At 38.3% G+C, this 124,938-nt stretch overlaps 2 protein-coding genes across 2 annotated transcripts; one reads left to right on the top strand and one right to left on the bottom strand.

The window, feature by feature from the left end:
* Window positions 1-8,584: 8,584 nt before the first annotated feature.
* On the bottom strand, window positions 8,585-107,794 carry LNPEP (leucyl and cystinyl aminopeptidase). Its single transcript, XM_033179046.1, has 18 exons — window positions 107,670-107,794; window positions 59,318-60,158; window positions 54,159-54,297; window positions 52,713-52,844; window positions 45,030-45,150; window positions 44,193-44,347; window positions 41,657-41,770; window positions 40,051-40,182; window positions 35,346-35,477; window positions 32,337-32,497; window positions 32,045-32,133; window positions 24,290-24,473; window positions 23,014-23,170; window positions 15,699-15,883; window positions 13,746-13,907; window positions 11,670-11,810; window positions 10,936-11,017; window positions 8,585-10,352 (listed from the first exon to the last, which is right to left on the bottom strand). Exons 1-18 carry the CDS (start codon window positions 107,686-107,688, stop codon window positions 10,221-10,223), a joined length of 3,078 nt encoding a protein of 1,025 aa, XP_033034937.1. The 5' UTR covers window positions 107,689-107,794; the 3' UTR covers window positions 8,585-10,220.
* Window positions 26,901-27,412, top strand: LOC117064882 (40S ribosomal protein S13-like). Its single transcript, XM_033179047.1, has one exon. The coding sequence runs from the start codon at window positions 26,915-26,917 to the stop codon at window positions 27,368-27,370; it is 456 nt and encodes a 151-aa protein (XP_033034938.1). The 5' UTR covers window positions 26,901-26,914; the 3' UTR covers window positions 27,371-27,412.
* Window positions 107,795-124,938: the final 17,144 nt, after the last annotated feature.

The raw sequence follows: 124,938 nt of genomic DNA on the forward strand, positions 1-124,938 counted from the left end.
TGGAAAATGATTGAACCAGAAATCAATTCTAGTTCTGATTGATACCAGCCTAATTATTTCATAGCCTTTCAAGTATTTAAATTTCTTGAAATTATTACCTTTTGTTATGTGATAATAGTAATATTCCAATAATTTTGCTCAAGTTAAAAATTACAGAGATCTTTGGGTCCTACACGCAGGATTGAACATGGGCTGCCCTATGGGTTTAGTGGCTGTTTATGTCTTCATTTTATTTTTCTCAAAGATCTCTCATTCTAGTTCATATATCTGGAAGCCTAAGAAATTCTCAATTCTCCCTCAAGGATCCTCATGCAGATAGAATCAAGAAGCTCCTTTTGTAGACCTGACCAGGAATGTAACTGTGGCAGTGTGCCTCTAAAAAGGTGCACTCATACTCCTACTTATATGTGAATCAACACAAGGGATATTTCCCTGATAACATCCAGTGTCTCACCTTCGAAGTAAGTCAGTGTTCCTTGGTTTCACTGGCATATGACATGTATGACATTTCTCACACTGATTTAGGTACTGTATGACTACTGCATCAGCTGGCTACTTAGGTGACCTGAGTGTTTACAAGAACTGCTTTAGTCCAAACAGTAAATAATGGTCCTGATGGAGCTCCCATGACTGTTACTTAGTTCTCCGCCCTATGCATCCACTCAAAGTTTTAACCCTCACCTCAGGGGACATTTGGCAATGTCTGGAGGAGAGGTTTTAGTTGTCACAACTGGGGACAAAAATTGCTATTGGCAACTAGTTGCAATTGGCATGGGAGGGATGCTGCTAAATGTCCTATGATTCACAGAATAGCCCCCACAACAAAGAATTAGCCACCTCCAAATGTCAAATGTCAACTGAGGTATATGCAATAAAGATACTGGATACTGGTGAAATAAAAAAACTAGCCACAAAAGACAATGAGTACAGGAGCTGCCCCGGTACAGGTCATAACCTAAGAAGAAATACCACTTTATATATACGTTAATCCAAAGAGTCCACACAATATTTGTATTTAAATACTTTTATTTTCATTTCACAAAAAAGCAACAGTGTTTGCAGTTACACATGCCTTTCAGTCAGTGCTGGTCATATGCAAAACAAGTTATCAGAAATATAAAGAAAAATAAGCCTTTTCCCTTTACAAGTAAAACAACACAATTTGCATATACAATATTATATATACATATTTTCAAAATCTTTCACAAAAGACAGATTATGATACAAATTTAGAATTCCACCCACAAGCTCAGACTCAAGGAATTGAAGATCTCTATAGGTGTTTAAATATAAAAATGTAATACCTTTACAAGTTTCCAAGTGACTACTTTCCAAAGTATTTGAAAGAGGCTATTCTTCACAGCAACATGGAACACTTGGCTTTAATCAAGACAGCTGTAAGACTAAGTTTCGTCTCAATCTGAGTTTGTTGATTAATGCAAATGCTCCAATTATGCCATAATTCTCATTTTATATACACATACATACACAGCGTATTATTGTACTGATGGTTTATAAAGTCCAATCTCTGGAGCATTTCCTTCAGCTAAGCCATGACCTTTACTTCCTTTGAAGTATTTTAAGTTAAGAACTGTTCAGAAATATCACTAATGACTACCATGACTAACTCCGAAAAGGTGCCCTTTTTTCTTTTACTTCTGATCAAATTTAAATGTGTCATGAATCAACTTAGTTTTTTCTATGGCAGCAGGTATAAGTAATAGCAAAGTATAGGCTTTTTCAACACTAGAACCTGAGAGTTTGATATACAGTATATAACATTTTTTTGAAAATTTTCTAGGAGTTCTATCATTCAATATTTCCAAAACAGTAATATGGCAAATCTTCAGCATGGAGTAGTAGTGTCAGAAATGGGAAAACAAACAATGCTAAGAGACTTGAAGGAAGGGAAGAGAGCAGAGAGGGAGGTGGGGAGGATGTGTGCATATGCATTTTCTCTGATGCAGACAAATGTGGAGTTTTAACATTTACCATATGGTAGATGAAGAGACAGTGTGATGTAAGAATGCTTAAAGTGAACATACAGTTCTGGATACATGATATGCACACAAAATACAAGGCTAATGAGGCAGCAATGGCTTAAATTTCTGAATGCCAGTGAAGAAAAACACCTAACAGTGTAGGCACTAAAGACAAAAAGGAAAGCACACAATGGAGAACAGCGGAGAAAGATGCAGTCACACAAAATAACTCTGGGTAGGAAAGGGCTAACTTGTCTTGCCACATGTGGGGGATGAAAGATAGAAAATTCCTTTTAGATTTAGTCTTGGGGCTCATGTTCTATTCATCGGAGCCATGTCAATAACTCAAAAGGGTCACTCCAACAAACAATTTCTACCAGGTACACAAGCTATGCAATTGATGGAATCATAACAGACTTCTATAGATGAACCACAAGTCCAGGCCTCAAGAATAAGCTACTCTTAAGGGTTTGCAAATGAGTTCTAGACAGCACTCTTATTGGCTTATCAGCTTCGCCGGTTTACCAGTTACTAAAAGATGTACGAGCAATGAAGTTTAAACACATCTTTATTCAATACTGTCCTCTTGCCTTTCTAGAATTTACAAAAGCACAGGTCCCTTTTCACTATCTCATTCAATTTGAATCAACATAAGAAATGCTGGATCTAATTAGCTTTCACAACTCAACCATAGCCGAGTGTCTTCTCCTGTTTTATCTGCTGCACACTTGTTGCCATTAGCTACATCACTACACTGCTACACCTTCCAGCCAGACGGCAGGGATTTAGTAGGTCTTTATTTTTGTTAGGTACAGTCAGGTCCCTTGCAAGGGACTTAGTGTTAAAGGAAAATAATGGGGGAAAAAAGAAGCAAATGATATATGTGCATCTATATACTTGTATCCTTAATGGAATAGATCCTAGAGAATGAAATAAAATAACCACATATGTAGGAAAAGAAGAAGTGAGGTGTCATATTACGAAACTCAACTTTCATTAGGTCCCTACATAGCCATGCAAAAGGCTACAAAATGAAATAAAGATATAAAAACATATTTATACTTATTAAGAATATTCCCCTACCAAAAATAGAAATCTCTCCAAAACAGATAAGTAAGTAAACAACACACAACTATTCTACTTGCTATTGCCAACACAGGCAATAAGGAAAGGGGAGGATGGGAGATTTGTCATACACTGATCCTCGATTTTCATTAGGTACCTATATATCCATGCAAAGGACTAGGTACAAAACCAATAACATGAAAACATTTATATACATCTTTAAAAAGTATAGACACTGTCCTTTCCCCCTAACTACTACCCACCCAAAGAACCCCTCCCCACACACAAAATTAAACAATAAAAAACCCAAGATATGAAAGCATTGCCCCTGCAGGCAATGAGGGAAGGGAAACAGAGGAGAGTTATCATACGTCTGGACCTCCACGTTTCATTATATACATACATGTCCCAGCAGAGGACTGGCTACCACATTATATAACACAGAATGTAGCAAATATTTATATACATTGTGTGTGTATAGCATATAAATATGTGTGTCTTTGTGTATACACACACACACACACACACACCCAGACACCCCCCAAAAGAAACCAAACATCTATTCTACCATTGCCCCCTAGGCAATGAGGGATGGGGAGTATGGGATATTTTTCATAGAGTTAATCTCAACTTTATTACTATTAAGTACCTAAGTGGTCATACAAAGGACCAGATTCAAAATGAAGTTAACACCAAAAAGGGGCAAAACATTTATATACACTAAAAAATTATATATCTTGCCTTTTCCTCTCACAATCTCACTCCTCATTAAAACCCTCAAAAGCAAAAAACCAAAACCCAAGCCCTGTAGTGCTCATATACTATTTGCTTGTGTACACAGGCTCTGAGGAAGGGAAAGAATATTTACCACATTCCTGGGTCTGGGTCCCTCATTACATTTGATTCCTACAACTCTAAACAAAAAAACTGTGTTGAGAGTGAAAGAACAACAACAACAACAACTAGCAAACTTTTATATACATTAAAAAAAAGACACACCCAGAAATTCCCCCACCTCCCTCCACCAAAAAAATAAATCCCTTAAACTACTCTACTAGTCATTGCCAAAACAGGCAATAAGGGAAGGGGAGAAGGGGAGATTTTTTCATAGAATGAACCTCAATTTTCATTACGTACCTAAGTATCCATGGAAAGGCCTTGGCACACAATGAGGTAACAGGAAAAAGAAGCAAGAACATTTATATACATTTCTAAAAGTGCACACCCCACCCTCCTGGAGATAAGGAGATGGAGTAAAAAAGAAAAACCATCTATACTACTCTATAATTATTGCCCACAGAGGCAATAAGGAAAGGGGAAAAGAGGAGATTTTCATACATTCGGACCTCCACGTTTCATTAGGTACCTGTAAGTCCAAGCAATGGACTGGGTACAGCATGAAATAATACAACATAGTAATGAAAAGTATATATACATTTTTAAAAAGTATATAATCTGCCCTTAGATCCCTCCCACCCCTCAAAACTTCAAAAAATCCAAGCTACTTCAAAATTATTGCCCATCTACATAAAAAGGGTTAAGGGAGAAGAGACGGTTATACATCTATAACTCCACAGCTCATTAGGAACCTACACGTCCAAGTGAAGGACTGGGCACCCAATTAAACACTACAACAAAGAAGTAAAAATATGTCCATACATATACAAAAGTATATACCCCAATACCCACAGAAGAATCCCTGAAGCTAATCAACTACTCTCTTAGACACCTGCCCACACAGGCAATCTAAGGGAAGGGGACAAGAGGAGAGTTGTTACAGGCTGAACCTCAGTGTTCTTCATATATCCATGTAAAGGACAAGGTAAGAAAGGCTGTGACAGAAAAGTAGCAAAAACATTTATATACATGTTTAAAGTATATACTCTTACCCTGAAACCATTTTCTCTCTCCTAGCAAAAAATCTTCAATAAACCCAAACTACTCTAAGTATTGCCCACATAGGCAATAAGGGAAAGGGAAAAGAGGAGACTGTTATACATCTGGAACTCCATGGTTCATTAGGTACCATTCAGTCTGGGCACCCGATGAATTAATACAATGTAGTAGTAAAAACAAGTATATACATTAAGTGCATTTTCCTACCTTCCCCATCCCTCCCCTTCACCTCAAATACTCCACTTGACAACTACTCTGTTAGCTACTGCCCAGCAGTCAATAAGGGATGAGGAGAATGGGAGACTGTTACACATCGAGATCTCCACATTTCATTGGTACTTTCATGTCTATGATGACACAGTATGAACTAAATTAGTAATACAATGTAGTAGCAAGTATATTTATATACATTAAGTGCATACTCCACTCTCTCCCACACCCCAAAACAAAACAAACTACTCTATTAGCTACTGCCTAAATAGGCAATAAGGAAAAGGGAAAAGAGGAGATTTGTCATACTCTGAACCTCAGTTTTTATTATATATGCATCCATACAAGGAAACAAGTATAAAATGAAGTATAAAAAGGTGGCATAATATTTATACACACTTGAAAGAATACACAACCCCAGCCCCCAAGACTAGATCAAAACAACAGCAACTAGGACTGCTCTGTTAGTTACTGTCCATGAGAACAATAAGGATAAAGGCAAAGGGAACATCTGTCATGCTTTTGGACCACCACGTTTTAGCTACACGTCCACAAAATGGATGAATGAAATACAAAATGAAATAACACAAAACAGCAAAAACATCTGTACACACTTTTAAAAGAACATACTCTGCTCTCCTCTCAACATCACCACCTTCTTCCAAAGAAGGAAACCAAATAACTAGTCTGTAGCTATTGCCCATATAGGTAACATGGGAAGGGTAGATGAAATTTTCATAGGATGATATATCACTCTTCATCAGGAAAAAAATATACAAAATGAACTAATACAAAACTATCAAAAACATATATGTACATTTTAAAAGTATATACTCCCAAAAAACCCACTGAAAAAAAATCGATCAACTTTTCTATTAGCTATCACCCACGCAGGCAATAAGGTTCAAGGAGGAGATTTACCACACTTTTGCACCTCCACTTTTATGTGGTACTTACTTGGTAAAGCAGGGAATGGAGCACAAAATAAAAGAACGCAAAAACAAGCAAATATATATACCTTAGTTTTTAAAAATACAAATGGGGTAAAGGGGGAAGGAAGCTCTTTAAAAAGAGATTTAATTCTTTGGGAGGCCGAGACGGGCGGATCGCGAGGTCAGGAGATCGAGACCATCCTGGCTAACACGGTGAAACCCCGTCTCTACTAAAAATACAAAAACTAGCCGGGCGAGATGGCGGGCGCCTGTAGTCCCAGCTACTCGGGAGGCTGAGGCAGGAGAATGGCGTAAACCCGGGAGGCGGAGCTTGCAGTGAGCTAAGATCCGGCCACTGCACTCCAGTCCGGGCGACAGAGCGAGACTCCGCCTCAAAAAAAAAAAAAAAAAAAAAAAAAAAAAGAGATTTAATTCCCCTAAATACAAAAGTAACAATGGCAAAGATGAGAAGAAAAGCTACGTCATATCCATGACCTCAGTTTTTAGAGAGGCCTAAGTAACAAAATCCAGATCTAGTTTTGCAGCCCAGGAACTGCTCTCCTTGGAAGTGGCTCATCTGAGATGTATTTGCCTTCCCTGTAGCCATGTGAAACATGGGGATCATGTGAATGTTTAGCAATCTGATGGCAGATTATGGTTCCAGGTACTTTGGTTTGAACACACTCTTTTTAAAATCCACCTCAACAAGCTGTCAGTAATCCAACAAAATCAACACTTAACTCTTTTTTTTTTTTTTTTTTTTGAGACAGTCTCACTCTGTTATCCAGGCTGGAGTGCAGCGGCATAACCTTGGCTCACTGCACCCTTCACCTCCTGGGTTCAAGTAATTCTCATGCCTACCAAGTAGCTGGGATTACAGGTGTGCACCACCACGCCCAGCTAATTTTCATATTTTTAGTAAAGACGGGGTTTTGCCATGTTGGCCAGGCTGGTCTAGAACTCCAGGCTGGTCTGGAATGGTCCTCCCACCTTGGCATCCCAAAATGCTGGGATTACAGGCGTGAGCCACCGCACCCAGCCAACACTTAATTGATTTCTTATTTCCTGATAGAAAGGATTCTGTTTGGTACCCTATAATACTGATGCAGCTTGATTTGCTCTCTATACCCAGGAGTCTTCTGACAACTCTTCTGTTCCTATGGTGGCTAATGTCCCATAAAATGGAAACACATATGGCAAAGAAAATTAAAGTAGAACCTGTGATACTAGGAAAGTTCATGAATGCTGAAACAATGACAACAAAATTTCATTTAAAGAGACTTAAATAAAACATGGAGGAAGGCCCAAGCTTATAGTGAAGCTGATACTACTTGCAGTTTAATATATCTAACCATTTTATATTAACAGAACAAACTGGACTCATCCAATTCCTACATTCATAACTTTTTAGATCTCCAAAGCATACATATTTCTTCCACAATTCTAGATTTCCAATTCTCTTTTTTTAAATAATCTAGTATGATGTCCCTTTTATATTCAAGTAGACCTCTCTGCAATGAGAACACTTGTTCAACAAGTGCTTGTGTCATGAATCTGTGTGCTTAAATAAAAGAAGCATACTGTGACTTCTGTGCTTCAGACTGAGTTCTCAGAAATACAGTGGCTAAGACAATGTTTTGAGAAGATAAAACTTTGAAAGCTACCATTATACCTATTACACCGCAAGTTCTACCTCTCATTTAACCTCACCTTCCTGATGTAGCTTTTAGAAGTCCTAGATAGCTGGGTTAGTTCAATATTAAAATTATGGAATTCTGTGGGAAAAACTGAGGCAAGGCCTACTAAAACTACAAATAATTAAGGTAAGGGCAAGAACAACAAAAACCTACAACTACTATGGATCTGATATCAAGGGAATGAACAGCCTTTGAGTAATAAAGATAGCAATGGATCATGAGTTATCTCTTTTTTAGGCCAAGTTTTGATAAGGTTTTACTCATAACAATACCTCCCACACCACATATACACAGAGAGAGAGAGAGAGAGACAGAGAGACAGAGAGAGAGAGAGAGAGAGAGACAGAGACAGAGAGAGACAGAGAGAGGGAGAGAAATGATATAATTCAAGACAAGATTTGCCATATGCAGAGTTAACTAACATACATTACAGGAGCGATGTCAAGAAGCACAGGTAAAACTGAAGAATCTTAACTGATTTTGAGAAGTTACAAAATTTAAATTTTGTATCAAAGTGGAATTTAGTACAACATGGTAAAAAACCAGCAACAACAACAAAACTCTCAAAAGTTTAGTATTTTTCCCTCACTCCAAAAATATAAAAACACATTAACTTTCACTATCAACTAAATTATCATTCATTTAACCAAAGCACAAGAATAAAGACTTACAATCACCTCAGTTGAATAAGACATACTTAGATGATTCTGTGATTCTCAGGACATAATATTTTCTACTCTAAAACAGATAAGGTTTAGAAAAGACTAAATTGGGGAAAATACACTAGGATTAAAGACGACTATTTTTTTAGCTTACCAGCCTTTTAAATTTTATTATATAAAAATATTTTCATAAAATAAAATATAATTTTATTCACAATTCCACACATTCTAACTTTATACCTGCTGAATAAAAAAGGTGACCTTTCCCACTGTCTGACTCTGTGGAGTGTTTTAAGTGCTCACAAATGGGTAACTACCCTTTTTATGTACATAGAAACTGTTTTCAAACATATAAAGTTCTCAAGAGTTATTAGGAAGACAGCTTTTCTCCTAAGAATCAAAGAAACACAACAATCTAGGTATAAGTCTGCATAGCTCAAAAATTCAAGTACAGTATTTCTCTTTCAGAAGGAGTAAAATGCTATACAGCTTTGGACATCCTCCCTCATTTTTCTTTCTTTCCTTCTTTGACCACTCCTTTTATGCTAGTTTGGACACACAAAAAAGAAAAACTATAATTTTTAACTAAACAAAAGCACGATTTCTGATAGTGAAAAAAATTCAAAGCCCACCATACTAAACACGAATTCAAGTTACTCCTATCCCACATTCTCTTTGTTCCTTTAAGGTACTATGGTGAACTTCAAATAATTTTTTTTTTCAATTTCTCAAAGGCCCTGTTTTAAAATACGCTTATAATATGCTACACTATCATATAAAATGAAAATTCACACATGGGTATGATTCAGAGAGAAAGTTTCTATGATCTATGATGCCAAAAGGCAACTTAAATTGCATTCTTAGTAATAGTGATAAAAGTCACAATGAAAAACATTGGTGTTAGCAAAATGCTTGCCACGAATGTAGAAATACTAACCTAAAGTATATCTACGGCAGGGAGTGATAAAGGTGTACAGATTTGGGGACTATCACCATTTATGAATGAAATAATTTTAATTAAAGTTAACTCAGTTTGGAACAGTTTCCTATGGTAACGCTATAAAAGATGAAAAAGAAAGTCTTAAATATTCAAAACATTTAACCTTTTGGCCTTGTTTAGCTTTTCAATACAGCAAAAATTTAAAAAATCTGTAGCACCTGGCTATTCTGCAGGAAAAAAACCACAATAGTTACAGACATTATTTAACCTTTTTTTCAGAAAAATAAAGAATTAATCAAAACCCCAAATCAAAGTAGATTTGCACACCTGAGGTCGGTTCTTACAGTGCATGCTTTATTGTCTTTGTTATCATATTCTTCAGAGCTAACTTTGTACCACATTCCAATACCATCTATCAATAAGAAGCAACAGATGGCTGACAAATCAGCGGCCTGCAGTGATGGTGGCTCTTAAGGTAGAACTTTCCTTGTTTTACTGTGTCAGTAACTTTCTGTATACTGAGGAATAGAACAGAATTCCAAAACAGGGTTTTTTCCCCCATTTGTGTATCTTCAAAGTAGAAAAATTACTCATTGTTTTTGTAGATGGTTGGCATTTAGGTGAATATAATTTTATAATAAATAACTACATACTGCCCAAAGACATTTCAGAAAAGACAGATGAAAAATACAGTCAGGCCCTGAGCTAACTAGAACTCCTAAGAGTGCAAACAACTTGGCAGCGATCCTGGCTTTACCTTGGCTTTTGAAAAAGCAGCAGAGCCCAAGCTTACAAGCTCTCTGAATGGGCGACAAAATGAGGTGCGGTTGTGCATGCTACAGCCACCATGTGAGACTTTTGAGGTTCTTCTCCATCCACTGGATATTCAACTGAATGACTTCCAAAGCCTCCTGGACACAACGGAGCCGGAAGGTTGCCTCTGACTGATTTTCAAAGAATGCCTGAACCTGTAAGTTCCACACAGAAGAATTTCAAAAGAAGGACAATAAACCTTAGGTAACTCCAGCTTTTAAAATAAGCTTTAACTTAGTGATGGCTATGCTGCTATCTTGAAAGCAGTAGAAAGAAGTACTTTAATATTCAAGGTATCTACATGGAGTTCCCAATCAATATGGTGATATCTGAAATAATTTTAAAAAGGAAATCTTTTTACTCCCACACGGATACATTTTTTCTAACTTAAAATGGAACTGAGGAGATGTTTAAGTAACAATAAATAAGGTAGAGTCCAAAGGCTTGGTGCTATGAATTCACCCTAAGAATGCAATTCTTCTGAACAATTTTATGACCCCTTAAATTATTTATATTAGGGAGACAAGGGAAGAGAATGGAATCAGAATTTTTCCTCATTATCATATATGCCACCATCTAGAAGTAATCACAATGCTGAATCATTAGTACTGATTAAGGAAGACAGAGACAAGAGACAGGAATTAGCACGAAAATCCACCATCTCCCTTAAACTGAGCAGCCTGGCCGGGGTGTGCGGAGGGTTGCCCAGTCTCTGTATTAGCATTTTATAAAACCAACCTCAGATAAATGTGCCTTTGTTGAAAACAGGTAAGTTGATCCAGCAACAATACTTTGTATGGTATAGGACCCCAGATGGAACCTGAAGAAACACAAAACCAAAAGCAAAAAAATTTGGCAGCTGCTGGTAAAACATTGTTCCTGAGTGCAAAGGAGTCTTTAATGCCAAAGACAGAGTGGAATCCTCCTTCCGGAACCACAGCTGAGGAAACCGGGGTAGCCCTATGCATACTTATTGCCGGCGGGAAAGAAAGGTGGGCAGAAAAAGGGAAGAGTTCAGAACATGCAGACAAATTATTAATCCGCTTAATATCGTCGAAGATCACACTGTACACCCAGAAATGCCGTTATGGATTTAAAAGAAGCAAAAAGCCTACATCTGCATCTAGCTGAATGTGAGTTCTTAACTGATGCCTTGGCAATGCAGAGGTATTTTTCAATATGCATAGCTAAACGGTTGCTGTGAAATAGTCTGTAGCCATGCTGAGCTAAGTAACCTGGTGCCAAGCAAGGCTAGCCTTAATTAGAACTTAGATGGAATGCTGTTAAATGATTCATGCTATGGAATTATGTTAACAAATGTGAAAATTTCCGGATGTTTCAATTAAACTGTCATGGAAGTATTTTTCCTCTCACAGAAAATCCTAACTTCTGTGAGCCAACACAACACTGGGAGCTTTTTTCAAATGCACAACTTGAGAATACTAAAAGTTAACAGTTCTCGAGAAACTTACTTCTGTACAAGCTTATTCCAGTTCTCTTTGACAAAATCCCATGCCAGTAAGTGTCCAGGAAAATGTCGACCCACTGTTCTAATGATAAAAGACAGCTTCTGTGTTCGGATGTTATCTCCATTCAGGCTACTTTTCATTAACCTGAAGAGTAAAGCAGATTTAGCCTCCAAAATTATTATTCATGAAGAAGTGATGACTGAACTTAAATTAAAATTAGTATGGTTTCCTAATTAAAGCTCTGTAGCAACTCAAGAAGTAACTGTTGCATTAGTCTACGATTGATCTATAGATTGAAAATGTCATTTTTTTAACCAAGAAAGGACTCACCAATGAAATAGACATTTACCTATGCTGTCACATGACAATAAATAGTTTTTAAATAGTAAAAACATTTAGGAAATAAATTCTGGTAGAATTTATTACAATTTGGGAGGGGGGTATTTTTTCTGGTAAAAACCTTATTTGATTTGAATGGGCAGGTATGTTATACTACTATTCTTAAACTAGGCCATTTGAATTATTTGAAAATTAGGATACATTTCAGAATATACTCTTATTAATGTTCATAGTAAACATTTACTGACACTATGTACTAAATAATGTTCTAAGTCCTTGACACAACAATGCTATAAAGTAGGTATTTATTAATACTACCTAACTCAATTTTATAGTTGAAGAAACTGAGGTTATCTAATTGACCCACAGTTACACAGTAATAAATACCAAAGCCTGACATCTGAACGAAAGCAGTTCTCATCTACTATGCTATACTAGTTGTTTACAGTGAGAAACCACCCCCTACTCCAAGACTGTGGCAGTATTTTTAGGAGGGAAAAAAACAAAAGCACAACAAAACGTGATGGGTTAAATAAATTATGATAGAGCCATACTACAGAATATTATGAAGCCATAAAAACACTTCAGTTTTTTTTTTTCTTTTTTTATAAAGCAGGCTTCATGAAGTGACATGGAAAATCTCACAGACTGATCATTCACTAAAAAGACTGTCACAAAACACTGAGTATGGTATAAAACGAATGTGGTTTTAAAAATGCGGTTAAATATGTAGGTATATATGTATGTACATACATACATCTGTATGCATATCTATTCCCACAGATGAATACAAAGACCAGGACTGACACTGTGGTTAACAGAGAAAACGAGAATGGAAGTGAAGGGTCATAAGAAATGCTTTCATATTTTACTCTATATTCTCAGGTACTGTTTGAATACTTTATCATGGGCATTATTAGTGTATTACTAGTACAGTTTAAAAACAATGATTTTTCTCTATTTGTTAAGTCAGAGGCTGGCTAACACTTTAAAGAAAATGACTATTTACAGTGTATCTTTTGGTAAGTGCATCTGGACAGGTACTGAGGACATCTCTGGGACACTATTAAGATTTATCTGAGCAAAATCATACAACAGAAGTAATGAGACCCAGAAGCCTCCTTCTATCCTCAGTGCGACTTTTAACATCTGTGCTCTTTCGCTACACCAGATACCTCCATATTCCTCTTGGCTACGTAGAGCTCCTCGGCCCCACCACTGCCTGTTCTTTCTGTCAGGAGGCCCGACTTGCTGCCCTACCTTCATCCATATGACACTCCTACTTCTGGGCCTTCATCACTACATATTAAAAAGGAAAACTCTGACAAATAAATTCATATGAACATAGAACCTAGAAGGTTTAATATGTTATCTTTTTCTGAAATATCTGCATTTTTAAAATGACAGCTTGCACAAAGCAATGCCTTGGTCCCAAAATATGGAGTACCAATTGTGGGGTACAAGACAACACTCCAAGGGGAGGAAGACTTTTTGAGCAAGGAGGAGGAGGGGGGCTGTGACTCCTGACATCTTGCAATCCCTTTTGGGCAAAGGATTTTCTGCTTGTCCATAAAGATAAAGCCCAGCACCTGTGGTCTCCTCACCAGACTGTCCAACTTAGGCCTGGCCTGTAACAGAAGGGAGGAAAGCAGATCCCCTCAAAAATGAGCTCCTACCCAGGAGCACAGTGTTTGTATTCTTTTGGTTTCTGTATATCATATTCCTCGGGTGGTTTCATACCAGTAAAGCTTCCGCACATCCTCTGAGCTGGCAAGTGCTTCTAGTATTTTGTTCTTCTCTGCTTCAGAGCCTATAGAAATGTATTTGCCCAAAAGGAAAGACCAGCCTTTGTCAGTTTTCGCTCCAACTTTGAACACAGTTGTCATGACGTCAGTAGGTAGGCTGTAAGAGAGGTGGTCAAACATGAGAATAACAAGAAAATATTCTGAATACAAACGTGAAGAGTTGGCTGTGGTGGAGTTTCTGGTGTGAGGGTCGGTAATAATAAAAAGTTTGAGTACAAAATTTAGGGTTGAGAAAAAGTTTAATTCAGTGACTGCTATTTTCCTAGCAGTGCAACTATGGATACATCAGTTCAATTTAATATTCACTGAGAACTCACAAAGAACTAGGCAGGCAACAGGCTGGACACTAGGGAGCGGAAGAGGAATGAGAGCCTCTGTCTTCTGAGAACTCACAGGCTATTCCGAAGTACAGAGCAATAAACACATGCATTACAATTCAGTGTGATAAGTTTCATGGTAGAAATATAGCAGTAAATGGGGTACAGGGAGAAAACATAGTCTACTGCCTTTATTAAGATCTCAGAGCTTGGAAAGACCTCAAAAGGTTATCCAAATCCTCCACCCCAACTCTTCATCTGATGCTTGAATCTTCTCTCCATAATGTATGGTAAGGAGCTGGAGAGAACCAATTACCACCAACAGCTTTTCTATTAACTGCTAACTCTACCTGCAATGTTTTATTTCTAAATTAAGACACTTGTTTATCACCTCACACCCATTAGGATGGCTGCTATCAAAAACCCAGAAAATGGCAAGTGCTGGCAAGGATGTAGAGAAATTGGAATGCTTGTGCACTGTTGTTGGGAATATAAAATGGTGCAGCTGCTGTAGAAAACAATATGGCAGTTCCTCAAAAAATTAAAACTAGAATTGCCATATGATCCACCAATACTACTTCTGGGTATATATCCAAAAGAACTGAAAGCAGGGTCACTAGGAGATATTTGCATACCCATGTGCATGGCATTATTATTCACAATAGCTAAAAGGTACAAGCAACACAAAGGTCTATCCATGAATGAATGGATAAACAAAATGTGGTATATACATACAATGGAAAATTATTCAGCCTTTAAAAAGAAAGAAATTTTAGCCAGGTGTGGTGGCTCATGCCTGCAATCCCAGCACTTTGGGAAGCCTAGGCATGCAGATTTTCTGAGGTCAGGAGTTCCAGACCAGCCTGGCTAACATGGTGAAACCCCGTTTCTACTAAATATACAAAAATTAGCCAGGTGTGGTGGCAGATGCCTGTAATCCCAGCTACTCCAGAGGCTAGGGCAGGAGAATCACTGGAACCCAGGAGGTGGAGGTTGCAGTGAGCTGAGATCGCACCACTGCACTCCAGCCTGGGTGACAGAGCAAGACTCCGTCTCCAAAAAAAAGGAAAGAAAGAAAGAAATTTTAATGCATGCTACAACATGGAAGAACCTTGAAGATATTATGGTAAATGAAATAAGCCAGTCACAAAAAAAGCAAATTCTCTATGACTCTACTTATATGAGATACACAGTGTAGTCAAACTCACAAAAACAGGAAGTAGAATAGTGGTTACCAGGGACTGGTGGGGAGAGGAAGTGAGGAATTATTCAATGGGTACAGAGTTTTTTTGTAAGATGTAAAAGTTCTGAAAATAAGTACACAATAATGTGAATATACTTAACACTACTGAACTGTACAGTAAAAAATGGTTAAGATGAATTTTATGTTATGTGTATTTTACCATAATTTTTTTAAAAGTCTTGTTTGAGACTGCAGATACATAGAGTTCACCTACACCAACACTCAGTTTTATAACATTTATGACCCAGGATGAGAATACCCTGGTTTCGGTATAAGATATGAGATAAAGAAACAGAAGATAATTCATCTGAGTAGAGGTATACCTCACCTTTGAGTTCCATTGGATGCCATCCAGTCATCAAACAGTTTCATGGCAGTAGTGGAGCAGTTCCCCAGGTTGTGGGTGCAGGCAAACTCTAGCAGGGCTGACCGAAGCTCTCGCATAGATGGAGTGCCCTCATCAGTCCAACTTTGTTGTTGAATTTGGTTTTGAAGTAATTTAAATACCCTGGTCTAGAGAGACAAAATAGATTATAATGGCTTAATAATAATTAGGACAATCAGAAAAAAACAGGACAATTACTGCCAGGCACAGTGTCTCATGCCTGTAATCCCAGCACGTTGGGAGGCCGAGGCAGGCAGATCACCTGAGGTCAGGAGTTTGAGACCAGCCTGGACAACATGGTGAAACGACATCTCTAGAAAACACAAAAATTAGCCAGGCATGGTGGTGATGCCTGTAATCCCAGCTAATCAGGAGGCTGAAGCAGGAGAATCACCTGAGCCCAGGAGGTGGAGGCTGCAGTGAGCCGGGATAGCATCATTGCACTCCAGCCTGGGCAACAGAGCAAGATTCCGCCTCAAAAAAAAAAAAAAAAAAAAAAAATTAGGACAATCAGATCTCTTTTCCCCAAAATTTATCCAATGAGGAAAAAAAAGGCATAGATATTACTCATTAAATATCAACTGACATATGAAGCCCACATACAGCTGGGATGAAACCATTTGATGTAAAGGCTATGCATAAGACTGCTATAGCTAAGGGGAACTTTTAGTGATATTAACTCAGAAAAAAATTAATGACTTCTGTGCAGTAGGGAAACTCTTTGCTGCACTTCTATCTGTACTCAGCTAGAAGTTATTTTCCTGCCAAAAAGTGTCACTTATAACTACTGCTGGAAGGAAGTCAGAACTTCCTGACCTTGTGACTTTACAATCTATAAACCTATAAAGCAATGAGAGAAAAATAAACTTCTTTACTGATAATGTTTAAATGTTTCTGAATCCAATATTAAAGGTATATTTAACATTATCAACTAGTTTGATGCTATAACAAATTAACCAAATTAGCAAGGAAATGAGGCCTGCAGGGAAGAATAGTTGTTTATAGTTTATTTTTTCTCCCAAGTTTTTATTTAAACAACTTTCAAACCTACAAAAAAAGATAGTACAATAAACACCCATACACTGTTCATCTAGATTCACCAGTTTTTAACATTCTGACATTTGCTTCGTTTTCAAGTGTGTATCTGACACACACACACACACACACGTTTTTTCTTGTTTTAGCTGAACAATATGAAAGTAAGATACAGATATGATATTTCATTTATAAATACTTTGGCATGCAACTCACAGATACCAGAACATTCTCTTACAGAATCATAATACCTTATCACACTTAAGAAAACTAATAGTTATTCATTAATATCATCTACTATCTAGTCCACTGGTATGGGATGTCATTGCTAAACGTATACTTGTGGTATTAAGGTACTAACAAACATTTTTTCATCTCTCTCCAAAATGAAAACACCAAAGCTGTTAATAGCATGTTGACGTATTTCCATTCTGCAAGTTGTGCATGGTGGGTGGGGGGTGAGGACACATGAGATTTTAAAAAGCATCATATGAAATATGCTTTTATGAATACCACTAGAAGGAACAAACATTCTGATATAAAAAATGTTTTTAGGTCTTCTTTATTTATTTATTTATTTTTTGAGATGGAGTCTTGCTCTGTCAACCAGGCTGGAGTGCAGTGGCGTGATCTTGGCTCACTGCAAGCTCTGCCTCCTGGGTTTACGCCATTCTCCTGCCTCAGCCTCCTGAGTAGCTGGGACTACCGGTGCCCGTCACCATGCCTGGTTAATTTTTTTTTTTTTTTGTATTTTTAGTAGAGTCGGGGTTTCACCATGTTAGCCAGGATGGTCTCGATCTCCCGACCTCGTGATCCACCCGCCTCGGTCTCCCAAAGTGCTGGGATTACAGGCCTGAGCCACTGTGCCTGGCCATTTTTAGGTATTCTTTAGAAAACCTTCATGGCTATGTAAGGAGAACCAAAATGAAAAAAATTCAACAGATACCCCCTCTGCAGTAATCAGCACGGGAGGATTTCTTCCCGCTGGTACTTCTTTACCTCCACCACCATCATGGCATCTCATCTCAAGTAATCATGTACCACAGATGACCACATACAAAAACCCTTAACTTCAGAAGTTTAGCTCAAGTTCTTCACAGAGCATTGCTTTCTTTCTTTCTTTTAGGTATTGACAGTGAGTACCACTGACTACCACTGTCAATACCTAAAATGAATCCTATTTGGAAATTTTTAAACTATTGAGGCCATTATCCTAGCAATGACTTACTCTGAATAAGCATCTTGTGGAGCTGAATAGGAGAATGGAAAAAAAGAATCTTCAAGGAAAAGAACTCAAGGTTTGTGATAACATGTCAACTTGCTTGTGTTTATTTGAAAAGCAATGAAACACAGAACAGACACCTTGTGGAATGTGTGAGTGGTAAAGCTTTTGAGTCATCGGGAGGACATGAAGTAGAAAAATAGTTGCTATGCTGACTGACAATGCAAGGAATGGACAAGCAATGCAGGAGATCCCACTTGACACACTTGACTTCATTCTACATGGTATCTTCACTGGCTTTACCTTCTCAATAGCATTATGATAGAAAACCATCCCAAATGACTGGAGAACAAAACAAATTCAAATCCTACTCATAACTGTCAAATAGGAACAAATGAAGAATGTGAGAAAAAAAATCACATGCTTGAAATCCTATTTAAAAAAACAAAATCAGTGAAGAACAATGGCAATACTCACTGAGCGTTTACTAAAACACAAAGGCAGCAATGGAAAGAATGGCACTTAAAGTCCTGAAAGCAAAGGAAATCTGGCACTTGAAGATGGCTGTGGCTAATTCCTGAGCAGTCACACCACCGAATTACAGGGAGCAATTTTACTAGTTAGTCTCCATACGAAATCATTAAGACAAGTTCTCAAAATAGTTGCTTAAATGTATTTCAAATTATAACATGAGAGTAAAACATTTTAAGAAAGAATAATTATATTATTAGAAAAATCCTGTTATAAAATACCATTTTTATAAGTAATCCAGGTTTATTTTTAATATTAATTAATATTAATGAAGCATAGTATGTGCTTCAAATTACCTTTCCCTTTTAGAAACAAAATGAAAAGTTTTTCTATGGCTCCAAATTAATTTTTTTGAAATTTAAGCTCATTCAACTCTGTGATTTTACAAAGTGAAACGGCAAGTGGAGAGAGGAAATAAATTGATGGGTTATACAAGCTACAAACACTGGATTTGTAATAAAATGCAACAACAACAATAATATTAAATTATTTTTAAAATAAAACAGGCAGGGAAAGATGCTAGCACTTATGTTGTATATTACATTTTGATTTACTGCTTTAATTTTACACTGATATGCCCAGGGAGTTCTTTCCTGGGTCAATTGAGTTTCTTAAAAGTGAAATGTCAGTTTTTATTGCCAAAGGTTTATCCCACCAATGCCTCATATGTAAAAGAATGAAAGATTTGTAAGTGATAAAACAGGAATATGCCTAGGATCAGATGTTAACATCAGATGTGAACATTTAACACAACTGAAATGTGCCTCCAGACCCTACCCATCACAACACCACAGCATCACAAAATGCAGCATATGTCATGTGCAGCCTTTATAACAAAATGACCAATAACTGCACATAATACTTTGGTTCCAATGATACAGAAGTTAATTAGAAATCAGTCTTAGACACTAATACATTTGAACATCACATCCAAGGATTCATAAATGTCTGCCATCCCAATTCCTAACTGTAGAATGTCAGATTTCCTAGTTTGGGAGTACTGATGCTACCAGAATGCCCTAATATTAGAATAAGAATGTTAAAAAGACACGTCCTCCCTCTTGGTGAACTAAAGTTAACTGGGCTTTTAGCTAACCATATGAAGACATACAGTAGTAAAAGGGCGTCCGATCTTGGAAACACATACTAAGCCTTCTGCCCTTGCCCTCTATCCATCAGTCCCTGGATCCTTCCTTGAAGTATGTTCCTAATAAACACATATCTGCCCAGAAAGCTGGAAATCATCTGGGATGAAGATGCAGTTGAAAGAAAAGGTAAGTATCAAGTGCTTCCTGAGCACTAAGCTCTAAACAGAGTTAATAGAAAGGCAAGGAGAAGATTGACTTCTGCCATTATGAAGTTTAACTGGGCAGCTTCAGAGTCGGGAGATATTCTGCCTCCTCACGGTATATTCAGAACCAACACTGCCCTTTAATAGTGAAAAAAAGTGAGTGATATGCACTAATCTTATTTATTGCCACCTGTAGTAGGTTGAGTAGTATCCCCTCAAATTTTGTGTCTGCCTGGGACCTATGAATATGACCTTATTTAGGAATAGGGTCTTTGCAGGTACAATCAAGTTAAGATGAGGTCATCCTGGATTATGGTGGATCTTAATCTAAGAATGGGGAAATATGGACACAGAAATACAGGGAGAACACTGTGTTGACAGAGACAAAGGCCACGGTGAGGCACCAACATGCCAGGAATACCAAGGATTGCTGGCAATCACTTGAAGTTAGGAGAGGGGAACGGAACAGGTTCTTCATCAGAAGGAACAAACCTTACTCTGCCAATATCTTGATTTTGGCCTTCTAGCTTCCAGAACTATGAGAGAATAAATTTCTGTTATTTTAAGACATCAAGTTTGCAAGGACTTGTTTTGATAGCCCTAGGAAATTAATATACTACCCCAAAGGCTGTTATTATACTAATTACCTCAAACATAATTCTATGCAATATTTTAAAATATACTGGTCCTGGGGATAACTGGATATCCAGACTGAAAAGAATGAATCTTGGTGTCTACCTCACACCATCCACAAAAATCGATTTCAGATGGATCATAGATCTAAATGTAAAGGATAAAATAATAAAGTTTCAGAAGAGAACACAGAATATCTAGGGGTAGGAAAATATTTCATAAGCTAGATTACATTAAAATTTAAAACTCGTATTAATAAAAAATCATTAAGAGAGTAAAAAAGCAAGATGGAGTAGGAGAAGATATTTGCAAATATACATGACCAACAAAAGATTCATATCTAGGATATATACAGAACTCTTACAAATCAACAAGAAAAAGGCAGACAATTTAACAGAAAAATAAGCAAAAGATGAGCATTTCACAAAAGAACATGTAATGGTCAATACATGTATCAAAAAGAAAATCATCTTCACATCAGTAGAAAAATGTAAATTAAAGTCAAAATTGCAGTACCACTATGCACCTATCCACATGGCTAAAAAGGATTTAATATGAATGATAATTATCAGCAAAGATACAGAGCACCTAGAATTCTCATACACTGCTAAATGTAAATTGGTACAACTTTGAAGAAGTATTTGATAGTACAGTATTAACTATGCATGTATTATGATTCAATAATCCCATTTCCAGACATATACCCCATAGAAATGCATAAAGACATTCATCGAAGACATCATAACAGTGCTATTCATGATAGCTCCAAACTACAAATAACGCAAATGTCTATCAACAATAGGTGAATTGGTTAACTAATGGCCAATCTCTTTACTATACTAACACTGGAAAGTTGCTATTGGATTCTAAGTTTGTCCTAAAGAGATGAGTAAGCTATTTGCATACTTCTTGGAAAGGCACATAAATATTGTTTTAAAAAGTCATTATTAACATTTTAGATACAAAAAAGTCTCTTAAGTTGACAATTTCATTTTTAGGAGAACAATTAGATGTGGGTCAGTCACTTGAAACCTTAAATGTATGGTCTGCAAGCTTTTCAAAAGAATATGACAAGAAGCAAGCTTTAATTTTTCTAACAAAAGGTATCCTGGAAAGACGAAGTTGCTAGGACACAAACTAATTTTACAAATAGCAATATAACACAAAGAGAAGTCTTTGGAGTGAAATTAATCTGGGTTTGAATCTCAGCTTTATCATTTACCAGCTAAGTGACTTTAAAGAAGCTATTCCATCTCCTCGTTTATTTAATGAGGGTAGAAATATCTACCTTCGCATTGTGTGAGAATTAAATGAGGTAATCTACACTAAGCACTCAGCACGGTGGTGTGTAAAAGCACTCAAATACATGTGTTTCTGGTGTGTTTCAATCATTTATTCACTCAACATTTACTGAGGGTCACTACAGGCCAGGTCATGTTCCAGGCACTGGTTTTTATTAAGGCTGCTAGCTGAAAGCCTTATGAAACAGAAAATGATAAAAAACTTAACCATTAGAAGAGACCTCAGAGAATCATCTAACTTAAGCATCTTGCTCATGGGTAGGGATGGGGTAACTTCTTTGGGGTCAGATCAGAAACTTTTAGAGGAGGAGAGCTTTTCAAGCTCCACACGGCCACTCTGCCCTGCATTCCCTCCACTCACTGAGAATCATGCAGGTGATGAGAGAACTGTTTACAGGAGATGCACGGTAAGGCAATAATAGAGGCAGAAAGAAGGTTGTTTTAAGAAATGATTTAATCCAACCCCTTCCTTTTACCAGTGAGAATACCAAAACCCCCAAAGACTTATTCTAATTCTTGGTCTAATACTATCTCCCTTTCCCTGAAAGCTGCCTTTTGCCTGGATCCCTGGGAAATCTCACTAGTTTATAAAGCAAACTCTGTTGTCAAAATGTGCTAATTCAGAGAATTAGATAAAAACAAATAATTTTTCACTCTCTTTCAAGCTTTTAAAGTCTCACTCAACAGTTTAATATTGAAAGTATCCAAAATAACAACTGTTAAGATCAGGCAGTTGATATTAAGAAAGGTAAAATGCTCTCTAATACTAAGACTCCTTTAGTGCTTTGCAAAGAAACATATCCACCAGCATCATTATCCATTAGACAGTTATCAGCAAGAACTCTTAAACAGAATATTCTCAATACAAACATAACCGTCATTTTATAATGACCACTAGAAAATTAATGGAGAGATCTACTTTGTAAAAGGGCCTATTTCAAACATTCATCATGTAAAAATAAAACAGGACTTGAATAGAGAAATACTATTCTCATGTGACCTCATTTTGACAGTAGTGTCAAATGTCTGTATTTTGATATTCAAACAAGACCATATCATACTAAGCCTTTATCAGCTCTTCATCATAAGCAACATCTTGATTTTAAGTAAAGATTTCACAAGCAGGAAACTGAAGAAAATGGAATTTAACTGGTTGCTTTTTCAGCCTATTACTGACTGAAAATGGAACCATGAATAATAATATTAAAGATAAACAGCAAGAAGCTGGTAAAAAGGCAGACTTACCACCAGTCTTGAGGCCAGATCCATGTATCCCAGTTTTTCAAGGAGGTTATAGATGAGGCCTGTCTGAAACAGGGCTTCAGTGATGGGTGCAGTATGGTTCTCATTTCCAAGATAATTAATCAAATCAAAGGCCCTCTGGAGAGGTACCTTGCCTAGGCTAAAGGATAAAAGAACAGGAAAAGTAAATATGCAGAGACACACAGAAGAACTCTATGCATGCTAAGACAGAAACTTAGGGTTAGATGGCGAGTCTTGAAGACCAAAAATTTAAACTTACAGTGGCATTCTGTAAAGTTAAGCTAAATATGATTATCTCTGATTAAGTTAATGTGGCCCAAGATTAAGGAAGCATTTCAAGAGAAAGATAAACGATAGCTCATTTTTTAAATTCCTAAGTCTCCTGTAAATTGCTACTAACTCAGCAAAAATATAATATCTTGGGTTAGAAAAGATGAATAGTACTAATTTTATTTATTAATTAGTTATATTTGCCAGGAAAGAGAGTATAGCATAGACAGTATCTGAATTTTTTAAAAAATTTTGTTGGTTTAATGGGAATTTGTTTTTCAAACTTGTTATGACAAGGTCTATTGTGAATTTACGGTGAGTAAATTTTTAAAATTAACCATTTTATAGAAATCATAGCAGTAATGGCTAAGATGACATAAGAAGGGTACTTCATAAAAAACGAGACAAAATGGAAATGTCCAGGGAGGTCAGAAGGAATATTCTTGTGACCTGAAGCGTTCCTGTGTTTCTAAGCCTATCATCAATCTAAATTGGTAATATGCTATTCAGATAATATCTTTACATGAAGTCACTGTCATCCTTGGTTTTGGGATTCTATAATGCATGAGGTGGTTGGAGAGACAAGCAGTACAGATAAGGTGGCACCAGCCATCAGAAATGTCCCTCAAAACCAATGCATAAGTACTAATTTTCATGCTTAAACCAACTGCTGCTTGAAAATAATTCTCTTATGAAATAAAGCCTGAACTCCTGTATCAGTTTAGTCAACAAAATATGTATCCTGTTTTTGATATCTAGTCTTGAATTACTATGAAATCTTGTTTCATTTAACTGTTCAGTATGTTTGCAGCTAATGTTTTATAAAGTCCCTGGAGGCAATGAACACATCTTGTATTTTCCCAATCCTCCAAAATGAATTGTACCAACCAATACATGCTAGTTCTTTCAAACTGTTTTTCATATATGTTCTTTACATCAATGACACTTGTTTAAAAAAAGAAAAAAACTCAAACTAAGTATACTCTACCCTGCAAGTTCAAAGATGTTGTTGATAAGGTTGGCTCGGTCTTTGTCACTCAGAACATAAGGATTTATTTTCAACTGATTGATTAGAGCTTCCCAATCATCATCTGCATAGTGTACAATATAATAACCATTCATGTTTATATTCACTTTGGCCCACAGCACTTCTTCTGTAAGATTGATGACACCTAATGGAAACCAAAAAATGAGAGATTGAGAGAGAAGACAATTGGACAAGAAAAAAATAATTACATGAGTGCTTTGTTTCTAAGTTAGTTTATTTTTAATCATTCTAGTAAGAAAAAAATGCCTGTCTCCAAGTACAGTTATTTTCACGTTAGTGAAGGTCAAGATATTCATTTAACAATTATTTATTTACTGTGCATTATTGGCTGTAAGTTAAGCGCTAGAAATCAAATGGTGAACAAGGTAGATATATCTCTGCTTTTAGAGATTTCACAGTCTAAAGTAACCAGGCAAGTACAATATCATACAAGCGCTATTGACAGAAAAAGAAAAGACAGCATTCAACGAATGCACATAGAAAAAATGCCTCACTCTCCTAGGGAAAGTTAGGAGCCATTTCTTGGAAGAAATGACATCTAAGTTGTCATTCTTCTAAGAGACCTCAAAATATTTAGGTGTTGGCCAAGTGAAGAAGATATAGTAGGAAACCTAAGTGCTCAAGGCCCAGAGAGAAAGTACACATGGTATCCATGCACTGAACTGGCTCCCAAGTTCATTGTGGCTAGAGGAGAGAGGGAGGGAGAAAGTAAAGGTGCAGGATGAGACAGCAGTAGAAGACAGTGAGAGAACTGTGTAAAATGTGTCCCATTTTGGCCTCTGTCCTTTGTCATGTTAGCAAAGGAAGAACAAACAAAGTCATTTAGAAAAGTCACATTATTTAAAGCTAGCAAAATAAACGTTAGGGGAGGCTTAAGATTACATAAGAGACAAATAAGAAATAATTGGGTTAAAATAATAGGAAAGGTTAGGCACTTTTTGGGTCTCTACTATAAATGCTGAGAGAATTGTTAGAAATTTCTATGGAATTATGTCAACTAATGTACCAATAATGAAGTGCTAAGAGTTAACTGATCACAAAATATATGTATGAATTTTTAAAATCCTTAAGACTGCTAATGAAGAAATGTCTTTTAAAGTTGGCAACAAGGACGTAGACTTAATTATAATGGGGGTATGCTTCTAAGCATCTTGAGGTTTACTACTTTTAGAATATAAGCCACATAAGCTTACTGTTTTGTTTACTGCTAACGCCTCAGCCCCTATAACTGTGACCTAGCAGGTATTCAACAAATACCATTGAATTAGTGAGTGAATGAATAAATAATGACTATGTCACAATAAATAGTTTTAAATCAAGTCTAGATAAAGGTTTGTAGATGTTTACTATATAATTTTTACCCCCTTTTAAAATAACAAATACTTAAAAAAAATTTTAATTGTAAGAAAAAGAAGAGTAGAGATAAGAATAATCTAAACTCAGACAATGATAGCATTCCGGAATGTACTTCTTGCCAAGTTTTTTTCTTGTTTTTAATATTTTATATGGCAGATCTATACGCATTTATTTTATCCCTTTTCACCTATCAGACCCCCCTCACATTTTTCCATTGTCTTCATAAGCAGTGTTCAAATATCTTCATAATATTCCATTTCAAGTTTATCCAATCTATTTTGAACAATTTGGGCTGTTTTAAAATGGTCACTATCATTATAATTCTGTAGTGAAACTTTTTTATATAAAATGCTTTATAAATATGTTTTCAACCTAAAGATTATATATTAGTACCTGAAGCCTTAGCTTAGGTACTAAGTGTTATATATTAGTACCTGATGCCTTAGGGTTTATCAACTTCAAAAACCTGAATTATTCAAATGTGTCAGATGCCCTTAATATCTTTGTTACTCCAATTATACTGATACTGCAAAAGATGTTTAAGATAAAAAAGACATTCTGATCACGTCTTAACAGGACATATAAGCTAAGCAGTCTTTTGTGCTAAAAAAATTCCATACTTATTTCTGTTATATTGCTGATAATAGCAACAGATGGGAAAGATCAATTAAATAAGGTTTATTCCGTTTTTGAGGGCAGAATGCAGTTTTAAGGGATACTTGTGATGGCAGCAGTGGCTGCTCCTAGTTGGAACCATTTTTAGCAAACCTATGACTAAGGAAATTAACTTTATCATTAGCTAATCCAAAAATATCAATACTCTCCAGGTCAGCAACACTATATCCTATGGAGCTTTTATCAAGAAAGAACCCTGGGGCTGGGCATGGTAGCTCACACCTATAATCCCAGCACTCTGAGAGACCAAGGCAGGAGGATCACTTGAGCCCAGGAGTTTGAGACCAGCCTGGACAACATAGTGAGACATCATCTTTACAAAAAATAAAAATTAGCCAGGCATGGTGACACATGTCTGTAGTCCCAGCTACTCAGAGGCTGAGGGAGGAGTATCACTTGAGGTCAAGTATCACTAGGTCAAGGTTGCAGTGAGCTATGATCATGCCACTGTACCTTAGCCTGGGTGACAGAGCAGGACTCTGCCTCTAATAAAAACAAAGGTAAAGAAAAGAAACAGGTCTGACCGCCGCCATCATGGGTCGCATGCATGCTCCCGGGAAGGGCCTGTCCCAGTTGGCTTTGCCCTATCGACGCAGCGTCCCCACTTGGTTGAAGTTGACATCTGACGACGTGAAGGAGCAGATTTACAAACTGGCCGAGAAGGGCCTGACTCCTTCACAAATCCGTGTGATCCTGAGAGATTCACATGGTGTTGCACAAGTACGTTTTGTGACAGGCAATAAAATCTTAAGAATTCTTAAGTCTAAGGGACTTGCTCCTGATCTTCCTGAAGATCTCTACCATTTAATTAAGAAAGCAGTTGCTGTTCAAAAGCATCTTGAGAGGAACAGAAAGGATAAGGATGCTAAATTCCGTCTGATTCTGATAGAGAGCCGGATTCACCATTTGGCTCGATATTATAAGACCAAGCGAGTCCTCCCTCCCAATTGGAAATATGAATCATCTACAGCCTCTGCCCTGGTCGCATAAATTTGTCTGTGTACTCAAGCAATAAAATGATTGTTTAACTAAGAACAACAAAAAAAAAAAAAAGAAAAGAAAAGAAACAAAGAACCCCAGGAAGAAGGGCTACAGAGACCCAAATCTCCCTTGCCCATAAAAGGAGACAAGGAATGATAGCTATGACAATTGTTCCACTAGATGGATGCAGAAAACATTGAAATACATACAGAGTATCTTGGTTGATAAGCAACTTGCCATGTTGTAAACCTAGCCAAGTCCAGATGGTAAAGAGGAGGGACACAGCTGGGAATATACTTGAAATTATTACTGTCATCGAGATGACACAACATAAAGCAGTACAGCCAACAGCACAAAGACAGAGAGAGTTATCATTTAAAGAATCAACATTATTAGTCTCTTTCAGTTCTTCTGAATGATCTAGAATGGTGGACCTTAAAACCACAGGTATCAAAAAATAATAGCTTTGCACACAAGGGAAGTAACTACATCCGGCAGCTCAAATGTGGATGAGGCTACCCTCATATGTTTTTAATTTACTATAATCATTAACAGATTAACACTTCAATTTTCAGTCTATTGAGTAGCAAAAAAAGAGTGAGTGACTGCAATATTAAATGGCAGAAGCCCAGATGAAGTAATCTAAGTGATTTTTAAAAACCATTTGTCAATGAGCTATGAAAATCAACTACTGTTTTACAAAAAATTAAAGTTCTGAAACTAAAAAACATGTTTTTACTACAAAGTTACAAAATTTCCTGTACAGTTTGCTCCAGAGTAGCATCATACATGCTATTGAACTGTATCACTCCTGTTCAAAAGCATTCCCTTCTCTAACACCCCTTTCTTTCTCCTTTACTTTATCAGGGGGAAAAAACGCAAGAGCAGAGAATGGCACATGATAAATATTTTAATTACTATATGCCCTTCCTTCTTTCATCCTAATTACCTTTTCTTCCAATGACATATCTTTTACTTTCACAGTAGTATTTCTGATAGTGATATCCATTTGGAAACATGAATGTTTTGCATTAGATTTAATATGAAAATCTCCTATAGTTAAAGATCTTAGGTCTGAGTAAAATGTGGATAAGACAGAGAGAGGGAGGAAGAAAGGGAAGAAGGAAACTTTTAAAAATATAATTTCCTCAACATGTAGACTGGAAAAATGGCCCCATCAGCATTTCTTATGCACAATAAATATTAATTGTTCAAAATTAATGTATGTGAGAAAAGGAGACAAATATATTAACCAAACATAACTCCTATATACAACTGAACTAATGAACTAACCCAACAACCCTTGAATTAGAACACATGAAAATATATTTAAAAAAGAAAGATATTAAAGATTTAACCAACCATCAAGCATCAAAATAATACACTATACTAAAGTATTACAGCATAAAAGAAGCCTGAAGTCACCCTCTCTGCTACCTTTCTTTTGAGAATAGAAAAAATAAAAATGCAGTTAAATTAAGAGTAATTCTCATCAGAGCATTAGGAACCAAGAAGGCACAACTGTCCTCAGGGTCAAACGTAAGGACAAAAGTTTTCATGTGGACTCTCTAAACCTGAAATGGCAGGAATTAAAATAGCAGCAGCAGCAGCAAGGGAAATAACACAGTTGAGAAGAGGAAGTAACAGACACTACTTTCATCATGTATTGGCCCAGTTCCAGTTCTAGATTAAATCAATTATATTCTAGTGAATTCTGTATATTCCTCTTTACTAAGAAGAGGAAGGGAAAAAGAAAACATCATTTTATCAGGCTTTGCATGTCCTTTTCCTAGAAATTTTTATAGTGAGACTGGAATTACTTCATTATGGACTAAAATTTACTAATTCATTAAGTTTTTGTGTGCCTACTGAGTACTAAAAGTGATTTACAGTGATTCATATAGCCATGATCACTACCGTTAATGGGGGAAATACCTAATATGAGGATAGATACGAGTGAACAGTGCTTACGGTATATTATGAGTGGAGAAGTAGAGAATGTTATTAAAAAACCTAAGTAGGGCATCTAACCTGACTTCAGGGGAGGAAAGGTTTCCTGGAGCAAGCAATGGCTGAGCTAAGATCTGAAGAATAAACAGGAGTAGGCTGAGGGAGTGAGGAGGCAAGGGTGTTCTTCAAGGAGGGAAAACAGCATATGCAAAGACCTAAAGAGGCAGTATGGCATGTTTGAGTTGCTGATAGAATTTTTGTGCGGCAAAAGCACAGAATGCCAGGTAAGGGCCTAGAAGGCTAAAGAAGTAAAATATGAGCTAGTCTATGGGGTTAAACTCTCAAAAAGAGCTTAACAAGCTCAGAAGAAAACTGAGGTAAAGAGTAAAGAGGAGCCAGGTGCGGTGGCTCATGCCTGTAATCCCAACACTCTGGGAAGCCAAAGCAGGAGGATCACTTGAGACCAGGGGTTTGAGACCAGCCTGGGCAACATAGTAAGGCCCTGTCTCTACAAAACATACAAAAATCAAGCCAGGCATGGTGATATGTGCCTGTGGTCCTAGTTTCTTGGCAGGCTGAGGCAGGAGGATTGCATGAACCCACGGGTTTAAGGCTGCAGTGGGCTATGATATTGTCACTGCACTTCAGCCTGGGCAACAGAGCAAGACCCCAACTCAAACAAACAAACAAACAAAAACCAAACAAACAAAAAACCAGATAATAAAAGATTTCTTATTGCCCATTTCTAATAGCACTAAAAATTAATATACTGTCAGAGAGTTTGCAAAATTTCCTTATTAGTTTCTTGCGAATACTCCAGCCATGTTTTGGCTGTGCTGCAGGATATAGGGAGATGGGGTTATTTGTTCTCTCTTGTGTCAGAAACTATCCTTTTAGGGCTCATTCAAAGTTCTGTTTACTCAAAGACAGTAGCGATTCCTTGCAAAGTTCTGTTTACTCAAAGACAGTAGCAATTCCTTGCACTTCCAGCTATGCTGTCAAAGATGCGATGACGTTACCTACCACCACTAGGATTTTAAATAATTCGATTGTTGCTGCTTTAACGTTCCACTATGGTAAAACTGCAATGAAACTGGCACATGTATCTCAGGTGGCATTATCAACTGTAACTAGACAATAAAAGGGTGATTTAGTTATATGTACCAAATCACAAAAGGTAATGCAGTCTTCATTTTTGAAAACCATTCCTTAAAAAATTTCATATAATGGAAAAATCTTTAAGATTTGAAATATTTAATTAAGGCAATATTTTATAACAACAAATGGTGAATCAAGTAGGTTAAAAAAAGGTAAGATACAGAAATCATATATATATAATGATTTTCACTACAAATATTTATTAAAAATGACTGTAAACAAATAATCATAAGAATAGTTTTGGCCGGGTGCGGTGGCTCCAGCCTGTAATACCAGCACGTTGGGAGGCCGAGACGGGCGGATCACGAGGTCAGGAGATCGAGACTATCCTGGCTAACACAGTGAAACCTCGTCTCTGCTAAAAAAAAAAATGCAAAAAACTAGCCGGGCGAGGTGGCGGGCACCTGTAGTCCCAGCTACTCGGGAGGCTGAGGCAGGAGAATGGCGTAAACCCGGGAGACGGAGCTTGCAGTGAGCTGAGATCCGGCCACTGCGCTCCAGCCTGGGCGACAGAGCAAGACTCCGTCTCAAAAAAAAAAAAAAAAAAAGAATTGTTTTGATGGTAATATTATTTTTTCTCCATTTTCCAGGTTTTATGTAATATAGATACATTATAGCATTGTTCTAGGTGCTTCATATAAATGAGCTCTTTTAATTCTCACCACAACTACATAAAGTAAGTATAATTACTATATCTTTTGTACAGCTGAGGGAATGAGGCTCACATAACTCGCCTAAAATCATATAAGTGATCAATGGTAGTGCTAAGAATTGAACCAGGCAGTCTCCAAAGTCCCATTCCCTTACCCCTAAGCTACACTCATCCCTCAAAAATATAGGCTTTGACACCAGATCCAAATTCAAATGAGAAATTTTCCCTTTTCACCAATCCAAAGCATCACTAACGCATCCTACAGAACCCAAGAGCCTTGTGTTTCTTTAGGATGTAAATTAAGAGGAAGATATGTGGTGTGACATTCATAGTGGTATTTAACAAATGGCCCCAAACTATGTTTCAATTGCTTTTCATATTGTAGGTCAGCATATACCATGTTTATATTTTACTATTTCCCTCCACCTTGCTATCATAGTTTCTTCCCCCATTTTCTTGTTTCCCAAAACATATGCTATGTCTTCAGGGCATACTGAAGTAACTATTTACTCTAAATCCAATCATGAATCAACCTCAATTATGCACACAGATCATTTAGGGTGTATCTTGTCAAAATGCAGTTGCCCCAGCCCAACCCGAGACAGCAGACAGCAGGGTATACTTTAAGAAACCCCTCTTATTTTGTAACAAAATATTAATCTTGAATATAAAAACATGGCATTCGCTATTTTCTCTCAGGAATGCCAGTACATTCTCCGCAAATTTTTGTACCTTATTTCACACGGCTAAAGCCAGTTTTGTGCATGATATACAGAATCAATCTCACGTTAGTCACATCTTATATACACAACTTATAAAATCAGTTCAGAGAGTGTCCACACGGGCAAGTGTAATCTTATATATGCACTCTGATCCGATTTTTAAAATTATGCCATTTCCAATCAGAACTGTCATGGTCAAACCTGATTTCTTATCCAGTAATGATACCGACTGATATTTTGAATAATTTCTTCCTTCAGTGACATAGGATAGTGGAATATGCCACAGGTAGCTGTAAAGAGAAAATATTGGAAAATTACTATTCTTTCAGTTAGTTACATACGATTTGTTGGTTTTCTTTTTTAAAAAAGAATTGGTAGGAAGGTTAACTTTGTTAAGCTATTCCTAGGAAGGGATAATCTTGTTAGGTTTCATAAGAACTTATGATCACTGAGGGTGCAAAAGAGACGGCATGAAAAGAAAGAGAGCATGTACCTTGTATCTGAAGGCTGAATTTCAGGCTTCATATTTAAAAAGAATCTCTCTTGTTGTATAAAAAGTTGCTTTCCTTTCTTTTGAACAGTCACTAAAGGAAATCCTTTCTGCAGGGTCCAGGTTTTCATCATTCTCTTTACATCTAGTGTTTGGTTTGTGACCTATAAAATGTATATATATAAAACTCTTTTTCCTTAAAAATAAAAATTGGTTTAAAAAATTTTAATTTTAATTTATCTGTACGCTTCCCTCTTTTCCTACCATCTATCAAGACTACATTTAATGTTAACATAAAAAAGAAACATGAATGTTGAGTTTACACTTCTAATCTAGGTAAATGAGCAACTGCTAAAAGGAATGTAACCTGGAACAGAGCTAAGTGATAGCTAAGGGAGTGAGGGAGGCACTAGGTTGAGAAGTCGCACATGTATCAACCAACTAAGAGTTCATTAAAATCCCTAAATTCATCAATATTAAAATCCCTAAGAAGGTATAAGTATTCTTTCAAATCACAATACTATCATCTAGAAGATACAAATAATGATATACAGTCTAGAATCAGAATCATTGCTACTCAGTGCTGTGAATCACCTGATTCTGGGTTTCTCTTTATGCTCCTACCCTCCACCTCCATAATGACAATCTCTTAGGACCTAATACTGCGGGAGTGCCAGGGAGCAGCGGCAGCAGCAGAAGAATTACATATGAACAGGTCAGTTGCCTTAAGTCTTTCTAGAAAACAGAGGTAAACTACTTTGGTAGTCACAGACCTTCTTTCCCAGAAAATATATGAAGTTATCTATAAAATCTAGAACCTAGTGTCAGAGCTTTGCAGACCCTCTAAGGCCCAAAGCCCGTAAGACATCTAGTATCAATAACTAAGAAGCAATTTTTGAACAACAGCCTCTTTAAAGCAGGTGGTTAAACTTAGGATTCAAATGATTTTTCCAGATTATATATGAATTTGAATTGTAAGCAACAAAGTCATGATGTACCTAAATTGATAAAATTACTCTACTATGGCAGGCCTTACCTCAATCACCATATGCCTATTTATTTATAGCACAAAAGGATGGAGCAAATCTTCCCATTTTAATTAATCTTATATTTATTATGGCTCTAACGTATTTATTTCTGAACCAGAGAATTAGAAGAAAATAAGCTTGCCTAAAATCAAGATGCTTTTGGGTGTCGAAGCAGTACTGAAATGAAGAAGCCAATGCATAATTTGATGTGGATGCTGAAAAACCTGAGGATACTGTTAGGAACTAGTTTGGGAAAGAAAAACACCATGATGCGAAAGTTGCAGTCAATAAGAAAGGTAGAAATATGTTCTAAATGCCAACAGATAAGACGGTAAGTATAAAGTAAACAATGTGGCTTTCAAATGAAATGCTACTATATCAGAGGAAAAAAACAATGATTTGGGAACGACTGTTAGGTAATAAGTTCTCAAAGAGAATTCAGAGAGTAGGGAAGATATATCTTCTGGGCAAAAGATTAACAGCTAGAAAATATTAGGATTCAGATGAGGCAAAGAAGCAGAAAGAATGTATGAGAAAGATCCAGAGCAGGGGTTCCTAACCTAGAGTCAATAAAACTTTGAAACTCTGTGTGATGTTCTGCACATATGTGGTTTTTCCGAGTAATATGGCCAGAACTTTCATCAAATTTCCAAATAAGTCTGTGATCTGATCTTTCCTTTTTTTTTTTTTTTTTTTTGAGACAGTCTTGCTCTCTCACCCAGGCTGGAGTGCAGTCGTGCAGTCTTGGCTCACTGCAACCTCTGCTTCCCAGATTCAAATGATTCTCCTGCCTCAGCCTCCCAAGTAGCTGAGAATACAGGTGCGTGCCACCACGTTGGCTAATTTTTGTGTTTTTTTTTTTTTTTTTTTTTTTGAGGCGGAGTCTCGCTCTGTCGCCTGGGCTGGAGTGCAATGGCCGGATCTCAGCTCACTGCAAGCTCCGCCTCCCGGATTTATGCCATTCTCCTGCCTCAGCCTCCCGAGTAGCTGGGACTACAGGTGCCCGCCACCTCGCCCGGCTAGTTTTTGTATTTTTTAGTAGAGACGAGGTTTCACCGTGTTAGCCAGGATGGTCTCGATCTCCTGACCTCGTGAACTGCCCGTCTCGGCCTCCCAAAGTGCTGGGATTACAGACTTAAGCCACCGCGCCCGGCCAATTTTTGTGTTTTTAGTGAAGATGGGGTTTCACCATATTGGCCAGGCTGGTCTCGAAACTCCTGATCTCATGATCTGCCTGCCTTGGCCTCCCAAAGTACTGGGATTACAGGCGTGAGCCACCACGCCCAGTCAAGTCTGTGATCTTTTAAAGCATTATGACCCATCAATCTAAATCAGGGTAACAAACGCAAATGCTTATAAGGGTTTTGCAGTCAGCATACATGCATGAAGCAGCCCGGGTTCATGTGCTGCTTTGAAGTGTAACTGCTACATAATTACATTGCTTGTTAGAATATTTCCAGGAATGACAAAATTCCAACAGCAAAACCATCCAAGGGTAATATGCAGTCAGCTTGTGATGTATCATCTACTCTGGAGGAACAGTCACAAAGGCAAGAGATTCATAGAGCAGAGTACAGAATCATTCAAAGGAGGCAGAAAAACTAAAAAAGGGTAAGGATAGGAAAAGAGATTTTTGAAAAAAAAAGTCAAATAATAAAAATATAGTAATATTCATTAATATGGAGAAGACAACTTTCCTACAAAATAGGAATAGAAATTAAGGTACAGAAAACAAAAAACAAAAAACACCAAACTGGCTACCCAAGCCCACACACATTTTTTCCAACAACTAAGAACAGCATTCCCATTTCTTTACATAAAATTCAGTGCTCCATTCATAAATATTTATATAGCAAGCTCCATCCCCCTCTTTCTTAAATAACTATGCTTTGTACCACAGATTAACTTACACACATGCTAAAGAGTATAAATAGACGAACTCCTCTCTTTTTACTGAGCTAAATAAATTACCCAGGTCACTTACCTCATTAAAACTATCCCACAGATCATCACTCTGAATGGACGCATAGCTGTGATTATGCAGGTAAAGGACAATAGCATGTTGAAACACATCTTCACTAAGGTAAGTTTTCAGCATCAACAAGAGAGAAGCTCCCTATTCAAAAAAAAAGTGAGGAAAAAGAAAATAATAGAATACTATAGATCATCAAATTGTGAATCTAACATTCAAACTATAGTCATTCTAAAAATTTACTTCCATATGTAGAACTTAGTTATAATACACTGCTACTTAGTCTGATATAACTAGATGTGGACTGTGTTCAACTATCTTAACATTATTTTAAAGGATTTGAAAAAGAATTAATGAGTAGATTCCCATGTGCACTATTCTAACCAGGAGCCAGTCTGTGTGGTCTACTGGTATACTCACTGTTTCAATGTTAGTGTTGAAAAGCTAAGTATTTATAAATACATTTTAATAGAAAAACATGGCAAATTTTCTGTGGCATCCACATCTCCATCCCCAGTGCTTAAATTACCCATTGAATTCATGAGCACACACTGCTGGAGACACAATAAATTGGCAAGGCTCTCAAAAGACTCCCTGCTAGGTATGTCATTAATTTCTTCTTTTAGTATATTGTGTTGTGAAGTAATCAGAATCTCTTTTCTTCCTGCAGAGTCACTTCAAATGCTTGGAACTAACAAATGTATAGGGCAGCAAGCATACTATTAAGGTCACACTACATCCATTGATGTACATGTCATCCTTCCCAGTCCTGAAATAAGCACCACCTCCTCTGTGAAGCCCTTCCTGGTTTGAAATAGAAATCACATTTCTCCATCTTCAATACAGTTTATTTGACATCCTGTATCTGTTACACATTTATTTCCTCATCTACGCTGTAAGCTAACTGAGAGGAAAAAGTGAAAACTCAACTCCAATGACTAAAACAATGCCCACTACATGGTAGGCACTCTAGTAGTTTTTGAATGAATTTCACTTTTGATTAAAATGTAGTAATGTCAAGATTATTGTACAAATAACTAAATTATTACCTATTACTCATTTCTATATCACGCTTCATAGCTATTCTATAAATGTAAGTACTCGTTGTCCCCAACAGTCCTTTCTCTTCTGCATCACCAAACTTTCCCCTCCATACTGTAACATGCCCATTAACAAAACAAAAACGAAGTAACATTCCTAATTTTAAACAAATGAAAGGCTCTCTACCTTTCCCTAACTTCACCTTCCTCAAGTTATGGTGCTATTTTTTTGTAGTAAAACTCCTCAAAAGAGTTGTCCTCAATTTGCCATCTCCATTTGCTCTCTTTCCATGCTCTCTTGAGCCATCTTCTAATCATCACTCTACTGGAAGTATTTTTTTTTTTTTGAAATGAAGTCTCACTCTTGTCACCCAGGCTGGAGTGCAATGGCGCGATCTCCGCTCACTTCAAACTCCGCCTCCTCGGTTCAAGCGATTCTCCTGCTTCACCCTCCTGAGTAGCTGGGATTACAGGCACCACCACCAAGCCCACCGAATTTTTGTATTTTTAGTAGAGATGGGGTTTCACCATGTTGGCCAGGCTGTTCTTGAACTCCTGACCTCAGGTGATCCACTTACCTCGACCTCCCAAAGTGCTGGGATTACAGGCATGAGCTACCATGCCGAGCCGGAAGTATTTTTATCAAGGTCACTGGTAAATTTCCTGGTGCCATACAAATGTGAATTCTCAGGTTCATCTTACCCACTAATTGATAGCATTTGATATAACTGATCACCCGCTCCTCCTTGAGAGCTGCAGGACACTACTCTTGATTCTCTCCCTATTCACGGGCCATCCTTCTTAGTCTCTTCTACTGAATCCTCCTCATCTTCCAATGAGGGAAGTGTGTCCTGGCATCTGATCTTTGGACCCCTTTTCTCTATCTAAATTTCCTTCCTAGTTGATCTCCCAACTCCAGGTTTCCATATGATCCCCTAATGTATATCTCTAACCAGACTTCCTCCCCCTTGAATTTCAGACCCATATCCAACTGCCTGCATGGTATCTCCATTTGGATGTCTAATCCATATCTCATACTCACTCAGAAATTGAAGTTTCCTCCCCCTTCTTTCCCTAAACCTACTTCTAAAGCAGTCTTCTCCATTTCAGCAAATGACAACTCCATTTTTCCAGTTATTCAGGTAAAAATCTTAAAGTTACCCTGACCCCTCCTCTTGTATTTCATATCTAATCCATGAAAAAATTCTACTGGATCAATCTTTCAAACACATTCCAAGTCCAGTTGTATCTCCATCACCTTCACAACTTCCACCCTTGTCCAGGTCACTATTGTCTCGCCATCCATCTATTACAATAATTTCCTAACTAGTCCTCTTAACTCCACGTACTATTGAAGACTAGAGTGATCTTTTACAAAATAAGCCATATCATGGTACTTCCTGATCAAATCATTTTTCATTTCACTTAGAATAAAATCAAGGTCCTTACCATGGCTTAGCAGACCCTATAATAATCTGGCCTCTTACAATCACTCTAACTTCATCTGCTACTTTCTCCTCTGCTTACTCTCTACTCCAGATAACATTGGATCCTTGCTGGTGCTTGAACATGCAAGCAATCTTTTATCTCAATCTCATATCTCTCTCAATCTCATATCTCATGTGAGAGTCCCCAAGACCAGTTCCAGGTTTGATGATGCACTAGAAGGATTCACAGAACTCAGCATATAGTCATACTCGCTGCTATGATTACTGGGAAAAGATATGAAGTAAACTCAGCTAACAAAAAAGGTGCATGGGGCAAAGTCCAGAGGAAAACAGGCACAAACTTCCAAGTCCTCTCCCAGTGAAGTCACACAGGATGCACTTAATTCCTCCAGAAAGTTGTGACAACATGTGTGAAATACCATCTAACAGGGATGATCATTAGAAATTCAGCACCCAGGTTGTTTACTATGGGCTAATCACGGAGGTACCTTCTGCCTAGCACATACCAGAACTCTAGATACCCAGAAGGAAAGCAGATTTTCAACATAAACTACATTGTTTAGGCACAGTGAGCCACTCTTATCATGCAATAGTGGGAACTTTCCCAAAACCCAAGTTCCCACATGCCACCCAAGGGTCAACCTTGCAAGCAGATCTTTCAAAGGATACCAGTCTCAGGCCTCCTACATTAACTTTTTTCTGCACACAAGCACTATACATTGGTTATTTCCTCTGCCTGGAATATTCTTCCCCAAGAAAACCACATTTCTCATGCCTTAGATGGTGTTCAAATGTCACCATACAGGAGGTCTTCTCAGCCATATTATATTATAAACACCATTTACTTTGTCATTCTCATTTCCCTTGTCATTCTCATTTCCCTTATCATGCTTTATTTTCATTTTAGCACTTATTACTTAACACGATACCTACTTATTCATTCATTTGTATACTGTCAGTCTCTATCTTTGACCCCTGAAATGGAAACTTCACAAAAGAGACAAAGTCCACCTTCTTCCCTGATATAACTCCAGCACCTAGAACAATGGCTGGTACATGGTTAGTACTTGTAAGATTCGCTAAATGAATGAAATCTTGCAAGGCAACCTGCATCAGAATTAGGCTTGATGATTATAAAGGCCAAACAGAATATGTCTGCTAAACATATTTCCCTACTGGTGCTTACCTTCTTGTACACAATACTGGTAAGTTATCCAGTATCCCACTTCTCTTAATTACACAGAATATTTGCCAAATCCCCAATTCTGAAACAAGACTACCATATTGACAGGGGTTGACTATGATATGGAAACTACATGTTCAGAAGACACTGAATTCTGGGTTTAGAGGGTTGGGGTCAGAGGCAGACAGAGCTCTGTTATGACTCTGTTCTGTTATTATATACTGAACTTATAGCATTTTAAACAGGTTTTCAAATCCTAAAATAACTGCTCTAAGTTTGGTATAATAATAGAACCTCAAGTTTTACATTTTCTTTATTGACAGGTCCACTATGGGCTTCAAAAATCACACCAGTAGCTCTAATTGGAATAGATTTAATATAGGTAACTGAACTCCTGATTTTCTTGTTTGTTAATAGTACCTGTACAATAATTCTTGTCAGTCAGGTTTGTATCTCACACATTTTGTGTATTTTCTTCTCTATCTTATCTGACAGCCATAACATTCATTCCTCCCCACAACATAAATGTGAATGACACTGTTATCCCTATTCTTCCATTCTCTGACCTATGGTGATCCAAATGGGGTTTAACATTCTGCTTTTTCTTTACCTCGAAACCCAGGGTGTGTGTTTCAGATTCTGAAATCTATCTTCAATTCTTAAAAATCTCTTTTTGCTTACTTGTTTTGGCAATCCTGACTTGAGAGCATACCTCAATTCTGAGTAACACAGCCAAGAGCTTGCTTAGGACCTTCCCCGAACATATTCTACCTGTAGATCTGGAGAGTAAACTGACTTTAAAAGATGCAGTGCTATAAGATCTGGTTAATTATCTGGAATACTAGTCATACAACTTAAATGAGAGTTAGAGAAAGAAAAAAAACTCACAAAAAAGTTAAGGCCAAGATTTATATAGAAGCAAACATTTTATAGTTTACCATTAATACCTGAAAAAAATTTAATCTTTAAAATAATCTAAGTCACGCAGCTTGCTCACATATGAAATTTTAAACTCACTCCAGCTATCTTTTTGTTCACAGCAATACCTTAAAATAGGAAAGAGAATCAAACATTTCTTCAATTTGTTCTGAAGACTGAACAGATGATGATATGGGATGAGATGAATTTAAGGAATCTTTCTTCATGGTTTTAAATCGAGCATCTAAGAAATCTTCATACTGTCAAAAAATGAAAAGATTAGAATATCACAAGTAGTATCAAATGCAAAAGTATAGCAATTATTTATATGAATTAGACTAATTAGTATGTAAGATCATTAGGAAAAAAATGACCATTGTCACTAAACTTCAGGATATAAACTTTCAAAAATGTAGGAAGACTGTAACCTTCATGAATATTCCTTAAATTTAAAGATACAATTATAACCTGGCCACATTAAAATTAGCATTTCCTAAACAACAGCATATGGGAAAATTAAGAATCTATTACCAAAGTAAACAAATGCCAACTCTGGGTATCCAAGATGAATATTCTAAAAATGTTAGCATATTTTTTTTTTAAATGAAACCTGAAATTTAAAAAGAGAAAGAACAAAAACTGGTCCTTATGCTGATTTCTCATATATGGTCTAGAATTTCTACAAAGAAAATATACATTTCCCTTAACTGAGGTCCGTTTTAAATAAAATATAACTCTTAAACAGAAATAATTCTTTAAGAGCTCAGCAGACGAGTTCCCCTAGAACATGTATTAGACGTTTTTACACATTCTGTGCACCACCAAGTGGTCAAACTGTGTATCTCATTGCTTACGTAGTATACATGGATTTAGAATATCTTTCTTAGTATTCTAGCTACCACTTGATATTATCATCAATTAATTTCCCCTACCACTTGAAATTTTTCAGTAAGCCCTATATAAAATTTCAAATCAAAAGCTCTAAAAGCATTTGTGTTTTAAAAGCCATCTTGGATCATAACATCAGGACGTTTAATAGAAAGTCAAAAAATTTGGGGGTTGGAAGGTTATCTTTACACTTTCCCACCTATTGTTTGAATTATCTTGACAATATCTGTCGTATCATGGCCTAGTGTGTGTGAATATCCCTAAGTACTGAAAATACTTCCCAAGAGTCTAATACCATAGTGAAACCACTATTATACTTCTCTGTACTGAAATGGTATTCCTAATCTTTGGAAAAAGGCATAAAATGTGGTTTGTACCTTAAAAAGGGCAAATTTTATTTGTACCAAGCTATATATAACTATTACAAGAATGTACACAGTGATAACAGAGAAACAGTATTGCTACAAAATATTTTATTTTTTTATCTAATTTTTACACAGGATAAAAAAGTTTAATTTTGCAAAAAGCACTTTGCAACTTTAAATTCCTGTGAACAGAAGAACTACAGCTGTTTAAAAGAAAATGTTGCAAAACAATTTAAAATGTTCATCTTAATGACAAAAATGTAAAGTAATCTTATATAATTTCAGTTTTCAATGAAACACATCAATAAATAATAGCATCACTTTCACTGTCAAATCTCAAAAGGTATAGATATCAATAACCAAGGTCAAGTTTGGCATACCTTCCTAGAAACAATTTTCATTACTCCAGATGCACTGAAAATCTGATTTGACTATTTTTCCTCCTAGCATTTATAGTAGGCCAAAGAAACCCTGTACTTACACTAGAAAGCTCTTTGAATATTTTTTCCAAAGAGAAATACTCCATGAAAGTGGCAAAACCTTCATTTAGCCATAGATCATTCCACCACTTCATTGTTACCAGATTGCCAAACCACTGGGGGAGAGAAAACAATTAACCCACAGGATATTTACAGTCTCAGGAATTTTTAAAATAATTGGCTGAAGTGTGATATTAATCACTTATAACTTGATTACAATATCTTAAAAATATACTGGTATTGTACTTAAACTATATTCAAATTAATTTAAAATTTACAAAAATTATATAAATTTACATTAAAACTAAAATAAAAATTTTAATCTTTTGCCTTAACTGAATGGGAAACAAGTAAGCAAGGTTATTAGCATATTTATCAATTTAATAAACATGCAATATAGCATGAATATAGGGAAATAAAAACCTTTCTTGGCCACCTCATGAAGTGAGATTTCCTAGATAATGACATTTTTCTACCTTCTAATATCAAGTTAGTAAGATTATTTTCCATTGTATCTACAACCATCCATGACAACTAAAAAGTCTCTATATGAGAGATTTTCCTGTAGTCAGAAAGCCTATATTTTGTTTCTCCTCAGTTGCCCAAATTGAAGACAGTATTTGCATGATTCAAAACAGAATTCAAACAACATTCCTTAAGAAAGTTGACATATACAGGCTGGGCATGGTGGCTCACACCTATAATCCCAGTGCTTTGCGGGGGCAAGGCAGGAGGATTGCTTAAGGCCAGGAGTTCAAGCCAGCATGGGCAACATAGCGAGACTCTGTCTCTACAAAAAAATTAAGCCAGGCATGGTGATGCATGCCTGTGGTCCTAGCTACTTGGGAGGATGAGGTGGGAAGATCAGTTGAGCCCAAGAGTTCAAAATTGCAGTGAGCTATGATCATGCCACTGCATTCCAGCCTGGGTGACAGAGTGAGACCTTGTTTCTTAAAACAAAACAAAAAAAAGATGGCATATATATAAACAAATGAAGTCAGATCTTTAAATATTTTCTTCTATGAGGTAGTAAGAAGAAAAGAAGAAGGAAAAATAATAATAAGAGATTCTCCTTAAAAAGTGTATCTAAAAAAAATCCTTGAAATGAAAAGTAGTTATAAGGTATGTAATTTGGTCAGTGTGGTCTTTGGCTTATCTCAAATCAGCAGCAAAAGGACGAGATTACTGCATAGAACAAAACATCTTTCAGAATTACAATAATATATTTTTCTAAGATATTATCTTAAAACCTGTTTCAGAAGAAGATGATTTCTAAGTCCTAAAGAGGAAATAACAGAGAAATACTCCGAAATGGTGATGAGTGGCTTTAGAAATAACAGACCTAGAGGAGATCCCCAAAAAGACATCTTATCTATATGATCTATTTTTTTTTTTTTTTTTTTTTGAGATGGAGTCTCTCTCTGTTGCCAGGCGGGAGTGCACTGGTGCAACCTCGGCTCACTGCAACATCCACCTCCTGGGTTCAAGTGATTCTTTTGCCTCTGCCTTCCAGGTAAGTGGGATTACAGGTATGTACCACCATGCCCAGCTAATTTTTGTATTTTTAGTAGAGATGGGGTTTCACCATGTTAGCCAGGATGGTCTTGATCTCCTGACCTTGTGATCCGCCTGCTGCTGCCTCCCAAAGTGCTGGGATTACGGGCGTGAGCCACTGCATCTGGCCCATGACCTATTTTTAAAGCAAATAAGAATGTGCTCATATGCCAGCTTGTCATGAAGTCTTCACAAGGGCTAGATTCATATAAGGTGTTTGATGTAGGAAATAAGCTGACCAGAATACATCCTATTCACATACTGAAACTGTGATGACATCACCCAAACCATACCCAATGCTAGTTAAGCACCTCTTCCAGGGCACAATAGAGACAAGGTGTTAGGGAAGAATGGGGGTGTTACGTACCCATATAATTTTCTTTCTCTTCATGGGACAAACAGTCCCTTTGCCATTTTCTCAGAAACCCCCTCTCCAAAATTAACAGAGAACCCTGTTCTGGCAGGAGATGAAAAAAGAAAAAAATCCAGCCCTGACAGCTACAGTTTGAGTTGTCAGAAGGGTGCAACTTAGGGAAAGAGATTCTTCCCCAAAAAGTTATACTGGGCAATGGGCATTTGTCATAGGTGATGCAGCTGTGTATTACTGAGGGGGAGAAGAGATCTTCAAGAGATAGTGGCTCTTCATTGCCCAGTGCTGCCACTTATTAGCTGTATGACTTAGGGCAAGCCATTTATTTGAACTGAGTCTCAGTTTTCACATCTGTAAAATGTGATTAATACCCACCTTAGAAAAGTTGTGAAGTAAGACAGATGTGAAAATGCTTTAACTTGTAAAGTCCTATACAAACATCTGATAGAATTTTCATTTGGAAACGAAGTTTGTGTTTAAAAAGCATCTTTCTATTATAAAAGAAGGCAAGACTTAAAAAAAAAAAAGAACTATTAGCATCTAAATGCTAACAATAACTCCAGGACATGAAGTAGACCACAGGTGTGACATATAACAGCCTTGGTTGCTAATACCTGGTGAGCCAGTTCATGAGCAATGATTTTAGTCACCAGTTTTCTATCTGCCATTGAAGAAGTGTTATTGTCATACAGAAGCGTCTCCTCTCGGAAGGTGAGCAAACCCCAATTTTCCATTGCTCCTGCTTCAAAGTCAGGAATAGCCACCAAATCCGGACATAACAGGAAATAAGTGATCAACTTTCCCCCATCTTAGGCATTTTCTACTCAAAGTATTTTATTCAATGGTTTATCACTGTGAAAGCAATGAATTCTTTTTATACTTCTAATAAATGGAATCTTCCTTATTCTAACTCTGTAGGCTCCCTACCCACATGTCAGCTGAGGAAGACCTGTTCAAACCCTTTTAGAGTCACTGTTCCACTCTCCCATAGTGAAGAAAGAGATGCCTAATTCCTTTACAATCAATCAGCTTCCCAGAGCAAGAAGGACAAAGTTCACGGCCAATACTCTGCTCTCGAGGACTAGATCCATGTTGAACAGTACTGAAATGTTCTTGCTTTCCTGAGCTCCCATTACTCAGTTTTTATTATTTAAATTGGGTATTTCTTGGAAGTTAGAATTAGTCAAATTGCAGACTAAGCCCTAAGCAAATTCCCATTTATATAGCACCTTTTTAGCAGCCCTATAAACTTAAGTGTTTTAAGCTCCAACTTCAGATATATTCATGAAATCTAAATAATATTAACAAATACAAACAATTTTTAAAGCATTAATAATGGTTTTTGGTTTTCTCTGGAAACAACTTGGGCAGAACCTCTTTCTAAAAAACATTCACAAAATAAATCTAGGTTCTAATTATAACAAAAATCAGAGACACTATTTGATTCTTACCCAATTTCTTAAGTGGATACTGAATTTCAAAGTAGTTTTGATAAAACTCAAGAAGCTTCACAGTTGTTTCCAAGGCATAGTGAACTTGACCAATCTTTTCTGGTACAGCATATATAGAAACCTAAAGGGAAACATTATGTATGATGTAAGGACAGGTATAATTAAAATGGCATGATACTCAAGTAGCACTGTCAAGACTAGCATATCTGAAAATTCTATAGAATTGTATGAGATCTTTCTGGATAGAAACACTCGCTTATGGTTACTTTAGCCCCCACAGCAAGTCCCTTCTACACATACAACATTGTTGAAAAAATTTACTGATCCCCGCCCCCTTTTTTTAAGCTAGCAACATCCAAAGTAACTACTTTAGGTCATCTTATAGCAATTTATAAGTATTTGCCTATTTAATTTTATGATACTCTTCTCTTCCTCTCCCCTTACCTGTAGCTGCCCTTCCTTACTTACGAGGTAAAAAGATTGAGTTATCTGAAAGACAAAACTAAATTTTCATCCTTTCAGGACCTATCACTGTGCCTGGCATCTAGCAGGTACTCAACACTGAGGAGTCACATCTTATGACGGAGTTAGTTCTAAAGTTAACATGTAAGGCATAAATTGCACATTTGAAATTATCCTGGAAAAACCAATTAGAGACCAACATATTCTCTTCCAGTAAGTATGGCACAGCCAGTTTATCTTCCAGTGCTTGGGACAGCTTAACTGTTTTTTTCAGTTGTTGGCTTGTTTTTAAGGATCATGCTATAAAAATATATATATTATGCAGAGAAACACTTGTGTTACGAGTTGTACACAGAACTAAAACCAACTAAGGGAACAACAGTTTCATGTCTCCCACTGCCCATTGATTCCAGGGTACATACTAAGAGAGAAAGCAGATGGAATCATCTTTATTATTTAAATTGCAATTCTTGCTCACTCTCTCTTTTTTTTTTGGCTAAATGAATAAATTAAACATATATGATGTGACAAACTATGAACATCTTATTCAGTAAGTATCAAAAGGCAAGTGCTAAACAGCCATGTTCAAAGCAATGGGTTTTACAAAACAACACTTTCCAATTGATTTTAAAAAGCCCTCTATAGTCACCTGGAAAAGTGGGATGTAGATTAGACACAGCAGAAAAATAGAAACCTCAAAATGAAGATCTCAACAGGTGGAAAAATGTAAACTTTTTGAACAATTCATAATTTGGAAAAGGCACGTTGGTGAACTCTAACTCCAATTTTGGTTTCTCATTAAATGATTTAAAAACTGTCAACAATTTCTTGAAGCAAACAAAAACAAAGTGGGGAAAGGACACCCTATTCAACAATCAGCAGAGTGAACAGACAACCCACAAAGTGGGAGAAAATCTTCACAATCTATACATCTGACAAAGGCTAATATCTAGAATCTAAAAGGAACTCAAAACAGCAAGAAAAAAAAAAAAAACAAATAATTCCATCAAAAAGTAGGCTAAGGACATGAATAGACAATTCTCCAAAGAAGATATATAAACAGACAACAAACATATGGAAAAATGCTCAACATCACTAATGATCAGGGAAATGCAAATCAAAACCACAATGTGATACCACCTTACTCCTGGCAAGAATGGCCATAAGCAAAAAAATCAGGAAATAATAGATGTTAGTGTAGATGTGGTGAAAAAGGAACACCTTTACACTGCTGGTGGGAATGTAAACTAGTACAACCACTGTGGAAAACAGTGTGGAGATTCCTTCAAGAACTAAAAGTAGAGGAATCATTTGATTCATCAATCTCACTACTGGGATTGATCAATGAATGGATATAGAAATTGTGATATATATACATACCATAGAATACTACTTAGCCACAGAAAGGAATGAAATAATGGCAATCGCAGCAATCTGGTTGGAATTGGAGACCGTTATTCTAAGTAAAGTAACTCAGGAATGGAAAACCAGACATTGTATGTATGTTCTCACTCATAAGTGGGAGCTAAGCTATGAGGATGCAAAGGCATAAGAATGATACAATGGACTTTGGGAACATGGAGGAAAGGGTGGGAGGCAGGTGAGGGATAAAAGATTACACACTGGGTACAGTGTACACCACCGGGGTGATGGGTGCACCAAAATCTCAGAAATCACCACTAAAGAACTTATTCATGTAACCAAACACTACCTGTTTCCCAAAAACCTATTAAAATAAAGCAAAAAACCATCAACAATTTCTAAGAGGTCAAATAGGTTTCAACCATATTGTCTTTATGTGAGGCTTCAGTCTACAGAACATATGCATTCATCACAGAAATATGGAGGTGGCATAAAAGTTAAACAATATAGAATGTTTAAGTAAATGAACAAAAAATGAAATATATAGGCTCTGTATTTACAGTGCTGGGGTTCAGATCTCTGTTATCTGTATGACCTTGAGCAGGCTAGTTAAACCTTACTTTCTTTATCCATAAAATGGTGATAAAAGTGGCTCCTACTCTCACAGAACTGCTGTGAGGATTAACTAAGCTAATACATGTATAGAACTTAGTGCATGACACAATGTCTAAGTGTTCAATAAATGGTAGTTATTACTGTTATTACAAATAGACTCCCATCAGAATTGAGGCAAAATATGTGTGAACAGAGTATCTGTGGTTACAGTTACTGGAAGAATTATATCTATAGAACTGGAGTTAACCAATTAAAAATATGTTGCTTTCTAAAGTAATGAGGGAAGAAATTTATTCTCCCATATTATGTGGCCAACCGTACTTCATTAGCCCAGCCTTCTACCACCTGAAGCCCCCGATACAGGACTGTGACCACAACTTACTGAATTCAGTCACCGCCTACAAGCTGATCGTACTTACTGCATTTCCTGCATCTTTCCCCAACAGAAGTCAGTTTTAGTATACACACACACACACACACACACACACACGTGCGCGCACACACGTGCGCCTGACATACAATTTTTAAATCTTCAGCTATCATTATAAATAACTGTATCAAGATCACTGGATTTTAAGACAAGTCTTTATTAGCTGTACCTGTTCTTTGCAGACAAACATATCTTGTGTTACAGTTGCCTCAATCATCTAGAAGATGGTATCCCAATAGAAACATCACCCATACCTCCAGATTACTCTAAAACATTTTTCTATCACACACACCATTTGGCAACTCCCATCACCGTGCACCTTTCCTTAGAGGACAAGTCAGGAGAAAAAGTTCAGACGAAACTGAACTTTGACCAAAGGGCCCACTCATTCCCATCTCTGGAATACAATGATTAGGAAAAACATGTAGTTTTAAATACTTTCTCTTCCTTTCTACCTCTTTTTCTTTTCCATAAAAGAACATCTGTAGTGAGTTCTTACTAGAGGTAAATAATCTGGTCATTATAATTATTACCAAGCTTCTCTAAGAGCAACAGATGCAGTAAGAAATAGAGCAACCTAGCTCAGCAAAGAAAGTCTTGAACAGCATTCTGGACTTGGTAAGAGAACTCTAAACATTGTTAAATAAAAGTCAGTCAGCACTCAGGCCTTAAAACTTACAACTTGCCAGATCTCTTTCTTGCTAGATCTCTTTCAAAGATCTTATAGGAGATTTCTAAAAACACAACTAGAAAGATCCCTGATCAGCTCTCAAAGAAGAAGGTTAACATTGAGCAATAACAGATTTAAGTTTAACTTATTTGTTTCTTAATTTAATAAAAGCAAAAACTAATTAGAAAAAGCAAAAATAGAACAAAACCTCATACCCTCAAAAAGGACAATAATAGGGTCTGCAAGATTTATAAAGGCAGAAAATATTAGAAGCTTCAATACTAAATTTTCTGAAAACCAACAGTCTTCCTCAACAGACAACTGGACACACATAAAAGCAGAAATTCCACCCCTCTCCCCCACAAAAACAGTTAAGTCTATTCAGAATAACTGATTAGATGGCTTTAGGAGAATGATATAAATTGTGTACAATGTTCCAGGCTGGTGGAAGATAGCTGTGGTAGAAATGTTTTTAGAGGAAATTTGGAACAAAGTCATATAGTCATGTTTCTGACTAAACATGAATAAATTAAAATTATAACTTCACATGGATGATACTGGTGAAGTTTCTATTTGAATGCTCAACGTCAGATGTGGTGTCCACACCTGACTAACCATGACTAGATTCTGATTCTACATATTATGCCTGTCTACAGTAAAAACAAAAGCAGGCAGTGGCAAACAAAAGTAGGCATTGTATTTCACAACTGGCCTAGAATTGTCTAGGTAATTCTGGTATTTCTGAAGGCAGGGGGAAGTTTATGGAATGAAGAATGAACAGAAATGATGAAATACATGTTCCTCTTTTTTTAGGTCTTTGACAACAATGCAGTATTTAACACTGAAGAGGACACATGTAATAATCTATAGTCAACTCTGAAACTTTTAGTTGATGAGTAATATTGACTTTAGTAAGAAAAGCTCTATTGACTTATTTCTGAATATTGCCTTATTTCTGAACCTACCCATCAAATATTACAAAATAGAAGCCATCCTAGAGATTTTAGCATAACAAAATCTATCAATATATCAAAAAGTCTAGTCCTTTGTTAGACTCCAAGTTTTAAATTTCTGGTCACCATACCCAACATAAACAACAGAAGTTACTTATATCATTTGGTGTAGGCAGCAGAATATTGTGGTGAACAAAACAATTTTGACTACAACTTACTGATTATGTAATCTTAAGTCAATTACTTAACTCCTTTGAGACACAGTTTCCTCATCAGCAATGTGGGTCTAATACGTATCTTCCCCTTAATTGGCTTATAAAATGAAATAATGTTTATAAATGAGTGCCTAGAACAGCTGCCAGCACAGAGTATAACTCCATGCATGTCACATTCCTCCCCATTTCCTGATAAAAAGGCAATAAATTAATAAAACTATTATTTATTTCTATAATGTTAATATTTTCAAAACATTTACTTCTGGGTATTAAAAATAATGTAGATTATATTTACTCACATGCAACGATTTTATATTTTCATATGGTAAAAACAAAGTATGCACTCTATCCATGCATATGTGCATATGTATATGTGTGTATATGTCTGTATATATGTGTGTATATATATACATACTGAGAAAGGATGAGAGCAGTCTACTTAAGTGCCCATAGCTAGTAAGCTGTCTAGGAGGGATGTCAACCCATTTAGACTCCAGAGTCTATGTTTAACCATATTGTTTCCTAATACAGGCAAATAAAAAGCAAAAAACAAAAAATAGTCACCTGAAACTTCTCTCTTTCTCTTTCCAGACACATACACACAAGCATGCACATGCACACACATATATGAGAATGCAGTATGTATGTGGGCAATGAGTAATTCAGCTTGCCTAGATGAAAGAATTCACAATGAGGCAATTAGAAATATAGCTGAATTTGCCAGAAGTGTGGTTTAAACCTGTAACCCCAGAACTTTGGGAGGTGGAGGCAGGAGGACTGCTTGAGCTCAGGAGTTCAAGCTGGCCTGGGCAACATAGCAAGATATCTCTACAAAAAATTAAAAAACAAAACAAAACACCTAGCCAGGTATGGTAGCAGGGTCCTGTCTGTAGTCCCAGCGACTTGGGATAGAATCACTTGAGCCCAGAACTTTAATGTTATGGTGAGCTATGACTGCACCACGTACTCCAGCCTGGATGGCAGAGTGAGACCCTGTCACTAAAAAAATTTAAAAAAAGATCCCAGCACTTTGGGAGGCAGAGGCAGGCGGATCACGAGCTCAGGAGTTCGAGATCAGGCAGGCCAAATAGTGAAACCTCGTCTCTATTAAAAATACAAAAAATCAGCCGAGCATGGTGGAGGGTGCCTGTAATCCCAGCTGCTCAGGAGGCTGAGGCAGGAGAATTGCTTGAACCTGGGAGGTGGAGGTTGCAGTGAACTGAAATTGTGTCATCTGTACTCCAGCCCAGGCAACAGTGTGAAGCTCTGTCTCAAAAAAAAAAAAAAAGAAAGAAAAAAGAAAGATCAGTGTGCAGACGGGGGGAACAAATTTTTTAAAGGAAAAAATACATTTTAAACAAGAAAAGAAATTGGCTGAATTTATAAGGAAGGCCTTAAGTATCAAATGATGAATTTGAATGTAATCCTACAGGTAGTGTGAAGCGAACACAACAGATGAGAGAAGGAGGGAAAAAGGAGGAGAGAGAGTGAAGAGGAAGGAAGAAAAGAAAGTGGGAAAATGCCAAGACTGCATACATTTTGGGCTACATAAAAAGTGCTGGGGGTTTTATACCAATGAGTATAAGAACTACAAAAATGAGATAATTAAAGTGCTATGAAAGATCAGAGAGGGAATGATTAATTCCAGCTGGGGTAAGAAAGAAATGCTTCATGGAGAAGGTAGTGTTCAGCTGAGTCTTGAAGCAGCAGCAAACCTGGCTCTTTTAGATTGGGCTTCTTAGGCTTCATCGAGGCTGCAAACTCTAAAACAAAGGCTAAATATGTGGCACAACACCATAAGTGGAATTAACTGAATTATTTCAGATTTAAACCAGTCATAATATCCTTTTGAAAGGATTCTGAAAAATCCTTGACATAAAGTCTTTCAATCCAAAGGTGAGTGAACCATTATTTAGCACTTAATATTATAGTCTACATTTACCATTAAACACTTAGTTTACTTTTTGAGTAGTGTCATTAAAGGCATACAGTATTATTGCTGATAAATCGCCAGAGAATCCTTACCTCCGCCCTTATCTCTGAGAGGTATGGCATAGACATGACATGATAGTCTTTTCTAATAGGAAACATACACCCTTTTGAAGTAGCAAAACGATAAGATCCAAGGATCCTGTGATTAATATAAAGCTCTTTAGTCTGGAAAGGAAACCCAAAACTAGCAGGATGTTCCCTGGTAGAGCACAAAAATATGAAAACAGAAACTAAGACATTCTATCATATTTCTGTCATAAAGAATAATTGTTTTTAGTTTAATAAATATGATAGAATGCCTTTTCTCCTTCTACGTTGTATTTGAAAAAATTAACTTTATTAGGTGTCTACTGTGAAATTAAAGTATAAAATTCAATCAAATAATCATTTACAAATAGGTACTAATGACAAAGAAAAAAAAAGAGTCTAATTAGAACAAATCATCAATTTTGGCAAAATACAGATAAACCATACCCTTAACTAAATAAACAAACTTATTCATTAGGATGAGGAATCTCATCCGGATTTGCTTTGAAAAAAGGGAGGATTCATCTAATTTTTACAACCTAGAGCTATGGAATATGTAGCCACTAGTCACACGAACACTGCTGAACACTTGAAATATGGTTAGTGAGACTGAGGAAGTGAATTTTAAATTGTATTTAATTTTAATTAATTTAAATCTAAATATTCCCCTAAGGCTAGTGGCCATCACTCAGTTCGAAAAGCTTTAGTATACATACAGTATCTTACTAAAATTCTCCTTAAAAGTAAAATTTTTTAAAACTTGAAAATTATTGACTTTAAGGTATTAGTAACAGTAAATAACAGCTAAGCAAAAAAGTAGCATTTCTGATATAAAATGTCAGAGTGTGATCTAAAAGCTTGTTTATTTCATACAGCAAACACCAGGAATCATTAAAGCAAGAGTTCCTCTGAACCTCTTGTGACACAGGCTTTCAGACAATTACCACATCGACATACCAGGGTTCCATTTATGTCCTGACTCAGGTTCTTCATCTCTCCCACAATGAAAGCAACCAGGTAAGTGTTCATCTTCACACTCTCAGAAAACTCATCCTGAACAAGTCCATCTTCTAGAACGACTGATGACTTCTACAAGCAGAGGGGAAAAGACAGTTCTGTAACTATAGGAATAAATGGCAGTAACAAACAAACAGAGAAACTGAAAATTTGAATAGGAAATAAGTGGTAAACATGCTAGCATATTATAACCTCTCAGTATGAATTTCTGCAAAGAGCATGGCTCTTAGTCTCAGTCTGCTGTACTATCCTTCATCCTGAGGACATATGGAGCACCGTGAAAATCCTGAAGGATTTTCAGTCCCAAAGATGACTAAATAAATGTTAAGTTAAAGGTAGTCACGGTGGTTCTGCTTCTCCCATTGAAACACCTCCAAAACCAAAATCCTTCCTTATGACCTGGGATTGCTCCATTCTACTGCTACAGAGACATCCACAGAAGAAGGAGCTCTAGCTGTGACATCCCTTCAAATGATCTGAAATGGCTTCATGGAGTACCATGTTGAGGATCCCCAAGAAAGCTTAGTGGGAACAAAATCAGTAGGAAGTCATTAGAGAAGTCAGCAGGAGACACAAAATGAGGGAATGCAGGCAACCTTACAGAATTTTCCAACCACAAATTAAAGTAGGCATCTGCCTCTTTAGAGAAAGATGAAGGTGAAGAGCATGGCTGAGTGTGGAGAGTGAGCTGGTACAGTGCTGTCTTGTTATAGATTATGCTCTCTGCTGCCTACAGGATTGGCTCCATAGCCTGCTGGGTATGGCTGCTGCTCCCCTCCATTAGTCACATGGGTCCAGGAGGCTCCTATCAAGCTGCACAGCCCCTCAGGTGTCCAAGACCCCCAAAAAAAAAAAAAAAAAAAAAGAACCCCCTAGGTTCCAGGTTTTGTTTGGCATAAAAACAATTACTAGTTTCACCCTCACTGCATCCCACACAGAGTTAACATCTAAGAAAGAGGCTCCTGTTCTTGTTGTCAATCTCCAAATTATAACAATATTGGTTTTTCATTTGCCAAGAAAATATCAAAACCAGTTATTATTCAACACTCTCAAATAACACTGTTTAGATTAGCAAATTCATCCTGTCTCAGCAAATATTACTCTAATCTTGTGAGTTCATTGTATTAATATTTGCACAACTTAATACACAATGCACACTCACATTTCCTACCCACACATTCCAAGTCCAGCAGGTCTTTCTCTTTCCTCAAGGTGACTTCCCAACTGATGCCAATATATTTTAATTTTTATTTAAGTATTTTAAGGAAGAATATTAATGTATATGATTTTAATCATTCTCAACTGTAGTTTGGCAAAGAGGAATTTAAGTGTTCTTAAAGAAAGAGACCCATTCAAAGATTTTACATTCAAGGAACAGAACGGTACCTTAGGCATATTTGATAAAGCAGTGTATTGCTCATCCCTTATGATCCTGATGATAAAAGTGGCTTTAAATGCTGGTTCGTCAAAACAAGGAAAAGCAGATCTTGCTGCCAGGGGTTCAAACTGAGTTGCTGCAAAGTACCTAAAACAAACACAAATTCAATCCAGTAGTTACTGAGCACCTACTGTACAAGGCACCCTGCCAAGTATACTAAGATAAATATGTTACAATCCTAGTCATTAAAGGATCTGCAATAAACTGGGAAAGGCAGACGTTTATACAATGAACAGAAACTTACATCAGGCTGTAAATCATGTCCTAACAATGAAAATAAAGCAGTGGGAACAAAGGGAAGGAAACAAATTCTGACTAGAGGTGGAAGATATTATAAGGAAACTTGTACAAAACCCGAAGAGGGCCTAAAAAGATGAGTATTTGAAAAGGTGAAGAAGGGAAGAAAGTATACTCTGGAAAGAGTGGGTAACACAAGTGTGGCAAGTCAGGTCTCACTAATGCAGGCCTCCATAACAACTGTTTCAGTACTGGCTGAGTGGGTTAAGTTAAATATTAAAAGCCAGTGCCCTTATACAAAGGCTGGAATTTAACAAAAGCCCACCAAGAGTTTTGCCTGGGTCTTAAAGCATGACAAAATAATGAAGGAATTCTTAACATGACCCATTTAGGATTAAATATGTCTTATTGGAGGGTCTGAAGAAAACTCCCCAGGCCTCCACAGACAATTACTGGAGGTCTGAAGGAACTCCCCAAACCTCCGTGGTTTAGCAGGAGACAAGATAAGGGTAATCAACCCAGCACCTGGACCCATTTAGATTAAGTAAATTTAGTGAGTCTCCAGAGGACGGTTGTCAAGACTCAGACCTTAGTTATGGATTAAAAGAAGTTAATCACTTATGTCTTTAGATAAATGCACACTTACATGTAAACATATAGTTTAGAAGGTATATAAACTCTGGAAAACTTTGTAATTTTGAGTTGGCCTGGCAATAATTTCCAGGCCTTCTCCCTGTATAATTGTTTATAGAAATAAAGGTCTCTTCCCAATTCATCTGCACCTCATTATTGGGCAGCAAAAAAATAGCAGCCTGATCCTCAGTTTGGTCATGTGCAGAAACTGGGGGTGGCTGCCCAGTGTGGCTGGAGATGAAGCCATAAAGGTAGGCTGCAACTGGGCACTGAGGTCTTAAAAAGGTTTCTGATGGAAGATTATTAAGAAGGGTGGTCATTAATTGCTGCGAATAATCTGTACAGACTCTGGCTTCACAACACTAAACCTCAAATTCACAGCTTGCATTTTCATGCAGACTGAAAACATTAGGTGTCCTGTAGTATTTTTGTTTCCTTTACTCTCCTCAGAGATTAAAAGAAATTTCCTCCTCTTTCTATAGCATACCAGCAACAGTTGAGAATATGACACATAGAAAAATCCTCAATTACAATCCAGGCCAGGTGGCTCATGCCTGTAATCCCAGCACTTTGGGAGGCCAAGGTGGGCGGATCACTTGAGGTCAGGAGTTTGAGACCAGCCTGGCCAACATGGTGAAACCTCATCTCTACTAAAAATATAAAAATTAGCCAGGCATGGTGACACATGCCTATAATCCCAGCTACTCAGGAGGCAGAGGCAGGAGAATCGCTTGAACCTGGGAGGCAGAGACGGCAGTAAGCCGAGATTGTACTACTGCACTCCAACCTGGGCGACAGAGCAAGATGCTGTCTCAAGGAAAAAGAAAAAAAGTCCTTGATTACAGGTTGGTGGAAAAGCATAAAAAGAAACAAGGAGAAATGTAGATTTTCGGTTAAGTAAAAGAATAACACAGATCTGAACTTGGGAGATCTTGAATCCCAATATGGCTATAATCCCGGCAAATATGGCCCTGGTGTGCATATTCCAGGTACCAATCAATATAGCACATATACAACCACCACTTTGGAGGTGGTAGCTTCTCTTATTTCAGGCTTAGTTTCCACTACTAGAAGATAAGGAGAAAAGAAAGAGTATGAGATTTGGAGTCAGAAGACCCAGACTCTATAATTTACTAACCACATGACTTTGGGCAGATCAGTATCCTACATCTCATACATTTCAATGTCCTTATTAGTTAAATTAGGACTGAGATAGAATCCACGGCTGAATACCAGGGTTTTTGTTAGAATCAAATAAAACCATTTATAATAAAAACTACTTGCATACCATATGGTCCTAAATACTAGGATTTTTGTTAGAATCAACCGAAACTATTTATAATAAAAACTACTTGTATATCACATGGTCCCTAATAGATATTTATTACAAATGCAGGATAGTCCTAACTTCTTCCACACTTAAAATTAGTGTACTTTTTGTTTTGTTTTGTTTTGTTTTTGCTTTTTTTCTGTTAAGGATGTGTCCCCAAATAACTGTTGCTATTGGATTGGGTAAACTGCAAGAAAAGTAGCAATCAACATATATGAAACAATTTACACATATTATGTTTCTAATATTTCATTTCTTCAACCCACCCCCAACATTCTTATCTAGTTAACAGAAGATTTTGGAAGAGAAGCATAAGGGACCAGGGAATAAAGTTTGATGTTATCCCTACTATTCATACAAGAGAGACCCACCACTATTGAATAAAAATTAGATCATAACACACTAAGGCAAATAAAACCGTAAACTGTTGAGAGATCCAATCATAACTATCTCACATAAAAATCCCTTTGAGAGGGCTGTTGCTTGATAATACTTATAATCTATCTGTTCTATCTATGCTGAATAACTTGAAGCTTATTCTTTCACTGGAGAGTATATTACCTTTCTGAAATACTAAAGTTCAACACTTTATCAAGTAGTGTTCAAGATAATTACAAATTAACTGTGGATAAGAGAATTTTAAGCACTGGAGATAACAACGTACAAAGGAAAGCAAGTATGAACTAGAGAGGCAGTGCACCATGGTGGTGAAGAATGTGGCTTCTGTAGTTAAAAGGACCTTGGGTTTGAGTTCTCCCTCTGCTACCTGCTTGCCATGAGATGCTGGATAAGTTACTTTATGTGCCTCTGCTCCCTTAGCTGTAAAATGAATATAATGTTAACATCTATCTCTTAGTGAGTTTGACAGAATAAAAGACTCAACATGTGAGATGCCTGGAACAGTTTCCAGCCCTTCAGTTCTAGGTGAATACTGGCCATTATTATCATCAGAAAGTTCACCATGGCAGGTGAGAACTGTGAGAAAGAAAAAACAAGGGCTAGATCAAAAACAGTCTTGAATTAAATCCTGTTAGAAATGAGGAACTGCTGAAACACATCCCTATCCTGAATTTGTTTACTAGTTCTTAGTATCAGTTTGTTATCTAGGACTTTAAGCCTATCATAAACAACTTCTAGATTTAACTCCAAGGTTACTGATTGTCTCTATCTCTTAGATCACATGGGTAAAAAAGATAAAGTTCCTTACAACAAGCAGTGTCTATGCAAGGTGTCTGACATTTACATACAATGGTTTTCCAATCAAGAAGAAATATATCCCTTACTTACTTTATCTACCAGTATAAACATGTATTCTAATCATACCTCAGAGAAGAAAAATGCATAAAAGCTTCTCTAACAGAACTAAGCAAAATTAAAAGAGAGAAAGACCAAAAAAAAGCTTTGAATTACAGTTTTCAGACATCTTGAAAGGTATGAATAATCTAAACATTTACCTGGAGTCAGGATGTACTATCACGTAGGGGATTCATGTTACTGAAACTTTTATTTTGTTTTGAATAGCAGAGTTTCACTAACTCATTTATTTTAATAGGTTATAAAATACTGTTTTATAATACTCTTAATTTTAAAGAAACATATTCCATTTTTCTGACATTTTCCACAACTCAATCCAGCCCATGGCAAGAGTCAACAAGTGGCCATACCAAAAATCACCTTACTCTGCTACATTTATTCCTCCCATTAAATAGTTAACGGGTACAAAGATTGCAGGGTCAATGTCCTAAAAGTCTGTTTGCATACTAAGAACATTGTTTTTATGTATATCTTACATTTCCCGGGGATAACAGGCATTACAGAAGGAGAACTAAAGGCAAGAACTTTCAAGTTCCCATTGCAATTATACATTTGTGTTTAATGCCAGATCTTACGCAAGAATTGACATGCAGGGCCAGTATGCCACTTATTTTAAAAGTATTACATAGAGGGAAAATAAAATAAAAATTATTTATCTGAATAGAATTATGGATCTTGCTTTGTCTCTTTCTCCATTTAAGAAGGATCAAAAAGTTTCCTTTAGATATAGAATACTCATTTCTATTTCTCTTAACATGTCAACATACATTAGCCAAATGGTCAGCATCAGTAATTCACATACTGTTTTACAGAGTAATAATGAGAGGATGATCCAATTGCATAAAGCAGATGTAGTGAGGACTTTGTGCACAAGACAATTGATATCACTGCTACTTAAGAATAACCTCCATACTGTGTGAACTCCATCTTCCCAGAATTTCAAACTACATGCTATGAATGCTAAGATTAAAGTACTAAACATATACTCCAAATAGGGAACTGAATAATTTTATATTTTGTCTCATCTTTTTTTCTGAACCAAATTAAGTCTCTCCTAGACCTTAAAAAAAATTTCCACCAGAAATCCAAAATAGACTGACATTTAAAAAATAATAAATCAGTAAAGATTAAGGATATTAAAAATGATATATGGAAGCACACCACACTTCACACTTCATGTCCTCTTTCTGTATTTCACTAAGTACCTCCTAAAAGTTCTGCACATTAGGAAAATAGGTCTTAAAGTATAACTCATACTCTTTACTCTGCTTCCCAACAGACTTCATGAGGTGACAGAAAGCTAGATTCATCTTAAAAATGTGAAAAACTCAAGATAACAAGTTTTTTGGGATGTAATCTTTATCCATCCTTTTCTACCAGCACACCCCTATCTCCACCCCACCATGATATATGCTCAAGGCTTTGACTAAGAGAGATAATATATTCTTCTAAATCACCATTCTACTATTTTGTATATAACCTTCTAAATTAAAAAAAGAAAATCACAATTCGTGTCTCTGGTGTGGGCGAAGGGATCTATATTGCAGAAGTTATCAGAATGTAAAACCAGAATCATTTAAGAGGGCTACATACTTTTTCTCATTACTTTCATCTGTGTAGGAGAAGCCATAAAACCCATAGTAAGAACTAGATATATTTGCCGAGAACTCTATCTTCAACGTATAATTGTGCCCTGCTAGAAGGGCTTCAGGGGCAACAATGGCGATCTGTTCATGATATGGATATTCCAGGATCTCAACTTGTTTTTCTTGGCTTGAAACTGCTGACATAAAGGTCACTCTTGAAATATTATGACCTGTGCTATGAAGAATGATATTCCATGTGACCTGAAGAGCCTGAACCGAAATTGTCACAGAACCCCTGAATGTCATCGAGGTTAGGTTCGGGTGTAGGTTGAGTTCATAGCGTAGTGGCACAACGGCAGTGGGAAGCCTGATTTGTGCCCATGGAAACAATTTCCCATTTGTTGCAATTGGCTGAATTAGTCCAATTGATTGGTTTTTTTTATGGCAGCCTTCTTTGGTAAAGGTACATCTGGGTAGTAAGTAAATCACCATGATTACAGAAGCAGCAACCACAACGACAAAAGCACAGACCACCATGGTCCTTGCAGAGGGTACTGAACAAGCCCCGTCTGGGCTCTGCCTGTAACCAGTTGCACTGTTCCGAAGGCCTGAACTTCTATTCATGAAGGACATGCCCAGCAACTTTGCTGATGACTCATAATCCTCTTCATCCTCGTCCATCTCATGCTCACCAAGACCCCGCACCAGCAGTCGGGAACCCCGGGGCTCATATTCCACCTCATCAGGCTCCAGAGGATGTAAACAAGGCTCTTTGGCTAAATCCACCACATCTGGTTCTTCCTCAAACATGCTGTTTTCAATCATATTCCTGGGGAGCTGAAGCCGATCTAAAAAACCAAATCATAAAAACAAGGCAGAGTCAGAAAAAAAAGCTTATAATACTAATAACATGTCTTCTAGCTAGACCACATTTAAAGTAAGAATTTTTTTCAGTCACTAAGACTTATTTCCATCTTAGAGCTACTGAATTAAATAAGATGTTTATGCCATTATTGAGTCATTCATTAAAAACCAAAACATAAATAAAAGTATATCAGTTATGAAACAAGAAAGTTAAATAAACAGGCTATTATATTTTTAAAAAGATATCTGAGATAACATAGTAATTTCCTTAATATACTCCTGCCCCACAACCTGGGACCCTGCCCTGGCCTTGAGAGGGCCCTGTTTTGGCATTCCTCTGACTACATCTGTTCCCACCAGGCGAGGAGTCAGTAGGATTAAAGGGATGTGCCCACCTAGAGTCCATGCTTCCCCTTCTAGTGTCTGGGCACTGGGATCCCAGAATTTCTGTCCAACAGGCCTCAGACCTGCTTCCAAAGTACTTGTGGGTCTCGTCCCTAAGTCTCATTCTCCCTAGGGAGCACCACAAGCTGGTATGCCCATCTCTAAGACTGAGTGTGGCTAAACAACAGGATGGGTTATTGTTTTCCCCTGAAAGAGGAATGTTTCTGTCCCACAGCAAATGGGAAGCAACAAATTACATAGGAAATTTCCATAAGCAAGAAGTAATTTTTAAAAAGACCAAAAGACAATAAAAGTCAGATAAAATTATAATTCAATCTGTTTTTCATGCTGCCATGGCTTTGAGTAGTACAACATATTTCCATGGGAAACAACCATACTGCACACCATGAGTGTTAGTGGATCTCAGTGGGAGCTTTTACAATCTACAACAAACCACACCATCCGATTTGTAAAAATCACTGAGAAAAAAGACTCTAGAAGTAGAAGGGTAGATAATCCCCCATATATCAGTACTTCCTCAGATTAGATCATTGAATTTTCTTTATTTAAAATTCATACAATTTTAGTTTTTAAGGGATCTCAAAAATTATCAAATTGAAACTTCCACTAATCTTCCCTATAAGGCACTTTATACATCTCATTTCTAACCCTTACAACAATCCTATAAAATGGCAAGTATTCTATTTTAGACATGAGAAAATAGAAAAAGATAATTCACCTTCATAAAGTCATACACACAGCTATTTTAGTCATAAAACTAATGTTAAAGCCCAGGTCTAAAAATCTGATTCAAAAGTTTACGCTGTTTTCATTATTATATTGCATCCCTCTACCCAAACTAATTCAATAAAAGATGAGAGCCCTGAATTATTTATTTAATACCTGGCAATGAAGTTGCTAAGAGTATTATTTCACCATCAGGAGAGCAAAGCTTACAAAAAACTACTGAATATCTAGCTTAAGATAAATGCTATGTATTTTGTGCTATTCAACAAACACTGTAATGGTGGCAACTCTTCATCCATAAAACGAATTACTGATAAGTATTAGGGTAACATTTGCAGTTCTGCTGCTTAGTGTGGCCCGTGACCCTGTGGCATTTGCATCACATTGCAGCTTGTTAGAAACACGGCCTCTGAAGTCTCCTCCTAGAGTACGAATTTTAACAAATCCTCAGGTGCTTCACGTGCACTTAAGTTTGAGAGGCACTGGTATAAGCATCTTCCATGGTCAGATCCCAGCCAGCACTAACCATACCATTCCTGAGTATGCTCTGGCCACCCCAAACTGCTTACTGTTTTGAGCACAGGTCAGGCAGCTATTCCACACCATCCTCCACATGTCTTTTTTTATTTTCTGTTTCCTCTGCCTGCAGTGTCATCATCTCCCTTTCCCATGCCCATCCACCTGGTTACTACCTGGTATTCCATACCTCAGCTTAACTTGCTACAACATAAATTAAGAGAAGTTATCTTTTTTGTTTTTCCTTTGTTTTTATTACCTTTAAAAAATAAACTTTCTTTTCATTTCACCTCACCCATTTCTGCTTTGGGGAGCATATGGATCACAATGAGGTTGCCTTTTCCTGACTCCTCTCCAACCTGAACTTTGTACAAGTTATGCTACTTTAAAATTTTTATTTGAATAAAACTTTTAATCATTTTCTAGGTACAAGTTTAGCAATATGCCATCTACCCATCTACTATGAAAGAAGAAGGGTTCTAACATCCTGCTTTTGGGAATATAATCTCCTAAACTTCCTATAGTGCCCCAATTTCTTGTAAAAAAAAAAAAAGTATGTTTTTTTTTGATAGTTAATAGTGTTTGGGGTCATACACTTCATTAACAGAGTAAATATTGCTGTATTCAATTTTTTTAAATTGCTTTTAAAACGTTTAATGATTAGAAAGTTTCTGTAGTAGTTTTTCAGTGCCTGGCACAGTGCTGTAGACTAGCTTAAATTTTTTTTTTTTTTTAAATTTAAAAATGTCTAAAAAGGCCTTTTTTGACTTTTTTTTACCACACACGGGAAGATTATGCTCTCAGGCATTTGCCCCATGTGTTTTGTTCTGTGTCAGGCCTAATACAGACAACAATGGGTTCTGCACAGTATGGTTTTATTTACAATATTTCTAAACTAACTCCAGGTACAATCTCAGCTTAATATTTAGAGCATTCCCATCTCTCAATTCCATCCCCTTAGAACTTTGTTGCTGGGGTTTTTTTTATTCTTCAGCCATGCCATTTAAAGCCAAGAGATATTCCACAGTTTGACCATTTGGCATCTCCTGTCTGCATGTCATTAATTTCAAATCTTCTGACAAGGGCTTAGTCAGATGCCTGCCTAAATCCAAATAACTTACTTTTATTATTTCACTCCCAGTCAGAATAATACCTACGTAGAATTTTAATCTTTCAGAAATGGAGACCACATCAACCCATTTGCTGTATTTTACTGCGCAATGGAAGCACAGGTTTTTTTTGTTTCTGGTATGCATAATCATATCAAGTTAAATATATCAAATCAGGGAAAATCACTTTTATTACAGGTATCCCATGAAGATCCATGAAGGTACTTCAAGCCTATTTAAGAAAATGTTGATTTGATTCTTAAGTCAGTACACCTTGATTTTGGCATTAAATTGTAATGTAACACATGATTACCCCTTGATCAATGGGATTTATTCCCACTGAAAGACGGGATCCTAAAGAAATACAGAATTTTCTAAAACCTCTTAAATCCATATACATAAGCTATCTATAAGCGAAAGCAAAGAACTTTCTAGCTGAAATGTTTCAGTTTTAAATAACATAGGCCCATGTGGTTATAATCTAAGAGAACTGAAGACATTTCTTTTCATCAGATACTGTGAACTAGCACTCCTCAATGTTGTTTGTGGACCAGTGCCAATGTGCAAAGTGTGACCCATCTGGGACAGGATATACATAGACTATTAGTACCCAAAAACTTTTATGACAATTTGACAGAGTAATTTTTATGTGTGTTGAATTTAATAATGTTTAAAACTGAGCTATTTTGTATGTCTTTTTTCATTTCATTTTTCTAATTAATTTTTATATGCTACAAAATTTCTGCAACAGATTAAAAATTAAAAAAACAAAAACAATAAACCCTGGTTCTTCAGCTCAGACAATGTGAGACTTAGACTGTCACTGTGACACTGGGCTCTGCCTGTAACCAGTTGCACTGAGTGAGTTAGACTGTCACTATAATGGCAATAACAGTCAAGATAAAGTTCTTAACTATGTCAGTAGCAGTGGGAATAAGGAGGAGGGAATAATTACAAGTCACATTAAAAAAGTAGATGCACAAGAACTGATACTCCCTTGGGCTAGATGGACCTGCAGGGTAGGAGACAGAGAAAAGTCTGTGTCAATTCCCTTTACATTCCAACTTGTATAACTGAAAAGAAGGAATGTCATTCACTGAGATTGAGAATATAGGCTTTCACATTTTCTAATTTTTTTTGAGGCAAGGAAGGAGAACAGGATTATGAGATGGCATTCAGTGTAGGATATGATATATTTGATGGATCTGTCAGATAACCAGGTGGAGATGTTTGATTAATAGAGTTAAAGGCCTGATTTTAGGTAGAGGTTAAAATCCTGGCTTTTCCACTGACTGATCTCAAACAGGTTACCTGTCTTAGCCTCAATTTCCTTACCTATAAATGTGGGAAACAGTACTATTTTGTAGAACTGTTAAAAGGATTGTGTTATGTGGGTTTAGAGCTCAAAGGAGTGATCTGGGTGGAGGATTCAGGTTTTCGAATCACCTGTGTAGATATGGTCATTAAAACCATGCAGATAAATGACACTATCAAAAGGGAGATGAGTCAGGGAGGATCAGCATTTAAGAGCTGGGTGGCCAGAGGAAGAAGGACAGCAAAGGAGAAGAAATGGACCAAAGGCAGGAATATCAGAGAGTGGCATCCCAGAAACCAAAAGCAGGATTTCATAAAGACGAAAGTGGCCAGCATTAAATATTTTAGAAAGGTCAAGTAAAATGAGGCCTAGAGAGGCCCTTACATTTGGCAACCAGGGAACCAGTGACTTTAATAGTGAGAGCAGAAACCTGATTCCAGCGGCCCAAAGAAGAAATGCAAAGTTAACGAAAGAAACAAGGGCTGCAGGCTATTCTTTCAAGGTATGTAGTTGTTTATCAAGGAAAAAACATAGGGATAAACTAAAGGAAAATGTGGTATAGAGAAAACTTAAATCCTTGTTTTTCATGTGTCTGTGTTTAAGATGGGAACAAAGGAAAAATGTGGTATAGAGAAAACTTAAATCCTTGTTTTTCATGTGTCTGTGTTTAAGATGGGAACAACTTGGGCACGTATTTCTGCAGGAAAGGAAAAGAAAGACGAAATGTGGAGGTGGAGGAGTAGGGGAGGGAAAATGCTGGCATAGCATCCAGACGGATAGGGAGAGTGTACAAGAAACCCATTATGATGGGAGCTAGGTTCTCTTCCTCCAAGCCTGGAGGACAGGAGGTGAAGACAGAGAAGAAGCATGTGCATGAGCACAAAACAGCAGAGAGCCTTCTTGTTCTCTGTGATGAGTGCAAGCAAGGACATCTGCCCAGAGCTAAAGGCAAGTTGAGGGGAAGGCATAGGGGCTTGAGCAGAATGAGGGACAGGTGCCATGGGAGAGGGCCAAGGAGTGGTGACCCCAAGACAAGCATGACTGAGAAGGTCAGAAATCCCAGTGGAATCTGTCATACCATAAATCTCTAAAAAACATCTTTAGCAGTTCTTACCAGCCCAGGTCTAAAAGAAGAGAAGTGTTATGTGTATTTTACCACAATAAAAGTTAAATAAAATGTTTATAAAAGGTAGAGAAAGCAGATTGTTAGGCAGGGTTAAATATAAGGGAGGATGTGGTAAGAAGCCAACCGTATAGTGCATAGAGGCTACCGGCAAGACAGCAAGTCATCAACTGAGGGGTACAATTTAGAAAACAGGACAAAAAGTGAAGCCATGACAAACAACATTAACAGCAACTTGAACTAAAAGAAGCAAACTTCTCACAGACTTTAAAAGGATTAAAGCTTTAAGCTGCCATCACATTTTCAGAGAAAATTGAACAGTTGTCCCTAGGTATCTGTGAGGGATTCATTCCAGAGCTCCTTGTGAAACCAAAATCCAGAAATGCTCAGGTCCCTTCCATAGAATGCTGTAATATTTGCATCTAATCTTTGCATATCCTCCCACATACTTTAAATCATCTCTAGACTACTTATAATATCTAATCCATTGTAAATGCTATATAAACAGTTGTTATACTGTATTTTTTAGGGAATAGTAACAAGGAAAAAAAAGTCTAATGTTCTTCTGAGGCCCCTATGACACATTTATATAGAACTATAAGCTCCAAGTATCAGACAGCACTTACAATATTTTCTAGCTAAATTTCCAAAGTGATGACTAAGTATCACATAAACTATTTCCCTAATGAGAATCCTCTTCTATCAAAAAAAAATCCATTTTTTTTTAAAGTTCAGGCTTAAAAAGAAAGAAAAACACTAGAATTTAGAACAAAAATAACATGATTTTTTTTCTGGGTAGGTCCAGATGGACAAAACATTACCCAACCCCCACTAAACCCATACTCAAAGAAAATCTCTTCCTGTTAATGACAGTGCTCATGAGAAGTTACAAGTTTAGGTGTATCTTATCTCACCAGAATCTGAAGGGCAGTCATTAACAGCAAACAAGTTTTGAAGATGTATCTAAGTCGTCCCTTTCCCTGACACCTGTTTCTATAACACCTCAATGTATAAGCAGTTGCATAAAATACGAACATGGAAAGTCCTACATGCATTACTACTTTACCCCTAGTATATTGTGCTTTTTCACACCACCTTTAATTTTCCAGTTCAGAAGCCCAAGGTCATGACATAGGAGCAAGATCCAAGTAAGGTCTGTCTTCTGCTGTCCCTCACCCTGACTTTGTCTCCCTTGTGAAGAGAAAAGTAAATGGATGACTGAGGGTGGGAGGCAAGATCAGAGAGCAATGATTCAGTCCATAAGCATACTGGGAGAGACTTCAACTTTCCATATGACAGAGTAATTGGTACCAGATTATCATTCCTCTCATAAACAACTATTAAATTAGATAAAACGATACACCTGTTTGCACATACTCACTAACAGAGTGTGACCTCTGAGTGAAGGAACAGGTGAGCCCACAATAACTCTGGTTCTCTGTCTGGGGACAATTTCCCAACTGTAGTCTGCCAAGCTAGGGTCTAAGTAGAGCAGTGCTGGTGAAGGGGGGCATGTGCAGAGGGGAGTCACGGAGGTTTGTACGAGGTTTTCTGAGAGTCCTTAGCCAGTTCAGAACTTGGGGCATCGAAGAAAGTGGCCACAATAAGGTTAAGACAGAACAGAAATACTAGAGGTCAAGCAGTGCAGGGAAGTAGTGGCAGGTCAACCCAGTCAGGGCAAAGAGAACTCATAACACCCTAGGCATCAGCTTGAAGCACTAGAAAGGCCTCAGTGTAGAAGTAAAAGTGCAACCCTAGAAGAAGGCCTACTCTAGATCCATACTAACAAAGCCTAAAATCAAGCCCTAATAAAATCCACAGGGGAAAAAGTATTTAAGGATGAGTCTTACTAAGTTAGAGGAGCCTGAGAAACACCTTAGGCTTTCCACAGATCTGCCCTAAAAACTTCAAAAACAAGCTTACACAAGGTGATCAGCCAGTAACTAAGCTGTCTACAGAGACAGAGCTAGAAAAATCAACATTTTACAGTTTTTTTTTAAAAATTCAGCATCTCTACAATGTGTCATTGACACTATTCAATATGTAATAAAAAATTACTAGACATTTAATGAAACAAGAAAATGTGAACCCTAAGTAAACAAAATCATTAGAAGGCAATCTTAAGGTGGTCCAGATATTTGATTGCATTTAGCGAGTCTTTAGAGTAGCTATTATAAATAAAAAAGAATCCCTGAAGAAGATGTGTTTTATTATTTTTCAATTGTATCCCCATCGTTAAGCAGGAAGATGTATTTTAAAAAGGAAAAATTGAGAATATGTGAATAGATGAGACTCTCAGCAGGGAAATCAAGACTAAAAAAGAACTAAATGGGAGGGAAAAAAGAAAATTCTAGGAGAAAAAGGTTCAATAAATAAAACAAAAAAGTTACTAAACGGACTTAATGGCAGATTGGAGACAGCACAAGAAAGAGTCCATAAACTTGACAGATCATTAGAAATTACCAATTTGAAGAACAACAAGACAAAGGATTGAAAAAAAATAGACAAAGGGATCTGGGGGACAGTATCAGACAGTCTAACATGTTTCTAACAGGAGCCACAGAAGAAGAGTATGAGAATGCGGCAGAAGAAAATATCTGAAGAAATAATAGTTAACACAGCATCAGGGATCTGGGGGACAGTATCAGAGAGTCTAACATGTGTCTAACAGGAGCCACAGAAGAAGAGTATGAGAATGCGGCAGAAGAAAATATCTGAAGAAATAATAGTTAACATTTTATTAAGTTTGATGAAAAACACCACTTACCAGATCCGAAACGTTCAGCAAACCCCCAAAAAGATAAATACACACACACACATACACAGATAATAATGTCTTAAGCACATCATGGTCAAAACTGCTTAAAACTAAAGATAAAAAGAAAACCTTTAAGAGAGCCCGGAAACAATGCTACATACAGATGAACAACAGTACAAACACTAACTTCTCATGTCAACGGTGGAGGCCTGAAGATGACCGTGCATTTTTAAAGAGTTGGAAGACAAAGAAAATTCTCAACTCAACTTTGCACATGCAGTGAAAATCTGCTTCAAAATAAAGAATAAAAGACATTTTCAGATAAATGACAGCTTACAGAATTCATTTAGAATACATTTTCCTCAAGCAGATGCACACTACAAGAAATTTTAAAGGAGTTTCTTCAGGATGAAGGGAAATACTACCAGACGGAAACTCAGATCTTCAGGAAAGAGAGAATACCAGAAATAATACATGTTAAAATAAAAGTATACATTCTTTATTCTTCTTATAATTTCCGTAAAAGACTATCTTTAAAAAACAAAAAAAAGATACAACAAAAGCACAAAGAATACGAAGTTGAGTAAGAGTAATTAGGCAGAAAGGAAGAAGTGTCAGGTATAGAATGTGAAATAGTACAATACTGACTATACACAGACTTAAATAAGTTAATGATGCACATTATTAACCCTAGAAGAAACATTGAAAAAAAACAGCAAGAAACAACTATATACACTCTCTATAAGAGATGCATTTTAAATTTAGACACAAATAGATTAACAAAGTAGAAGAATATTTTCTAATGATAAAAGGAGAAATTCAGCAGGATGTCAATCTTAAATATGTATACCTAATAACAGTGTTTCAAACAGAAGTTTTTTATGAAGAACAGAACAAACAAAAACATCCACAACCATAACCTTTCTCTTCATAATTGATGGAACAAACAGACAACAAATAAGTAAGGTCACGGAAGGTCGGAACAATACTATTAACTAACTTGACCTGACATTCACGGAACATTAACAACTGCAGAAATACATATGAAACGTTCACCAAGATGCAATAAAGCAAAATAAAATAAAATAAATCACACTCAACTTCAAAAGACTGAAATATGCTTTTTAGAGACTTTGTTCTCTGAACACAATGCAAACAATTAAAAAATCAATTAGTAAATTAGGTAGACAATCCCTAGATATTTGGAAAATAAAAAAAAAGACTTTAAATCATTCATGAGTCAAAGAAGAAACCACAAGGAATTTATAAAATATTTGAAATAAATAATAATAAAAACATAATATATCAAAATTCAAGAAAATTTATTGCTTTAAATGCCTATAGTGGGAAAAGGTTTAAAATTAATGATATTTGGGGGGGCGCACCCAAGATGGCCGAATAGGAACAGCTCCAGCCTCCAGCTCCCAGCATGAGCGACACAGAAGACAGGTGATTTCTGCATTTTCAACTGAGATACCGGATTCATCTCACTGAGGTGTGTTGGACAGTTGGTGCTGGTCCGCGGCTGCAGCCTGACCAGCGAGAGCTGAAGCAGGGCAAGGCATCACCTCACCCAGGAAGCGCAAGGGGGAAGGGAATTCCTTTTCCTAGTCAAAGGAAATCGAGACACACAACACCTGGAAAATTGGGTAACTCCCACCCTAATACTGAGCTTTACCAAGGGTCTTAGCAAATGGCACACCAGGAGATTATATCCCACATGGCCCAGAGGGTCCCACGCCCACGGAGCCTCCTTCATTGCTAGCACAGCAGTCTGAGATCTAACCGCAAAGCAGCAGCAAGGTTGGGGGAGGGGCGCCCGCCATTGCTGAGGCTTAAGTAGGTAAACAAGGCCACTCAGAAGCTCGAATTCGGTGGAGCCCACCACAGCTCAAGGAGGCCTGCCTGCCTCTGTGGACTCCATCTCTGGGGACAGGGCATACCTAAACAAAAAGCAGCAGAAACCTCAGCAGAGGCAAATGTCCCTGTCTGACAGCTTTGAAGAGAGCAGTGGACCTCCCAGCACGGAGGCTGAGATCTGAGAATGGACACACTGCCTGCTCAAGTGGGTCCCCGACCCCTGAGTAGACCAACTGGGAGACATCCCCCACTAGGTGCAGACCAACACCTCACACCTCACAAGTCTGGGTACACCCCTGAGACGAAGCTTCCAGAGCAAGAATCAGACAGCAATACTCGCTGTTCAGCAATATTCTATCTTCTGCAGCCTCCGCTGCTGATACCCAGGCAAACAGGGTCTGGAGTGGACCTCAAGCAAACTCCAACAGACCTGCAGCTGAGGGTCCTGACTGTTAGAAGGAAAACTAACAAACAGAAAGGACACCCACAGCAAAACCCCATCAGTACGTCGCCATCATCAAAGACCAAAGGCAGATAAAACCACAAAGATGGGGAAAAACCAGTGCAGAAAAGCTGAAAATTCAAAAAATCAGAGCGCATCTCCCCTTCAAAGGAACGCAGCTCATCGCCAGCAATGGAACAAAGCTAGACAGAGAATGACTTTGACGAGTTGAGAGAAGAAGGCTTCAGTCGATCAAACTTCTCAGAGCTAAAGGAGGAACTACATAACCAGCGCAAAGAAACTAAAAACCTTGAAAAAAGATTTGATGAATGGCTAACTAGAATAACCAATGTAGAGAAGTCCTTAAAAGAACTGATTGAGATAAAAACCATAACACGAGAACTATGTGACAAATGCACAAGCTTCAGTAACCGACTCGATCAACTGGAAGAAAGAGTATCAGCGATTGAAGATCAAAGGAATGAAATGAAGCGAGAAGAGAAGTGTAGAGAAAAAAAGAGTACAAAGAAATGAACAAAGCCTCCAAGAAATATGGGATTATGTGAAAAGACCAAATCTACGTCTGATTGGTGTGCCTGAAAGTGATGGGGAAAATGGAATCAAGTTGGAAAACACTCTGCAGGATATCATCCTGGAGAACTTCCCCAACCTAGTAAGGCAGGCCAACATTCAAATTCAGGAAATACAGAGAACACCACAAAGATACTCCTCGAGAAGGCAACTCCAAGACACATAATTGTCAGATTCACCAAAGGTGAAATGAAGGAAAAAATGTTAAGGGCAGTCAGAGAGAAAGGTCGGGTTACACACAAAGGGAAGCCCGTTAGACTAACAGCAGATCTCTCAGCAGAAACTCTCCAAGCCAGAAGAGAGTGGGGGCCAATATTCAACATTCTTAAAGAAAAGGATTTTCAACCCAGAATTTCATATCCAGCCAAACTAAGTTTCATAAGTGGAGGAGAAATAAAATCCTTTGCAGATAAGCAAATGCTGAGAGATTTTGTCACCACCAGGCCTGCCCTACAAGAGACCCTGAAGGAAGCACTAAACATGGAAAGGAACAACAGGTACCAGCCATTGCAAAAATATGCCAAAATGTAAAGTCCATCGATGCTAGGAAGAAACTGCATCAACTAACGAGCAAAATAACCAGCTAATATCATAATGACAGGATCAAGTTCACACATAACAATATTAACCTTAAATGTAAATGGACTAAATGGTCCAATTAAAAGACACAGACTGGAAAACTGAATGAAGAGTCAAGACCCATCAGTTTGCTGTATTCAGGAGACCCACCTCACATGCAGAGACACACAAAGGCTCAAAACAAAGGGATGGAGGAAGATCTACCAAGCAAATGGAGAACAAAAAAAAAGCAGGGGTTGCAATCCTAGTCTGATAAAACAGCCTTTAAACCATCAAAGATCCAAAGAGACAAAGAAGGCCATTACATAATGGTAAAGGGATCAATTCATCAGGAAGAACTAACTATCCTAAATATATATGCACCCAGTACAGGAGCATCCAGATTCATAAAGCAAGTCCTTGGCAACAAAAGCCAAAATTGACAAATGGGATCTAATTAAACTAAAGAGCTTCTGCACAGCAAAAGAAACTACCATCAGAGTGAACAGGCAACCTACAGAATGGGAGAAAATTTTTGCAATCTACTCATCTGACAAAGGGCTAATATCCAGAACCTATAAAGAACTCAAACAAATTTACAAGAAAAAAACAAACAACCCCATCAAAAAGTGAGCAAAGGATATGAACAGACACTTCTCAAGACATTCATACAGCCAACAGACACATGATAAAATGCTCATCACCACTCGCCATCAGAGAAATGCAAATCAAAACCACAATGAGATACCATCTCACACCAGTTAGAATGGCAATCATTAAAAAATCAGGAAACAACAGGTGCTGGAGAGGACGTGGAGAAATAGGAACACTTTTACATTGTTGGTGGGACTGTAAACTAGTTCAGCCACTGTGGAAAACAGTGTGGCGATTCATCAAGGATCTAGAACTAGAAATACCATTTGACCCAGCCATCCCATTACTGGGGATATACCCAAAGGATTATAAGTCATGCTGCTATAAAGACACATGCACACATATGTTTATTGTGGCACTATTCACAATAGTAAAGACTTGGAATCAGCCCACATGTCTATCAGTGACAGACTGGATTAAGAATATGTGGCACATATACACCATGGAATACTATGCAGCCATAAAAAAGGATGAGTTTGTGTCCTTTGTAGGTACATGGATGCAGCTGGAAACCATCATTCTCAGCAAACTATCACAAGAACAGAAAACCAAATACCGCATGTTCTCACTCATAGGTAGGAATTGAACAATGAGATCACTTGGACACAGGAAGGGGAACATCACACACTGGGTCCTATTGCGGGGAGAGGGGAGCGGGAAGGGATAGCATTAGGAGATATACCTAATGTAAATGACGAGTTAATGGGTGCAGCACACCAACATGGCACATGTATATGTATGTAACAAATCTGCACGTTGTGCACATGTACCCTGGAACTTAAAGTATAATAATAATAATAAAAAGAAAAAAAATTAATGATATTTCCACCCAAGAACCTAGAAAATAATACCATATTAAACCTAAGTAGAAAAAATAATAAAAAAAGGACAAAAATCAACAAAACAGAAACCAGATAAACAACTGAAAAATAATGCAAAAAATGCTGCTAGAGGGCAGGAAAGTAGTGTGGGCAGCTCTAACTCATATTCTCCTAGAAACTGGCCCAAAAGTCCACACATATCATGTCCTGGTGCATCTCCAAAACCAATTTTTCACTTCTCAAAAGTCCAGTTAGGTAATTTAAAGGGACAAATCAGAACTTGGTCACAGGCTAAAGATAGAGATCTTTTAACAAGCCCAGCTGTCTTACATCTGTCTCTCTTTCAAGAATATCTGGCAAACACAAAATCATTTAGCCAGCAATAATACTAGTTATGCCCAAATTTAGAAAATACAGTATGTTCGCCCCCTCCTTTCAAGTAAAAAGCTAGGGAAATTTTCTTTGTAAATTCAAATATTTAAAATGAACTAAAGAACTTTTAAAGGAAACTTCTTATGAGCTCATCAAAAGTTAAAAAAAAAAAAGCATTCTTAAGCAAAAAACGACTTAACATCCATTTTTGTATTTGGATTTCTGTACTTCTTTCTTAAAAAGGGAAACTCCTTTTAAGTGTCCACTTAAAATTTTAACTGAGTTTTTCTGGATAGGAAAAAAAGCCCTCATTTTAAAGCATCTGATTTAAAATTCTTAACTTCATTTGAGGTCATCACAATTCTGAGGCACGTTTTGCATAAATATAACCATTCTGCGGTAGTTCAGGTCACAGCTATGTGAAACAAAGCTAGCATCTTTGTTCTAAATCGAAGAGACCGAGTAGCCCTATATATAAACAAACTAAATTGGTCCTCAGCTCTTAGCCATGCTTCCACAAATACCTAAAGCACATACAACCATAAACAGTGCCTGCCCTGCTTCTGACCAGTATGTGAGACCATACACATCTTACAAACATCTTGGTTTCTCTCAAGTACATACAGCAGCTATAGCCACTTCACTTTGTCCCCTTATTCCATCCTCTTCTCTGCAGCCCATAGGCTTTTTTTCTCCCTCTTTATTTATTATACCAGTCCAATGTAATGTTTTCAAATTCCTAGTTTCTTTTACCTTTAAAAAAACCAATCCAACTATTATTGGAACAAATGTCTTACTCTGACCAATTTTCCTATTCTCCCTAAAATAGTACGCCATACATAGTGAGATGTACAAACGTTCTCTTAAGACAAAAAGGTTATAAGAACTGCAATAAAGAAATGCTTAAATGGGCCCTGAAAAAAATAACCCAGAAGACTTCCACAAATATTATTGTATTCACTTTTCCCCCCATGGTAAGTCCCTGGACAATCAAAGAAAAGCAACTTGATTTATAGTAAATGACACTATCTAATCATCATTCTAAAAGTAATCCTGCCAACTTGGGGGATTATCCAGTACAGGCTTGCTTCTTGGTAGCCACTGTACATAGAGTTTTGTTTATAGTTAGACTGTGTAGTGTTAATTATGCTGGTTGCCCTGCCAGTATTCTACAGAGCCTACAAGAGGAGATCAAAACAATCATTCCAGAATTATGAGTCACTCCACTCTCTCCACACTACACACCACTGGCAGCCTCTCAACCCTGGAAAAAGGAAGTTATGCACACTATTTGCCTATACAGTCTTTCACATTTAGGATGAAATATTGAGTTCCAAAACCTGCTCTACATTTACTTGTCTAGAATAATGGATACATTTCAATCCTGGTAACTTTTTGCTGCTAAAGAATTAGAAGTTGAGGAAAGAAGGTTTAGAAAACTCTCAAGGCCCAGTTTATCCTGTAGAAAAAAAGAATTTCTGCGTAAGTAAACTGCAATTACAAATTTTGCTTCAAATTCGAATAATTCCTCCAAGGAGAACTTTGTAACCTCATTCATCTTTTTATTCTTGGTGCCTAGCAGGGAAGAAACATGCCATAAATGTTGAAATGAAAGTAGCGGCCGGGCGCGGTGGCTCAAGCCTGTAATCCCAGCACTTTGGGAGGCCGAGACGGGCGGATCACGAGGTCAGGAGATCGAGACCATCCTGGCTAACATGGTGAAAGCCCGTCTCTACTAAAAAATACAAAAAACTAGCCGGGCGACATGGCGGGCGCCTGTAGTCCCAGCTGCTTGGGAGGCTGAGGCAGGAGAATGGCGTAAACCCAGGAGGCGGAGCTTGCAGTGAGCTGAGACCCGGCCACTGCACTCCAGCCTGGGCGGCAGAGCGAGACTCCGTCTCAAAAAAAAAAAAAAAAAAAAAAAAGAAAGTAGCAATAATCTAATACATTAAAATGAAGTATTAACAAAAATTACCTCCATGTCCATGCATGAACTCTTCAAGGGCTGAACCCAGGTTTACTGGAGGCTTGGAATTAGATAAAATTCATACACTGTCTATAAGGTTAACAAGGTCCTTCTAGTACCTGCTGTGGGGCTGGATCTTAAATCAGGAGGACTTAGTAGTACTTCAGTGATTATGGGATCTGAGTCACTGCCTTTCAGTTCTACCAGACACTGATTCTTGAGAACACTTACTACATTTCCCCTTCTTTCCTCAAAGCTGGTAGATAATTCAAGTCAATTATGGTTTAGAAGACATAAAATATAGTGAAGAGGCCAGGCACAGTGGTTCACACCTGTAATCTCAGCACTTTGGGAGGCTGAGGCAGGAGGATCACTTGAGGACAAGAGTTTTAAGACCACCCTGGATAACACAATGAGACCCAGTTTCTACCAAATAATAATAATAATAATAGCCAGGCTACAAATTGTAGCTGTCATCCAGTATATTGAGTTTTATTGTGTAAATACAGTATAGTACATGAATATGGCCTTTAGACACACTTAATTCTTAGGGATGTTTTGGGAGCAGTTATAGTGTTTTTATATCAAGGCAGCCATTTGACAAATGTCTTAGAAGTCAGATGACTTAAAATGTAAAATCTGTGTGTCAAAATCTCTGTGAAACAGATAATATCTAAAGTTCCACTGATACCTGAGGGTTCTCCAGGGACATTGCTCCAGCTGACCCTAAAAGACATCAAGAGGCCAGTGTTTTGCTTACTTAAGTAATTTGGTATTTTTGGTATTAAAGGCAAAACGAGGTTTCTGGACTCTTCATATTTTAAGAATCTACCTATTAATGTGTTCTGTGAATGATAATGAAACATCATTTTTAAGGCATGAGGGGGGAAATTATGCTAATGAATCTTAAACAGAAAGACTAGTGTGCTTTGCTGAAAAGCAAAGACATGTTTATTGTCTTATGATTTTGAAGCTTCTACCCTAATTATTTAATAGCCACGCGCTCTTTATTAATAAAGCACTTCATAGTTTGCAAAGTGTTGTGACCCATGTATCTTATTTGACTCCTATGATAATATAAGTAGACAGGGCAGTTATTATCACCATTTTACCTTTGAGAAAACTGAGGTTCCAACATATACTAAGTGGTAAAGCCAGGACTCCATCACTGGTAGGGCCAGGTTTCTCTTCACTAGACACACACACACACACACACACACACACACAAATATATATAAGACAGAGTCTTACTCTGTCACCCAGGTTGGAGTGCAATGGCACAATTATAGCTCACCGCAACTTCAAACTCCCAGGCTCAAGCAATCCTCCTACCCCGTCCTCCTGACTAGGTGGGACTACAGGCATGTGCCACCATACCAAGCTAATTTTTAAAAAAAATTTTGTAGAGATAGGGTCTTACTATATTGCCCAGGCTGGTATTAAACTCCTGGTCTCATGCAATCCTCCCACTTCTGCCTCCCAAAGTGCTTGAATTACAGGTGTGAGCCACCACACTTCGCCTCCATCACTTTCAAATTCTCTACTGCGTTATATTTACGAAGTCTAATCACAGCTGCTATTTTCTGTGCAGTTCTATAGTCCTATAAGCAAAAATGAATATTAAAGTGCTAAAGAAAAGAAGCAGAAAAGATGAGCCACTTCTGGTTTAATTTTGTACATTGTTTTAAATATCTATCAAGGAGAACATTTTAGTTGAAAAGGAGAAATTCCACTAGAGAATGCCAATGACCAAGGACAACTGCAAACAGAAACAAAAACTACAGCACATAAAGAATCCTGCTGTGAAAAAGATCAAGGACAGGACCAAATAAATAACTATAATACAAATCTTAATCATAAAATCTTAAGCCTAAAAAAAATTTTAAAAATGAGGAAGAAGTCACTGCTTTCAGTAAAAGAAGAAAAATGACTATCACAACAAACAAGGTAGAAATTCTTTTAACTCGTGTCGACCTAACAAACCTCTAAATTAACCGATGTCTTCCATTCTCTCTGTAAGACATTTTCAGATGCTAAGTGCTCAATGAATGCCAACAACTAAAGGGCTACTCTCCAGAAGGTCCAAGCACATATGCCCTCACCAGTGGCACTCTACTCTAAGAATCAGTTGTTTGTTCTCAAGCTGATTTATGTTAAAATTTTAATTATGGTTTTATAATAATTATTGTGCCATTAAATGAAAAATATAAAAAGAAAATTTTAAATTAAAACTGAGTTATGCATCAGAAAGATCCTACAAAAGTGAGTCCTCAAAATAACCCTGCTGCCAAATTAGGTATGGGCAAGAAAAACCTAATACCTTGGGGTTGGGGGTTGGAGGTGGGAGGCAGAATTCTAGGATTTTTGCACCCAGTCTTCAAAATGCCTGCATTCTCAATCTACTTTCTTTATTTTTTTTAAGGACCTGGAAATTACAGATGAATGAAAGGCAAAATATATCCACATGTAAAAAGAAAGATGAAGAACTCTAATTAGTGGACCCAAATGCAAAATGAAAGCTTTGGTCACTAAGACAATGTTAGCTACAGTCAACTTACTACTGTACTATTGAACACTAGCTCTTACTCCTTCTAACTTTATTTTTGTGCCCATTAACAATAATTTAATGTATAGTGCAAAACAGATAGAAGAACTGGAATGTTTCCAACATAAAGAAAAGATAAATGTTTGAGGTGATGGATATTCCAACTGCCCTGATTTGATCATTACACACTGTATGCATGTATCAAAATGTCACATCAATTCTAAAAACATGTATAACTATAATGTATCAACAAAAAAAACTGCAACACCAGAAAAACAAGAAAATATTAGCAACTAAGTTTATACATTTTGATTTGTAAATGAAATGCCAAAGAAATGTATTTTTCTTAATGGTTTCTATTTCAAATTAGCTTTTAGAAATTTCCCTTTCACATGATCTCAAACATAATGAATCCAGCTCTGCAACATTATACTCACTAATAAGTTTAAACCAGAGAATTCTTAAAATCATGCCTCAATACATCAATACATATCAAAAGTCCAAAATACTTATTTGACCAAGTAACTTCACAGCAGGAATTTTTCCTTGGAGTAACTGCCAGAGATATACATATAAGAATGTTTATACCAGTGTAGTTTACATAGCAAAAAAAAAAAGAGAAAAACCTAAAACAATAAGGGATAGGTATATTCATACTGAATAAGATATGCAGACAAAAAATTATTTACACCTATTTTAAACACAGAAAAGTATTCAAAATATAAAAAGAGAAAAGCAGGTTACAGACATTTAAATAAATATCCAGTTGGATACAGTGAAAATAAAAAGGTTAACTGGTTACTTCTGAGAGGTGGAGTTGTGGATATGTTGGGTATTTATATTATCTATATTTTCTTTTTATATTAAAAAATAGAAATAAACCTCTCAAACGTGTACAGATCATGTTTTCATCTGCCAAGATCTTAATAAATTAACAAAAAACTATCAATGCTGTTAGGATGTTTTAGAAATGATCCACAACAGTGAAATCAGGAAACAAGGATACCAGGATAGAGTCTGCTATTAGACAGAAAGACAAATACCACATGATCTCACTCAAATGTAGAATCATTAAAAAAAAAAAAAAAAAAGTTGATCTCAATCATAGAAGAGCAGAGAGTAGAACGTAGTTACTGGAGACCGGGGAGGGGACAAGGGAGAAGATGGGGAGAGGCTGGTCAAAGGATAAAAAGTTACAATTAGATAAGTAGAAGAGATTCTGGTGTTCCATTGCACAGCAGGGTGACTGTGGTTAACAGTAAAATATTGCATATTACAAAATGGCTACAATAGAAACTTTTGAATGTTCTCACTGCAAGCAAATGAGAAATGCATGAGTGATCAATATACTACCTTACTAGATCATTATATAGCACAGATATGTATCAAAACATGGAATTATACTCCATAAATATGTATAATTATAATGTGTCAATTTTTAAAATTAATGAACAAAACATTCTTTTTTAAAAAGGAATTTGCTATTAATCTCCAATTATTAGGTGAAGTTTCTATCGCCACTGATTCCAGCCTTGTAACTTGCTTTAATCAATGGAATGCAGCAGAAATAACACTGTGGAATGTCCAATCCTAGGCTTTAAGAGGCCTTGTAGCTTTCACCATTTATCTTTTACTACCTGAAAGCTCCATGAGAAGAAAACTAAGCTAGGCTCCTTGGGAACGAGGAACCACATGGAAAGCCAAACCCAGTCAAAAGCCACTATCAATGGGCAGATAGGACTGAAACTATCTTATACCATCCAGCTCCAAGTCAAGCTGCCAGATGATGGCTGCTACAAGAGTGACCTCAGGCAAGATCAGCAGAGGACACACCCAAGAGAATCTAATCCAAACTGTTGAGCTAAAAAATCATGAGCAAAGAAAATGGTTGTTGCCTTAAGCCATTAAGTTTTATGATATGATATGCAGTAATAGAGGATCATTTCATTCATAAATTGATCACTACACTATTATCACAATTAATGTTTTGGTATACTATTCTTAGACTAATTGATCCCCTAAAACAAAATTGATATTATATGCTACATACTAGTTTTATGATTCTGTGGCATTTTTGAAATGGGAACACACGCAGTGTCTCATGATTACTTCAAATTTCAACTCAGAAACATAAGGAGAGAATGAAACACTTGGTATTCAGAACATTTTGTATTCTTTATATAAAAACTCCTCTGTGCAGCTGTGGGGTTTTTCTCTTAAGCCCAAAGGCCTTGTTGTATGTGACTTCATAGGAAGCTCTGCCTGGGGTCCTAGCACAGGACCAGGTTAGACACTGAAAAAGTAAAACCAAGTTCATCATCGTCACTACCACCACTGATAATGTTGATAAAAGCTAACATTCACTGAGGGCAAATCATATGCTAATACCCAGCTAAGCAATAAAGAGACAGCACAGCAGAGTAATTAAGAATATCTCTGGAGGTTGGTCCCAGTGCAGTGGTATTTACAACTAATGGATCACAACCAGTTACAGGCTTATTTCTTCCTTCTCCACTCTCATTGCTTCACTTGACTAGCCTGGAAAAAAACAAAAAAAAAGAAAGAAAAGAAAAAGAAAAAAGGGTATCTCTGGAACCAAACTGCTCTGCCACTTCCTGTGTAGCCTTAAGCAAGTTACTTCATCTTTCCAAACTCAGTTTGCTCATTTATAAGATAGGGATAATAATAGTATCCATCTCATTGAGTTATAAGAATTAAATGATATGTAAAAGCATTTAGAACACAGTCTAGCACACAATGTGTACTCAAAAAATTATCAGCTGTCTATATTAATTAGCATTTTACACACATTGATTAACATTTAATCCTCACATTTTACAGGCGAAGTGAGAAAAAAAGGGGTTTAAGAACTTGCTATTAAGTGGCACGGCCAAGTTCCAAACCCACCATTTTTTTGACTGCAGTACCTATACCCTATAATACCCTTTTAGACTTTGGGTAAAAGAGTCCAGGAATGTCAAATCAAGTCCCTAGTTCCAACTAAACACTTCATGTCTACATAGCCTCTGGAGAAGGCTGGGGGGGTCACAGAGACACCTCTACATTAAAACTAAAGAGCTGCATGGAGGTTTAGCATAGTGCCACAAATTCTAGAGATAAACACAACTCCAACAATTATAGAAATGTGTAGAAACACATTGACACTGTGGTTTCTACAACTCTCTCGGCCAGGTACTTAGCAGGTATTCAAAAAAGGTTGGCTGATGTCTCAACTAAATTCACTGTATTACTACTTCATCATGGGCAGTAAACCGGACTTTCCCCCCATTCCCTTTCTCTCATTAAAATTATGAAATTATCCAAATATAGTCAGTTTGTATCTATAGTTTCCAGATCTATAGACTATACTAACTGCAGATTTAAAAAAAAGAAAAAATCAAAAATAATAATATAATATAGTATAATTTACATAGCATTTACATTGTATTATGTTTTATTACTAATCTAAAGATAATTTAAAGTAAATGGGATGATACATGTAAACTGGTTATATGCAAATATACAGGGATTGAACATTGGTGGATTTTGGTAGGGGGGAGGGGATCCTGGAACCAATCCTCAGAGGATACTGAGGGATGAATGTACAGCACAGTACCCATGCTACTGACACTTTGTTTTGCTATTTTTAAAAACCAGAAGCTTTTTTTTAAAAACAGCTATTGCTATTTTAGAAAACTGTAAGCTTTGTAAAGAGAATCTCCAATCCTATTACATTCATAAATAAAACAATTAGCATCTGTCCAAAGATACTCAGCTAGTTAGTAAAAATGACAGGAACCAAGCAGATTTCTTTTTGTAATTTTTAAATTTTAACTTCTCTAGAGGAAGACAGAAGTGAAACAATAAGTGAATTTAACCCACAGAACTGCTCAGCTAAGTTTAGTTCTACCCAAATTCTGTCTGGTGATTTTGAAAATAACCACTTTCCCATGCTTACAGGAAATGGTTAAGCAACCTCAAAGAAGTCATTTGTTTTTGCATGGCAGACAGTTTTTTTTTTTTTGAAAGGTAAATCCTTTTCAAATAATAGGATAACCATTCATCAACTGAAGCAACTCTACAACACAGTACAAGTTATTACTTTATTCCAGATACTCTTTTTTTACAGGAACAAAAAGAACATAATATTTAAATGAACTTTCACATTTATAATAAAATGAATTCTCAGAACTTTAAGATCAAACCAGAAGAACAAAAATCATTGCAGAGAACAGATAAGCTGATGGTTCAAGACCAAACAACATGGTTCCATCTTGGTCTCAAAAAAAATAGAGACAAGACATGATTGTGGAAAAAAACATATTTTTAGAGAAATTTCTCATGTTATATTGATTTTTTTCAGAAAAAAACTATCTACTGTCTCTTTTTTTCACTGTAGCACGAGGTGATTCTAAGAACAGTAAAACACGGTATTTGAGATGAGAGACTGTATAATTTCTAATAGAAAAGTTTTCTGCCTAGGTGATAAAACTTTACTAATTTTTAAAATTTGGTTTTTGGTGCAAATAATTCTAACATATTTTACTATTTTTCTGTCTTCTTACAAACACTAGTCTGAAGAGTTTTATGGTCATCATAAAAGGAAAAGTCACTGACTACTTGTTGGGACACAGAACTGTATCTTGGCTGAAAAGGTAGAGAATGAAACCCCCCAACCCACACCCTACAATGTGACCAATTTGCCTAAAATGCATTTCAATTAACAACTAAAGATTTAAAGCAATTCACATTGTATGTGTTGCTTTAAGTTTTAGATTTCTACATTGAACCAAGTTTTGCTGCAGTTAGTTACTCCAGCTACGTTTCAGCGGACTTGTTAGCATAACTGAAGTTCAATTTTGATTATGATTCATATATTAGTCAGTAAACATTTCTTCTACTTAAAAATATTTATTTGATAAAGTCAATTGTAAAATCTGTGAATTAAGATAAATTTTGGTTGGGCACGGTGGCTCATGCCTGTAATCTCAGCACTTTGGGAGGCCAAGGCAGGTGGATCACGTGAGGTCAGGAGTTCAAGACCAGACTGCCCAACATGGTGAAACCCCCTCTCTACTAAAAAACAAAAATTAGCCAGGTGTGGTGGTACATGCCTGTAATCCCAGTTACTCTGGAGGCTGAGGCAAGAGAATCACTTGAACCCAGGAGGCAGAGGTTGTGGTGAGCCAAGATCACACCATTGCACTCCAGCCTGGGCGACAGAGTGAGAGACTCAGTCTCAGAAAAAAAAAAAGATAAAAGTAGTTGGCTGAATTTAAAATGTGTTGAAATGTACATGTGAATATTATTTAGTACTATTACTCACAGTAGAGCCATGCATAAGACTTATAATTTGAAATGCACAAGAAATTTTCATAATCAAAAATTTTAGATCTTCCCAAGTTCAGAAAATCCTCAGATACTCAAGTTTGGTCAGATATGGAGAATTAGCTACAGAGTATGGATGTGGCTAAATCAAATTTTAAAAATCTACAACTAAAATAATATGAAATCAATCATATCTACTAAAATGTCACCTAAGTGTTCAAAAGTTGTTTTAAAAATCACCATCTAATATAAATGGCTAAAAACTTCATAAAAAGTAAAAATAAGGAAGATTTCAGCAAATTATTAAATTAGATAAAATAATTACATGGATATTTAGGTAAACTGACCAAGGATCACATTTTGGTGTATCATGAGCCATGGCAAAATAAACCCATTCCTATGTCTTCCTCAATTCTACCCACAAAAGACCACAACAGAATACAGAGATAGCTATATTAACTATAAATTAACTAAAATTTCAGAATAAAATCAGCCTTACAGAAACTATTCTGAGACGTATTATTTGTTCCAACATTACTTCTACATATAGTAGTCACTTGTCTACTTCATCAGCTCAATATATTCATCATTACATCCTCTGTAAATAAGATTAACTGGTATGGTCAACAGACTAATCCTCCCCAACTCCCAAAATGTCCATGTCCTAATCCTTAGGGACATGGTTACAGACCTTGAGATGGAAAGATTATCCAGGATGGCCCAGTACAATCACAGGGGTCCTTAAAAGGCAGAAAAGGTTGGGAGGCCAAGGTGAGTGGATCACGAAGTCAAGAGATCAAGACTATCCTGGCCAACATGGTGAAACCTCGTCTCTACTAAAAATACAAAAATTAGTTGGGCATGGTGGCTGGTGCCTGTAATCCCAGCTACTCGGGAGGCTGAGGCAGGAGAATCGCTTGAACCTGGGAGGCAGAGGTTGCAGTGAGCAGAGATCGTGCCAGTGAACTCCAGCCTGGTGATATAGCGAGACTCTGTCTCAAAAAAAAAAAAGGCAAAAGAGGCTATCAGAGTGAAATAATGAAAAAGGACATGTCTTGCCTTTGGTAGCTTTGAAGATGAAGGGCCAGGAGCCAAAGAATGTGGATGACCTCCAAAAGCCAAAAAAGTGAAGGAAATGGATCCTGCCCAGAGCCCACAGAAAGGAACACACAGCCCTGCCAACTCCCTCATTTTAGCCCAGTGAGACCCATGTCAGGCTTCTGACCTACATAACTTTAAGATAAATTTGTACTGTATTGCTGAAGTTTGTGGTAATTTGTTATGGTGGCAATAAAAAACTAATACAACTAGTCCCCACAACATGCCTGACATTCAGGGCTGTACGGTTCCACTTCTGTACTAAGTGGAGTTAGGAGCTTGCCCAAGGTCAACTGCGGCATTTCGAGTTATGCTTGGTAGAGCTATTAGGTAATTCAATTAACTTGAAAAATAGATGAAGAAAGCAATTCTGAGAAGATCAGCTGAATTCACCAGAAAAACTCAAAAAGTCAAGCCACTAAAATTCTTGTTGAATTAGGTAGGAGACAACTCTAAAAGACTGGAGAAAAAACTGAAAGTCTAGACAAATTTTGCACTTGGACCGCTTCACAGGTGTCCACATTTTCATTTCACTTTATAATAGGTTATAAAGTCAAAAACTTGCTGAAGCAAAACACATGGGGGTGAGTTTCTGTTTTAATATTGTTCCATTTCCTTTCTCTACTTTGCCCTGAGGGCAGGCTTTGGTCACAGAGTGGTGTGGCAATGCCAACAGGTAAAATTCCAATGAGTCCCATATTCCTATCCAGAGAAACCAGAAGTAGACCTTGTAGGCTACACAGAAGTAAACCTGTAGGGTCTACAGGGTCTCTTCCTGTAGGGGAGAGAATCAGAAAAGAGGATCCCTTAAATCTGTGCATGAACCTGCAAAAATTACAGAATAATCACTGAGCAAATGTCCATCTGTGACAGACTGGATTAAGAAAATGTGGCACATATACACCACGGAATATTATGCAGCCATAAAAAAGGATGAGTTTGCATCCTTTGTAGGGACATGGATGCAGCTGGAAACCATCATTCTTAGCAAACTATCACAAGAACAGAAAACCAAACATCGCATATTCTCACTCATAGGTGGGAACTGAACAATGACATCACTTGGACTCGGGAAGGGGAACATCACACATCGGGGCCTATCATGGGGAGGGGGGAGGGAGGAGGGATTGCATTGGGAGTTATACCTGATATAAATGACGAATTGATGGGTGCTGACGAGTTGATGGGTGCAGCATACCAACATGGCACAAGTATACATATGTAACAAACCTGCACGTTATGCACACGTACCCTAGAACTTAAAGTATAATAAAAAAAGAAAGAAAAAAAAAGAAAAGACTCAAAGCAATATAGTAAAGTCTATTAGTTTCTATTGCTGCTATAACAAATTAACCTCAAACTTGGTGGCTTAAAACACAAGTCTCTTAAGATTCTAGAGGTCGGCCGGGCGCGGTGGCTCAAGCCTGTAATCCCAGCACTTGGGAGGCCGAGACGGGCGGATCACGAGGTCAGGAGATCGAGACCATCCTGGCTAACACGGTGAAACCCCGTCTCTACTAAAAAAATACAAAAAATTAGCCGGCGAGATGGCGGGCGCCTGTAGTCCCAGCTACTCGGAGGCTGAGGCGAGAGAATGGCGTAAAACCCGGGAGGCGGAGCTTGCAGTGAGCTGAGATCCGGCCACTGCACTCCAGCCTGGGCGACACAGCGAGACTCCGTCTCAACAAAAAAAAAAAAAAAAAAAAAAAAAAAAAAAAAAAAAAAAAAGATTCTAGAGGTCAGAAGTCTAAAACGGGTCTCACTGGGCTAAAATCAAGATAGCAACAGTGCTGTATTCCTTCTGGAAGCTCTGGAGAGAATCCATTTCTTTCTGTTTTTCAGCTTCTAGAAACTGCTTACATTCCTTAGCTTGGGCCCCCCTCCCATCATCAAAGCCACAACTGCAGGTTGAGTCTTTCTCACACTTTGCCTCTCAGATATTGACTCTTCTGCCTCACTTTCTCACTTTTAAAAACCTTATGACTACACTGGGCCCAACTACATAACCCAGGATTTATTTTAAGGTCAGCTGATTAACAACCACAACTCTAACTGCAACCTAACTGCTCTTCATTATGTAACCTAAAATATTACCAAGGCTCCAGGGATTAGGAAATGAATATATTTGGAAACCATTATTCTGTCTACCATACAAAGGCTAGGAGAACTAAACTGATACTGGAGCCACTGGCCACAGATGGTGAAACAGAACTAAGGTCTGAACCCGAGCAGGGTGACTGCCAGCTAGAACAAAAATATCAACATTCTTCAGAGAATAAAAGAGTCTACACAATATACCACCCATAATGTCCAGGATGCAAGCCACAACTACTTGAAATACAAAGGACCAAGAAAATGTGAACAATTCTCAATGGAAAAGGCAATCACCAGATGATGGAAATATCGAATACTTTAAAGCTGTTATTATAATTATGCTCCACGAGGTAAAGAACATAGTGAAATAAACAAGAAGGTAAAAATTCTCAGCAGAGAAATAGAAACTATAAAAAGTACCAAAATGAAATTTTAAAAGACAACAAAAATTCTTAAAAGAAAAATTCACTGAATGGCCTGAAGAGCAGAATGGTGATGACAAAGAAAAAAAAGTCAATGAACTTAAAGACTAACAGAAATGATTCAGTTTGAAGAACACAGAGAAAAGAAAGATTGAGGAAAAAATAAACAGTGCCTCAGGGACGTGTAGGGCAATATAAAAAGGACTAAAACATATGCAGTTGGAGTCCCAAAATGACTGGAGAAAAATATCGGGGTAGAAAAATTATCCGAAGAAACAATCACCCACAAACTTTACAAATATGGTAAAAGACATCAATGTACCAATTCAAGAAGGAATAAACTCAAAGAAAACCAAACCAAAACACAAGATGCTGCAAACCAAAAGTAAAGAAATACTCAAAATCAGCTAGGAAAAAAACTCAACATATTACATACAGGGTAACAGTTCACATTACCATGGATTACTTTGAGATGGAGTCTCATGCTGTCCCCCAGGCTGGAGTGAAGTGGCATACTTTCTGCTCACTGCAACCTCCGCCTCCAGGGCTCAAGTGATTTCTCCTGCCTCATTCTCTGGAGTTGGTGCGACTACACAGGTGCACCACCATGCCTGGCTAATATTTTGTATTTTTGGTAAAGACAGGGTTTCACCATGTTGGCCAGGCTGGTACCATGTATTTCTTAATAAAAAAAACTCTGGACACTAGAAAATGATAGAGCAACATCTTTAATGTTTTTATATAGAGGGAACTATTAGATATGTTTGTGTAATATATATATGTATGTATCTTTGTGTAAGCATGTATCCAGAATATTTGAAGTATTCTTACCACCCACTAAGACGACAAATAATCCAATGTAAAGGAATGGGCAAAAGATTTGAACAGCCATTTCACAGAAGGTGAACTAATGTTCAAAAAATCCATTTCTCCTTCCCCCTACACAAAGATAACAAACATCAGTAGTCATTAGGGAAATGCAAATGAAAACCCAAGGTAACCACATCTACTGGATTAGCTAAAATCTAAATTATACTAAATCTATTATACTAAATTAATCAGCACTCTCATGTACCACTGGTGGAAATGTGAAATGGCACAACCAGTTTGAAAGATAGTTTAGCAGTTTCTTAAAAAGTTAAAACTTACAGTACCAGATGACCCAGCCAATCGACTTACAGGAATTTACCCCAGAGAAACAAAACTGAATGTGCATACAAAGAACTTATACTAGAGTGTTCACAGCAGCTTTATGTGTAATAGTCCCAAGCTGAAAACAAATGTCCATCAAATGTTGAATTAGTGAATAAACAAATTATGGCATATCTGTAGAGTGGAATATTATTCACCAATTTTTTTTCTTTTTCTTTTTTGAGACAAAGTCTCACAATGTTGCCTAGCCAGGCTGGAGTGCAGTGGCACAATCTCAGCTCACTGCAACCTCTGCCTCCTGGGTTCAAGTGATTCTCCTGCCTTAGCCTCCCAAATAGCTGGGACTACAGGTGCGTATCACCACACCCAGCTAATTTTTGTACTTTTAGTAGAGATAGGCTATTGCCATGTGGGCCAGGGCTATCGCCATGTTGGCCAGGCTGGTCTCGAACAACTGGCCTCAAGTGATATGCCCACCTTGGCCTCCCAAAGTGCTGGCATTACAGGCGTGAGCTGCCGTGTCCAGCCCTATTTACCAATTTTTAAAAGAGAAACTAGTATGCTGAGTCAAAGAAGTCAGGCCAAAAAAGAGCACTGTATGATTCCATTTACATAAAATTATATAAAATTTATATAATTCAATTTATACACAATTCTAGAAAATGTATACTTACCTATAATACCAGAAAGCATATCAGTGGTTGCCAAAATATGAGCATGAAAAGAGGAATAGAAGGGTTATTTTTTGTTTTGCTTTAAGTTTCAAAAATATAATTGCAAGAATGAGGAATATACAACACTTCAGCACTCTGATTTTAATTATACAAAGGTCAATTTGAGCAGTTTATTCATTTGAACAATTATTGCACATTCTCATATGCCAGATTCCAGATCTTTACTCCACAAATTCTGTCCACTCACACAAAGGAACCATACAAGGTCTTCTGTATAAAAGCATTTCTGACACTTAACCATAAACACCAGCAGAGTGAAGGGCTAAATTTCTATAACGTCAATAACTATTTCAAGGTATTTTGAATGAATGAGTTAGAATGGGTAGGTATATCATCTACTTTCATATTAATAGAATTCTAGCTCAGGCCAGCTGACCTTATAATTACATTTCAGGATGTACATGTTTATATCTGATCACAGATTACCATATGTCTTATTTTAGAAGGAAAGAAAAGGAAGACAGTTTTAGGGTTGTTATTGATAACTTAAACTTGGAACTTTATAGTCTCAATTATCTCTATTTTAGCATGCCATAACCCAATACTAATGTCTACAGAGAACCTTGAGACCACTGACAATGCTGCTGTGGACAGATTAATACAGAATATACACTAGCGACAATTTTATTTATTCTGCAATATACCTAGTAATCAAAGGCTTGGTGAGCATTCCTTAACCTCAAGCATAAAAGCAAGCATAAACTGACGAACACTGGTTAGAACCTGCTAGGGGTTCAGAATCCGAAATAACCTTTGCATTATGCCACACAAACATTTCTTGTATTAACCTCTATCAACACATCTGGAGTAAAAAACAAAACTTGAATTAGTTTACATAACCTAAGACATAGATTGGTTTGCTTCTTAGAAATTAATATTTTAATTGAAAAAGAAAATACCAAGATACAAATGGACAAGAGAAAACTTTCAGATGAAAAGCCAAGATAACACATGAAAATCCTAGAAATGAGAGAACCACACATTTTTATATACAGCAACATATTATTTGGCCACATATTATGTTTCATATAAGGGAAGCCAACCTGCAAGAAGTGAATGTCCTTTTGTATGTCATTGTATTCTATGGGATAAACAGGACTTTAAATGGCCTCAGGGATGTCTGGGTTTGTGAGAAACGTGGCTGGGGCAAGGAGGGTGGAGGTAGCAATTAATAGTGGAAAAAAGAATTAGTAACTCAGTTTTAAGCAACTCTTAGGTGCTAATCAAACTCCTCTATTAAATTTGCCCTAAGAAAAGGACACGATAAAAGATCTCCAACCATTTTGTGATTAGATCTATCTGTCTACACCTTACTTTCACACTAACAATATGCTAATCAGGAATGCGAGGGTCAAGCTGTCTTTCCTAAAACCAAGCTCTCTTTCCTAAAACCTGGTATGTGTGAACACCTAGATGAAAATCAGTGTGTAGCTTACCGGAAGTACCTTCCTTTCCCCACTGCCAGCCAAATGGAAATTACATTATAGCAAGCTAATTACAGATTAACCATCTGTTCCAGGTATAGTCAAACCCCACAGGCTGGTCCCAGGCTGACCTGGTTAGGCCCGGGGCAAAGCTTGAGAAAGCAGATCAACCCTAGTCATTCATGGCCCCAGAAAGTCCAGAAAAAGAGGACTGAATCTAGACCTCTTAAAGGTCTAGATCATTCTATGGCAGGGCAGGTATGAAACAAAGAGTTCTGTATCATCTGAGATTCCTGGGTCCAAGAAAAGCAGAAGAAAAATAAAGCAAATGAACTTAGACAAGTAGGCCTTTAATTCATTAAAACTAAGATTAGTCGGCCGGGCGCGGTGGCTCACACCTGTAATCCCAGCACTTTGGGAGGCCGAGGCAGGTGGGTCACGAGGTCAAGAGATCGAGACCATCCTGGCTAACATGGTGAAACCCCATCTCTACTAAAAAAAAAAAAAAAATGCAAACAATTAGCTGGGCATGGTAGCAGGCGCCTGTAGTCCCAGCAACTTGGGAGGCTAAGGCAGGAGAATGGTGTGAACTCGGGAGATGGAGCTTGCAGTGAGCCGAGATTGCGCCACTGCACTCCAGCCTGGGCGGCAGAGCAAGACTCTACCTCAAAAAAAAAAAAAAAAAAAAAACACAAAACACTAAGATTAGTCTAATAAATCATGAAAGGGCTGAGAAATTAAATGATGTATCTCCATTATGTTTTTGTTGAGGGGCTGGGGTGTTGAGAAAGGGGCAGCTTGTTGAAAACACTTTGGATATAAACAAAAAATATAGGGATAAAAATCAACGGTTTTTAAAGGCAATAGTTTAAGAAAAATCTGTCTCTCTCTACTTTAGAATCATCTAGGGCTGAAATAAATGACGGCAGAATCCGCACATAATCAAGCCATCTGATAATGTGGCCGGGCACATTTGCCTGGCCAGAACATTCCCCTCCTGTGACCTAGATCTATCTTAAGAAACTTGCTGCCCAATTCCAACAGCTCCACTTTCTACCTTCTGTGGACTCCTAAACTATTCCCCTCCAGCTCCTGAAAAAGGCAAGATTAATGTTCTCAAGATGTGATATAGGTACACCTAAAAATCCCTGATACCCTTGCAGGAGGCCTTCAGAGTCAAAACTGTTTTCATAATAATATGTTATTTGCCATTTTCACTCCACTTTTCTCATGAGTGTACAGTAGAGTTTTCCACAGGCTACATGACTTGTGCTATTACAACTGACTGAATGCAGAAGCAAATCTGAAAATCCAGTTGTATTCCTATTAAGCTAAACATCAAAAAGATTTGCAAAAATGAAAAAGAATGCATCTCATTAATCCTTTTGTTTTGAAAAATAATAGTTCTCTTTTATTAAAAATTTTATTTAATATGTAAAAGGTTTTTATTGTTATTAAATAAATTAATTTTTTAAAACGTTAATTTTTAAATATCTAGAGAAATAACTCACAAACAAAAGCTCTTAGGGGTCCTCGATAAAAAAATTTTTAAGAGTGTAAAGGAGATTCTAAAACCAAAATGTTTCAGAAGCATAACTCTGCCTTCAAAGATAAACTACTCCCAAACTCTCCAGACATCTTGATCCAAACATGAAAGTTTAGTATACTGTCTGAAAAAGCATATAGAGTAAATACACAAAGTAATTAAATACAGAAGGTCTGGATTGCTTCAGTGCAGGACAAAAATGGGACAAGGGGTTTTGTATCATCCTGAATTACTGTGTCCAGGAAAAAAAAAAAAATTGAACTTAACTATATATGCTTCTTCGAACATCCTCAGGCAAGAATGTAAACTCCAATAACTTATTCCTGTGGAAAAATAATTTTCTTTACCCTGAGGTTTACAGAAAGAAACTGTCTAAAGTTAAGACTCCTATGATACAGAGTTATATCCCCCACCCCACCCCCAACACCCTGCAAATTCATGTATTAAAGCACTAACCCCCGGCCAGGTGCCGGGTGCCAGGTGCCATGACTCACACTTGTAATCCCAGCACTTTGGAAGGCCGAGGTGGGTGGATCACGAGGTCAAGAGACAGAGACCATACTGGCTAACACGGTGAAACCCCCATCTCTACTAAAAATACAAAAAAATTTAGCCAGGCATGGTGGTGGGCGCCTGTGGTCCCAGCTACTTGGGAGGCTGAGTCAGGAGAATGGCGTGAACCCGGGGGGCGGAGCTTGCAGTGAGCCACTGCACTCCAGGCTGGGCGACACAGCAAGACACTGTCAAACAAAAAACAAAAAACAAAACAAAACAAAACAAAACAAAGCACTAACCTCCAATGTGATTACATTTGAAGAGAGAGCTTTTAAGAAGGTAATTAAGGTTAAATTCCGTCATAAGGGTAGGGCCCTAATCCAATAGTATTGGTGTCCTTGGAAAAAAGAGAAAGAAACAGCAAAGCTTGCTCTCTCCACATCTGCACAGAACAAAGACCATGTGAGGACACAGCAAGAAGGTAGCATTCTGCAAGTGAGAAAGAGCCCTCACCAGAAACTAACCATGGTGGTCCCCTGATCTTGGGCTAGTAGCCTCCAGAACTGTAAGTAAATAAATATCTGTTGTTGAAGCCACCCAGTCTGTATTACTTCATTCTAACAGCCAGAGCAGACTATTACACTGCCTATACTCTGTTCCCATATAATTACTCTATAAATATACTAAGGAGTAGGGAGAAATGGAGATTTTCTTAAGGGGGAAGGAAGTACTGAATCAACGTATTCATAGTACCACACACCATAATTTAAGTTGTATGGTCATTAATGAGTTATTTAGGTTTGTTTTCCTCAAAATGTCATTTGATTTTTAACCTTTGATTAACATCAGAACAGAAACATCTACTTTTTTCCCTCCTGGATAGTGTCAGGTCTAAAATTCATGCTTTCATACCTCAACTCATACTGCAACAAATTCATAACACTAGTTATATTTTGTTATGTCAACTAATAGAGAGTCGAGCCTTTCAGTGGCTTTGCCCATCTGACAACCATGACATAGCTTAACCTTTACTCTTCCCATAAGGCTACATGAAAGCTTATGTGTGACCCATTCATTGCCTTCTCACCAACTCTATGGTATATTAGGAAATTCCTTTTTAAAAGTTGAATTTAATTGGCTAGGGAATTGTTTTTGTGGCTCTCTAATGAAGGGCAAAGTGCCCCAATATAGGTCAGTCAGAAGTCCTTGCAGCACTGTAGGAAGAGAAATTGATTTAATTGCACCACTTAGGTCTCACTTAGGTCTCAAACGCACAGCAGCTCTCTAGCTATGAAATAAGAAGATGAAAGGAGAAAGGAGGGAAATGTTGGGTCACTCTTTAATGTTGATTTTGAAAATGCTCAGAGTAAGAGACTCCCTCCCTCCACATCATCTTCCTTTCCCTCTAACACTGAGAGAGTTTCCTATTTAGCACTGTCTTCTCTGTACAAAGCATAGGGTTTGAAATACTGCAAGTACTCAATAAATTCATTTCAGTGGAAAGGGAAGCTGAATGAAAACTAATAAGAATGTTCCAAAAAATGATTTGGAATTACTCTATTTGCTATGGTAAAGTTTATAGAAAAAGGAAAGGTGAAGGGGAGGATGGAGAAGGAAAGGAGGGGGGAGGGAAGGAGGACAGAAGGACAGACAGACTGACCTCTAATTTAAGAGTCCAAACAAAACTGTTAAGTCTTTGCTTTGGAGTTGTTTGAAGTAGTATTACTTTCAGATAACATTTATTAAGCATCTAATATGTGTGCAACAAAACACTATGTTAGATGCCAACCATCATAGCAAATATAAAAGAACTGTGTTTTTGTCTGCTATATGTAATTAATGTTTTTCAGATGAACAAATAGAACCTATTTGTATTAATAATGAGGTGCTGCATATTGCATTTTCTTGAAGGTACCATGAAAGCAGACCTGGGCCAGAATTAACTTGGATGTAGGAATGTACAGTTCCTCTACTCTTTAGGCTAGTGGCTTCCCAACCTTTTTGGCACCAGGGACTGGTTTTGTGGAAGACAATTTTTCCACAGACGGGGCATGGGGGAGAGCAACGGAGGCAAGAGCATGAAGGGATGATGGTTTTGGGATGAAACTGTAACACCTCAGATCATCAGGCATTAGATTCTCATAAGGAGCATGCAACCTAGATCCCTCCCAAGTGCAGTTCACAAAAGGGTTCATGCTCCTATGGGAATCTAATGCCACCCTGATCTGACAGGAGAGGTGCTCAGGCAGTAATGCTCGCTTGCCCACTGCTCACCTCCTGCTGTGTAGCCCAGTTCCTAGCACTGGTCCTTGACATGGAAGTTGGGGACCCCTGCTTTAGGTAACACTTCCATGAAAGTGATGCAAATTCATAATTGTTAATAAATATGAAATGGAATGAATCCTCCTATAATCGCCTCAAGCCCTTAGTAAAGAATTAGGATCCAAGAAATACCATTAGTTCCCAGCTTTTCAAAATCTCACTATGGCTGGAATATGCCCAAACCACCATGTATCTTAGACCAATGCTAATTTCAAAAAAGTTTTAACTTTTGAATGTAAATTTTAGGTTTTTAACTAAAGATATTAAGAGATTCTGGTAATATCCTTAAGAATCAGAGAGCTAGTGAATAAAGAGCCAGGATTTGAATGTGGCTGTCTGAACTTTTCACTTCACTATTGTACTACATTATACAGTAGTCAACAAAATAAGATAGATTTATAGATAGATCTCCAAAATGGGGAAAAAAAAGAGTACAAAACCAAATATATCTGCAGTAAAAGGCGTGGGACTGGACCTATAATTCTCAAAGTCTGATGGTTTCTGAAGAGTATGCTAGTTTGTATGTTCATATCAATAATCTTTTCAAGAAATAATTCCACAAGAATGTAAGCTCCTCAAAATCAGGGACCATGCTAAATTAACGTTTGTAAGTTTAAGAACAAAGCTTAGAACAAGGTAGCATACAATAAAGGAATATTTTAATGGATTTAATGTATTTATTTGGGAGAGCATCTTTTTGAAAATAGAATAGATTTTTAAAAAGATACATGGGCATAAGTCAAAAGCAAAACAAATAAAAATACTTTTTAACTGAAGCAGTTTAAAACAGTATGCAAGAAGAAGCTGGGCTGGGCATGGTGGCTCATGCCTGTAATCCTCCCAACACTTTGGGAGGCCAAGAAGGGCAGATCACCTGAGGTCAGGAGTTCGAGACCAGCCAGGCCAACAGGGTGAAACCCCATCTCCACTAGAAATAAAAAATAAGCCAGGCATGGTGGTGTACACCTGTAATCCAAGCTACTCGGAAGGCTGAGGCAGGCAAATCACTGGAACCTGGGAGGCAGAGGTTGCAGTGAGCCGAGATCATGCCACTGCACTCCAGCCTGGGAGACAGAGCAAGACCCCATCTCAAAAAAAAAAAAAAAAAAAAAAAGAGGAATCTGTATTAAAATGTTTACACTGTGCTCTTCCTGGATCCCCATGACCCCTTCCCCAATAAAAGAAGAATGAAGCATGGTGACCTGAAAAATGATTTATGCTTTGCTGTTTTCTACCTAGGTGATAAAAATAAGAGATGAAGAACAAATTTCTAACATAATGTAAAAAGGAAAAAATTCAAAAAGAGAAAAATGGGAAAATAAGAAAAATTAAGTAGATTTGAATCCCATTATTCTCTGGTTTCAATAAAATAGAATTAAACCCAAATCACTCATCTCCCAAGATTTTTTTTGTACATTATATTCTCTCTATATGTAATACTTCTATATTTAGTTTTCTGGTTGCTCTCTGCAGTGGAATATACAACTAAGATAAAATATTTATAATAATGTACAAAGTTCTAATAATAACCATGGAGCTCTACTGAACAATTAGGCATTCAAAAACGTTGTCAGTGCCACAGAGAGACAAACACATTGTCGATTTTACAGAGGAAGTCCTGTAGTCAAAAATCTGTCTAAAGGACATCTCAAAAGCATCAAAATACCAAATACAACACAATATTCCATGAACTAAAAAACAGACAAATAGCATGGGAATAAATACTGAGAGCATTTGGTTGCTTTATCCTTACATTAATCATATGACCATGCTTAAAATTCATATAAAGATATGCTCTTTTAGTCACTTAAAAGACAGCCAATAACCCTGTTGAGGGAAAAATCGAATTATTTTAGCTCCAATTTTCAATTTTCTTTTCCTACGTAAAATTATTTACATTTATATTTATACAAACTTGTCCCCCTAATCAAATTAACAAAAAATCTTTACCTGCCGAAGTATTTCTTAAATCTTTCCTCACAATATAGGTGCCCGTCTTTAACAATGCTTAGGCCCCTTTAGATTTAGCAATCTAAAGTAATTTACATTGTCAGTGATGCCTAAATATGTATGCTCATTAATCTCTCAAGCAAATCTGTATAGCTGCAAATACCTTTATAAGATCTAAAGATAAAAACTCTACTTTTAAATTCCATCAACTGGATATACTATAGTCTTAAAAGAACATCTTAACCTATAATTCCTTATTTAAAATGAAAAATTACATTAGATATAATGAGTATCTGTGAGTTATTTAACAGAGAATGCATATCAGTGAATGGGATCTGCAAGGGAAATTTATAAGAATTCTTCAATGTATACAGAAAACTTGTGAGTTAAAAAAAAAAAAACTCTCAGTTGGTGAATACATTTATTTGCCAGATCTCAGAAGCATCTGAACAAAAAATTACTTTGCAGATAAGTTTTTGTAATATTTTTCCATGTGACTTATTGGATTGATAAAACACCAGGTATATGACAGTCTTCAGTCTTTATAGTAACAACTTTGTCATCAATTTACAACTGACTGAGGGCCAGTTTGCTTGTCATTAACCAACTTAAAAAAATTAGTTATGGATTAGTCAAAAGGCTGGGATTGTAACTACATTTTTTCTACCAATAGTCATTGTCATTCGATAATGTACCAAGAAAAGATTCTATGCATAAATTCAAGTCTTAATCTCAATTGTATTTCTTGAATTGGTAATTAATTAAAACAGAACTATGTACCCAACTACAATGAATAACTGGACTTGAACAAAGCTAGCCACACTTTAGTGAACATGTGCTTATTTCCATCTAATTCAACATGCTCTATTATCTAATCCCCAAGTCAGACTAGACCCTCTTTTCTATATTCAATTATTTTTCTGTGCACTTCCTACAACTGGAAAGTTACCAAGCCTCTCAGTATACTGTACTGACGCAGATGGAAGTGAGGCTGTTGCTTTAAAAAGCAATGCATTTCTTATTCCCACTAATACCCAATACTCTATTGTTCAGTTTGAGTTATCTTCATAATGTAGCTACCCAATCTAGACCCTAAGGCACTGAGCCTCCAGTTTAAAAAACAGAGAAACCACTAATAAGAGGGGGCCAGCCCAAACTCCTGCAGGTGATCTTGATAAATCTGGATGCATGAGTTCTTCTCACCAAGACTAAAATGTCATGGCAGCCTCCCTTATTTAATCATTGAGGTCCTTCCAACAATTATAGGACAAGCAGATGCCAGACATGTACCACATTCTTTCTGTCTTCAAATCACATTACCAATACTAACTTAAAAAGATATTTTAAACATCTTCTTTTGATTGAGCTCTCCTCAAGATTGAGTTCTCCTCAATCATTCCCACTAAATTCTATACATTTTTCCTCTAAAGAGGATCTTGGAATGATTTTGTAAACCAAAAATAAAATTATAGGCCCCTAAACTGACTGAATGGACCCCTCTGAATGGCCAAGGGCATTCCAAAGTAAACATGAAAAACTAGCTCAGGCTATGTGGGAAGGGGGGGTCAGACACACCTCATCATACTCTCCTCCCTTTGGAATTCTGGCACAACTGATCAGCATTAATATTAAAACAGAGATCTGACAAAACAGACTCTTTGTAGCAATAAAATACCAAATTCTAAACTGACTCTAGTATAATATCACACAACATATAGCAGGCTCTGAAAGAAATAAAAGTATTTTACCCCAAAATATATTTCTTAGACCTATTTTGAAATGGCCCTGCAAAGCTGTCTCTTGTATGGAACATTCTATAGAAAAAGACCTTTCTGATCTCTTTCTTTTTTTGAGATAAGGTCTCACTCTCTTGCCCAGGCTGCAGTGCAGTGGCATGATCATAGCTCACTTCCCCTTTCCCCAGGCTCAAGTGATCCTTCCACCTCAGCCTCTCAAGCAGCTGGGACCACAGGTGCATACCATCACACCTGGCTAATTTTTTTTTTTTTTAATTTTTAATTTTTTTGTAGAGATGGGCTTTCACTATGTTGCCCAGGCTGGTCTTGAACTCCTGGCCTCAAGCAATCTTCCCGCTTTGGCCTCTCAAAGTGCTAGGATTACAGGTGTGAGCCACTGTACCGCCCCAGGTCTTTTTCTGATCCAGGAGAGATTTAACTAAGAGTCTGGCACCTTTTAGGTTCGGATAAGAGATAATAACCATCTATTCTCTTAAATCCTGCTACCTGGCGGGTTCATCTCATAATAAGAACCTTGGTCTCCACAACCCCTTACCTTATTTTAACCCAGACACTCCTTTCTATGGATTCCAGGTATTTAGATAATAATTGTTTCGACCAATTGCCAATCAGAAAATCTTTGAATGTGGCCAGATGTGGTGACTCATGTCTGTAGTCCCAGCACTTTGGGAGGCTGAGGTGGGTGATGACTTGAGGCCAAGAGTTCGAGACTAGCCTGGGCAATATGGCAAAATCTCACCTCTACTGAAAAAACACAAAAATTAGCTGGGTGTAGTGGCAACATGCCTATAATCCCAGCTACTCAGAAGGCTGAGACACAAGAATTGCTTGAACCTGGGAGGCGGAGTTTGCAGTGAGCTGAGATTGCACCACTGCACTCCAGCCTGGGTAACAGAATGAGACTCTGTCTCAAAAAAAAAAAAAAAAAAAAAAGGCAAAAATAAGAAAAAGAAAAAAGAAAATCTTTGAATCCACCTATGAACTGGAATAGAAGTCCCCGCTTTGAGTTATCCTACCTTTCCAGACTGAATCAATGTACACTTTACATGTATTGATTGTTGTCTGCCTATAAATTCTGTCTCCCTAAAATGTATAAAATCAAGTTGTAACCCAACCATGTTGGGCACATATTGTCAGGACTTCTTGAGACTGTGCTTCGGGCCTTGGTCACACATTATTTGTCTCAGAAAAAGCCTCTTTAAAGATTTTACAGTTTGACTCTTTGCATTAACAATGTAATAATGTTTCATTGATGAATATACTAACAACTGTTTTAAATTTGACAAAATAAGTTTCAGCTGTGAGAAATACTATGGCTTAAGCCTCCTTTGCTACCAGAAATTTCCTCTATGGCACTGAATGACACCTGAGGCAGTTGTCTGGGAAATGCTCCCACATAGCGCTGGTCATCACTTGCTGCAAGAGGAAAGGAGCCCATCCAACCCATAGAGGCATCCTTTTCTCACTGCACTCCTCATTCTTCTATTCCCTCAGTTGAAGAAGCCTTCCCCAGCAGAAACACCAGGAAGCCTTCTTTTACTTCCTTCACCCCAGATAATTGGCTGGAGGAGACTCTGAGCCCCACAATCTAGAGAAATTCAGACAACTGATTCAAGTTCTGTTTCACTGACTACATTTTTGAAATATGTGGAATGCCCAGGAGTACCTTCATTAAGCAATATGTACTAGAAGAAAAAGAATTTCAAAAAATTTCCTGTAATAGAACTTGATCCTCCATTGTATTTTGAAACTCCCTTGGAAGCTTGAATTTTCTTTATTTGGCAAATGACCTGGTTTCCTCCTCATTTACATGTTAAGGATGGAATTTTTAAAAAATTAATTGGTTCATTGTTATATCATAAACACCAGTAGAAGAGTGAAGCAAAGCCAGGCTATAAAGAATAGTAGACTGGCCACAGGGCCAGACTGGCTCACACCTATAGTCCCAGTACTTGGGGAGGTCAAGACAGGCGGATCGCTGGAGCCCAGGAGTTCGAGACCAGCCTGGCCAACATGGCAAAATTCCATCTCTACAAAAAATACAAAAATTAGCCAGGCATGGTGGTGTGCACCTGTGGTCCCAGTTACTCAGGAGGCTGAGGCAGGAGAATCGCTTGAGCCTGAGAAGTCAAGACTGCAGTGCTGTGACCGTGCCAAGGGTCAGCCAAGCAAGACCCTGTCCCCGTCCTTCCCAAAAAAAAGAATAAATGACTGCTACCATGGTAGTCCCAAAAGGTAGATAGCTCTCTATAGTTTTTCTTTCTTTTTCTTTAAACAACTGCTAATCATTTATTAAAATAGTTGACTTAAGCATCTGCAATGGTGACTTCAACCTCAACTCCTGGCTCAATAATGATGGAAGTAATCTGCTTAACAATCTCAGAAAGGCTGTGCAAGTCAATGAGTCACTCGTGGATTCTCATCTGGAAATAATATCATGTCTCAGAACCTTCATAAGAAGTTTTTCTTGTAATGATTCTCAAAGTCCTGGTAGGCATTCAAACTGGTCCTATAACTTTGAGATTCTTTTCCTTGGCTCCACTGATCAAGTAAGCACACACCTTCTCCAAGGATTTTATGTTGCTGCTCGTTAGAGTGATTCTTTTCTTGTTTGTAGAGTAATTCTTTTTTTGTTTGTTTGTTTGAGATGGAGTCTCGCTCTATCACCAGGCTAGAGTACAGTGGCATGATCTCGGCTCACTGCAACCTCTGCCTCCTGGGTCCAAGTGATTCTTGTGCCTCAGCCTCCTGAGTAGCTAGGATTACAGGCACGTGCCAACATACCCAGCTAATTTTTGTATTTTTAAAAGAGACGGGATTTTACCATGTTGGCCAGGCTGGCCTCAAACTCCTGACCTCAGGTGATCCACCTGCCTCAGCCTCCCAAAGTGCTGGGAGTACAGGTGCGAGCCATCATGCCAGGCTCAGTGATTCTAATTAGAGTGATTCTAATTTGGTGAATTGCCACCTCTGGCTTCATGGGCATTTTTCTGTATCTCCTGACCAACCTGTTTTTTGGTGAGAGCAAGCGGTGGTGAGTCAGGAGCAAGAGCAGGCTTACCACAGCTCCACACCATGTGGTTTATCAAAGAGCTATATTTTTTCTTTAAATCTAAAACATTCAGGAAAGTGAACAGTCCCAACTTACAAGTGACTGAATTTTCTGACTATAAAAGAGGAAAGAGCGTATGCTTAAATTTCTAGCAAATGTTTTCTATCTCTTGCCAAGGCTCCCAAATGCCAATCTTAACTCATTCGTCCCCTGAGCCCTCAATTCCATTAATCCAACCAGACCCACCTACCTGTCCTCTTCGAACCTAGACTCTGTCTTCAACCTCATACAACATTGTCCAGATCTCCAATTGAAGCTCATTTCTGAACCAAAGACTTGCAAGGATCAAGGCATGACCATTTTTAAAATCTCTGCCTATCAGCTTCTTCCTTTACCCCCAATCTCCACATTTCTTTCATCTTCATAATTGATTCTCCTCTTCCAATTTTCCCTAAACATCTTTGTAAAATGCAAAGTCCTTCAGGTGCTGCTAGGACAATCACAGATGGATTACAACAATGGATGAGGTTACAAGGGAATCCTGTCCACACTTCCATGGACACAGAGAACTTCTGATGTTCCATTTACCGTCCAGAAACACCAAGGCAATGAGCAACCCTCTCTACAATGGCCAGATGTAGATCTAGGTCAAAATCTAGATATAAAAAAAACTGTACCACCACAAGGGCTCCAAAATGTCCCTCCATTCTCAATCCTGGTTTCTTGCAAACTTTCAGAAAAGTTGCTGAAATTTATCTAGGGATTCAAACTAAAAAAGAAAGAAAGAAAGAAAAGACTGTGTCTTTCTGGTTCCTCTAATTATATTATGGAAAGGCCTACAGTAGGGGGGCCCAACCCCAAGGCCACAGACCAGTACCAGTCTGCGGCCTGTTAGGAACCGGGCCACAGCAGGAGTGAGCAGGAGTGAAGCTTCATCTCTATTTACAGTCACTCCCCATCATTAGCATTACCACCTGAGCTCCACCTCCTGTCAGATCAGTAGTGGCATTAGATTCTCATAGGAGCACGAACCCTGTTGTGAACTGTGCATGTGAGGGATCTAGGTTGTGCGCTCCTTATGAGAATCTAATGCCTGATGATCTGTCACTGTCTCCCACCGCCCCCAGATGGGACTGTCTAGTTGCAGGAAAACAAGCTCAGGGCTCCCACTGATTCTACATTATGGTGAGTTGTATAATTACTTCACTGTCTATTACAATGCAATAATAATAGAAATAAAGTGCACAATAGTCATCGCAAAACCTTCTCCCCTTTAGAATATATCACAAACTAGAAAGTATATATCTCCTGGAGCCTGGTCCATGGAAAAACTGTCTTCCATGAAACTGGTCCCTGGTCCCGAAAAGTTTGGGAACTACTGCCCTACAGTTTTCAAGACATGAGGTGACTAATTGACAAAACATAGTTGCACTGACCTCACCTCAACTGCCAAGAACCACAGGCCCCATCTAGGTCCATCCCAATGTCTGGGGTAATCTTGGCTGAACTCTTCCAAATCTCAATTTCCTAATGTTTTCATAGAGAAGATTAACACTGCTGTTTCCTAATACGAGTATTACACTAAATTAGTAGACATGCAAACTTATGGAAACAGTTATGAACAGATTTCTGTACATTTATTTCATAATTAGAATACTGTCTTAGACAAAACTTTATTGCTTTTTTATTTCTTCTTTGTTTGCATATTTTCATATTAGCATGACAACAAAACTAGGTTCTATTTCTCTTATTTAGGTAAGCATCATCTGATGACAAGGTTGTGGGTTTTTTAAAATGTAACTGTGCCTAGCAGAAAATCTACTTGTAAGTGGGCATTCAAAAGATGGCTGTATGACTGAATTACTGAGCAGAAAATTATCCCTTACTTATTTTCTATATAATTTCCTTATAACCAATCTCTCTGGTTATATATCTTTCAGGTTGAGTTATCAAGGATAACCTATAGATAAATGATAATCACTGGTTATAAGAGTTTCTAAAATATGCTGTTTTTATGCATGTATCAAGACACTTTTTGGAAACTGGTAAATAATAGCAAAGAACTTTTCTACCACTGGTTCCCAGTTAAAAACTGGGCTGTTTCAGCTGGGCGTGGTGGCTCACGCCTGTAATTCCACCACTTTGGGAGGCCGAGGTGGGCGGATCATGAGGTCAAGAGATCAAGAGCATCCTGGCCAACATGGTGAAACCCCATCTCTACTAAAAACACAAAAATTAGCTGGGCGTGGTGGCAGATGCCTGTAGTCCCAGCTACTCGGGAGGCTGAGACATGAGAACTACTTGAAACTGGGAGGCGGAGGTTGCAGTGAGCCGAGATTGTGCCACTATACTCCAGCCTGGTGACAGAACGACACTCAGTTTCAAAAACAAACTGGGCTGTTTCTAGCTATAGCTTTAACCATAGATCATCAGAGATGCTAACACTTGATTCCTAATAGTCTTATTTCCCCCAAATAAAATAAAAAACTTAAGACAGAAAGATAAAAACAGGATTTAACTTACATTCCATCACACAGAGAAACCAGGAGCTCCTATTTCTTAAGGGTTTTCTTTCAATATGGAAATTTTTCATAGAGCAAAAGAAAAATAAAAACAAAATGTGGTATGCTCACATTTTTGAGAAGTGATGCTAAAAAGTTTTTCTAAAAAGACACGCATATCTATAGAACAATTGTTATGCGTAAAATTAAAAGATGGAATCACAATTTTACACTGTGTTACAACCCACAAATATCTCATTTGTTGCCCAGAGTTCCCATTTCTGAAGTTGAAAAATACTTTCAATTGGATACCAATCTGAAAATGAAAACAAAAATAATTTTTTAAGTCTGTTAAGTCCTCCTTGTTTGGTTATGCACCACACTGTGGTAACAAAGGTGATTCACAGGACCTACGTTCATATGAAAAAAAACAAACTAAATTATGTTTAAATTATGTTTTCATTCTGGGACCTCAAAATACCAAAATACCAACCTTTAGATGTACTTTAGAATATATCACAAACTAGAAAGTATATATACTTTCGGCTGGGCACGGTGGCTCATGCCTGTAATCCTAGTACTTTGGGAGGCTAAGGTGAGCTGATCACTTGAGGTCAAGAGTTCAAGACTAGCCTGGCCAACATGGTGAAACCCCATTTCTACCAGAAATACAAAAATTAGCTGGGCATGGTGGCGGGCGCCTGTAATCCCAGCTATTCAGGAGGCTGAGGCAGGAGGATCGCTTGAACCCGGGAGGCAGAGGTTAAAATGAACTGAGATTGTGCCACTGCACTCCAGCCTGGGCAACAGAGTGAGACTGTGTCTCAAAAAAAAAAAAAAAAAAGAAAAGAAAAAGAAAGTATACATACTTTCTAGTATATATTTCATATATAATCAGACCTCCTCAATCAGATTCTGAGGGTGAACCTTAGCATTTGCATTTCTTAAGATGAATTTAAGTTTTTCCAAAATATACCAACCCTGCATGCAAATGAGGACAAAAATCTGGATAAACATCAAAGAATTATTTAATCTAATATCCCTATCAAAAAAAGTAGATAGTTGCCTTCGATTCTGTTTTGTAATATACAAATCACTATGACCTAACAGTTTTACCTCCACCTGCCTAACAAGACATAATCATTATTGCCGAAACAATCTTAAGTACTGGTCCAGCAGATCTCTCATCATAAAAAAGCCACCAAAGATCCAAACCCAGACCGGATGTCCAGACTTCAGCATAATAGCAATCCCTCCCAAGGACAAAGCCAAAAATAGATCCTGAGCTAAGTGGGAATTCCTAGCACTAAGATCCATCCTTATAAGCCCTTTCCGGGGATATGCATTTTAAATGGTTTGCAGAAGTATGTTACCTGAACAGGTTAACATGGCATATTCATCAAATGAACAAATTATCAACAGGTAGAGAGCAGGGCCCAACAAAAATAGGTCATAACAGTGGCAACTTTGGACAGAAAACAGAGAAACTACAAAAAAACCGTACTGGAATAGATGAGTAGTGAAGGCTAGAGTGACAAGATATAAACTAAATTCACTTCCTTTACAAATGCATAGATCAGTAGGTGAAACCAGTGACAAGATTTTTGACTAAAAGATATGTGGTCCTAAATTACTGAAACTGTTTTTTGTTAAGCTCACACACCTCTCTACATATATAGGGATACATGAGAAAGTGTAAGTGGGAAAGATTCCATTAAAATAGGATGAATGTGTAACAAAATCCAATACCAGGCTCGATAAATCTTGCAATCATAAATTCTATGGATAATGAAATACTCTGCATCATCACACCCAGACCAATGGGAGCATTATACATGCATTACTTTTTGTACTCAAAAAGATGAAGTATATAACTGTCTACTGTACCATGTCATTTGAAAACACCAGAAAATTCTACAGCAATCCTTCAAAACTTTTCAAATAAATACCCTGTCCATCTTAAACCTGAAAAGCACTTCAAATTGCTAACATTTAATTTCTTGTTGACTGTAGATATTGTCATTTCTGTTTTCCTTGTAAAAGGATGCTAAATAAGGCTCCAAGAAGTGACTGCTACATTAACCAAAATTATGCACTGCCAAGCTGTCTCCAGCATCAACTCTGAAAGATAGGAAAGGATCAGAAATCCAATTTCCTACATGAAAGTTGAAGCATTGCTTCTTTTTTTGTTCTCTTCTGTGGGATTTTTCCATTGTCCTCCCAAATGTGACAGTTTGCAAATACCCACATCTAGAAGTATATTCTATGAGAGAAAAGATGCCAATTTTAAAACTTGAGAAGATACTTTTAATTTCTGTAGGCAAAAGTTCAGCAAATCAGCTAGCACTAATCTTGACCAAATGGGTGAGTCAGCCCTGTCACGGAGATTTTTTTTTTTAATTTAGATGAAACTTCACATTTAAAAACATGGTAACTCCAAGCATTCTACCAAGAACAAAGAATAAGCATTGGAATAGTCACTTACAAGGACTTAACGACTTGTATTAAACATATTTTATACTAAAGTACTAGATGGTCTCTCTAGTTCCTTTTAGCTCAAACCTTCCTTAATTCTTCCAGTAACTTCACCAGACTATTCTTTAAGTTTTAGTAATTACAAACAGAACCTGAATGAGAAAGAAAATTCAGAATTAAAGTTGTTATCAGTAAGCCTAATTAAACAGTACAGACAGAAAGATGGCAGTAGAATAAAGCATTCTATATTAGGAGAAGGGAGCATATAATCAGGAGTTCGCAGCCCCATGAATGAAGCACAGCATACAACAAAGTCTGGCTGGGATTTGGGTAACTAACATACCTAAACAGGGATAGACTGTGGCCCCTATTAATGGGATACTCTACTTGAAGTAACCAACCACACTCAGGAAAACATGTCAACCAGAGAGTGAATCCTCTAATTTTAGTGAGTAGTCTCCCTTACTGGCAGTTTTCCTACTTTCTATCTTAAAAGGGAATCCACACATTCAACACCGCAAAATGGTAAGACATCTCATCTCACCCCTATATTGTGGCTCTGGCACTTCTGGGTCGCACAAAAGCCATCGTTCTAACTAGGGTGGGATTTATGCTCCCCGTTCAGTTCAGGGCTGTCTGTGGCTGTTTGCAGGGTGCAGGCTCCCTACGTTGACTCTCGCTTCCTGTCACACAGTGGTATCACCGTGACGGACCCTTGACATTAACAAGTCTTTGGCTGAAAAACTGATGTGATCTGCAGCCAGTGGGGGGAAGCGTGGTGGCCCGGGGGAGTGCCTCGGCAGGGTCAGCAGGGTGGCACTGCGGGAAGGCACCTCTGCGGCCCCGAGCGAGGTGAGCGAGCCTTTCCTGAACTTTTCCTTCCTTCCACAACATTAACCTGCTAAGACTCCCACCCCCACCCCGCCCTATTAGGAAAAGTCACACCGGCAGCTCACTGAAGGGCAGGGGGACAGCTCCTGGCGCCCCACAAAAGTTGGGCTCGGCGGCTGCCACAGCTTAAAGCTCCTGCAGGACAGTCGGGCCGACACCGCCTCCTCCGGGGGCAAACCTGAGCTGCCAACTTTCCCACTGCCCACTCCTCTGCGCACAGCAGCCCAAACTTTGCGGTTCGCCCACCGGCCGCACCCCGGGCGAGCGGCGGCGGCGCTGACCTTCACGCCAGCCCCGGGTCCTGCACTGGCCGCCGCCCGCCCCCCGAACCTCCCTGCCTCCCCCAGATCCCCTCTGCCTGCCTCCCCCAACCCTCGTGGGAAGCCCGCGGTGTGGGGGGAGACCGCAGCAGCCCGACCCCGCCTATCACGACTGCCCACGACCCTCGGGGCTCCGGAGAGCCTGGGTCCCAGCGCCTCGGCCGCCCACTCACCATTGGTGAAGGGCTCCATTTTCCCCCCTCCGCGGCTCCTCACAGCCCGAGCGCCCGAGCTTCCTACTCCGAAAGCTGAGGCGGCCCAGCAGACTGAGCATGCCCAGCGCGGCCTCCAAGGGCTGCCAGGGAGGTGCCGCGAGGGGCTGCGCCGCTCCGCCGCTCGGTGGCTCCGCCGTTCCGGGTTTTCGTGGCGGCTGCAGAAAGAGCGAGGGAAGCAAGAGGGAAAAGCACAGTCCAACCCCCACCGGCTCGGCAGAGAGGCGAGGTGGGAGCGGGTGCGCGCTGGGGCGGGGCCGGGAAAGACCCGCCCCTGTCTGAAGGGGACCTGGCTGCGGCGCTCGCACCGGCCGGGAACCGTGTTCAGTCACTCAACAACTGTGGAGCCCTACTGCGACCCGCCCGATCCTGGACGCCGAGACACCCGCACTGCGCCAGAAAACATGGTCCCAGTCCCAGGAGCGGACATTCCAGAAACAGACCATAAATAAACACAGAAGACACACGAGTGTAAAGTCAGTGCCCCGCTGCGCATTCAATCGGGGTGATGTGATGGCGAGCGAGTGGGTAGCTAATTCGGATGGCTTGGTGAGACAAGGCCTCGCTGAGCAGGTGCCACTGAAGCCGAGGTCTGAAGGCAGAGCAGGAACCTGCGGGCGAAAGTCGCTATCCGAACCGCGAATCGCCGGTTTCCCTGGGGAGGTTGGCCGCGGAGGGATCACTTTTCGAAGGACCGAGGGAACGGACGCTGTAGGTCTTTTCGGCAGGGATGCCCTCCCGCATCATAGTGCCCCGGGAGGGCGGTGAGAAAGAGACTGAAGAGAGGGCGGGGACCCCGCAGGGCCGAGGGCTCCCTGGGGTCCAAGACCGAAGGCGCCCTGGGGTCCAGTCCCGGAGCTGGCGGCTGCGGGCGCGGCCTCTAGGTGCGGGCGGATAACAAAACCCGGCGCCGGATCGCCCGGGCGGGATCACGGGCGCCGCTGGATGTGGGCAGAAGGCCTGCCTGTTCCAAGCCTTAAATCAACACCTGCGGTTCCCGGGGGTGCCACCGCTGGGGCTCGCAGCAAGGCTCCGCGGCGCTAGGCCCGAGAAACCGAAACTCCCCTAGTCGCCCCTGCCCCCCAGCTCTCGCGCCATTGCCTCCAGCCCCGAGCCACCATTGTTTCCAGTGCCAAATCGGGCAGACCCGCTAGCCTCCGGGGCCGAACCGCCAGGGGCCCCGTGAGCCCCGAGGAGGCTCTTCGGGGACGGCTTCCTTTTCCCCCTCTCGGTCTGCGCGTCGCCACCACCCCTCGCTGCAGAGGCCGCCGCCCTCCCAGCGCGCCACCACCGCTTCCTCTGCCTCTTCCCCTCCCTCAGCCCCGGCCCCTGCATTGACTTGGCTCGGACTGCAGCTCACTGCGCCTGCCAACTGTCACACGCTCCGAGGCTGTCAACAGCGGGGCGCCAGGGACAAACAAGCCGCGGCGAGCGCAAACAGCCTGCGCAAACAGGGACGGCCAGGGTGTTGTTTGACCAGCACTAGAATTGGAAACTAGGTTTCGAAGAAGTCAAGTCGAAGTACAATATTGTATTTTAAACTGTTATTACATCCCTTACAATCCACGCTTTACTTGAAACTTCCAGTGCATACCAACTGCACTTAGAAAAAAAAAATGAAACTCCTTGCCTAACTGGGACCTCATCAGCACATTCTCACCATGTTTTGGTCACAGAGGCCTTCATGCTGTTCCTGGAAGTCGCCAAGTTCCATCCATCATTGTTAATCATTCCTTTTGCTCGCTCCTCGCACAACAACTGTTTCTTCTGCTTAGTACTTTGCCTACTGATTCCATCTTGTCATTTAAGTCTCAGCTCAAATGTCACCTCTGCAAAGAACCCTTGTCTGACCATACATCTAAAATAGCCACACTCTATAAAGACTTGGCCTTGCTTTATTTCCTTCTCAGCACTCAACACTGTCTGAAACAATGTTTTGGATTTGTTGTTTATTATCAGTCTCCCTCTCAAGAATGCAAGCTTTGTGAGGGTAGGGTCATAATCTTTTTTAAAGCTGTATCCCCAATGCCTGGGTAAGTATACAATAAATAATTTTTGCATGAATAAGTGAAGGACGTAGTGGTGTTTAGAGTTCACTTCCACTGCTGCAAGCCCTTCCAGTTAATGACTCCATACTGAATGATGTGTTTGATCAGTACAGAGAAGGTTTCTGTATCATATGATACGTCAGAGCTGCTGTCTTCCTAATATGTGAAAGGTAATCAGAGCCCTTAGGCTGGCCCCTTGTGCTGGCATTTCAGAACCAAAAACTGTGAACCACAGGGGCTGATGTATCCCAATTCAGATATTATATAGTATATGCAGAGCTAGATTTTGTTAACATACTTCACACATTGTATTGCTTAAATAAGATGCTCTTCTCTATATTTTAGGTCATGTCATATTCCCTTGGAGTTATTTTTGCAACCAAACCACTTAGTATAGGAGATATTTAAAACACCGCAGCTTGTTAAATCGCCTCACCCCGCGTCACCTGTAACCTACAGTCTACCATGCTTTTAAGTGTGAAACATGTTACCTTGTGTTTTGTTTTAAATATCCCACAGTCTACCATGCTTTTAAGTGTGAAACATGTTACCTTGTGTTTTGTTTTAAATATCCCAATTCTGCAGAGACATGTGGTAAAAAATACACTAGCGAATATAGGTGGATCATTATGTCTTTTTGAGATTTCTTTGACAAAAAGACAAATGATTTTTTTGCCAACCTCTTGCCTCCCGCCCCTCCCATTCCTTCACACACACGAAGACAAGAAGGACCATTTAAAGACATGTAAAAATACAAAAAAAAAAAAAAAAATTAGCCAGGCATGGTGGCGCACACCTGTAATCCCAGCTATTCCGAAGGGTGAGACTTGAGAAGCTGAGGCATGAGAATCGCTTGAACCCGGGAGGCGGAGGTTGCAATGAACGGAGATCGCACCACTGCACTCCAGCCTGGGCGACAGAGCAAGACTCCATCTCAAAAAAAAAAAAAAAAAAAAAAAAAAAGCCTAGCGCAGTGGCCCCCACCAGTAATCCCAGCACTTTGGGAGGCCAAGGCGGGTGGATCACGAGGTCAGGGGATCGAGACCATCCTGGCTAACACGGTGAAACTGTGTCTCTACTAAAAGAAAAAAAAAATAGCTGGGCGTGGTGGCGGGCGCCTGTAGTCCCAGCTACCAAAGGCTGAGGCAGGAGAATAGCGTGAACCCGGGAGGCGGAGCTTGCAGTGAGCCGAGACCGCGCCACTGCACTCCAGCCTGGGCGACAGAGTGAGACTCCGTCTCAAAAAATATATAAATAAATAAATAAATATGGTTTCGTATAGGAAGTAAGAATAGTAAACCAAAATGTTTCAGAATCCTACCTAGGAGCAAAAGAATAATAATGAAGTTTGTTTTGTTTCATTGGATACTGTTTTACATTTGACTTAATAGAGCCTTTTTGAGGGAACATGATATCACAGTTTCACAGCCAAAACCCATTATGTTTTCATCTTTAACACCCGCCTATCCTCCCACACAGAACTTGCTCTTTAGTTTAAGAATATGACACTTTAAGTTATTATGAAGTTACTATTCATTATCAAAGGAGATAATGTGACATTATCTACTATACCCATCTACTTACTGTCTTTAGAATCATTGCTCTCTACCATTTAACATTTGAAAACCATTAATTTGGAGAGTTAATTATAATATATAATAAATAGCATGACAGGAAAAATATAAGCACCCTGAAAAACAAATTGCATTTGTTTAAAGAACTGACAACCTTGATAATCAATGAATATAGGAATATTTTTATCAAAATAAAACACTTGGTGTACCATAGATCAGCAAATCCCAGCCTCATATTGAAACAGATAAGGAGGGAACTACTATCTAGAGAGGGTAGAATATTTACTCACAATCCAGGAGCAGACATGGACCGGAACTCAGGCATCTGTGTTCTAAACCAGTGCTTCAGAGTTTTCTGTTGCCTCCCAATTTCCACAAGCAAATTGGGGTCAATTACAAAAATCCACAAAAGGGATATGGAATAGAGAGAAATATAGCTAATTTCAGCTATTAGAAGTCTATTCCATTAATCATTTAATTAAGATTCCAACTTAATTAGTTGGTATTCCATAGGAAATTTGGATTCAGCCCTACTAAATGATTTTTCTAATTATTTTGAAATAAGCAACAACAATACATTAATTCGGTGAACACATTTGAAAATATTATTTGTTCAGCACTCTTATGGAGGAATCTGCTTCCCACCAGGGCAAGGATGACCATCGTGAGGTTTCCGGCCACCCTAAGGACTGAAGGAATCAATATCTCATTACCTTTGTAACCCATTTGCAGCACACATACACTGCATTAATTAGTAATGTTTGAAGTTATACCAAATCAAGAAATGTTTAGAACACAGAAGAAAGCAGAATAATTATCTAATAAAGTTCAAGTAGAGCTTAGGCATTAGCAAAAAAACACAGCCAAATAAAGTGAAAGGTTATTATTTGGAAAGAACAGTGATATACTAGTTCAGATTCCTTGGGCTACAAAAAACAAAACTCTGAGTAGAACTAGTTTAAATGATACAGACATTTATCAGTTCATATAACAAGTCCAGAGATAAGACAATCTTCAGTTACAGCTCACCAACCTCATCGAGAGCCCACCTTCTCTCTCTCCACTCTTCAGTCCTCTATATGAGCAATTTCCCAAAGCCCAGACTACCATATGGTCAAAAGTTGGCTGCAGCAAGGGAGGAAGCAGGAACTTACTCTTCTGCATCTCTTTCTTGGGAGCAGGGGAGACGTCTCAGAAATTCCCCATTAAAATTCCCTTTAGGTCTCATTTACCAAAACTATATTTGTACGTTTGTAGATCAATCACTGGAAATGAAAATGAGGTTACAATTGAGACAGAGTAGGAATGGGGCTCAGCTTCACCTCACCCCTACTAGAGCATTCTTTAATGCACCCCCACCAAGCACAAAACCTACACCACTACCTCACTGATGCCTTAATGTTTAGACCATGCCTTTTACTTAAAGAATTCCAGGAACTAGGCTGGGCACAATAGCTCACACCTGCAATTCCAGCACTTTGGGAGGCCAAGGCGGGAGGATTGCTTGGGCCCAGAAGTTCAAGACCAGCGTGTACCCCACAGCAAGACCTCATTTCTACAAAAAGTTGAAAAATTAGCCAAGCATGGTGGTCTGTGCCTTTGGTCCCAGCTACTCAGGAGGTTGAGGTGGGAGGATTGCTTGAGCCTGGAAGGTGGAGGCTGCAGTAAGCCAAGATCACACCACTGCACTCCAGCCTGGGCAACAGAGCGAGATCCTGTCCAAAAAAAAAGGAATTCCCAGAACTGCCTTAGATGACCAAGGTTGTGGAGTGTCCTAGCTAGAGAAGGAATGCTGAACAATTGATTTATAGACTTGTTGCCTCTGCCAGCCCATAAGGTGCCCATTACTCAAGATAACATAGCAACCAGGTAATGCTGACCCACATAGCCTACCCATCATATGCTTTGCCCAGTCCAGCCTGCATACCCTACCCCTGATGTCAATCCCTGCACCTTGCCTAATAAAAAAGCACTACTAGCTCTTTTTGAGGAGTCAGTCGAGGAATTCTCTCTTTTGTGCTACCTCTCTTATGTCCGAGCATAAACTCCAATGAAGGCTTGTCTGGGAAACTGTTTTGGCCTCTTGTCAATCTCTACTGCATTGAGAGACCAAGAACCAGTGGTCAGTTAACACCATGATTGGTTTCTTAGACAAAGTACAGCCTAAATGTGCTGAGTTTAGGATCGCCTTCCTTGTTTCATATGGGAGGAGAGGGTATTTGAATGAAACCATTTTCCATTCAGAAAGGAAAAGGAGCGTGTCAACTGAGGTACAGATGAAGTTCACAAATTTGGAAAGTTATTTCTCGAAAAAGGTTGCAGCCTGTAGGGTAGCCATGCTGACAGGCTGACCCTGCAGCCAGAAGCCAGAAACAGACACTCTGAGGAAGGGGCAAAGAGAACAGGAATTTATACTGAGCAGGGTGGCCAAATATACATATTCAATAAGCTATAGGAAGAGTCATGAATATTTATGAAAGGATAAATGTGTGCATGTGCAATGGAGCTTCATGCCGCTTCACGGGTTTCATGTACAAAAAATGGCAGTGTTAGCATGATCCGAGGGTGAAGTTTTCAGTTCTTTGACATCAAAAGGCGAAGCAGAGGACATGAAAACTCTTACTGTGCATTTTCTGGAGATGGGCCAGAATCACTCCATGTGGTAATCTCTTATCAGGCAAAAAACTAGAGGCAATATCAGGTGGTCGGTTGATATCAGTAGCGGAATCTTTCAAAAGGGTTGGTTTCTGTTTAGCCCTTAGGGAAGAAAGTCTCATCCTGACTATTGAGGAAGGAGTATAATAAGGCTTGTTTGACCCTGGCATCCTGTCATGAATGAGAATTTAGCTTTCAAGGTTACCCTGGAGTCCCGTTGGCCAAGGCATGGTCTGTTCAGTCACTTGGGAGCCTTAGAATTTTATTTTTAGTTTACAGGAGTTAAGCAACCAAAATGTTAGGCAGGCAACCTAAATGTCCACTAAAGGTTATAAACACTGACATATTTTAATAATACTTTGATATTAATGTTTTAAAACCCTAAGGCACTTATATAGGAAAAGTAAAGATAGAGCCATTAAGTACAATGTAATTTTTATATAATTGATTAATATAATTAGGATTACAAACCAAGAAGTAGTATATTATTGTCAATGAAAAGAGTCAAACTCTGTAAAATATTTGAAGAGATTTAGTCTGAGCTAAATATGAGTGGCCATCACCCATTACAGAGGCCCAGGAGATCCTGAGAACATATCCCAAGCATGCCTGTAGTCCCAGCTACTCACGAGGCTGAGGCAAGAGAATCATTTAACCAAGGAGGCAGAGGTTGCAGTGAGCCAAGATCACACCACTGCACTCCAGCCTGGGTGACAGAGTGAAGCCCCATCTCAAGAAAAAAGAAAAGAAAGGAAAGAAAGGAAGGAAGGGGAAGGAAGGGGAAGGAAGGAAGGAAGGAGGGAAGGAGGGAAGGGAGGAAGGAAAGGGGAAAGGGGAAAGGGAAGGAAAGGAAAGGAAAGGAAAAAGAAAAGAGAAAAAAGAGAAGAAAGAGAAAGAAAGAGGGAGGGAAGGAGGGAGGGAAGGAAGGAAGGAAGGAAGGAGGGAAGGGGAAAGAATAGTAGATCTAACCGTTATTTTGGGCATTTGTATTAGTTTACTAGTGTTAGCAATGGCAAATCTGTCGAGTTTGCAGAAACTCTATTTTTGCCTTCTTGGAGGAAAGAATTCTGCTGAGGTGCATAAGGCAGAGAAACTGAGGCAACTTTTAGAGCAGGAGTGAAAGTTTATCAAAAAGTTTTAGAGCAGGAATGAAAGGAAGTAAAGTACACTTGCAAGAGGGCCAGGTAAATGACCTGAGAGATCCAAGTGCACTGTTCGGCCCTTGACTTGGGGTTTTACACAGTAGCATGGTGCTAGGATTTCTGTGTCTTCCCCCTTGATTTTTCCCTTGCAGTGGGAAAAATCACACGCTGTCTGCATGTGCAGTGAACTGCCAGCACTAGGGAGGGACCACCTTACTGAAGTTGTCCACATGTTCACTTGAGGTGTTTTCCCCTTACCAGTTGAGCAATCCTAGAGGAAGGCCATATACTTGTTGTATGCCATTTTGCCTCTTAGCGCATATGCTTGAGCCCTCTTACCCAGCTCCTGAGATCTTATTGAGAAGCCGCCGATCACCAGCTTCAGGTGTTTTCTGTCTACTGGGAGATTGCCTTTCCCTGATGCTGGCTGCAACCAGTTACTATTTTAGAGAGACAGTTTAACAATTGCCTCTCTAAAATAGTAGACATGGATGGGGAGCTCTGCTGCCTTGCTCATGTCTGCCTGGCTACCTATTCTAACACTAGGGCTACTGTAAAACCTAGTGCATTCTGAATGACTTAAACAACAGAAATGTATTATCTCATAGTTCTGGAAGATAGAAGTCCAATATCGAGGTGTTGGTAGCACCATACTCCCCCTAAAGGCACTAGGGAAGGTTCTGTTCTAGGCCTCTCTCCTAGGTTCTAATAATCCCTAGGCTTGTGGCAGGTAACTCCAGTGTTTACATGACATTCTTCCTGTGTGCATACCTGGGTCCCAACTTCTTCTTTTGACAAGACACTAGTCATATTGGATTGGAAGTCCACTCTACTGCAGTATGACCTTATCTTAACTAATTACACCTGCAACAACCTTATTTCAAATAAGGTCACATTCTGAAATACTGGGGATTATAAATTTAACAGATAAATTTTGGAGGACACTATTCAACTCACAACAACTTCATTGTAACGGAAATAAGGTTGAAGATAAGTATCAAGAAAATATGCTTCAAAGGATAGCATCAAGAAAAGATAGCCAGGTGCAGTGGTTCATATCTGTAATCGCAGCACTTTGAGAGGCAGAGGTGGGCGGATCACTTGAGGCCAGAAGTTCGAGACCAGCTTAGCTAAAAATACAAAATACAAGAAATTAGCTGGACGTGGTGGTGTGTGTCTCTAATCCCAGCTACTCAATAGGCTGAGGCATGAGAATCACTGGAACCCGGGAAGCAGATGTTGCAGTAAGTAGAGATCATCCCACTGCACTCCAGCCTGGGCAACAGAGCAAGACTGTGTCGAAAGAAAGAAAGAGAGAAAGAGAGAGAGAGAAAGGAAGTAACGAAGGAAGGAAGAAAGGAAGGAGACAACTCACAGAGTGGGAGAAAATATTTACAAACCAAGGGACTTGTATCTATAATATATAAAGAATGTCTAGATTTAATGATAAAAGATAAATAATCCAATTAAAAGTAGGCAAAGGATCGAATATCATTTCTCCAAAGAAGATATACAAATGGCCAATGAGACATGAAAAGATGTTCAGTGTCATTAGTCATCAGGGAAAAGCAAATCAAATCCAAAATGAGCCACCACTTCACATCTAGTAGGATAGCTAGAATAAAAAAGCCAGATAATAGTAAATGCTGGCAAAAATGTACAGAAATTATAAGCCACATACGCTGCTGATGGGAATGTAAAATGGTGTAGCTGCTTTCAAAAACAGTCTGACAGCTCCCCAAAAGGTTAAGCAAGAGTTACCATGTGATCCAGCAATTCCATTCCTAGATATGTACCCAGAAGACCAGAAAACTTATGCACATTCAAAAACTTGTACATGGACTGGGTGTGGTGGCTCACACCTATAATCCCAGCACTTTGGCACGCCAAGGTGGGTGGATCACTTGAGTTCAGGAGTTCAAGACCCTAGCCGGGGCAACCTGGTGAAACCCCATCTCTATGAAGAATAAAAAAATTAGCCAGGCGTGGTGGTGCATGCCTGTAGTCCCAGTCACTTGTGGGGCTGAGGCAGGAGGTTCACTTGAGCTTGGGAGATCGAGGCTGCAGCGAGCTGAGATTGCACCAGTGCACTCCAGCCTGGGCAACAGAGTAAGACCCTGTCTTGAAAAAAAAAAAAAAAAAAAACCTGGTATATGAATGTTCATAGCTGCATTATTCACAATAGCCAATAAGTGTAAACAACACAAATGTCCATCGACTGATGAATGGATAAATAGAATGTGAAATATTTGTATATATAATAGAATATTATTCAACAATAAAAAGAAACAAAGTACTGATACATGTTAAAACACAGATGAACCTTTTAAAAATTATGTTAGCTGAAAGAAACCAGTTACAGAAGACCATATATTGTTATTATTCCACTTATTTGAAATATATTATATCATTCCATTTATATGAAATGTCCAGACTAGGCAAATCTATAGAACCAGAAAGTAGTGATTTCCTTAGACTGAAGGGAGGCAACAATGGGAAGTGTCTGCTAATAGGTATACGATTTTTTGTTAGGGTAATGAAAACATTCTGAAATTGATCATTTTGCTAGGCACTCAACCCTGTCACTATACTAAAAACCATTGAATTATAAACTTTAAATGGGTAAATTTTATGCCATGTAAATTATATCTCAGTAAAACTGATATATATGAAAGACTTGAGGTTATAATTTTTAGAAACCATAATAACAATGCTTGATCAAAATGAAACAGTAATGGCCGGGCATAGTGGCTCAAACCTGTAATCCCAGCACTTTGGGAGGCCAAGGTGGACAGATCACGAGGTCAGGAGGTTGAGACCATCCTGGCTAACACGGTGAAACCCTGTCTCTACTAAAAACACAAAAAATTAGCTGGGCATGATGGCACACGCCTGTAGTCCCAGCTACTTGGGAGGCTGAGGCAGGAGAATCGCTTGAACCCGGGAGGCGGAGGTTGCAGTGAGCCGAGATCACACCACTGCACTCCAGCCTGGGCGACAGAGCAAGACTGTCTCAAGAAACAAAACAAAACAAAACAAACAAACAAAAAACAGTAATGCAAATTACACTATGCGTATCTCCATTCACCATTGCTCAAGCAAGTTTGTTTCCCCCCATCTGGTTGCTACTATTAAAAAAGGTACAGATTTCATTCAATTAAACACTGACCTATTTAGAAACAGAAATGCTATAGAAAATTCTACAGGTATAGATATATCATTTCCATTTTTTCCAAATGGAACCCTAAGCCTACTAGAAATGCTTAGAAAGAAATCTTCACTCTGGAAGTCCAAACTGTGGTGACTGTTAGAATTTCTCAAGGGAGCTTGTTAACAAAACAAATTTCTGGGCATTGTCCCCCGAAATTTCGATTCAGTTGGTATGAGATATTGCCTAAAATCTGCATCTTTATCAAGTGATTGTGACACAGGTGGTCCTCAGATAATCCTGCACTGAAGGAATTCTAGGTAAATAAGGAGCAGTATGTTTCGTAGAAACTGCACTACATTTACTACAGAGTAAATGAAGGCAGCCCAGGACTGAGGTGAGAGCCTGGCCCCTGGAGGTAGACTCTAAGGGTTCAAATTCTGCCTCTGCCACTTTCTACCTCTGTGCCTGGGGCAAGTTCCCTGAGCTTCACTTTCTTCTTTGTAAAATGAGGACAAGTCCCCTCACAGAGTTAGTGTGAGGATGAGACGAATTCACATAATTATACTTAGAGACTGGCATAAAGTAAGCACTAAAGATGTATTTGCTGTTACTATTGAATGTGAGTTATAAAATTTAAATACCATGTAGATCACATGCAAAGAAGTTTAGACTTGTAATAGCAAACCAATTTCTATAACGGTAACATATTCCAATCTGATCATTTAAAATAATGACGTGCTGGCAAACCAAGTTTTCAGTGTTGAGTTGGCATCTAAGCCCTAGGTTGGATGGGGCCTACCTAGGCCAGGAAGTGACTAGGATGATGGGCCTGGCTATATAGCCATAAAAACCAATTATAGGCTTTCTCCTATAAAAATCAGAAGATAGAAAAAACATTTTTAGAAATGATCTGAGTCAGGTGCAGTGGCTCATGCCTGTAATCCCAGCACTCTGAGAGGCCGAAGTAAGTGGATCACCTGAGGTCAGGAGTTCAAGACCAGCTTGGCCAACGTGGTGAAACCCCATTTCTACTAAAAATACAAAAATTAGCCTGGCATGTTAGCAGGTGCCTGTAGTTCCAGCTACTCGGGAGGCTGAGGCTGGAGAATCACTTGAACCCAGGAGGCAGAGGTTGCAGTGAGCCGAGATCACACAGTTGCATCGCGCCCAGTCTGGGCGAGAGCGAGACTGCATCTCAAAAAAAAAAAAAGAAAAGATCTGTTAGCCCGAATTGTTATTGACTTACCTTTTCTAGAGAGATGTTTATACTCTTGAATATTCTGATTTAGTTTTCCTTTTCCTTTGTTTCTTAGAGCTATGCTAAAATAGAGCCTGCCCAAGGGTCACTCCCATAAAATGTGTCCTTGAGCTTTTTGTTTGTTTTTTAGCATGAGGAGGTCCTATAATATTTGTGCCGAAAATTACATTTGACTGTGTTTCTTGGCTGACTCAATTGATTCAGGTGCTTTTTTCCTCCCTTTGGCTGACGGTTGTCAGCACAGGCTGTCAGTCACTCAGCACCATTTATGGAAGGCCCCTGGTGTGCAGGGCTTCAAAGAGACCTCAAAACAAAGCAGGAGCTAACACTTGGCTTTTACGGCACATAGAATCTATTGGGCCAATTAGGACAAGCACACACGATGTATACATAATACATGAAACCTGACACACACATATACCATCACGTACTAGCAGGATCAGCCTGAGGCAAATTTTCTGTTTCTTCCTCACTTCCAGGTGCTGCTTTACAGCCAACAAATATTTATCAAATGACATCTGTGTAACATCCTTGAGTAAGTGACAGATACTGTCCTCAAGACCCTCCTACCTAACCAGTACTTTCTAAGCTATTGGCCAGTTTCCACAATTCACTCTCCAAACCCCTCTCCCAACTTCAAGGTTCTCTTTGTCTCCTCCGGGCCCTTTGCTTAGCTAGCTATAAAGAAATATTAATTTTTAAAAAATGTCACACCAAAGCATAGCTAGTGAGTTACAATGTAATATTTTAACTTTTTATTAGTCCAAAGGAATAAATCTATAATGGCAAAATTATAAAAGAAAAGGAAACTGGATAAGAGTTGCCTTATATATTTCGACATGTATGAAGTTTCTTTTTTTAGACAGCACATTTTAGGTTTGGATTTGCAAGGCCCAGTGTTGCTGTTATTTCTTTCCAGGTCCTCAGTGAGACCAAGGGGTCAACAAATAGTAGTTACCCTTGGTCTTAAAATCCAAGCAGCCAGGACCTGGTGTGGTAGCTCACACCTTTAATTCCAGCCCTTTGTGAGGCCGAGGCGGCAGGATCACTTGAGGACAGGAGCTTGAGACCAGTGTGGAAAACATAGTGAAACCCCCATCTCTACAAAAATTAAAAAATGAAAATTAGCCAGCCACGGTGGTGCACATCTTCAGTCACAACTACATGGGAAGCTGAAGCAGGAGGAACACCTGAACCCAGAAATTCAAAGTTACAGTGAACTATGATCATGAAACTCCAGCCTGGGCAACAGAGCAAGAACTTGTCTCAAAAAAAAAAACAAAAAAAAAAAAAAAAAAACAAATACTTAGGCTTCCCAGAGGCACAGTTGTTTGAAACCAGAAGAATAATACGCTTGTCCTACCTGATAATGGCTTCTCTGTAAGATAGAAGTTATGTGCTTTGATTAGTAGCATCATAACTTTTATCTACAGATAAGGCACAACTTAGAACAAGAATAAACAAATACAAATCTTTAAATGTTATCCAACCTCTTTCATTAACTTACAACTTATTCATTGTTGCTTGAGTAACTCTGATTTAGTCTCTGAGTGTGAGTCAAGTTAACTCACCCGGACAGAGGGTCTGACAACTGTGGGCTCTGTCTGGTTCACATAGATTGTGCACAATTGTTTCAAACCAGGTCTTTCCTTTGATTCCTATCAGCTGAAGTCTCTCTACCTGTTTGCCCCCAACCAGCTAGAAAGCCCTGTTTGTCCTTCTAAGACTCCTGCTTTTAGTCTTTGGCTCTACATCTGAAGATATGAATAGAAAGAAAATAAAATTATATGCCAGCAGTCTTATGCCACAGAGACAACTGTTTCCCTTTTAGAAAAATTGCCCCAAGGCCTATCCTGGCCTTTTTCCATTTCTAAGTTTTAAAACTCAAAAAACTCTCTATCCTTTTCCCAACTCCAACTCAAAATATTAGAGATGAGTTAGAATTTCCAAATTCAATTTACTAGAAAACAGTTTTTAAAGCAGAATACAGTTTTAAAACTGAGAAAAAATGTCCTTTGTATCTTTTCAGTCTTTTCATAGACAATTTATTCTGGCTAACTTAAAATAAGGTTTGTAATTTTAACTGTGGTATTCTTTGGATGACTAGACGGACATACCAGGTGGTACTACTATGGGAATTCCTTATGGAGGAATGAACCTGAAATATAGTATTGAAAGAAAGAAATACGACATAATTCAACAGAGGAAGGCATGAATTTTGAAGTGTGGGAAATCGTGTGTAAACAACTAAAGATGAGAATTACTGAGTCATGTACTGAGAATAGAAAACCAGTTTCCTGACCTTCTCTGTCTGCATAGAAGAGGATTAGGACATCTGGAAGAAGGAAGAATACATTTGTAAAAGATCTTGAATTTATGGTTGGGAAGGAAAGATAATAGAAACGAGTATGAAATAAAATGTTTCTTCTACCTTGTTTGTTAGTTAGTGTGCATTTCTCAGACTTTCTAAAGATTTCTCACTATGAATACTAAACATTTTCCTGATTTAAATCCTGAACAAATGATCTGTTTATACTGCCAACTTTCTAAGTTTGATGCAGACTTAGGTATCTGTACATTAGAAAATAAATTATTGTGATTTTTGGGAATATGCTAGAATAGCTACCTTAACTGACCTTCCTGCTAAAAATAACTAAAAATGTAGAATAAAATTATTTTAATGCATTGATGACCTGGAAAGTTAGTAAGGAATATTCTTGGATCAGAAACTAAGTGAAGGTAGGAATCCCAAGGGGTAAGCTGAAGGCTGAGGCCAACTTTCACCTTGAAAGCATCTGAAGCTTCCATTTTTATGCCTTTGAGAGTGCTGGGGACAGATGACAAAGCCCAGGGACTGCCCAAGTTGGGGAGCATAATAAAAAACAAAATTCAGGTACAGTCTCCTTGCAAAAGACTCATCTAAAACTAAAGGATACAGAAAGATATCAGGGGAAGTGGTACCTAAAATATTACTAGAGATCAGAGATTGACATCTGGTACTGACAACTACAGAATGTATGAATAAGAAGAAAGTGAATTAACACCCTTTTAAGGAAACTACCCAGCACAGACTATTAAAATAGAAGATTATATGAAATACACATATGCTTTGACCTAGTTAAGCCACTTCTTTCATGACCCTTTTCAGACTTTCTTCCTTATGATTTGGAGACCTGGCTTTGATGAGATTAAGATACCAGGAAGCAGACAAGCAAATGCATGATTGGTTTAAAGTTTGTAAATGTAAAAGTTGTAAACCACTATATGTTGAAATTTTAAAAATAGTGATACATGGTTATATGGATGAGAGAAGGTCAATAAAGAATATAAGTGAAGGAAAAGCAGCAGAGTAAAAATGTGGCCATTTTGAGCAGGCTTATGTTTGGTAGACATTAGTGTTCAGGTGGAAAACTAGTTCCCATGATTATTTGGAGGCTTGCCTTATGGCTGGGGGTGGAATAAAACACAAAACAAAAAATTTACAAATAGAACCTCAAATGGGCTCAATGTCATATCAAGGAATGAAGTGCAGAAGCATGTACTGATACAGGACAAGAAAATCCTTACCATGGCAGTTAGACTTTTTTTTTTTTTTCTTATGACAGGGTCTAGCTCTGTCACCTAGGCTGGAGTGCAGTGGCATGATCTTGGCTCACTGCAACCTTCGCCTCCCAAGATCAAGTGATCCTCTCACCTCATCCTCCCCTGTACCTTGGACTACAGGCATGTGCCACAATGCTAGGCTGATTTTTGTATTTTTTGTGGAAACAGGGCTTCGCCATGTTGCCCAGGCTGGTCTTGAACTCCTGGGTTCGATTAATCCACCCTTCTCGGCTTCCCAAACTGTTGGGATTGCCTGCATGAGCCACTGCGCTTGGCTAGTTAGACTCTTGAGGGTCAAAGTGTCCACTCTCCCCCACACAAAGCCAGTGGTTCTGGCCTTTCGTAATCTGAAAGATTTATCATTATGAGTGGGTTGCTGGAACCATATAATTCTCACTGGGCCTTGTGAAGAATGGGGGAGGCCCAGAGAAGTTGTATCTGCTCACCCCATCATATATTCATGATCTTATATATAACTTTTTCACATCTGATTCATTCAGAGTAAAAGAAAGTAAAAGTAACTTAACCAAGTCTGAAGTTGGTGTTGGTGGCCTGGCATCTACCATAAGGTTTTTGAAATACTACACTAATAAGTACAATACATTTATTTTTAAAAGTCTATTTATTCATCAAAACAGTATTGGCACAGTAATTCTCATATTATCATCAAATAATAAAATTACCACTTTCTGTACTCAATTCTTTAGAATCCTAGAAATTGCAAATGCATTCAATATAACAATATTGTAAATAACAAAACAGAAGAAAGAACTCTGCACATTTATGGAAACATTGTTGATGGTACAGTTCTACTAAAACTCATACACATTTTACTATTTAATTTACATATGGTCTTGTTGAAAAAACCAGTATATTTTACTTTTTCAATTTCCTCAAGCTAAAATACATGTAATTCTAAAGGATATCACCTAGGTGTTATAAAAACCAAGGTAGGTCCACCACTAAGTCAAAGTTAGAGTCAAAGATACGTCAAAGATTCCATGAAATGATCTGAAAACAAATTTAACAAAAAAATGTGTAATGTATTGGGGCAGGTCCACCCCAAAACAATAATGTTTGGGGCCACCCAAACTGTATGCTATCTCTGACTGTGGCATCAAAGAAAGGTATAGGCCGGGCGCGGTGGCTCAAGCCTGTAATCCCAGCACTTTGGGAGGCCGAGACGGGCGGATCACGAGGTCAGGAGATCGAGACCATCTTGGCTAACACGGTGAAACCCCGTCTCTACTAAAAATACAAAAACTAGCCGGGCGAGGTGGCGGGCGCCTGTAGTCCCAGCTACTCGGGAGGCTGAGGCAGGGGAATGGCGTAAACCCGGGAGGCGGAGCTTGCAGTGAGCTGAGATCCGGCCACTGCGCTCCAGTCCGGGCGACAGAGCAAGACTCCGCCTCAAAAAAAAAAAAAAAAAAAAAAAAACAAAGAAAGGTATATGGAATTATAATTGACCTTCATGATATTGCTCCAAAGTGGATTGAATAACACTTTCCCCTCTTGACCCAACATTCCCAGTTTTCCTTAATCATGCAAACATCAGCCATTTACGTATTGTTTTGAGTCTTTCTAAAACTTACCTGTATTTTCATACTGTCTCGTATATAGGATCACAAATTAAGTTTACTATCTGTATGTAGAGTGATCTTTTCTTTCTTTATTCCAAAGTACCTTATTCAAATAATTAAGAGAAGCATTTAGCAGGGCATTTCAGAGAGCAAGAGGCGCCCTTAAAAGAAGGAGGTGGGGAGTTTCCTTAAAATATGAAGAAATGCTAAGCTGGGTTA

This window comes from Trachypithecus francoisi, unplaced genomic scaffold (genome assembly GCF_009764315.1).
Source record: "Trachypithecus francoisi isolate TF-2019V2 unplaced genomic scaffold, Tfra_2.0 Lachesis_group2, whole genome shotgun sequence".
NCBI classification, from domain to species: Eukaryota; Metazoa; Chordata; class Mammalia; order Primates; family Cercopithecidae; genus Trachypithecus; species Trachypithecus francoisi.

Excerpts from the sequence above, each read along its gene's own strand:
- LOC117064882 (XM_033179047.1), top strand. The coding sequence starts at position 26,915 with ATGGGTCGCATGCATGCTCCCGGGAAGGGCCTGTCCCAGTTGGCTTTG.
- LNPEP (XM_033179046.1), bottom strand. Across the intron at positions 52,845-54,158 it reads CTTTATCAAATATGCCTAAG|AAGTCATCAGTCGTTCTAGA; the intron begins GTACCGTTCTGT and ends CTCTGCTTGTAG. Across the intron at positions 32,498-35,345 it reads TGTGGGATAGTTTTAATGAG|GTCACAAACCAAACACTAGA; the intron begins GTAAGTGACCTG and ends TACATTTTATAG.